At 41.3% G+C, this 110,293-nt stretch overlaps 3 protein-coding genes across 3 annotated transcripts; 2 read left to right on the top strand and 1 right to left on the bottom strand.

Annotated features, from left to right (window-relative positions):
* Positions 1–7,224: 7,224 nt before the first annotated feature.
* On the top strand, positions 7,225–54,652 carry LOC110520431 (F-box-like/WD repeat-containing protein TBL1X). The gene is made up of 15 exons (XM_036974988.1): positions 7,225–8,475; positions 36,901–37,010; positions 37,975–38,120; positions 38,825–39,044; positions 49,012–49,144; positions 49,329–49,470; positions 49,601–49,664; positions 49,773–49,870; positions 49,986–50,046; positions 50,158–50,279; positions 50,483–50,557; positions 50,664–50,791; positions 51,772–51,937; positions 52,215–52,316; positions 52,560–54,652. Exons 2-15 carry the CDS (start codon positions 36,953–36,955, stop codon positions 52,584–52,586), a joined length of 1,542 nt encoding a protein of 513 aa, XP_036830883.1. The 5' UTR covers positions 7,225–8,475; positions 36,901–36,952; the 3' UTR covers positions 52,587–54,652.
* Positions 54,653–55,700: 1,048 nt separating this feature from the next.
* On the bottom strand, positions 55,701–68,083 carry LOC110520432 (G-protein coupled receptor 143-like). Its single transcript, XM_021597748.2, has 10 exons — positions 67,891–68,083; positions 67,287–67,567; positions 63,710–63,819; positions 62,749–62,843; positions 61,459–61,551; positions 60,798–60,907; positions 58,732–58,840; positions 57,820–57,937; positions 57,392–57,659; positions 55,701–55,868 (listed from the first exon to the last, which is right to left on the bottom strand). The coding sequence occupies exons 2-10, from the start codon at positions 67,543–67,545 to the stop codon at positions 55,765–55,767; spliced, it is 1,266 nt and encodes a 421-aa protein (XP_021453423.1). The 5' UTR covers positions 67,546–67,567; positions 67,891–68,083; the 3' UTR covers positions 55,701–55,764.
* A 1,977-nt stretch (positions 68,084–70,060) lies between these two features.
* LOC118944607 (ankyrin repeat and SOCS box protein 9-like) lies at positions 70,061–72,781 on the top strand. Its single transcript, XM_036964598.1, has 3 exons — positions 70,061–70,340; positions 72,095–72,174; positions 72,532–72,781. The coding sequence occupies exons 1-3, from the start codon at positions 70,247–70,249 to the stop codon at positions 72,679–72,681; spliced, it is 324 nt and encodes a 107-aa protein (XP_036820493.1). The 5' UTR covers positions 70,061–70,246; the 3' UTR covers positions 72,682–72,781.
* Positions 72,782–110,293: the final 37,512 nt, after the last annotated feature.

Raw genomic sequence — 110,293 nt, 5'->3', positions numbered from 1 at the left:
CACAGTGCTCCTTGGGATGTTTAAAACTTGGGAAATCTTTTTGTATCCAAATCCGGCTTTAAACTTCTTCACAACAGTATCTCGGACCTGCCTGGTGTGTTCCTTGTTCTTCATGATGCTCTCTGCGCTTTTAACGGACCTCTGAGACTATCACAGTGCAGGTGCATTTATACGGAGACTTGATTACACACAGGTGGATTGTATTTATCATCATTAGTCATTTAGGTCAACATTGGATCATTCAGAGATCCTCACTGAACTTCTGGAGAGAGTTTGCTGCACTGAAAGTAAAGGGGCTGAATAATTTTGCACGCCCAATTTTTCAGTTTTTGATTTGTTAAAAAAGTTTGAAATATCCAATAAATATCGTTCCACTTCATGATTGTGTCCCACTTGTTGTTGATTCTTCACAAAACAATACAGTTCTATATCTTTATTTTTGAAGCCTGAAATGTGGCAAAAGGTCGCAAAGTTCAAGGGGGTCCGAATACTTTCGCAAGGCACTGTACCTCATTTGCACTCACTGTATATAGACTTTTCTTTTATCTACTGTATTATTGGCTGTATGTTTGTTTATTCCATGTTTAACTCTGTGCTGTTGTATGTGTCGAACTGCTGTGCTTTATCTTGGCCAGGTCGCAGTTGTAAATGAGAACTTGTTCTCAACTAGCCTACCTGGTTAAATAAAGGGGAAATAAAATAAAAAATAAAAAGAGAAGGAAAAGCAGCCAACAAGTGCTCAGCTCATGTGGGAACTCATTTAAGACTGTCGGAAAAGCATTCCAGGTGAAGCTGGTTGAGAGAATGCCAAGAGTGTGCAAAGCTGTCATCAAGGCAAAGGGTGGCTACTTTGAAGAATCTAAAATATATTTTGATTTGTTTAACTGCTTTTTTGGTTGCTGCATATGTGTTTTTTCATAGTTGTGAAGTCTTCACTATTATTCTACAATGTAGAAAATAGTACAAATAAAGAAAAACCCTTGAATGAGCAGGTGTCGGAACGTTTGACTGGTACTGTATAGAGAAGGTGGATGTGGAATGTCCTGACTTAACACCTCCAATAAATCTGGCTCAACTTTCCTTTTTAGTTTCTTGTTTTCCCCACACTTTTTGTATGGTCTCAGACAGTACCTACAGCCATTGCATGATATTCTATAGCCTATTGCACATAAAACAGCCCATTGGAAATATACAGTTCCAATGCCTCCCATAAAGAGAAAGACAAGAATATACAAGCCATACTGCTTTTATCACTACAGGTGACCCCTTCTTTATCTAAGCACATCATGATTGCACATTGATAATGTCTCAGGGGTGATATTGAGATATTGCATAAAACTGCAGAAAAGCCAAGAATAACAACAAACATAATAATGTCTCACGGCATCATGAGTGCTAACACCTGTGATGACATCATTACAACAGATACACATCTATTTTCCAAGTGGAGGCATGTAGGGCTGAAATGGGGCTGTTGAAAACACTGACACTGCGGTATATTAAATTGTATAACTGGTTACATCTAGGGCCGAGTCCCAAAATGTCTCTCATTCTCGCCGTGGCAGTTTTATTTCCTACCACCAGGGGGAATCATTTGAGCGAATATGTCTGGACTGTTTCAATATGCATTGATGACTGTTATCGAGTCCTTGCCAATATTACATACTTTAATCTTGGTTTATTGTACACCTTTTGCCATTGATGAAATTAGTATTTTTCACATGGCCAGATATTTAACCATGATAGTTATGGTGTTCTAATGAACTACTGGAGTATGCCACAATTTCAGTCTTATGAAATGACTACACTCTTACAGTGGTCCCTCTCAATTTGGTACAGTAGTCTTTGTTTGTAATACTAGAGTCTAGACTATGGACTCCATCGACAGAATGTATTCACAAGACTTTCCCACATTCCCTGTGATAATATTTATCCTCTATATGAGGTCGGAAAAACTGTTAAGTGTGGGAGACTTCTAAACATAGATGCCCTTGGAATATTGTTCTGACATTCACCATGTAACGGTCGTCGTCAGTGGAAGAAGAAGAGGACCAAGGTGCAGCGTGGTATGTGTCCATATCTTTTAATAAAGAACTTGAACACTGAACAAAAACAATAACCTGACAACTGAAAACAGTTCTGACTGGTGCAGACACACAACAGAAAACAGTTCTGTCTGGTGCAGACACACAACAGAAAACAGTTCTGGCTGGTGCAGACACACAACAGAAAACAGAAAACAATCACCCACAAAACACAATAGAAACCAGGCTACCTAAATATGGTTCTCAATCAGGGACAACGATTGACAACTGCCTCTGATTGAGAACCATACCAGGCCAAACACAGAAATAGCAAATCATAGAAAAACGGACATAGACAACCCACCCAACTCACGCCCTGACCATACTAAAACAAAGACATAAAAAAAGAACTAAGGTCAGAACGTGACACACCACTACCTCCCTAAACAATACTGCATTGTGCAGCACTGTAGGCACTGATATCAGCAGGCTGCTATTCTCAACTCTTCAAAAGATAACTATCACGCTCTCCCAAAAGCTTGTTCAGACAAACAAAGAGGTGTAATGGGTTCCTACTCAAAAAGATGTTGCATAACGCTTACCAAGCATACGAACACATTACACCTCTGTCTGCTATTCTCAACTCTACAAGCTTCCCAAAGTGGATAGTGCCATTAAGATACTTTCCAATAACTGATCAGTGTTATAATGTTTTTTAATCTGCTCAATGTATTTTGATTGATGTGTGAGTGTCCCTCAGAGGCTGTTGGCCAGGTAATAAACTATCATTTTGCTGGGTGGGTTATCCTTGACTTTCCACTCTGTCTCTTAGCAATACCATTAACGTGAGGTTAATGAACCTTGTATTCATTGAATATAATATTGAGAGAAAAAAATGAACTTTGAAAAAATGCTTTTTTCCCCGTACACTATTAATGAACGTGATGGGTACTATCAGAGCTGATGGGAATGAGATACAGCACAGGGTAGAGTGAATACATTTAGTGGCCACTAGATGGCAATGTTGCCACATACAAACTTGTGTGTGCTGAGTACTCTGCTTTTTTAGTGGTTTGTTTTATTTGTAATAATTATTTCCAGGAGATGATCCAGCATTAATAACAAACAATGGATAATTAATTTAGGTTTTCTCGTCTGAGGAACATAATTATCAAAATTATATATGTAATGGAAAATAGAACACATCTTGGATTCTAAATTTGTTTTGTTCTTTCTCTCTGACACACATACAGACACACACACACACACACACACACACACACACACACACACACACACACACACACATACACACACACACACACACACACACACACACACACACCATTTGTATAACGGTTTTATGATCTATTTTGCAATATAATGTAATGACAATGCCAATCACTGTAATCTCACCTGGAAAAATATCTTTAGGAAGGGCTTAGTAACCTCATAAATGACCTTTATGATGTGAAAAATACTGCTTGTCCATTGCTCCAGTCCACCTTACACAACACCTTTCTTCTGCCACATACAAAACTCCCTGGCCCATAGCTCATATACACACAGTGTCATTGATATATGTCTTTATAGGGACTAAGGCAGCTCAGTAATTAAGTAGACCCAATACATACAAACAATCCCATTAGTAAAGCAAGGTGATAGTGTCGGTTGACGACTCACTCGGCTGTATTACTATTGTCATTGGCTGGCTGGGCTGAGTGGATGGCCCCATTACACAGCAAAATGCTGATATGACAAAGCACCAGGCTGAATCCACTGATTTCACAGCGGTAACTAGGCTATAGCAGACATTCCCCGTGGCCTATCCTTCAAAACAAACAATGCATTATCACTATTAGACCACATCTCCAGTTAGATTTCTGTATAAATCATATTTTGTTTTAGATGTATCCAGGCTGTGAGGTGAAATTCATGAACCATCCAGAGCATTTAGTGTCCCATGGGGGAACGCTGTGAAAGTTATAAACTAGACATTTAATGTTAGTATTTAGCTTGCTTTTATTTTACCAAAATATGCAATCGATCTTACAAGGAGTCCTGTTTTATTGTCTGAACACTGTGATGATGTAGAAATATAGACCTTGGTGACACTGTTGGTGATATCTTAGTAAAATTATTTTGCATTAAATGAAAAGCTTTTGGTCTTCTCAAAGGTGTTGTTAGATTACATTGTGGTAATACACATTGGTTTTAATTACAAAGTGAAAGATTAACAACTGAGAAAAAATGAGGGCGAACAATGGTTTTGAATGAGATTTGTCACCTCAGTGGACAATGAAGCAGAACTGTAAATTGTCATTTCTAGCTACCGAGTGTGAAGGGGGTTCATAACATAATATTCATAATATCCATTAAAACCTGGAATCGCTGACATTTCAACTAGCTATACCATTAAAGTAATATGCATTGTACATGTTCTATTTTGGCTATTGTGACTAAAGACAATGTCTCCGAACATCATGTTTGCTGTGGAAAAGGATCTTTAATAAATACATTTGATTAATTTAGCAGAATCAAACCCACAACCCTGGCATTGCAAGTGCCATGCTCTACCAAGTGAGTCACACAGGACTATAATATTAATTTAGATTACAATCTAAAGGCTTTCATATGTTTACTTTCCTGCAAGGGTATGTATATGAAATACATTCTCACATTGACTTTAAGTGGGAGTTGTAACAGCCTATGGCATCAAAATCATTGTAATTATTAAGGTTAATTTGGCCATTCGGACCCCAAAAAATATTGAGCAGTATTACATAGGCCTAGATGATGTGTAAACATATTGCAGTTTGGATACAGATTGTTCTAGTAATAGAGCCAAATCAAGATGGATTTTCTATAAAAGAAATCATGAAGGGAATCAAGTTGCTTCTCACCACAGATAATCCCTGTATAATCTAATGCACATTCTCAGTACATTAGAATATAAAACCTACTAGAGACATCAACTGTCATGTCATTCTTTAACACTTATTGTTTGAGTACTTGGAGGAGGGAAGGAAGCAAGAGGTGGAAGGAGGAGAGGAGAAGCAGCAGGAGCCTCAGGTCATCAACCCTTGACTCCTGACCTCAGCTCTTGAATCGCTGGCATATGTCTGATTTCCCCACTTCTCCCCTCACTCCCTCCCTCCCTCAGAAATGTGACTATAGCTGAGAAAGAATGCACTGCAGTTACCCTTTAAGGAGCATTCCTCAATGTGTGAACTGCCCCTCTCCACCACCACTACACCCAACCTGAGTCACCTCTGGTCTCTTGGTCCTCCCTTTCATGAACACTCACACTTGACTTTTTTTCCTCTCTTACCACCTCTGACTTTGTTGATAGCTACTTTATTGAGTAAACATGTACTTACTATGACTGTGATATGTGGTTGTCTCACCTTAATACCTTAAGAGAGACGTACTAACTGTAAGTTGCTCTGGATAAGAGCTTCTGCTAAATGACTAAAATGTCATGTCAGATGTGAACATGGTAATATATTTCCTCCAGATAAACATCTCAGCGGAGAAGTATCGACCTAATAGATTTATGTGAGAAGATAAAATACAGTATACATTTGCAGCAAAAAGTGCAGTCATATAAAAAGTATATTCCCTCTGAGAAGTGGAATTTCACAAAGGTAAACACTCAAACCCTGTCGCTGAAAATAGCTTTCCTTTTCTTGTATGCTGTGTTGCTCTGTCTGGAAAATGGGTCTGTATGACATAACAGCACCATAGAAACCCTCATGCGTCTCTCGCCTGTGCGGTTGCTTGCAGTGGGGGATGGGAAGGATGGAAGTAGGGGGGGTACAGTGTTACTGAGTTCACAAAGCCTTTCCTCACTCACACGCATGTGCACACAGAGGCACACACATAGGCACTGACTTACACACACACGCACACACACACACCCTAGCACAAACACACACACAGATGCGAGCACACACAAACATGTGCATAAACACTAGCACACACACACATACACAGTAGGCTTCTTCTTTGGTGGGTGGATTGTCTTGGCCCTGCCAGACTGACTCACACCCTGCCTGTGCTCGTATTCTCTTTATGGTATGAATAAAGCAGGAGGGCTTGGGAGCTAAATCCAATATGTCAATGGGTACTGCAGCACAGTGAGAAACAGAGACACAGCTGGATAAAACCCTGCTAGAGGCTGCGCTTCCCAGTGCTAATAACAGCCCAACAAGAGCTGTGTGACTATCGGCACCCTTCCCCCACATCAACATATTACCATCCCCACTCTGTGCTGTCTAGAAAGGTCACGTGACCCTCATCAGTCTCCCGGGTTGGGGGAGGGGGAACAGATTGAACCTGTTCTTTGTTAGGAGGTCAGACCCAGCTCCATGGCAGGAAGAGTTCTTACCACATACACACTAATAGCCGTACACTTACAGGCTACAAATTAAGCCCAGTTCAAATAATTAACATAGGCCCTACTTCAGAGCAGAAAACACTAGCCACGCTGGCCACAAAATCCCCAGAGGCCTGGAAAGTGTAGTTACAAGTGCATATTGGAAAAGGCAATTTTTTCGCCCGTTGACCCCTAAATAAGGGGGTAATATTGTAATAAGACAATGTGATGAGGAATATGATCAAATCCTTTAATCTGTTTGTACAGCCAATATATATATTTAATCAGAATAAAGTAGAAAAGATGGTTTTACCATAAAATCATTTGCAGAAGAAAGGAGAAAGCTACATCCTGGGATGCAAGGATGCAGCAACTTTACTCGCAATAATGATTTATAAAGTTTGATGTAAAAGTGTAATGTATTTGGATGGTTTTACTGTCAGTTACATCTTAATTAATCTAAATTATATTTAAATTCAATTTTGACTATGAGTGATGCTTTTGATATACAGTCACACTTAGCAGTTCAGAATCCACATTTTACTTGGCTACAATAGTAGTACAGTCGGTATCACTATCATTGGTGAAATAAAATGTGGAAACGGTAACAGTGATTGCTAAAGTACTATGCAATACTATGTAATACGTGTTAATAACAATGTTATTACATAGGTATGAATCCATTGCTATCTTTTTCAAACGTGTGCATGGTACTCTGACCTACTGTATGATGATGAATTGCATAATTCTTTAGTCTTTTGTGCGCAAATATTCACGCTCATACGGTAACCAAAGGAATGTGTCACACGAATGTAGAGCAGTAACGATGTCAACTTGTTATTTACTTTCCAAATCTGAATGACTGAGCAATGCCAAAGGAGAATTAATCAACCACTATGTGACCCTACAGGCGAAAAATACAGATCGGTGGGGGAGGGGATTCAACTCAAAGGCCAGATACAATGTAGGGTTGCATCATGTGAAGATTACTACCGTAGCCCTTTTACCAGATCCAACCAACCCAAGGTCTTTGGCCTTTGTGCATTAGAAACATTAGTCATTTTCTAACAAAGCTGAGATTATAATGATTGCAATTCTTCAAACTTGGAATTCCCGATTCACTTCAAATATATATTTTGGGATTACAGTGTAGTTTATTCTTGATTGATGTAGATGTGTAATCAAACAATAATATTTTACCATATAAAGTAATACATAGGCCTACTTTAAAATAATATCACACAATATGTTTTGTAGGGGTTGCAATTACATTAATCAATAATCATTGTTATCATCACTCAATTTATATTTGTCTTTTAAAATGGCAAAATGCATTGTAAAAATTACAAGTAGGCTACCAAATACAATACATGACTATAGCTACAATGCTCTTTGGTTGAAGTTTGCAGTGGCCATGTTCTGAGACCACATATAGCCTACATGTACATGCAATTATGTACAATAAATTAACTTGAGGCAATAACAGCTAATAACCATCATTTTTAAATGGCACAATAGAGGAAATCATTGAAGAGAGGTCAAACAATGCCATTCACGTGCATTAGAATTGACTATAAATTCTCATTTTTTATCTATAAAGAACATGGCATGTAGGCAAAATAACATCATGGTATTTCGTTACCATTTAGGCTACTGGAAGGATTTTTATGTTTTGAATAAGCAGGATCAAGGTCAGGTGCTGATTTTTTCATTGTAGGTCACGACAGTCTCTTTCTCTCTCTCTCAGCCCTCTTTCTCTATGCCGATGAGCGCTTGCTGCTGTCTCTTGACGTTCTATTTTCAGAAACGGTGAAAACTCAATTGCATACATCCCCAGCTTTAGACCTCGCGCTTCTTTAAACTTTACATGCCACACAATCATTTGCCAGGAATATATATTTTAGACCATCTCTGTTACCTTCGGAACGCAGTTAGAGATAGCAGCGGTGGACAGAACTTGAAGTATGATAAGCAAAATGGGAGGAAAGTCTTCCCTTGCTTATTGAGTTGCAGGCTCTCCTTGTGGAAGTGGAAGAGGTGGCGGCAACACCACGAGCTCACTCTCTGAGAAAGGTAAGTTAGAACTTTTGTTCAAGTGTCATTAATAGTAACATTGTATTTCCATGAATTATACATTGTTGCATGTTAGTACTTGCTGAACTGAGTAACACTGTTTATTATGACACGTTTACTGGATCACACTACATGTGTAGAAATGTCTTCCAAAGGAACATTTCGATTTTTTAATTGTTAGTAGTCTAATATAAACGTTGCTTTTTATTTTAACATAGTACTTTAATTATTGTATATTTTGACATAAATGAAACATTTTGTTGAGCTGCAATACATCAAATGTAGTAACTTCTGGTGGCAGTTACTGTGTTTCCCTGCTGAGTTATAATCCTGATTTTTAGATTAAAGAGTAAATGAAAAAGAAAACGTGTGATGCAATTTAACATACTCAAACTTAATAATAAAATGTCATATTGGCCACATTTAAAAGGTATTGCTCATGCAGATAGTTCGGAAGCGCATGAGTGGGGGAGGGGAAGTAGAGTCAACTGCACCACCAGTCAGACAGACATTGGCTTCATAGTAGCTTAACCTGCTGCCAGGGTTGCTTCTTTTTACAGTATAAGTCAAAATGGTGACATTTAGCCCATGTGTAAAAGCAACACTCACCCTCCAGCCCATTCAATAAATTAGTTCAAATGCTAATTGAGCATTGGATTTTAGAGTTTGTGTATTTCCTTATATTTACACATGAAATTAGAGGAGTCTTTCGAGAATGGATATACTGAATGGTATTGGCGAAGCTTGTGGATAGGTCACTGGGAGGCTTGAGGTTTGGAAGAGGCATCATCACATGGAATGTAGCCTAGGCCTATCCCACTGGGCAAAAACGGGTTGACTCAACGTCATTTCCACACCATAAATGTTTTTCAGCTTGGAATTGTTCAAAATGTAACTTTATTTAACGAGGCAAGTCAGTTAAGAACAAATTCTTATTTACAATGATGGCCTACCGGGGTACAGTGGGTTAACTGCCTTGTTCAGAGGCAGAACGAGAGATTTTTTACCTTCTAAGTTCAGGATTTGATCCAGCAAACTTTCAGTTACTGGCCCAACGCTTTAACCACTAGGCTACCACCTGCTGCTCTCTGACTCTGATTGGATTCGCAAAAAGTACTTTTTTTCACCCAACTTTGAACCTAAATCCAATATCATGGTTGAATTCACGTTAGTTGACCACTCAACCAAATGTAAATACAAAATATACATTTAACTGATGTCTGTGCCCAGTGGGATGGCACCACCTCGATCACCTGTTGATCTGATGGTATCTAGGTCCTTACGTTAGACACAGAACACAGCGCTGTAAAGACTATTTAGGCTCTATGTTAACATAAAGTCATTTCCATCCTCCCACTTACATTTTATGGGATAATGTGCAGTCATATAAAACTTGACAACAAAAAACAACATTCTTCAATGTATGGCAAGAGTTTATCAGTACAGTGAGACTGGAATTATTGTATTCTAACTCTTATGATAATCCTCCATTACCAAGGAATCTGAACTAATAAAGGCCTAGAATACCAACAAAAACTGGAGCTTGTCTTGCCTGTGTCCACTGGTTTGGTTGTAGAGTGAAACCAAATGAGTCATAAGAACAACTGGTTTAGTGCCATCTATTAAAAGAACAATGGGGGTTTATTATAACTTAATTGCTGCTCCTGGATGACAAGGCTTTTCCATTTGTGGAAATCTACAAGCTATTAGAGAGTGGTAATGTAGAAAGTCATTAGTAAGCTATGACTGTGAACCTTGACCCCATTTTGGAGATGGAGCAGTATCGATGGTTAATAGCAACCCAAAGCCTTAATGCAGCGTTTCCCGAGCTTGGTCCTCGGGACGCTAAGGGGTGCACGTTTAGTCAGCGCTTAATGATTAGTTGATTATTTGAGTCAGCTGTGTAGTGCTAGGGCAAAAACCCAAACATGTATCCCTTAGTGTCCCAAGGACCGAGTTTGGGAAAACCTGCAATGATATTGTCAAGATTTTGAATTGGTTTATGTCTCAGTGAACATTATGTTCTGGGAGATTATATAGTTGTTTTTCTCCCGATGAGCAGTGTTTCAGAAGTCCCAGATTTTTTACACTTGAATGTCTCAGCTTTCTAGGGGGCCTAGATTAATAATATTGTTGGCCATGGTATGGCTATTGAAGGTTCAGTGATCTGATTTGGCCTTTGGCTTTAGTGGTGACGTTGTGTGTTCAGGTTAGAAATGCCTGGATGGTTGTTGCTAAAGTGCGCTAAAGTGACTAGAATTATATATACAACAGCCAACTTAACATAATTTGGTCACATACACTGGATATCTGTAGTGAAATGTGTTGTTTTACAGCAGGCAACCCTGGACATGGAGTGCCACAGGCACTTTATGTTTTTGATTTATCTGACCTGGAAGACCAGGTGTGTTGAATTTAGGCAATCACTGAACTGATCAATTAGCTCAGTTGGTCAGGGCTGCTTTCAGTACATTAAAACGTAATTGAATGGAAGTGGTACTGTACTAAACGACCAGTTGAAAAATGGGGAAGGACTGGGTTGTGGGTTCAGAATGCGCCACTGCCCTTTAAGTATGTCACTCATTGCGTCAAGCCACACACTGGCACGCCCAATGAATGGAGTAAACATAGCTCAATGTCCATTCAAGAATGTTTTGGGAAAACGTGTCATTCAGTAAAAAACGTTCAGCAATGTAGCAAACGTTCAAGCGAACTGAATTCACCCCTTGTTTAGGGCCAGCCTAGATGGAACTTAACTTAATCCTGCAGTACCTTAGGCACTCCAGGAACAGGGTTGCCTACCCATAGCCATAGTAGTACGGCACCCCTGGAGCAAATTAGGGTTAAGGGCACATTGGCCAATTTTTATTATTACCTTTTTATTCTTATATTTTTTTTACCTTGTCCACTGGTTTGGTTGTAGGACCAATGCTCTAACCGCTAGACTATCTACCGCTCTTTCAGATGGACTCTTTGCCCTGAGTTGTAGTTTTATTAAATATTAGTTTTCATTTTTCAAATAGACATGTTTTACATACAACAAAAACATGAATTGCCTGAAAAAAGAAAGTAGCGTAAAACAGAAAAGGTAACCTATTTCCTTCCATGAACCAATAACACAACCCTACCATTCTCCAATGTTCCACTGTAGGCTAATGGCCATTTAGACGTTCTCCTTCAGTCAGTACTTTGGTTATACATTTTGTTATTTAGATACATTTGTGAAAGTTACCCCTTTGTGCAAGAGATGAGATCGTTCAAATAGAGGGCATTTTGTGTGGAACTCCCATTTGTTCACAGCAGTGCTTCAATTCCCATTCACCAGCAGTACCTGAAGTTAGCCCCACATACAGAAACCCCATGTGACAACCACTCTCAAACTCTGCATATTTATGCAGCAATATTTATTTCTAATAGAACATGGGAGGAGGCATGGCAGGCAAGAGGGACTTACGGTTCACATGGGCCACCAGCCAGTTGGCATGCCAATATTTTACTCAGAAATAACACCCATTGATGGCATTACAGCCTTGTTCAAGACTACATCCATTTATTTGGGATCTGGGATGGTTGTGTTTGTTGTTGTGTCTGGCTCTACCCTCATGACTTTGTTTGTGTGTATGCCATACATGTAAAGACAAGTAGCAGGCCTGTCGAGAGTGTACCGGAGGCCACAACAAAAACCTCAATGTACATGTTGTTACGGCAACTGCTCGCTGCAGCTGCGAATCAATCTCTATTCTCAGACCTAAACTGTAATGATTGCTAGTGCCCTTGTTTGAATGCTATAGATTCCAGACAGACTCCATTCTGCTCCTGGTAAAGCACAAAAGTAATTGAGACATATCCAATAAGCTATCCTATGAATTGTGTAACCCAGGAGATAGTGGTGTCATATGTGTCAGGTTTGTGACGTGTCATAAGAAGGATAGCGAGAGATTCGAGGGAAGTACAGGGGAATACACATTAAGCTTTAAACCCATAGGCCTACTGTTTATTGAAAGTTGTAAAAAAAATAAAAATAGTATTTGTAAAAAATAATGTAGATTTATCTGATGACCTCCCAATTTCTTCCATGTATGATTTCACAATATCACAGTGTATTTGGGGAGCATTTACTGTGAACCCATTTTGTGTGACATTGTATTGTCCCCAATGTGTTGTGAGGTTTTTTCTAGTGTGACAAAGAAAACCTGCGTCCCTTCTCTGGAGTTCTGTTGCTGTATTTTTTCCTTGAGAATAATTAGTTTGTTGTGAATACTTAACATTAAATTATTAGCCTACTGTAAGTCAGCTGTTCGGCATGGTTACCACTAGTGGGGAAAACAATCGATACAGTTGCATATCGCAATGTTATTTTTGGACAATATTAATTTGACTCCAATTATCAATTTGTTAAAAGAATATATATATATATATATTAGAGGTCGACCGCTTAATCGGAATGGCCGATTAATTAGGGCCGATTTCAAGTTTTAGTAACAATCGGAAATCAGTATTTTTGGGCGACGATTTCCGATTATTTATTTATTTTAATTTTTTTATATATTTTTTTATACCTTTTATTTAACTAGGCAGTCAGTTAAGAACACATTCTTATTTTCAATCTGCCTAGGAACTGTGGGTTAACTGCCTTGTTCAGGGGCAGAGCGACAGATTTTCACCTTCTCAGCTCAGGGGTTTCAATCTTGCAACCGCACAGTTAACTAGTCCAACGCTCTAACCATTGCACTCCATGAGTAATCTGCCTGTTACGCGAATGCAGTAGAAGCCAAGGTAAATTGCTAGCTAGCATTAAACTTATCTTATAAAAAAACAATCAATCATAATCACTAGTTATAACTACTAATCCAGTTTAGCAGGCAATATTAACTAGGTGAAATTGTGTCATTTCTCTTGCATTCATTGTATGCAGAGTCAGGATATATGCAAGTTTGGGCTGCCTGGCTCATTGTGAACTAATTTGCCAGAATTTTACGTAATTATGACATACATTGAAGGTTGTGCAATGTAACAAGACTATTTAGACTTAGGGATGCCAGCCGTTAGATAAAATACCGAACGGTTCCGTTTTTCACTGAAATAATAAATGTTTTGTTTTCGAAATGATAGTTTCTGGATTCGATCATATTAATGACCAAAGGCTCGTATTTCTGTGTGTTATTATGTTATAATTAAGTCTGATTTGATAGAGCATTCTGACTGAGCAGCAGCAGGCCCGTATTCATTCATTCAAACAGCACTTACTTTCGTGCATTTTGCCAGCAGCTCTTCGCAATCACAGCGCTGTTTATGACTTCAAGCCTATCAGCCTAATGGCTGGTGTAACCAATGTGAAATGGCTAGCTAGTTAGCTGGGTGTGCGCTAATATTGTTTCAAACGTCTCTCGCTTTTAGATTTGGAGTAGTTATTCCCCTTGCACTGCAAGGGCCGCGGCTTTTGTGGAGAGATGGGTAACAATGCTTCGAGTGTAGCTGTTGTCGATGTGTTCCTGGTTCGAGCCCAGATAGGGGCGAGAAGGGGGACGGAAGCTATACTGTTACACTGGCAATACTATAGTGCCTATAAGAACATCCAATAGTTAAAGGTATATGAAATACAAATGGTATAGAGAGAAATAGTCCAATAAATACTATATTAACTACAACCTAAAACCTCTTACCTTGGAATATTGAAGTCTCATGTTAAAAGGAACCACCAACTTTCATATGTTCTCATGTTCTGAGCAAGGAACTTAAACGTTAGCTTTTTTACATGGCACATATTTTACATGGCACATATTCTTATATGGCACATAATACTTTCTTCTCCAACACTTTGTTTTTGCATTATTTAAACCAAATTGAACATGTTTCATTATTTATTTGAGGCTAAATTGATTTTATTTATGTTTTATATTAAGTTAAAATAAGTGTTAATTCAGTATTGTTGTAATTGTCATTATTACAAATGAAAAATATAAAAAGTAAGCCGATTAATCGGTATCAGCTTTTTTACATGGCACATATTTTACATGGCACATATTCTTATATGGCACATATTACTTTCTTCTCCAACACTTTGTTTTTGCATTATTTAAACCAAATTGAACATGTTTCATTATCTACTTGAGGCTAAATTGATTTTTATTGATGTATTATATTGAGTTGAAATAAGTGTTCATTCAGTATTGTTGTAATTGTCATTATTATAAAAAATAAAAAAAATTGTCCGATTAATCGGTAGCAGCTTTTTTGGTCCTCCAATAATCGGTATCGGTATCGGCGTTGAAAAATCATAATCGGTCGACCTCTAATATATATATACATATTTGTATTTTTTGCTAGCGCTAGTCAGCTTTACCTGTGCCAAAACGCCTGTATTTTTCATCTTATAGCTTGGCCTCAATATAATTTTTTAATAGTGAACCAACGTGTTTTCAGCACTTTTATTTCCATGACTGACTCATTTTCTCATGCACAGGTTAGATGGACATTCCTGAAACATTTTGTTGAAAATGTTTTTTCTCTGAGAAATTATGCTAATTGGTTTCACCCAAATTGGCCATGTAAATATATAGGATTCAGATAATATCCAATACATATAGTACCCAACATCTGATTTAGACCAAACCTTTTCCTACCAATGAGTAAGACATGAGGAATCCCCCACTTCCCCAAGACAATCGCACCCCAACAACTAGTATACAGTATCAGTTCTCTAAGTTTGACAAGTGGTATGAAGCCTTGGCTTGTAGTATTGTTTTTCCATGTTATGTAATGTATTCCCGGTGAATCTGGTGATTTGTTTTTTTACCATAAAGTAGTGTGAAAGTACCAGGTTTTGGTATGGGATGTGGCGGTGCTGTGGGTAGCTTTTGACCTTTTTGGGGGGATTCCTCATCTTGCTCATTGGAATGAAGAAGTTTGGTTCAAATCGGAAGTTGGGTACTATATTTATTGAAACGATTTCAGAACAACCTGAGATTAGAGGTCGACCGATTATGATTTTTCAACGCCGATACTGATTATTGGAGGAACAAAAAAGCCTTTACCGATTAATCGGACAATTTAAAAAATATATATATTTGTAATAATGAGAATTATAACAATACTGAATTAACACTTATTTTAACTTAATATAATACACCAATAAAATCTATTTAGCCTCAAATAAATAATGACACATGTTCAATTTGGTTTAAATAATGCAAAAACAAAGTGTCGGAGAAGAAAGTAAAAGTGCAATATGTGCTATGTAAGAAAGCTAACGTTTAAGTTCCTTGCTCAGAACATGAGAACATATGAAAGCTGGTTGTTCCTTTTAACACGAGTCTTCAATATTCCCAGGTAAGACGTTTTAGGTGGTAGTTATTATAGGAATTATAGGACTATTTCTCTCTATACGATTTGTATTTCATATACCTTTGACTGTTGGATGTTCTTATAGGCACTTTAGTATTGCCAGTGTAACAGTATAGCTTCCATCCCTCTCCTCGCCGCTACCTGGGCTCGAACCAGGAACACATCGACAACAGCCACACTCGAAGCAGCGTTACCCATGCAGAGCAAGGGGAATAACTACTCCAAGTCTCAGAGCGAGTGACGTTTGAAACGCTATTAGCGCGCACCCCGCTAACTAGCTAGCCATTTCACATCGGTTACACCAGCCTAATCTCGGGAGTTGATAGGCTTGAAGTCATAAAAAGCCTTACGGAACCGTTCCGTATTTTATCTAACGGGTGGCATCCATAAGTCTAAATATTCCTGTTACATTGCACAACCTTCAATGTTATGTCATAATTACGTAAAATTCCGGCAAATTAGGCGGCCCAAACTGTTGTATATACACTGACTGATTGTGTGCAATGAATGCAAGAGAAGTGACACAATTTCACCTGGTTAATGTTGCCTGCTAACCTGGATTTATTTTAGCTAAATTTGCAGGTTTAAAAATATATACTTCTGTGAATTGATTTTAAGAAAGGCATTGATGTTTATGGTTAGGTACACGTTGGAGCAAAGACAGTCCTTTTTCGCGAATGCGCACCGCATCGATTATATGCAACGCAGGACACGCTAGAAAAAGTAGTAATATTATCAACCCTGTGTAGTTAACTAATGATTATGATTGTTTGTTTTTTATAAGATAAGTTTAATGCTAGCTAGCAACTTACCTTGGCTTCTACTGCATTTGCGTAACAAGCAGGCTCCTCGTGGAGTGCAATGTAATCAGGTGGTTAAAGCGTTGGACTAGTTAACTGTACGGTTGCAAGATTGAATCCCCCGAGCTGACAAGGTAAAAATCTGTCGCTCTGCCCCTGAACGAGGCAGTTAACCCACCGTTCCTAGGCTGTCATTGAAAATAAGAATGTGTTCTTAACTGACTTGCCTAGTTAACCTCTTAGAGCTCTAGGGGCGCTATTTCATTTTTGGATAAAAAACGTTCCCGTTTTAAGCGCGATATTTTGTCACGAAAAGATGCTCGACTATGCATATTCTTGACAGTTTTGGAAAGAAAACACTCTGAAGTTTCAGAATCTGCAAATATTTTGTCTGTAAGTGCCCCAGAACTCATTCTACAGGCGAAACCAAGATGATGCATCACCCAGGAATTAGCAGAATTTCTGAAGCTCTGTTTTCCATTCTCTCCTTATATGGCTGTGATTGCGCAACGAATGAGCCTACACTTTCTGTCGTTCGCCCAAGGTCTTAGCAGCATTGTGACGTATTTGTAGGCATATCATTGGAAGATTGGCCATAAGAGACTACATTTTCCAGAGGTCCGCCCGGTGTCCTTTGTCTAAATTTGTGCGTAATCTTCAGGTGCGGGCATTTTCTCCTGGGATTCAGGAGAGAAAGCATTTTTCCAAGAACGATGTATCAATGAAGAGATATGTGAAAAACACCTTGAGGATTGATTCTAAACAACGTTTGCCATGTTTTCAGTCGATATTATGGAGTTAATTTGGAAAAAAGTTTGCGTTTTGAGGACTGAATTTATGGATTTTTTTTGGTAGCCAAATGTGATGTATAAAACGGAGCTATTTCTAATACACAAGGAATCTTTTTGGAAAAACTGAGCATCTGCTATCTAACTGAGAGTATCCTCATTGAAAACATCAGAAGTTCTTCAAAGGTAAATGATTTTATTTGAAGGCTTTTATGTTTTTGTTAATGTTGCGTGCTGGATGCTAACGCTAATGCTAACGCTAAATGCTAACGCGAAATGCTAACTCTAGCTAGCTACTTTTACACAAATGATTGTTTTCCTATGGTTGAGAAGCATATTTTGAAAATCTGAGATGACAGTGTTGTTTACAAAAGGCTAAGCTTGAGAGATGGCATATTTATTTCATTTCATTTGCGATTTTCATAAATAGTTAACGTTGTGTTATGCTAATGAGCTTGCTGATAGATTTACACAATCCTGGATACAGGGGTTTTTTCATAGCTAAACGTGACGCAGAAAACGGAGCGATTTGTCCTAAACAAATAATCTTTCAGGAAAAACTGAACATTTGCTATCTGAGAGTCTCCTCATTGAAAACATCTGAAGTTCTTCAAAGGTAAATGATTTTTTTGAATGCTTTTCTGTTTTTTTGTGTAAATGTTGCCAGCTGAATGCTAATGCTAAATGCTACGTTAGCCATCAATACTGTTACACAAATGCTTGTTTTGCAATGGTTGAGAAGCATATTTTGAAAATCTGAGATGACAGTGTTGTTAACAAAAGGCTAAGCTTGAGAGCTAGCATATTTATTTCATTTCATTTGCGATTTTCATGAATAGTTAACGTTGCGTTATGGTAATGAGCTTGAGTCTGTATTCACGAACCCGGATCCGGGATGGGGAGATCAGAAAGGTTAAATAAAGGTGTAAAAAAATACATATAAAAAAATCTTCCAAATCTGTGTCCATTCCAATTAATCGGTCGACCTCTACATGAGATGGTGTGTGTCGCAAGCAACTTAAAGGAGGACCATATGCATGTCAGGTAAAATAACAACCCAAATGTTCATCTCTTGGGACAAGCTAGCTAGCTAAATGTCCAAGAATGTTCATCTCTCGGGACAAGCTAGCTAGCTAAATGTCCAAGAATGTTTTATGTATGTTTTGACTTGCCCCAAAATTAAAATAAATTGATTCACAGTTGGTTTTGGAATTTTATCTGCGTGTCATGATCGCGTCTGGTGGGGATAGACAAAATCAACATGCGCACACACGCAGTCAGCATGTAAGTATTGTGATTTTATCTTATTGTTAACCAAAGTCGAAACAGTATATTGTTTTCTAGAAATTTGGACATACGGTCACGGCAGTTAAAGGAAAATAACACTGAAGGTAATAATTAGTAGTTGGTAGTTGTAAAGAATTCTGCTGCTCTCATTATGTTTGTATGGGCCATAGTCTTGTGTGCAGCCTTGACCATGGCCTCTCGCTGTTCTGGTTTCCAGGATAACCCTGTCCTTGAATATTGGCTCTTAGAACACAGCTCTGGAATGGATGCCATACCAATGTGTAGGAGCCATTGAAAGTTTCAGGTCTACCTTGGTTAGCCTTTATCTCTGCCATTTCCTACCGTTTGTAATTTGAAACACTCACCCATACACTTTCATAGTAATACCACAGTCTGGAGGTTCTAAGAGGTTGACTAACACTGTGACAAGTAATGCAGACTTTTGCTTGTATTAGGCTTGGTCGGTATATCACACACACACACACCACACACACACACACACACACACACACACACACACACACACACACACACACACACACACACTTGAAGTCGGAAGTTTACATACACTTAGGTTGGAGTCATTAAATCTCGTTTTTCAACTACTCCACAAATTTCTTGTTAACAAACTATAGTTTTGGCAAATCGGTTAGGACATCTACTTTGTACATGACAAAAGTAATTTTTCCAACAATTGTTTACAGACAATTGTTTATTTCACTTATAATTCACTGTATCACAATTCCAGTGGGTCAGAATTGTACATACACTAAGTTGACTGTGCCTTTAAACACAGAAAATTATGTCATGGCTTTTGAAGCTTCTGATAGGCTAATTGACATCATGTGAGTCAATTGGAGGTGTACCTGTGGATGTATTTCAAGGCCTACCTTCAAACTCAGTGCCTCTTTGCTTGACATCATGGGAAAATCAAAATAAATCAGCCAAGACCTCAGAAAGAAAATTGTAGACCTCCACAAATCTGGTTCATCCTTGGGAGCAATTTCCTGGCAGGAGGAATGGGCCAAGATTCACCCAATTTATTGTGGGAAGCTTGTATAAGGCTACCCAAAACGTTTGACCCAAGTTATTAAACAATTTAACGGCAATGCTACCAAATACTAATTGAGTGTATGTAAACTTCTGACCCCCTTAGGAATGTGATGAAATAAATAAAATCTGAAATAAATAATTTTCTCTACTATTATTTTTCTTAAAATTAAGTGGTGATCCTAAAACAGGGAATTTTTGCTAGGATTAAATGTCAGGAATTGTGAAACCGATCACTAGAATCATGGAAACGTGTACTGTAGAACAATAGGCCCTCACTGGTTCGGTCAGACCGCTCCTTCTCTTTTGAACATTTGGGGACATGAATCACTGCATGGCTATTTGCTAATTTCTTCTGTTGTCATATCTGCATGCATGGATTTACATGCTATGAAATAGTTGAAGCTTGTGATATACAGTAGCCTGGATGGTATGGTTGGCTGTCATTATATAGCCAAGCCATCATACATTGAATCTTTAACTTGAAGGGTCTAAGAAATATTGGGTTCTACTTTGTCTTCAGCAAAAAAAATTTTTTTTTTTACTAACTCTGAATAAAAGACGCATGGCTTGCTTTGTTCCCCAAGATAGTGAATTAACTAACTACATTTTGCTCAAACAGAAGGGGAACTAACAAAGAGTCACTGACCACAACCAAAATGTGTCGCGTGCGCCAACGAGCATCTGCCTTGCCAAGGGCTAAAATAGAAGTCAGTTCTATTTCTGATGCAGATCATACTGCAAGTCCTGCCTCTCCCATCTCCTCATTGGTTTATAGAAGCAGGTACCCACGTGCCATCTCCTCATTGGTTATACCCACGTGGGTGACTGAAAGACGAACGAGGTCAGTGGCGGTAATGCACCTAATTTATGAAAGTTGCAATATAAAGTCAAGAGAATAAAATGGCTAGAAGGAGGAGAGATGTGTTAAGGTTCTTCCGGTGAAGGAGAGAAGGACCAAAATGCAGAGAGGTTATTATTAAACATCTTTAATAAAGATGATAACGAACAATACAAAAACAATAAACGTAACGTGAAAAACCAAAACAGCCCTATCTGGTGCAAACAAACACAGAGACAGGAACAATCACCCACGAAACACTCAAAAAATATGGCTGCCTAAATATGCTTACCAATCAGAGACAACGATAAACACCTGCCTCTGATTGAGAACCACTCCAGGCAACCATAGACTTTTCTAGACAACTCCACTAACCACAATCCCATAACCTACAAAAAAACCCTAGACAAAACCAACACATAATTCACCCATGTCACACCCTGGCCTGACCAAAATAATAAAGACAACACAAAATACTAAGACCAGGGCATGACAAGATGACTAGAAACTATTCGGTGGACCGTTTTATGTGTGGATTAATTGTCGGAGTAGAGGACCTTGTGCATTTCAGGTAAAATAACAACTCAATGTTTATATCCCAGGACAAATTAGCTAGCCACAGCAAGCTAGCTAAATAGGACAAATTAGCTAGCAAGTGCAAGCTAACTAGCTAAATTGCCATAAATGTTTAATGCTTTTTGACCTGTCCCCAAATTAATATAATTGGTTCAGAGTTGATATTTTATCCTGTGTGTGGTGATCGCGTTTGGTGTGGGGGACAAAATAAATTTATGCACGATGGCGCAGCCGGTTTGGGTTCTGTGTCATTAGGGTGTCCACTAGCAACAACAACTGGGACCTAAAAGGCGCACACTAAATTGTCCCAAGAAGAGGCAAACAAAAGAAAACCCCCCAACAAACATAGACAGGAAGCAAACCAAAAAGGTGGAGCAAAACGTAATTAGATAAAGGATTTGTTTGTCTAGAAATCAAAAATAGGGAGTGCCAACTAATGGTGTTAACCCTCTGCATCAAGACAACTGGAGCACTGGGCCAGCTACTCTTAAATATCACCTATATCACAAGATGTCATCCAGCACAGGTGTAACACAAACTGTCTAACAAGGTGACACCAATCGGTGCACTCTACGTGCTAATGAGCTATATGTGCTAAACTCCAACCTGAAAACATGGAGCGGCAGCGTAGCCTAGCCTTGGACTAGCAACTGAAAGGTTGCAAGATCATATCCATGAGCTGACAAGGTACAAATCTGTCATTCTGCCGCTGAAAAAGGCAGTTAACCCACTGTTCCTAGGCCATCATTGAAAAAAATAATTTGTTCTTAACTGACTTGCCTGATTAAATAAATAAATGGAAAAACCAAACCTGTAACAATCAAATCCAAAACCTTTATTTCCGTCTAACAACCTAGTAATAATTTAGTTCAATTTCTGCCTATGGGTGAGTATGAAAGAGAGCCGCACACTCTAGGAGCTCAGATGCAAAAATGTAATTACCAACGTTTCGGCAGCCAAGCTGTCTTCATCAGGGTATAATGTGGGTGAGTATGAAACATAGCCATAATGCTGAGCTGGTATTGGCACGTAATACGCTCTTAAACTCTTGATGGGTGCTAGGCAGTACCAGTTAGCCATCCTCCTGACAGTTCTAAACTTTGGGAGGCATGTCTCTTCCCCCATCTCTTCACATAGCCCACCACTAAGCATGCCCTAGTTTCTTAACCACAACAGGGTGGGTCCATAAAGAATTACTGTGGGAATAAATATCACTGAATTATGAAAATAATGGAGTAAAGTAGGCTAATGCAATTGAAGGCTTGTATCAAATTGTCGCTTCCTGAAAGTCCCAAAGTCATCCAATCATCGTAATAAATTTGAAGAAATAGCCTACCCACGTGTGGTCAACTAGATAATTTGATTGAGACAGTGCCACCGCACAGCGTTGAGACAAGCATGGGGACTCGTCTTGATAAATCAATTGTCAGATTTTTGTTTTCACTGAATCTCTGTTTGGATATTGGTTAGGCTATTATTAGGCTGGGGAAATGTTAGCTAAGTTGAGGTGAGTGTTGTTCATGATCATCTTGTCGAGTTGGCTAATTTATTACAATATTTTGCTATCATGTTATGGAGTTTAACATGTGGATTATTTTGCTCTTCAGTCGCTTTGTAGCCTAGGCCTACTCCCGATCAATAGCCTGTGACTTTACGGGCTTGTTTCACTGAATCGCTGTCTGTAAGCCATTTTATTATATTTTGTTTCTGGCTGGGCAAATAAGTGGAGGTGGTATAACTAATTTGTTTGTTTTTCATCTATCACTGATCAGAGACATGTAGCATGCAATAATGTAGCCTAAATCAAGTGTAGGCCTCTTATTTTGATTGATCGTGTATAGCTAACTCCAAAAACCCATGGAGGTTGTGAAATACTAACACAATGCTTTGAAAACAGGATTTCTATTATTTTCTATCTGTGTCATGAAGATACTCTCAATGTAAGACTGCTCCCTAATGAAGTGGAGTGAGGGTAAGAAAGAGATGCAACGCGGATCAAAAAAACATGGGCTTGGGCTCTGTATCAAAATATCACCTTTTTTTATAGGACAGCTGTTCCACACAATCCTGTGACACAAGTTGGGCGGGAAAAATATTATTTGTATTTTATTCTGTTATATTACCTTATATTCTTACTTCAAAAAATGTGTGTGTGTGTGTCTTGTCTATTTAATGAACTATTGATTTCATTCATTTGACGTAACATAATTAAACTTAACCTATGCCATTGTTTATTAGTCTTATAATGTTTCTTAGTACCTGCCTAAACAAATAAATTAATAATGGATTTCTTTTAATGGTATATATTCAATTAAATTGATAAAAAAGAAGCCCACCCACATCTGCACACCACTACTACCACTCTTCACCAGCATGCACAGAGAATGTATAAAAGGCATATGCAGGCAAGAATGTTTTTTTGTTACAGACAAAATACTGTAAATCCTATGTGAAAGCAGTATCTGTCTCTATCCCATGTATTCTCCAGTGAACCCTAGAATAAAGGTTATAGATGACTCCAGGATATGGCAGTAGATGTGTCCATCCATCTGATTGGCTGGCAACAATGTACATAACACTTGAGACAACTGGCTCCCATGTTATTTGCCATTTTGTTAAGTATTTTTTTTATTATATAATGATAATAAAAATGTAGGCCAAACTCCATGTTTAGCATACATGCTGCATTGATGTCAATGGTCGATATTAGTGATGCACCTATATGCCATTTTTGGCCGATACCGATATCCAATATTTTCCTTTCCAATAAAACAATATCATTTTTTTGCGGCCTTTTAAGCATTCTAGTACAGTTAAATAGTTAACACACACCAACGCAGCGGTCTAAGGCACTGCATCTCAGTGCAAGAGGTGTCACTACAGTCCCTGGTTCGAATCCAGGCGGTATCACATCCGGCCGTGATTGGGAGTCCCATAGGGCGGCGCACAATTTTCCCAGCATCGTCCGGGCTGTCATTGTAAATAGTTAGTTAAATAAAGGTTTTACACACACACCACACTAACCAAAAAGTTATTTTTGACATTTACGTATGTCCCCATTACCAGTAAAACATAATCAAATCCTATTTCTTTCCCTCACTTGCTGTGCTGTTTCGTTGTTCATTTGGTCAGTCGTTTCATTCTCAACCAGGATTTCTATGGAACGTTGTTTGGATGTTGTGAAGCTAATAGCATTGACTCTATTACTATGTAACTTCGGTAGGGCAACATCTGAAAAATAGCGCAATTGGTAGTGTACCGGTGCTCTACCAATCGGGAAAAGCCAACATCACCCACGACAAAGAACGGTTGATTGTCAAGGGCAATGAATTCCATTATTTTGGCTGTAATGGATTTCGCCTTTGAGTTGTCCCTCTGAAAATGTCTTACCCTTTCAAATGACTGCTGGACTTGTTGACTGCTCGATCCACACAGCAGACGTTGTGTGGGCTAGTTTAGGAATGCTGTGTTGCACGTGCAGCGCAATATTTTACGTGCCGTTATTACGTTATATACTCTACCGTTCAAAAGTTTGGAGTCATTTAGGAATGTCCTTGTTTTTGAAAGAAAAGCAAAAAAAATGTGTACATTAAAATAACGTCAAATTGATCAGAAATACAGTGTAGACATTGTTAATGTTGTAAATTACTATTGTAGCTTGATTACAGAAGCAATAAAACTGGCCTTCTTTAGACTAGTTGAGTATCTTGAGCATCAGCATTTGTGGGTTCGATTACAGGCTCAAAATGGCCAGAAACAAAGATCTTTCTTCTGAAACTCGTCAGTCTATTCTTGTTCTGAGAAATGAATGCTATTCCATATCTCAGATTGGCTAATAAAAAGAAAAGATTAAGATGGGCAAAAGAACACAGACACTGGACAGAGGAACTCTGCCTAGAAGGCCAGCATCCCGGAGTCGCCTCTACACTGTTGACGTTGAGACTGGTGTTTTGCGGGTACTATTTCATGAAGCTGCCAGTTGAGGACTTCGGAGGTGTCTGTTTCTCAAACTAGACACTCTAATGTACTTGTCCTCTTGCTCAGTTGTGCACTGGGGCCTCCCACTCTTTCTATTCTGGTTAGAACCAGTTTGCACTGTTCTGTGAAGGGAGTAGTACACAGCATTGTACGAGATCTTCAGTTTCATTTCTCACAACAAGAATAGACTGACGAGTTTCAGAAGAAAGATCTTTGTTTCTGGCCATTTTGAGCCTGTAATCGAACCCACAAATGCTGATGCTTCAGATACTCAACTAGTCTAAAGAAGGCTAGTTTTATTGCTTCTTTAATTAGAACCACAATTTTCACCTGTGCTAACATAATTGCAAAAGGTTTTTCTAATGATCAATTAGCCATTTAAATTGATCAACTTGGATTAGCTAACGGACCTCTGTACGCCTATGTAGATAATCCATTCAAAATCAGCCATTTCCTGCTGCAATAGTCATATACAACAGTCATGTACCACATTAACAATGTCTACACTATTTCTGATCAATTTGATATTTTAATGGACAAAAACTTTGCTTTTCTTTCAAAAACAAGGACATTTCTAAGTGACCCCAAACTTTTGAACGGTAGTGTAGGTATGCTCGGCAGCTTTGACATAGTTTTTTTTAACATCAGCGTTAAACTAGACATCGGGTCGATACCGATGCTGGCACTTTTAGCTAATATCGTCTGATTCCGATATATTCACTGATATATCGTGCATCCCTAATCAATATGCATGAACGTTCAAGTGAGGCGTGTACATGGATTCTATCTGGTCCTGTGTGATGTGTTGTAGGACGGAGAAGAACTGGGGGCAAAGTTAGTCACCGGATCAGTGGCTGAAAAGCTGCTAGCTGCAATAATACTTTGATATTGCTATTCACTGTAGTAGTCAAGAAATGACTCCCTTATGTAGACCTACTAGATCCGGTTGGATTTGACAACCAATGTAACCCTTCAATATTAAAACTACAGAAACACAGTGTAATCTTCAAACTGTTGTCAGTCAATCACCTCTATCCAGGCAGGTAAGGCAGGCGTGGAAGAAGTGGTTTCCCCTAGATACGGTAGTGCTACCATCCCACAGTTTCCCTCCCACCACACACCACCTGTCGTTTGAGCGAGTCCTTGAGAAAGGCAGACAATAATACACAAATAGTTGTTGTGGCTACCTGATTGTGGCATCATTAGTTATCCTCCCCATTTCCCTCCCTCCTTCCCCCTCTCTCTCCCTTCCCCAATGGTCAGTCTAACCAATGGCAGGTTTTACTCAGAAGAGTAGTTCAAGAGAAAATGGCTGCTGTTTCCAGGTCATATTTGCACATCTGTCATGAGGTGACTGCACAGGAGAAAATGGGGTCCTCCTCAGCATGTTAGGGTAGAATGTGCCTCCCTGTGGTTTTGTAAACCTCTTTTTTTGTGTGTCCTGTTTTTCTACATCAATCCCCTTCAAAACCTATACACAGAAATGCCTGGCGGTAGAGTTTCTCTTCGCTTTACTGTCTCAGGGTATTTTGATAGCATGTTGTCTTCTTGAAGCCGATGTTATTTTACGCTTCATTTATCTTCATATTGAATACTATTTGTTGTGGTTGATGATTAGAAACTTATGTATAGAAGAAAATATACATTTGTACTGTAATTTGCTAGGGTTTTGTGCATTTTCCCTGCAGTGTATGGACATGGTTGTTTTTTCTTTCCTCTCTATATCCAATAAGTAGATGTTAATAGACTTCTCTAGTCTGGGAGAGCACACTGTTTTGTCCTTGAGTTCCAAACACAAACCATCCACATCTATTTTTAGGCCAGATTATCCAGCAAAAATCAGCATTTGCAACTTATTTTTTTTCTCTCTGTAATTACATCCCCCCCGTCGTGACCTTATCCGTGGAGACCTTATCATGAAGACTTCTGTACTGTCTGTAGATCTAGGAGAATAGTTAAGCAGTTTATATTTTTACGGTAAGAATTTACAATAAGCAGCAGCCATTTCTGTTTTGTAGTGCTACAGAGTGCTTATGTACCATCAGTTGACCCTTCCCCAAATGTTTAACCTCACAGTTAGAGAGGGGGGAAAAAGATCAGACCATAGATCAACGTTTAAAGACAACTTCATCCTAGAGCAACTAATCCATGCCTGTGCTGGAAAGACTGGATGTGTTTTGCGGAAAAATTGTGAATGTAGCAAAAAATGACATTTTAAATGGAACGCTCATGAAATGCTTACATGACAGCAAGACTGTTTTGGCTTGAGTCCTGAGATCGTTTTGGTTGAGCCATTTTACCTTCTGCAATAAGTGTTTGTACTTATGTGGACATTCAACCTGATGTGTTGCTCTTTCCAATTAATTTCTAATGGCTCAGGCAACTACTATAGTTGTCATTTGGTTCATAACAACTAAAAGAAAATTGGACATTCAGTTCAATTGTGTTGTACTTTCTCAGGCATAACACTCAGTTGAAACCTACACATCGTAGCCTGGGTGAATGGCTGGAATCAACTTTACTGTGCATTAAACATGCTAATGATTTCCCTAATGAGTCACAGGGCTGACAACTAATGGGAAGCTCATAACTGTCCAGTGTTATTTACATTTTTCTGCTGCTGCAATCAGTCAACTCCTGGGATATGCTATATGGAGGCTAAATGCAATTGCTTGGGACCGTTGTGAATGCATGCCCCAAACAAGGAAAACAATTTGGAGCAAGACAAATAATGTATTTGAAATGGGTTTGATGAATGGCACTACACTATGATGTAGATTATAATGTGTACCGAAAGATTACATTAGGGAGATATGTTCTTCCAATGATATCATAACTGATATCCGAACCGAATTATGATATTTAACTGATAGCATTTGTGGCATAGAGTAGGGGTTTGTCGGTATCCAGATTTTCATACCGTCATACCTTTTCTGTACCTTAACGGCATATACAGTAATTCTGGAAGTGCACACAAGGGGCGCTATTTAGAAAACAAAAACAATTTAGGCAACAGGGATCTTGATCCAGGAGGGGATTGAATGTTTCTAGTCTTGTAGTATTTAGTTTGAGGATTTTGACATGAGCTAGCAACATTTGATAGACTGGTTTCGTTTGGACAAAAAAAAAAGGTTAGCAACCGGATACCAACGTGTTCTGTGGAGAGAAAAAAGGTTAGCAACCGGATACCAACGTGTTCTGTGGAGAGAAAAAAAGGTTAGCAACCGGATACCAACGTGTTCTGTGGAGAGAAAAAAGGTTAGCAACCGGATACCAACGTGTTCTGTGGAGAGAAAAAGGTTAGCAACCGGATACCAACGTGTTCTGTGGAGAGAAAAAAAGGTTAGCAACCGGATACCAACGTGTTCTGTGGAGAGAAAAAGGTTAGCAACCGGATACCAACGTGTTCTGTGGAGAGAAAAAAAGGTGATAGTTCCAGTATTTGGAGGATAGTTGTGAGCTTTACCAAAATCAGGATGAACTCCTCTGTTCTCCTCAAGCTCATTAATGATAGAATATTTATATTTGAAGATGTCATAAAGGCCAGTCTCTTCGGCAATGACCAGGTAGGGCAAACAGTGGAATGTTAGCTATAGAGACTGGTACTCAGGCTCGAATCTCAACATAGAATATTAACATTTAGCCCCTTACCTAACAAGTTAACAAACCAAATGCAAAGCTGGAACGCTCAGTTGGATATAATTAATTTGACACATCACATAGCTTATAGCTATACTGATCTTCTACATTTTTTTTACGGTATTGAAAATCATACCATCAGTATTTCATCAGTATGGTATAAACGCTATTTCGCCTAGCATAGACTATGTGTTTGATGTGGAAGCGAACTGTAAAGGGCAATTCCACGAGTGATGCAGAGACTAAGATTTTCACTTTAAAATGTATGTTAAACAAAAATGAATGATTGTAAAGGTAAACAAACCATAGAACTCTATGCACAAGGACTACTTTTAGCAATTTCCACAGAAAATTTTACAAAAACACATACCTAATAAAGTGCAGATGCAAAATCTGGTAACAGAATGATGGTTTGTGCTGTCATTCTGTCACCAAACTTTGCATCTGCACTGTTTAACTTTGCAATCATTGGTTTTTGTTTGGCATACATTTTAAAGTAGTACATCTGAGTCTAAGCATCACTCTGTTACTGTGGAATTGCTCTACAGACAGTGTCAATATCACCAATGTTCTCAATCCACCAACTCAATTTGTCCTCACTGTACCTATATCACTCAACAGATCACGACGTTAAAGTGCTCTTGCTAGTTGCCACAGCACAAAGCAAATACCTAGGTTAGCATTTGTGTCAGAAGTGGGAGGAGTGTATAGGCTGTGGTGTTTTGAGGAAAGCCTAGATGCCCAGGAAGCTCTGTAATGGTTGATGCCGTCATGTGCCCATCTGATATATGGATTAGTGCCCCCCCCCCCCCCGACCCGCTGGGCTTCACCTGGTAATTATGTTTCCAGTTGTTTGTTGTGATGGCGGCAATGGCTCCCTGCTTTGATGCCGATAGCCCTTCCCTTCCAGCCCTGCCAAAGAGAAGTGGTGTGTAGGGATGTCTTGCAGCCCACCCAGACTGACACAAAGGCTTAGCTTGGGAAAATGGGACCTGCTTCCAGCTTTGGTGTTTTTCGTAATAAAAAAAATAAAAAAATATTGATCAGATTATTAATTGTGTTTTTGGTTTCATATCATACTGACTCAAGCGATGCCTCTCAATCAATAACGTGGTGGTGTGATTTATGTATACATGGAAGGTTAGTGTGAATCCACACAAGGAGAATGTGTCTCAGCGTGAGATTGATCTTCACACCAGCTCCAAATCATAGCACCATCTCTGATTGTTGGCGGAAAATTCATGTGAACATTCACACTCAGCCAATATCAGGGGATATTTCATTTGAGCGCTCCATGTCTGCTGTGCGGTGCAATAAAGCCAGAGAGTCCATGTGAAAGAATATCCCAGTGTAATCGGTGTGAAATGGCTGGCTAGTTAGCAGTGCACGCTAGTAATGTTTCAATCGGTGACGTCACTTGCTCTGAGACCTTGAAGTAGTTGTTTCCCATGCTCTGCAAGGACCACTGCTTTTGTGGAGCAATAGGTGTATCGTGGGAGGCAGTTGTTGGATTCCTGGTTCAAGCCCAGGTTGGCGAGGAGAGGGACGGAAGCAACACTGTTACTCCAAGGTGAAGACTTGCATTATTCATGTTTAGTAACATATTCGACATGGCTGGCACAGAGCCCAGTGGTAATTGGGACAACACTATTCTGTGTCTATTTTGTGTCTATGCTACCAAAAGGGAACTCTTTAGAGTCAGTTCAGCTCTGTGTGGTGTGGTATGGTGGTTAGAGGCCTGCATTTCTTACTGACTGGCTCTACTCTGATTCTGATCTGGGAAGAAGTTTGTCCCTCTTGTCCAGTTCTACACCTCAGACTAGGCTGAATGCAGAAAAAGTAACAATGGCCATGATCCAGCTTCCTAAAGGTCAGTTCTAGGATCAAGTTCAAATGTATTGTTAATCTGAGGAATTCTTAACCTCTTGTGGGGGACCGCAAGGTACTTTATGATGGATAACTGGCTGTTTTTGGAGAGGTAAATGATTGGATCTGCCAACATGAATAGGAAGCATTTAACGATGTATTGTTGTCTACGTGGTCTCGAATACAGAATGTGATATACCACATACAATGAGCTCCAGAAGTATTGGGACATTGACACATTTTCGTTGTTGTTTCTGTACTTCATCACTTTGGACTGTCAGCTTTAATTTGAGGGTATTTTCATCCAGATCGGGTGAACCGTTTAGAAATTACAGCACTTTCTGTACATAGACCCCCCCCCCCCCCCATTTTAGGGGACCAAAAGTATCGTGACAAATTCACTTATATGCATTGAAGTAGTCAAAAGTTTAGTATTTGGTCCCATATTCCTAGTATGCAATGATTACATCAAGCTTGTGACTCTACAACTTGTTGGATGCATTTGCTGTTTGTTTTGGTCGTGATTCAGATTATTTTGTGCCAAATAGAAATTAATGGTTAATAATGTATTCTGTCATTTTTGAGTCACTTTTATTTAAAATAAAAATATAATATTTTTCTAAACAGTTGTATATTATTTGTAATTATTGTAGATGCTACCATAATTACAGATAGTCTTGAATGAAATATGCTAACCTCCCCTGTAATTGTAATGGTGAGAGGTTAACATGTCTTGGGGGTATTTTTATCTTTGTTTAACTAGGCAAGTCAGTTAAGAACAAACTCTTTTTTACAATGACGGCCTTGGAACAGTGGATTAACTTCCTTGTTCAGGGACAGAACAACAGATGTTTACCTTGTCAGCTCGGGGATTCGATCTAGCAACCTTTCGGTTGTTGGCCCAACACTAACCACTAGGCTACCTGTCACCTGATATACACTCATTATTATTATTATTATTATTATTATTATTCACGATTCACGTAAGTGAATTTGTCCCAATAATTTTGGTCCCCTAAAATGGGGGGACTATGTACAGAAAGTAATGTAATATCTATACAGTTCACCCAATATGGATGAAAAATGGAAGCTGAACCGTCTGCACTTTAACCTTATATGCATTGTATCATTTCAAATCTAAAGTGCTGGAGTACAAAGCCAAAACAACAACAAATGAGTCACTGTCCCAGTACTTTGGTGGCTCACTGTATTTGTCTGCTTTGCCTTCAGTTTGAAGGGAAAGTTTGCAACTTCAGTTCACTTTACTCGTCAACAGATACATTGGGCTTTGATACAAAATAATTGATTAATAGTTGATTATTGCAGTGCTTAAGGGCATTTCACACAAACGGGTTGCACCTACAGTTTCAGGATTATTATTTTTTTTAATCAAATATCCGAAACATTCTACTTGCAGTGAAGCCGCTCAACGACTACATCATACCAGTTGCATGAGAGTGTGTGTGTATTTGCATGTGTACAAACACCTGCACAGCATCAGCATCAAGCAAACCGGCATTAGTTGTAAAAACACTGCCCCTCAGTGTTATTCAAACATACTTTTTGATATGTTGTATTTTTACTTAAAAAAAAAAAACTTGTATCTTTGACCATCATTCTATCTCCCATACAGCAACTCCACTCCCACAGCTTCCCTCAACCCATCCCAACTATCTCTGCTGGCCACCCACTTCGGGTTTCTACGCAACACATATCTTTCAACTATGCTGTGATGTTTAACTTACAATTTCAATTATCTAATCGAATAGAATCCACAGATTGCGAGTTGAAGATAAATACTTTTAGGCTACCTGAGGGCAATACCAAAATAAATGGTCTATTTATTCTGTATCCTCACAACAAATCTGCAGAGCTTCGATGATTTTATGCCCCAAATATTCAACATTTTGTTGGTGGCAAGAATTCTATATAATAATTTTACCTGAAAAGCACAAAGTCTTGAATCTTGCCTTGTTTTATATATCAACTCATACCCTCAAATACATCAAAAATCTCTTCCCAACTATTTTGCAATCGATATGGCACAGTTGTCAACATCCTGGTCCTCAAATGAAACTGGTATACTTTCCTATTTATGCTTTTTTTATTCCTCCACCAGTTTTGATCCTTTATATGGGGCAGACAGACCAGTTCCCTACCTCCTCCCTCTGCCACCCACCTCCTCCATTTTTGGGGTAATGCTGTAATCAATTGGTTGTACTCTTTGATTGAGCAGACCTTCCCGTTCAATTCTGATAACTCCATGAAGGACATAACTCTACCATTCCAATTTACAATATAATTTAACAACAAAATAGCCTTTTGAAAGATCTTTCCCATAAATACAGGTATTTTATCAACCAGCACATTTGAGTTCAGCCATAATATTTGTTGTAATATTTGTTCTATCTTTTCAGGGGGATGACATTTAAATTGTAGCCAGCTCTTCAATGCTTGTTTTGAAAAAGAGATACTTTGAAAAAGGTATCATTTTCAATTAATCGAAAATGAGACATGGCAATCTGCACAAAGGCAAAAGGCCATTTTTAAACTATGGATGAGTTTTTCTTAGTAATCTACTTGAGAACCATTTAGGGTTCAAGCACAACTTTTGAATGAGTGAAGCTTTTAGAGAGAGGTTTAGTGATTTTATATTTAATAATCTCAACCCACCCAATTAATATTCATTATATAGATAGGCACGTTTTACTTTGTCTGGTTTTGCATCCCAGATAAAGCAGAATATTTTTTGCTCACATGATTTGAAAAACGAATCATCAGGACTAGGCAGCGCCATAAGTAAGTGAGTAAACTGAGAAATGACTAAGGAGTTAATCAGGGCAATTTTTCCATAAATAGACAGGTATTTACCTCTCCATGGTTGCAGGATCTTGTCTATTTTTACAAATGTTCTATTGAAATTAATTGTGGAGAGCTTATTTATATATTTTGTGATATTAATACTAAGTATGTCTACTTCACCATCAGCCCATTTTATAGGTACATTGCAGGGTTTATAGCTCAACTGTAAAAGTCGTATATTTTAAAGATCCAATACGTAATATTGTACAATCGTGGCCAAAAGTTGTGAGAATGACACAAATATTAATTTTCACAAAGTCTGCTGCCTCAGTTTGTATGATGGCAATTTGTATATACTCCAGAATGTTATGAAGAGTGATCAGATGAATTGCAATTAATTGCAAAGTCCCTCTTTGCCATGCAAATGAACTGAATCCCAAGAAACATTTCCACTTTATTTCAGCCCTGCCACAAAAGGACAAGCTGCCATCATGTCAGTGATTCTCTCGTTAACACAGGTGTGAGTGTTGATGAGGACAAGGCTGGAGATCACTCTGTCATGCTGATTGAGTTTGAATAACAGACTGCAAGCTTCAAAAGGAGGGTGGTGCTTGGAATCATTGTTCTTCCTCTGTCAAACATGGTTACCTGCAAGGAAACACGTGCCGTCATCATTGCTTTGCACAAAAAAGGGCTTCACAGGCAAGGATATTGTAAGATTGCACCTAAATCAACCATTTATCGGATCATCAAGAACTTCAAGGAGAGCGGTTCAATTGTTGTGAAGAAGGCTTCAGGGCGCCCAAGAAAGTCCAGCAAGCGCCAGGACCGTCTCCTAAAGTTGATTCAGCTGCGGGATCAGGGCACCACCAGTATAGAGCTTGCTCAGGAATGGCAGCAGGCAGGTGTGAGTGCATCTGCACGCACAGTGAGGCGAAGACTTTTGGAGGATGGCCTGGTGTCAAGAAGGGCAGCAAAGAAGCCACTTCTCACCAGAAAAACCATCAGGGACAGACTGATATTCTGCAAAAGATACAGGGATTGGACTGCTGAGGACTGGGGTAAAGTCATTTTCTCTGATTTTCTCCGATTGTTTGGGGCATCCGGAAAAAAAGCTTGTCCGGAGAAGACAAGGTGAGCGCTACCATCAGTCCCGTGTCATGCCAACAGTAAAACATCCTGAGACCATTCATGTGTGGGATTGCCTCTCACCCAAGGGAGTGGGCCCACGCACAATTTTGCCTAAGAACACAGCCATGAATAAAGAATGGTACCAACACATCCTCCGAGAGCAACTTCTCCCAACCATCCAGGAACAGTTTGATGACGAACAATGCCTTTTCCAGCATAATGGAGCACCTTGCGATAAGGCAAAAGTGATACCTAAGTGGAGCTTTTAGTATATCAAAAAAGGCTTGATATACCTCTACCGGTATGCCATCAAGCCTTGGGGTTTTTCCAGACTGAAAGGATTTAATAGCCTCAAAATATTAATCCTCTGTAATTTGGTCTCCCGGCTGATCTTTCAATGCATTTGTTCATTTTACATTTTTTATATTATTTGGAAAGTATTCCATACCGTAATCTTCGTTCAGTGGCAGAGGATGAGACGGAAAAGAGAACATCTGCCTAAGCGTTCCTATATATGCGATTCAGGAAGACTTATGTGCATTTTTCTCCATATTCCATCCATTTTGCTTTATTTTTGTAGTAGATTACATTAGATCGTTCTTGAATAAGTTCCTAAAGTTCTTTTTGTTTTTCCTCTAACTTCTTTTCTATCTCTGTAGTATCGTTTTTATTGCTATCTACCTGTACTGTTAGTTCATGGATTCTCCTTGTTAGTCTTGTCTCTTTAGCCAGAAACTGCTTTTTTAGTATTGATGAATATTGATTTGAATGACCTTTTGAAGGTACATTTAAAGGTATCCCAAACAATAAGGGGATTTGCTGAACCTATATTATACTGGAAAAATTCAGTTATAAATGATTTTGTGTTAGTTAAAAATAAGTTGTCCTCCAGTAAACTTTTATTAAATTCCCAATGTCCACGTGGAAAATCTATAGGAGTTATGTGAATGCCAATTAGATGATGATCCGCGTATTAAAACGTTTTTAACCTTTGATGAAAGAGACAAGAAAGTTGTCAACCCCATTCCTTTTTCCACATAACTTCAGGATGTAGAGTGAGTTTCCTGTAAACGGTATATGTTATATTCCTTTTCTTTTAGGCATGTAAAGACTGATCTTCTTTTTTTATATCGGCTAAACTGCTACAATTATAACTGGCTATACTTATTTCTCCCCTTACCATAATTAGATACTATTCTCAGTCTAAATTGACCATAATTTAGTGCTTGTAAAGTTACTGCCATCAGAGGTATTAGAGCTTTCAAACGTCTGATATTTAGAATTCAATTCCCCTTGCTTGTTGTAAACATATATAAGCGTGTAGACAATTACATAAAAAATATAGACAAACAATAAACACATTCAATTATAAAAGTTGAGAGAAGTGAGAGAAGAGAGCGAGATCAGGTGTGTGTGTGTGTGTGTGTGTGTGTGTAAGTCCATATGTGTAAGTGAGCATGTAATTGAGTACGTGTGTGTTCATATCCACTTCATAGTGTTCAGATATTTTTACAGTTCCCATACTTTCTTTTTTTCGTAACCTGAAGTCCCTGTAGAATTTAGTACAGCCATGAATCATTCTTTGTAGCAAAGCACTCCCTAGCCTGAAGGCCCTTATCAGTGGGAACAATAAATCAATTGCTGTGATTCTAAAGGGTTCTGTTTTTATGTTTTTCTTCAGATCCCTGTAGTTTTGAAAGAATACCAAATTGAAATGTTGACGCAGTCACCAGTAAATTGTGTTTTCTGTGAAAGCGAGAATGATGTGAATGTTGACCAACTTTACCAGTAATTAGCCCTAGCCGGTGTGTTGAGTTCTCCTCTGCAGTTTACTAGATAGCGACAGTAGGCCTTTAATGCCATGTCCTGCTTTATTAGGCTTCTTTACCCATCTAGTTCAGTGGCCAGGTCAATAATGGTAGACTGTTGCCACTTTCCCCTGCAAGCTAAATGGAAATGGACGCCTCTGTCTGGTCACAGTAAAGAGATGGGGGGGATACTTAGCCTGTGAAGTAGAGATGGATTCACTAGCTTAGTGATCCGGTCATTGACATTCTCAATGTGTGTGTGTGTGTGTGTATGTGTGTGTGTGTGTGTGTGTGTGTGTGCGTGTGTAGGAAGTACATGCCTGAACTATGGTCTTGCTTTATCTTTGTATGTGAGGACATGGTAGCTGTCAAGTCATTTGATAATAATGATTGGTGACCTACCTAGATATAACCTACATTTTCCCACTCATTGGGAATCTTGTCATCTTGTGAAACGATGTAGCGAGCTGTGTAATGAATCTAAAACTCATTGTCTTCCTCTCTTTCTTTCTTAGAGTGGGCCGATCTTTACTAGATACAGTACCTCCTCCATCGAGGTGGGCTAAGATGAGTATAACCAGTGATGAAGTGAACTTCTTGGTATACAGATATCTTCAGGAGTCAGGTATGTATGACTGCCAACCTCCCTGTAACACACTTGTCCTGTCTCGCTCTGTCTCTTGTCTGTCTGCTGAAATTATTATTATACTTCTGCTTTACATATTTCTTCTGTATTTGTTTCTGTGGTAATGTTGGAATTGAGAATGGCTTTGTAGTTGACCTTGTTGATTATGTTGTCATGGATTAGACTGCATTGACTCTTTCTAAACCACATGTGTCAAACTTATTCCACTGGCTGAGTGTCTGTGGGTTTTTACTCCTCCATTGTACTTGATTGAGGAACTAAGGTCACTGATTTGTAAGGAACCCCCCTCACCTGGTTGTCTAGGTCTTAATTGAATGGAAAAACCAAGACACTAGGCCCTCCATGGAATGAGTTTGACACCCCTGATCTAAACGGCCTCTAAAGGTTTGGGAATTTTGGCACACATTTTACCGAAGGCTACTTCAATAAATTCACCAAAAACATGATGAAAAGCTTGAGAGAGTGCAGGAATAGGAAGGTAGAGGTGTCAGTAACTCCAGAAACTACCATTAGTTGAAACCAAGCCTATTCTACCTGTCTGTTGGCTGTTCAGAATATCACTTTCCCTTCATATGTACCTGTGTCAACATGCCATTCACGCTACCCTATTTTTCACAGGGTGAATGAATTATTGAGATCCTAGCCGCTGTATTTGATTACTGTTGGGGCTTTCTTTGAAGCCAGTCATTGGATAAATGCTTGATAGCTCTGGCATTTTAACATTTCTTCCCCTGAAAAAGTCTACTTGGAATGAATGATTGATTCGCTGTCTACGCTACCTTTTATTTTATGGTTTACATAACATTGATATAAAAAGTTAGAAATAACACCTCAGACATTGCAGATGTCTGTAGATATGTCTGTGTAGGAGTGAGACGTTTGTGTTGCAGGGTCTCTGGTGTTCTCGTTGTACTGACTGTGTTCTCTGTGTGTCCCTTTCCAGGTTTCTCCCACTCAGCGTTCACCTTTGGCATTGAGAGCCACATCAGCCAGTCCAACATCAATGGAACACTAGTGCCCCCTGCTGCCCTCATCTCTATCCTGCAGAAAGGCCTCCAGTATGTGGAGGCAGAGATCAGCATCAACGAGGTGAGCCTAGGGGCTCCAGTCCAGGCTGCCTTCTGGTAGTGCCTTGGGTCGCAATCATTAGTGCATACCGTAGCAAAACATTTAGCAAAAGAACACAACTATATATATATATAATATATATGGTACTAGTCAAATGTTTGGACACACCTACTCATTCCATATTTTGATTTGTTTAACACTTTTTGGGGCATTATTACATGATTCCATATGTGTTATTTCATAGTTTTGATGTCTTCACTATTATTCTACAATGTAGAAAATAGTCAAAATAAAGAAAAACCCCTGAATGAGTAGTTGTGTCCAAACTTTTGACTGAGTGTGTATGCGTGTGTGTATATATATTATTTTTATTCATTAAGGTTATTTTTGAATCTGTTTTCTTCCTTTTGGTGCCTGGAGAATACAACCCTGGCCTGGACTACCACACCCAGAACAAACACCAAACATTCTCCATGTAAATCAATGGGGTTATTTATATAAGACTGCCCTCACTAATACAGTGCCTAAGATCAATACTTAGCTCAGCAGTCATTTGTGTGCAAAATAACTTTATCGAAGTCATGAATCTCAAACAATACCAAAATCAATACACTATTGTACTTGGCAAATTAAAAATGTAAATCCTACAGTTTGAATTTATTGTCCATCAGTGCACTCTTACATCCAACGGGGTAACCATGGCATATTTGGTGTTGTGTTGGCAGGATGGCACGGTGTTTGATGGGCGGCCCATTGAGTCTCTGTCACTCATCGACGCGGTGATGCCAGATGTGGTGCAGACGCGGCAGCAGGCCTTCCGCGACAAGCTAGCCCAGCAACAGGCGGCCTGCGCCATGGCAATCACCGCCGCAAGCAACCAACCCAATGCACCAAAGAACGGAGAGGCCATTGTAAACGGAGAGGAGAATGGCACACACACCATGTGTAAGAACAGCCTCCTGTCTAACAGAGCCATTTAGCTATCACTAGCTAGCGTTGTCGTAACTTAACAAATGACAGCTAAACATTTTCCCACATTATCTTGATACTTACTATGTGAGACTTACTACATCAAGCAGCGTGTGTGTGTGATACTCTAGAGCCATGTGATTTTCACTGAATGTGAGGTAATTAGTGACATGGCATTGAGTGTTGGTGAATTTGACCCTGCATGCATTCACCTTCATTGTGCCTCCCTAACAGATGCTTCTAGAATTTAGCCAGTGAAACCAGAGAGGTATGGATCAGGTGAAGCCTTAGATTAGGGAGAAACTGATAGAGGATGTTGTGGATGTTTGTGTCAGCCGATCCCACTGGAGTTAGTCTGTCTGTGTGGGTGGGTGGCAGAACACCAGCAAAGACTGTTAGTTTAAGTAATGGTTGTCTGAACAGAAAGGGATGCTGCAGCCCCGTAGGATTGTTCTTCAGCAAAAACAAGTCTGGAAGAAAAACACATTTTATCAATACTGCAGGCAGGATGTGAAGATGATTACTGGATTAGCTCTTAGCTCATCTCCCAGAATGGTTGGCTTTGATCCTCTACAGATTGCTCCTTCCGCTTCAATTGGGTCAACAAGTACGTTTGATGCGGTAGTTGCAAATCTTAGATAACACTGTTATTTAAGACTTAGTAACTGTCTCGGGCTCTCGGCTTTTTGCCGTTAATGTTTTGTAACTAGCCTCATTTAAATTCGCTGATCTTAAATGGTTATGATTTGAAAGGGGAGAGGTTAAACACCTCAAATTTTTGTCAGAAACCAATTTAGGAGGGAAACAGTCCAGATAGTTAAAGTTTTTGCAACTGAATATGGCTACGGATGAGAAGGATATTGAACTATATTTTCAATATATGTGATCTCCTGTTAAGTAGGTATTGGGAGTCATGTATGTGTCTGTTTTTATTTCCTTATTTTATTTAACCTTTATTTAACTAGGCAAGTCAGTTAAGAACAACTTCTTATTTACAATGACGGCGTACCCCGGCCAAACCCTAACCCGGACAACGCTGGGCCATTTGTGCGTGCCCTATGGGACTCCCAATCACGGCCAGTTGTGATACAGCCTGGAAACAAACCATGATATGTAGTGATGCCTCTAGCACTGCTTTTTTTTTTATCTGTCGGCCCCAGCCTCGAACTCAGGCCCTGTGTGTAGTTAACCGACCTTCTCTGCCCATTCATCGCCATTTTACCTGTTGTTGTTGTCTCAGCTGATTAGCTGTTGTTGTCTTAGCTAGCTCTCCCAATCAACACCTGTGATTGCTTTGTTTCTCTCAAATGTCAATATGTCTTGTATACTGTTGTTGGTTAGAGCGTTGGACTAGTAACTGAAAGGTTGCAAGATCAAATCCCTGAGCTGACAAGTTAAAAATCTGTCGTTCTGCCCCTGAACAAGGCAGTTAACCCACTGTTCCTAGGCCGTCATTGAAAATAAGAATTGGTTCTTAACTGACTTGCCTAGTTAAATAAAGGCAAGATATATAAAACAAATGTTTTAGTTTACTGTGGAGCCCATAGTCCCACTCAACATGCCTCAGATATCTCCTTTGTCCGACCTCCCACACATGCGGTGACCTCATCCAGCATAACTAGCCCATCCAGAGATGCAACCTCTCTTATCATCACTCAATGCCTGACTTTACCTCCACTGTACCCACACCCCACCATACCCCTGTCTGTATATTATGCCCTGAATCTATTCTACCACGCTCAGAAATCTGCTCCTTTTATTCTCTGTCCCCAATGCACTAGATGACCAGTTTTCATAGCCTTTAGCCGTACGCTCATCCTACACCTCCTCTGTTCCTCGGGTGATGTGGAGGTTATTCCAGGCCCTGCGTGTCCCCCGGCACTCTCATTTGTTGACTTGTTGTAACCTGAAAAAGCCTTGGTTTCATGCATGTTAACATCCCTAACATCCCTAAGTTTGTTTTACTCACTGCTTTAGCACACTCCGCCAACCCTGATGTCCTTCCCGTGTCTGAATCCTGGCTTAGGAAGACCACTAAAAATTCAGAGATTTCCATCCTCAACTACAACATTTTCAGACAAGATAGAACGACCAAAGGGGGAGGAGTTGCAATCTACTGCAGAGATAGACTGCAAAGTTCTGTCATACTTTCCAGGTCTATGCCCAAACAGTTCGAGCTTCTAATTTTAAAAATTAATCTCTCCAGAAATAAGTCTCTCACTGTTGCCGCCTGTTATAGACCCCCCTCAGCTCCCAACTGTGCCCTGGACACCATATGTGAATTGATTGCCCCCCATCTATCTTCAGAATCGATTCTGTTAGGTGACCTAAACTGGGATATGCTTAACACCCCGGCAGTCCAACAATCTAAGGTAGATGCCCCCAATCTCACACAAATTATCAACGAACTCACCAGGTACAACCCTAAATCCTTAAACATGGGCACCCTCATAGATATTATCCTGACCAACTTGCCCTCCTAATACACCTCTGCTGTTTTCAGTCAGGATCTCAGCGATCACTGCCTCATTGCCTGCATCCGCTATGGGTCTGCGGTCAAACAACCACCCCTCATCACTGTCAAACGCTCCCTAAAACACTTCTTAAAGCAGGTCTTTCTAATCGACCTGGCCTGGGTATCTTGGAAGGATATTGACCTCATCACATCAGTCGAGGATGCCTGGTAGTTCTTTAAAAGTAATTTCCTCACCATCTTAAATAAGCATGCCCCTTTCAAAAAATGTAGAACTAAGAACAGATATAGCCCCTGGTTCACTCCAGACCTAACTGCCCTCGACCAGCACAAAAATATTCTGTGGCGTACTGCACTAGCAACAAATAGTCCGCGCGATATGAAATTTGTCAGGGAAGTCAGGAACCAATACACGCAGGCAGTCAGGAAAGCAAATGCTAGCTTTTTCAAACAGAAATTTGCATCCTGTAGCTCTAACTCCAAAAGGTTTTGGGACACTAAGGTCCATGGAGAATAAGAGCACCTCCTCCTAGCTGCCCACTGCACTGAGGCTAGATAACACTGTCACCACCGATAAATCCACGATAATCAAGAATTTCAATAAGCATTTCTCTACGGCTGGCCATGCTTTCCTCCTGGCTACCCCAACCCCGGCCAACAGCTGCACACCCCCCGCAGCTACTTGCCCAAGCCTCCGCAGCTTCTCGTTCACCCAAATCCAGATAGCAGATGTTCTGAAAGAGCTGCAAAACCTGGACCCGTACAAATCAGCCGGGCTAGACAACCTGGCCACTCTCTTTCTAAAGTTATCCGCTGCTACTGTTAAACCTCTCTTTCTAAAGTTATCCGCTGCTACTGTTAAACCTCTCTTTCTAAAGTTATCCGCTGCTACTGTTAAACCTCTCTTTCTAAAGTTATCCGCTGCTACTGTTAAACCTCTCTTTCTAAAGTTATCCGCTGCTACTGTTAAACCTCTCTTTCTAAAGTTATCCGCTGCTACTGTTAAACCTCTCTTTCTAAAGTTATCCGCTGCTACTGTTAAACCTCTCTTTCTAAAGTTATTCGCTGCTACTGTTAAACCTCTCTTTCTAAAGTTATCCGCTGCTACTGTTAAACCTCTCTTTCTAAAGTTATCCGCTGCTACTGTTCAACCTCTCTTTCTAAAGTTATCCGCTGCTACTGTTAAACCTCTCTTTCTAAAGTTATCCGCTGCTACTGTTAAACCTCTCTTTCTAAAGTTATCCGCTGCTACTGTTAGACCTCTCTTTCTAAAGTTATCCGCTGCTACTGTTAAACCTCTCTTTCTAAAGTTATCCGCTGCTACTGTTAAACCTCTCTTTCTAAAGTTATTCGCTGCTACTGTTAAACCTCTCTTTCTAAAGTTATCCGCTGCTACTGTTAAACCTCTCTTTCTAAAGTTATCCGCTGCTACTGTTAGACCTCTCTTTCTAAAGTTATCCGCTGCTACTGTTAAACCTCTCTTTCTAAAGTTATCCGCTGCTACTGTTAAACCTCTCTTTCTAAAGTTATTCGCTGCTACTGTTAAACCTCTCTTTCTAAAGTTATCCGCTGCTACTGTTAAACCTCTCTTTCTAAAGTTATCCGCTGCTACTGTTAAACCTCTCTTTCTAAAGTTATCCGCTGCTACTGTTAGACCTCTCTTTCTAAAGTTATCCGCTGCTACTGTTAAACCTCTCTTTCGTATTGTCTGAGATCCCTAAAGATTGGAAAGCTGCCGCGGTCATGCACCCCTTCAAAGGTGGTGACACTCTAGACCCAAACTGTTACAGACCTATATCCATCCTGCCCTGCCTTTCTAAAGTCTTCGAAAGCCAAGTTAATAAACAGATCATTGACCATTTCGAATCCCACCACACCTTCTCCGCTGTGCAATCTGGTTTCCGAGCCGGTCACGGGTGCACCTCAGCCACGCTCAAGGTACGAAATTATATCATAACCGCCACCGATAAAAGACAATACTGTGCAGCCGTCTTCATCGACCTGGCCTAGGCTTTTGACTCTGTCAAACATGGTATTTTTATCGGCAGATTCAACAGCCTTGGTTACTCAAATGACTGCCTCGCCTGGTTCACTAACTACTTCTCAGACAGAGTTCAGCATGTCAAATCGGAGGGCATGTTGTCCGGACCTCTGGCAGTCTCAACGATGTCACTCTTGTTGCGGGTGATTCCCAAACACCTCTACACAGACGGCACCATTCTGTATACATCTGGCCCTTCTTTGGACAATGTGTTAACAAACCTCCAGATGAGCTTCAATGCCATACAACACTCCTTCTGTGGCCTCCAACTGCTCTTAAATGCTAGTAAAACTAAAGGCATGCTTTTCAACCGTTTTCTGCCCGCATGCGCCCGCCCGACTAGCATCACTACTCTGGACGGTTCTGACTTAGAATATGTGGACAACGACAAATACCTAGGTGTCTGGCTAGACTGTAAACTCTCCTTCCAGACTCATATTAAACATCTCCAATCCAAATAAAATCTAGAATCGGTTTCCTATTTCGCAACAAAGCCTCCTTTACTCACGCCGTCAAACTTACCCTCGTAAAACTGACTATCCTACCGATCCTCGACTTCGGTGATGTCATCTACAAAATAGCCTCCAACACTCTACTCAGCAAACTGGATGCAGTCTATCACAGTGCCATCCGTTTTGTCCCCAAAGCCCCATATTATTATTATTATTATTATTATTTACCTTTATTTAACCAGGTAGGCAAGTTGAGAACAAGTTCTCATTTACAATTGCGACCTGGCCAAGATAAAGCAAAGCAGTTCGACAGATACAACAACACAGAGTTACACATGGAGTAAAACAAACATACAGTCAATAATAAAGTATAAACAAGTATATATACAATGTGAGCAAATGAGGTGAGAAGGGAGGTAAAGGCAAAAAAGGCCTTGGTGGCAAGGTAAATACAATATAGCAAGTAAAACACTGGAATGGTAGTTTTGCAATGGAATAATGTGCAAAGTAGAAATAAAAATAATGGGGTGCAAAGGAGCAAAATAAATAAATAAATTAAATACAGTTGGGAAAGAGGTAGTTGATAGGGCTAAATTATATGTGGGCTATGTACAGGTGCAGTAATCTGTGAGCTGCTCTGACAGTTGGTGCTTAAAGCTAGTGAGGGAGATAAGTGTTTCCAGTTTCAGAGATTTTTGTAGTTCGTTCCAGTCATTGGCAGCAGAGAACTGGAAAGAGAGACGGCCAAAGAAAGAATTGGTTTTGGGGGTGACTAGAGAGATATACCTGCTGGAGCGTGTGCTACAGGTGGGAGATGCTATGGTGACCAGCGAGCTGAGATAAGGGGGGACTTTACCTAGCAGGGTCTTGTAGATGACATGGAGCCAGTGGGTTTGGCGACGAGTATGAAGCGAGGGCCAGCCAACGAGAGCGTACAGGTCGCAATGGTGGGTAGTATATGGGGCTTTGGTGACAAAACGGATTGCACTGTGATAGACTGCATCCAGTTTGTTGAGTAGGGTATTGGAGGCTATTTTGTAAATTACATCGCCAAAGTCGAGGATTGGTAGGATGGTCAGTTTTACAAGGGTATGTTTGGCAGCATGAGTGAAGGATGCTTTGTTGCGAAATAGGAAGCCAATTCTAGATTTAACTTTGGATTGGAGATGTTTGATATGGGTCTGGAAGGAGAGTTTACAGTCTAACCAGACACCTAAGTATTTGTAGTTGTCCACGTATTCTAAGTCAGAGCCGTCCAGAGTAGTGATGTTGGACAGGCGGGTAGGTGCAGGTAGTGATCGGTTGAAGAGCATGCATTTAGTTTTACTTGTATTTAAGAGCAGTTGGAGGCCACGGAAGGAGAGTTGTATGGCATTGAAGCTTGCCTGGAGGGTTGTTAACACAGTGTCCAAAGAAGGGCCGGAAGTATACAGAATGGTGTCGTCTGCGTAGAGGTGGATCAGAGACTCACCAGCAGCAAGAGCGACCTCATTGATGTATACAGAGAAGAGAGTCGGTCCAAGAATTGAACCCTGTGGCACCCCCATAGAGACTGCCAGAGGTCCGGACAACAGACCCTCAGATTTGACACACTGAACTCTATCAGAGAAGTAGTTGGTGAACCAGGCGAGGCAATCATTTGAGAAACCAAGGCTGTTGAGTCTGCCGATGAGGATGTGGTGATTGACAGAGTCGAAAGCCTTGGCCAGATCAATGAATACGGCTGCACAGTAATGTTTCTTATCGATGGCGGTTAAGATATCGTTTAGGACCTTGAGCGTGGCTGAAGTGCACCCATGACCAGCTCTGAAACCAGATTGCATAGCAGAGAAGGTATGGTGAGATTCAAAATGGTCGGTAATCTGTTTGTTGACTTGGCTTTCGAAGACCTTAGAAAGGCATGGTAGGATAGATATAGGTCTGTAGCAGTTTGGGTCAAGAGTGTCCCCCCCTTTGAAGAGGGGGATGACCGCAGCTGCTTTCCAATCTTTGGGAATCTCAGACGACACGAAAGAGAGGTTGAACAGGCTAGTAATAGGGGTGGCAACAATTTCGGCAGATAATTTTAGAAAGAAAGGGTCCAGATTGTCTAGCCCGGCTGATTTGTAGGGGTCCAGATTTTGCAGCTCTTTCAGAACATCAGCTGAATGGATTTGGGAGAAGGAGAAATGGGGAAGGCTTGGGCGAGTTGCTGTTGGGGGTGCAGTGCTGTTGACAGGGGTAGGAGTAGCCAGGTGGAAAGCATGGCCAGCAGTAGAAAAATGCTTATTGAAATTTTCAATTATGGTGGATTTATCAGTGGTGACAGTGTTTCCTATCTTCAGTGCAGTGGGCAGCTGGGAGGAGGTGTTCTTATTCTCCATGGACTTTACAGTGTCCCAGAACTTTTTTGAGTTAGTGTTGCAAGAAGCAAATTTCTGCTTGAAAAAGCTAGCCTTGGCTTTTCTAACTGCCTGTGTATAATGGTTTCTAGCTTCCCTGAACAGCTGCATATCACGGGGGCTGTTCGATGCTAATGCAGAACGCCATAGGACGTTTTTGTGTTGATTAAGGGCAGTCAGGTCTGGGGAGAACCAAGGGCTATATCTGTTCCTGGTTCTAAATTTCTTGAATGGGGCATGTTTATTTAAGATGGTTAGGAAGGCATTTTTAAAAAATATCCAGGCATCCTCTACTGACGGGATGAGGTCAATATCCTTCCAGGATACCCCGGCCAGGTCGATTAGAAAGGCCTGCTCGCTGAAGTGTTTCAGGGAGCGTTTTTACAGTGATGAGAGGAGGTCGCTTGACCGCTGACCCATTACGGATGCAGGCAATGAGTCAGTGATCGCTGAGATCTTGGTTGAAGACAGCAGAGGTGTATTTAGAGGGGAAGTTGGTTAGGATGATATCTATGAGGGTGCCCGTGTTTAAGGCTTTGGGGAGGTACCTGGTAGGTTCATTGATAATTTGTGTGAGATTGAGGGCATCAAGTTTAGATTGTAGGATGGCTGGGGTGTTAAGCATGTTCCAGTTTAGGTCGCCTAGCAGCACGAGCTCTGAAGATAGATGGGGGGCAATCAGTTCACATATGGTGTCCAGAGCACAGCTGGGGGCAGAGGGTGGTCTATAGCAGGCGGCAACGGTGAGAGACTTGTTTTTAGAAAGGTGGATTTTTAAAAGTAGAAGTTCAAATTGTTTGGGTACAGACCTGGATAGTAGGACAGAACTCTGCAGGCTATCTTTGCAGTAGATTGCAACACCGCCCCCTTTGGCAGTTCTATCTTGTCTGAAAATGTTGTAGTTTGGAATTAAAATGTCTGAATTTTTGGTGGTCTTCCTAAGCCAGGATTCAGACACAGCTAGAACATCCGGGTTGGCAGAGTGTGCTAAAGCAGTGAATAGAACAAACTTAGGGAGGAGGCTTCTAATGTTAACATGCATGAAACCAAGGCTATTACGGTTACAGAAGTCGTCAAAAGAGAGCGCCTGGGGAATAGGAGTGGAGCTAGGCACTGCAGGGCCTGGATTCACCTCTACATCGCCAGAGGAACATAGGAGGAGTAGAATAAGGGTGCGACTAAAAGCAATAAGAATTGGTCGTCTAGAACGTCTGGAACAGAGAGTAAAAGGAGGTTTCTGGGGGCGATAAAATAGCATCAAGGTATAATGTACAGACAAAGGTAAGGTAGGATGTGAATACAGTGGAGGTAAACCTAGGTATTGAGTGATGAAGAGAGAGATATTGTCTCTAGAAACATCATTGAAACCAGGAGATGTCATTGCATGTGTGGGTGGTGGAACTAATAGGTTGGATAAGGTATAGTGAGCAGGACTAGAGGCTCTACAGTGAAATAAGCCAATAAACACTAACCAGAACAGCAATGGACAAGACATATTGACATTAAGGAGAGGCATGCTTAGTCGAGTGATCAAAAGGGTCCAGTGAGTGGAGAGGTTGGTTTAGGGTCACGGCGATTTAGACAGCTAGCCAAGCCAACCGGTAGCAAGCTAGCATAGGATGGAGTCTGTTGTTAGCCACCTCTTGCGTTCGGTCAGTAGATTAGTGGGGTTCCGTGTGGTAGAGGGGATTAATCCAAATCACACAACAACAACAAAAATAAGAACAATAGATATAGTTATAGAGGCCCGAGAAGAAAACATAATAATTCAAATAAATAAATTGTCCGATATACTACCCACCACTGCGACCTGTATGCTCTCTTTGGCTGGCCCTCGCTACCTATTCGTCGCCAGACCCACTGGCTCCAGGACATCTATACGTCTATGCTAGGTAAAGCTCCGCCTTATCTTAGCTCACTGGTCACGATAACAACACCACGCGCTCCAGCAGGTGTATCTCACTGATCATCCCTAAAGCCAACACCTCATTTGGCCGCCTTTCCTTACAGTTCTCTGTTGCCAATGACTGGAACTAATTGCAAAAATCGCTGAAGCTGGAGACTTATATTTCCCTCACTAACTTTAAACATCAGCTATCTGAGCAGCTAACTGATTGCTGCAGCTGTACATAGCCAATCTGTAAATAGCCTATCCAATCTACCTACCTCATCCCCATATTGTTTTTATTTACTTTTCTGCTCTTTTGCGCAACAGTATTTCTACTTGCACATCATCATCTGCACATCTATCACTCAAGTGTTAATATGCTAAATTGTAATTACTTCACTACTATGGCCTATTTATTGCCTATCTCCTCACGCCATTTGCACACGCTGTATATAGACTTTATTTTTTCTATTGTGTTATTGACTGTATGCTTGTTTATTCCATGTGTATCTCTGTGTTGTTGTTTGTGTCGCACTGCTTTGCTTTATCTTGGCCAGGTTGCAGTTGTAAATGAGAACTTGTTCTCAACTAGCCTACCTAGTTAAATAAAGGTGAAAAATATATATATAAAAAAATGCCATGCCTTAGACCGCTGCGCCACTCAGGAGCCCCAGTCTGTAACAGAGTGTGGATGTGATCTGATTACAGATAACCACATTGAGCCCATGGAGATGGATGTGGACGTGGAGATCCCAGCCAGCAAGGCCACGGTCCTCCGAGGCCACGAGTCAGAGGTGTTCATCTGTGCCTGGAACCCTGTCAGCGACCTGCTGGCCTCAGGGTGAGTCTAATTTGGGAGGGGGAAGTGTGGGGGGCACAGGGATGAGTCAGTACTGGGTTCAGCTTTTCTGGGACTTGTGAGGCTAGAGCAGCTCACACACACACACACACACACACACACACACACTGTCTCTGTCTGTCTGTATTGACTTTCTCTTCTGTATTCTGCCTGTGTGTGTGTCTAGGTCGGGAGACTCGACAGCCCGGATCTGGAACCTGAATGAGAACAGTAACAGTAGTTCCACCCAGCTGGTGCTCAGACACTGCATCAGGGAGGGAGACCAGGACGTCCCCAGCAACAAAGATGTCACCTCACTAGACTGGAATGTGAGTTCTCAATTGTCCATTCCATCCATCTACTGTGTCAATTATCACTTGACTGAAATGGTCTGGAACGGAACATTAGAAGTCCTCTATACTGAGTAGAGTTAACTAACTGCTCTATTTGACCCCATAGAGCGACGGGACACTCTTAGCAACAGGATCTTATGATGGATTTGCAAGGATATGGACAAAAGATGGTTTGTTGAGTTTTGTTACATTTTAATTAATTTATATTACAGTGCCCAATGCCCAATCTGAATCATATTGTCATCTGTGCAGATACATTAAACTCTTGTCTTTCACAGGTAATCTGGCTAGCACCTTGGGGCAACATAAAGGTCCCATATTTGCACTGAAGTGGAACAAGAAAGGAAACTCTATCCTCAGTGCTGGTGTAGATAAGGTATTTAAAAATATATATATTATTGTATATATTATTTAATCGAATTAATCAAGTAACTCCAGTAGCAATCAACTATCCCTGCAGTATTTGCTATGTATCTGTTGTCATTTTCCAGACAACAATCATTTGGGACGCACACACAGGAGAGGCCAAGCAGCAGTTCCCCTTCCACTCAGGTAAGCCCCCTGTGTCCCGAACAGAAAGATGTAGGACTTCAGCTGCTCGGGTGATGTGAGTTAACCCTTTGAATACTGTCCTTGTCCTTTTGTGTTGCCTCCTGCCTGCAGCTCCAGCCCTGGACGTGGACTGGCAGAACAACACAACGTTTGCCTCCTGCAGCACAGACATGTGCATCCACGTGTGTCGAATGGGCAGCGACCGGCCGCTCAAAACCTTCCAAGGCCACACGGTAAACAAACTACATCTCTGTTCTACCCTCTACAACTCACACCACTGAGGACCAAGTCACACTTGGGATTTCTCTACATCCTGTATTTTCCCAAACTTCTGAAGGTCTGTAAACAGGATAATGTGTAACTATTAAACGGATAAGCATGATGTCTTATTGGTCCTCTACAAGTCTACATGTCTGTCTTCCCATGTGTTTTTCAGAATGAAGTCAATGCTATCAAGTGGGACCCGTCAGGGATGTTACTAGCCTCCTGCTCTGATGACATGACTTTAAAGGTAAGGCCAGCACTTCTACTTCAGCCAAGATTTTGGACACATGACCATGATCTCCATATGTCAATATAATAATGTAATGATTACACAGTGCTGTTCTCTTTCCCAGATCTGGAGTATGAAGCAGGACTCGTGGGTCCATGACCTCCAGGCCCACAGTAAGGAGATCTACACTATCAAGTGGAGCCCTACCGGCCCCGGCACTAGCAACCCCAACTTCAACATCATGCTGGCTAGGTGGGACACACTCACAGCACCTAGACTTGTTCTGGGACAGCGTTGTGATGAGTTGAGAATGGACAGTGAAGTGGTCTCTTGTCAGGAAGTGTCCCAGACATTCTCTCAGGGCTAGTAACTGTCAGTGGATCAGGGACATCAAGCCAATGCTTCCATATGTAAATGTTACAGTTCAAATACCACAGGCATTTACAACCTCTTCTGAAATCCCCTGGGAGGGGCGTATATTTCACTCTGGATGTAAAACTGCCATTACTGCTATGACTTGTTAGGAACTTGATAGTAATCTGAGGTAAATGTGGTATTGTACACCAAGATACAGCTCATGTCTGATCATGTGATTTAATTGGTTCTTTCCCAACTTCTGTTTATTAATTTAGTTTTAATCTCACAATATTTTCCTGTGTCCTTGTAAAGTGAGATTTGCAATCTAGCCAGGGGCAGCCCCAGAAGACTTGGCTTACACTATCTAATAATACCATTTTGATGAGAAAGTGTTAATGAATGTCAGCTCCTCTTTTCATTAACACATGCTCTCATTCATCACATGCTCTCATCCATCACATGCTCTCATCCATCACATGCTCTCATCCATCACATGCTCTCCTTTTGTGGTGACAGATGTTCTCACCGATTCTACAACATCACACATCTCGTTTTGGCTTTGTGGATCAGCATTTTGAATTAGAGTTTGCATCGAGCACCAAAGCCAACTTATTGACATATTTCTTACATTTCATATCCTTCTTTCTATGTAGTGTTGTTGACAACCTGAACCTGGAGAAACGACTTGGTTGCTACTTTGTTATAAAGGTGTTAACTCTCCTGTCAAACCCTGTAAATTACCATTAGTACTGAAAGATCAGTAATGGCTTGTTGGTATGAACAAAGTTTGAGTTTTCATGTATTTCAGTTACAGTACGTATTTTCATTTAGCAGATAGATGGAGAACTGACCATGTGCTCTGTCCTACCCCTCAGTGCCTCGTTTGACTCGACGGTGCGTCTGTGGGACGTGGAGCGAGGTGTGTGTATCCACACCCTCACCAAACACCAGGAGCCTGTTTACAGTGTGGCCTTCAGCCCCGACGGGAAGCACCTGGCCAGCGGCTCCTTCGACAAGTGTGTACACATCTGGAACACCATGGTGAGTCACGCTGGAGGTTATAACTCAGTTAACAGTTTATAATATGTAACAGCTTTTAGCAGTTTATAACAGATTGTAACAGTTTATAACAGATTGTAACAGGTTATAGCATCTTAGCATCTTATAACAGTTAGTTAGTAGGTCCTATGGTCAGATAAAACACCTGGCCCTATGTTTAATACAGGCTGTGACGTTGTTGTTAGGTCAAACAGGCAACTATGGTCCTCAAGCAGTCCTCACCAGAGTTGGTGGTAATGTGGTTGTGTTGTGGTTGCAGTCTGGAGCCTTGGTGCATAGCTACAGGGGGACTGGAGGGATTTTTGAGGTGTGCTGGAACAGCACAGGAGACAAAGTTGGTGCTAGCGCTTCAGATGGATCGGTATGTTTGATACGATTATGATTTGTGTTTTAAAATGTATATAATTTGTATTGATGTGTTTTTATTTTTTTCATTTATGCATGTACTACTACCACTCATTTTTGTATGTTAAACCAAAGTGATAAAAATAAAAGACCTTAATGCTTTAGTCTCAGGACCAATGCTTTCAGAAGTGCATGGGGAGAAACCAAAATATTCTGAAGCATAATATGTATTATTAATCATGCTATCTTTGCCCTCCAGGTATGTGTTCTCGAGCTCCGAAAATAGCATCCTGCCAGTGATTTTGAAGATGGACCCTGGAATGTGCAGAAAAAAATGCCTTCTGCCATCAGCAAACACACTCTAATGGTTCAGAGCAGGCCTGGCAACGTGGAGGACAACCTCAGAGTGGACACAGGAGACCAACAAAATACTTGTTCTAACTATTACAACCTACTCAATGGATTTGTGTCTCTTGTTTGAGACCACAAAGACAATCTGCTGGGTTAATTCATCCACAGGACTGGACTAAATCTAATAATAGTTGTTCAGCCATGCTTTAAAAGGTGCCTAAAGAGGAAGTGAAATGACCACCTACCCCTGCTGTTATTTAACTAGGGCCTGAATCATGAGGAAGGTTTGCTGAGGTTTGGGTGTGTTTGGGGTCATATTGTGAGAGAAAGGTTGTGTTTTAGAATGTATCTAAGCACATGTTAACCCTATGGTGTCCTGAGTTGAGAAACAATGTGGGAGACATGAGGAGAGTGACATTGTTAGTGCTGCACTGGCCTCCTCAAATGTGATGTTTAAGTTGTCCTGAGTGGGAAATGGTTTCTGTTTCAAGAGCTCTTCTTGCAAATTTTTCTCAAATGGACTTTTGAAAGTCAGAGTAACACAAGGCGTTGCTATGAGGTAGTTCTGTTCTCACATTTAATAACACCATTTCAATGAAGAAAAAACTAACTTGTAATGATGTTTTAATTCACATGAGGAAGAAAAAAAATATTTTTGTGGACATCTTTACAAGATGCATAAAGTGGTTTATAAGTATTCTCCCTTCTGGATGTAAATTTTATGAATGTAAAGATATGTGAATTAGATGAATACACAGACTTATATACTGCGTATATATGTTTATTTACATTACACCTTGGCGTCATCCTCTAGACGCTCAATACTGGCTAGAGATATTGCCCCTTTTCTTTGCTGATACTCAGTTACAAGACCCTGATTACATTTAAAGCATGTCAGAATAATTTTTTCACCATGTATGTTCAGTCTACCAGTTATGTGTGCGTCAGGTTGGTTTGTCAAGTCAGGTGGCGCTGAGGTGGACTGTAGTCATTTCACAAGACGTGTCAGTGAATTTAGTCTGTATTCAGTCCTAATGACAACCAATGAAATGGAGATCAGAACAGACAGAGAACATGATGACTGACCAGGAGAGACCAGGAGGAGAGGAGGCTGTGAATGTTTTAATTGTGTTGTCTCAATGTTGCTTTAGTAGCAAACTGTCATCACTAGTCATCTATTGATATTTTCTAACAGTACTCCTCTGTTTGGCACCGCAAGCTATCTGACGTAAACCCAGGTTACACTGACCGATCAATCTGATTGGTCAAGCGAAAGTCCTGCTGTAGCTTCTAAGCTGTGATTGGTTGAATTCAGTGGAGGTCCTGATGTCTCCACTGCCTGATCTAATAGGTCAGATTTGACTTCTGATTTGAGATACCTGTATAATGGGTTTAGCTTTAAATGGGGAAGTTCGTTTTTCATGGCCCGTTGAACATTTTAGACCTCTCCATTGGTACTTAAGTGAAATCACCCAGGGCACCGGGCCATGCCAAACGAACTGGCCCGTTGTGTGCTGTATGTATACTTGTACTTACTATGGTCTAACGTGATATCTGTCTCTTCGAACTAACAAACTGACAATGCCTGTTTGTCCCTTTTCTCTCTTTCAGTCAAGATCATTTTAAGAGCAATGTGTGAAGTGCACTTTTTCAGAAGGTAGGATCAGCTTTTGTTTGGGTTTGTGATGAAAGGGGAAGGCCAGCATTTTTATTTCTTGTTATTTTTACGGCATAATCGGGCGTTGATTGATGGAAGGTTCATTGTCTGACTTATTTTTTGTTGCTGCTGAGAGCCATTATTGTCTGTGTCAGACTGAGAATCGGACTGTGGTTGGTGGCCATCTTGGCATGCTGAGAAGCCCAGTGTGGAATAATATGCTGTGACTGACAGCGATCACTCTCCCCCACCCAGTCTAGGGTATGGTCATCTGTTTCCAAGACTAAACAATGAAATCACATTATGTCTCAAATAAAGCACTCTATTTTGATATTAGAAAAGCCTTTCCTTGTATTGTTGGGTTCTTGTCGTTTCCCTTTAAACGTGGCTCACGCGGCAGAATGCATAGCATTATGATAATGTGTATATGGAGAGGTAGATATTTAGTGTCAGTGTAGCACTTTATCAGATACTTAATGTGATCATTTAACTCATGACACATCAAACTTGAAAGAAATTACAAAATTCTTACCCTCCTTCAACTTGGGTTAAAGATAACACTATCACAAAACTTCATTGCGCAATGTTTAATACTGTATAAAATAGAACCAAAGTACAAGGTTAACAATGTAACTTTCAACACCCTATCTACAAATCATTTACCTATAAACAACATCTCAGGTAGAGATATATTCCCATTCGTTTATGCTTTTGGGGGCTTCTTATGTACACAAGTCATACATGCATACGTACAGTACACTGGGTCTGCTGATGTGCTGAATTGAATACATGCTTCTGGAGTAATTAAGGCACATTTTTAAAAGGCAGCCTCTAGGTTCACCAATAGTCAATAGTACAAACCTGACATTTCTTTAACTGAATTGAAAATGAGACACCGTGAGGTAGCCTTGAGGACTATTCCATTACTGTACAGTTGATGGTTCAGTAACGTAACGCCAATGTTGATTAGGAGGGCTGTGTGTTCCGTGCTGAGGCAAATTAACTGGCAAACCCTTTGGGGCCTGTCATATGTGGACACCAGAGATATGAGAAGCAGACGAACGGCCAAGTGTGTCATGTTGTTCTGTGATAACAAACCTTTAACTATGCTACAGTAGCAATGAAATGGCAATCCTAAAGAGAAAAATAACTGAAATGGTACAGGTAGACAGACCATTTTTAACACTCCTGGTTTATCTAAAGGGGCGTCTATGGGTTCATGGTTTTCCAACAGAGATCAGGGACAGGGTCTAACATTTCGTCCCAAATGGCACCCTATTCCCTATATAGTGCACTACTTTTGACCAGAACCCTATGGCCCATGGTCAAATTACTGCACTATATAGGGAATAGGGTGCCATTTGGGATGCGAACTAAACCATGGGGGGGGGGGGGGGGGGGGGGGGGGGGGGTGCAGAGAGTGAAGGCTGGCAGCAGGTTTTGCAGGTGGCTCCAGCTAGTGCCTTGCAGAGCTCCCCAACGATTCTCCATCTGCGTCTATCTCCTCATAGTCTCGGTGCTCAGTGGAAATGTGGATTTCAATTGTACTAGACTCTGAACCTAGCAAGACAAAATAGGGGATAGGGGAGATGACTGAGTTAAGGCGGGTATATATATATCCCTTCTCTTACACTTCAAATCAAAACTCCCAAGAGTCTACAATTAACAAGTCCTCTGCTGCAGTTCTCTTCATTCAAGGCATGTACCACACCTTCATACAAGTAGCATATCTCTTACCATTGGGATTTTTTTTAACAGTTTAGACAAGACTGTATTTACATGTGTTATGGGTTAAAATATATGTTTGGATCCTCTTGATAAACCCCCCCCCCCCCCCAAAAAAAAAACAAACAAGCCAAACAAATTTCCAACACAACTCTATATCGAAACTTAAATATAAGATCCTTGAGAGTCATAATACAGGGCCAAATTCATAAACAAGAAACACTAAAGCCTTGAAAGTTGTTCTTTATTTCATGAGGAGTTTTCATTAAAAAGTCAGGTTCACTGTCTCAGATCCTGAACATTAATCAAAAACATTAAATATCTGTGTACATTATCTTGAAATTGTGCACCGAAACATCTCACTAAGGGCTAGATTCTATCTGATCCGAACTTGCTGACACCCGCACAGCGGTTGTTTTGGCTGTGTCGGCGGAGGAACTGCGTTAGTTGTCAAATCCAAAAGTGTATCCTTGCGTTAGTTTAACCAGATTACTTTATAATCTAACAAATTCCACGCTACAAGTTCAAACACTCGAATGCGTGATTTTCTATTGTCTACACCTCGATTAGTCTGATAGGCTATAAATGAACATGAAACCATGTATTTGCCGACACTTCCTATCAACATTTTGAACTTCTAACGCGGTAGGGATAATAAGGAAGAGAGTGGTTTGTGACACACTAGGCAGCCGCTGAAATGTGTCTGCTCATACCACAGTTACACCTCTAACATCGGCAAAACATTGCTATGCGGATGTCTGCCAATGCGGGTTAACACTAAATCTGATTGAATCATGGCCTAAGTCTGCTTAAATAGTAGAACATAAAAATAAACAAAAACATACATTTCTCCCAAAATACGTGATATATTTTTGTCCTCACTTAATTGTAATTTAACCATGTGAGAGCAGAAATATTGACATTATGGAGTTAAAAGATGCAGCAGCACATCGCAGGTAAATTCTACTACACATTCTACTACTGCAGAAACAGTTCTGTCCCTGGTCATTTCTCCTGGCTCAGACCATCATCCTCTATAATACGTCATATAAGCTGGTCCTGGGGGACAATCTCTGACAGTAATATATTTTTCAAAACTGGATTTATTAAGGAAAAATTTGCCCGGTGAGTGAGACCATTCCCTATGAGTCTGAAGTCATCTATAACTTTATAATCTAAAACCAAATCCATACTTGCTGGTATGATATGAGTGCGGCTTTATTGGCAGCACCATGCACAGCAGAATGTAACGTTAGATGATGATGCCCAGCATGTGTACAACAGGTTTCACCAGCCTTGATACACTGGGGAGTTACCATTGCCATTCTCCCCGCTCTGCAGCCACACATGCCCTTTACCTTCTGATAGGACGCTGATGGCGTCGGAGGCCGGCTGCCCGTTGCCTGTCATGTTCTTGCCTGTCATGTTCTTGGCCTCCTGGACATGGCTCTGGTAGAGCAGGGTGGAGCCCACGATGGGGTTGTAGCCCCCCACGTTAGCCGCCGAGGTGGAGGCTGAGTCCCAGGCCAGCTCCCTCCTCCTCTGCAGGCTGCAGTCCACTTTGAAGCCCGTCCAGCCATGGAAGGCCAACGTGTTGAGGAAGCCTGACATGGGGTTCAAGATGCCCTGGAAACAGTAGAACATAACACAGAGACCTTCAGATATGAACAAACCTGAGCCTTCAAAATAACACACTAACATTGGTGCTGGACTGGTTTGCTGTACAAATGAAAACTTCTGTCCAATATCGTTTACTATAAAGTAAATGCATTGACAGTGAACCCACCATGATAAACCATGTGATGAGGGCTGCGTTTCGTATATTCTTCAAGTCACCAGCTTTTATATCTGTCTGCATCTCCAGGTAAAACAGCAGGCTTTCATTGATGATGTTGGGAAGCCAGCTGAAAAGTGGGAATCATGATAAAGGTATCGTACATTAATGTCAGGAAAGCATACTGAATGTCAATACTTTTTTATAATTAATCTTTTTTTTCATTATGAAAATGAGTTAAGTTCCTTTACTGACTAGACAGATTCACCAAGGGCTAGCTACAATATGCCAAATTAGGTCTCTGGCTGCATTTACACAGGTAGACCGATTCTGATATTTTTTCCACTAATTGGTCTTTTGACCAATCACATCAGATCTTTTCACATCAGATCTTTCTCAGAGCTGATCTGATTGGTCAAAAGACCAATTAGTGAGAAAATAAATATCAGAATTGGGCTGCTTGTGTAAACACAGCCTTAAAGTAATTGATAAAAAGTATAGTAAAAAAAAGTGCCAGTTCTTCAATTTTGAAACGTGGATCTTAGAATTCAAGGGCCTCTGCAGCTCTCCATAATGTTCGGAAAACGCTTTGTAGAAATAAATTGATTTACACTACAGCATTATAAGTATGGCCTCTCTGAGGAAGGTCATGGACTTTATGAAAAAAAGGTCACACATAAGCCATTCTCCAGCATTGCCAGGAAACACAGTTGCCTTAACTTAATCAAATGTATGTTTACTTTACTGTCAGGACCTGTAATATAGGTTCCTCCATAACCCATTTACTTGCCATCAAGTTTCGTATGCTGTTTGGCTAACACAATACAATAGAAGACAGGAGAAATGTTATAGACTACATACTATGTATCCCACAATGATATGCATTATTCTGGTCTTTCTGTTAGATAAAGACAAGTTTCTTGCCAAATAAAGAAGACCAGCATGATTTTGAAGAAGCGTATTTTTATCTCTGTTCCCAGGCGTCTCTCGTTTTCTGTGTAGATCCCTTGTCGTCCCTTCAATAATGATGTCACTGAATGGAGAAAAAAACGCCGGTTCACTTTCTTTCTGCTTTTACAATAATCGCAGAATGTTTCTCCTGAAAAAGAATAGCTATAAAAGATTGAACCCATTTAAACACATCTCTGTAGGACTCTACATTTAGATACAATAGAGCTGTTAGTATTTACAGTTGAAGTCAGAATTTTACATAGACCTTAGCCAAATACATTTAAATTCAGTTTTTCACAATTCCTGACATTTAATCCTTTTAAAAATTCCATGTCTTTGGTCAGTTAGGATCACCACTTTATTTTAAGAATGTGAAATGTCATAATAATAATAGCGAGAATGATTTATTTCAGCTTTTATTTCTTTCATCACATTCCCAGTGGGTCAGAAGTTTACACACACTCAATTAGTATTTGGTAACATTGCCTTTAAATTGTTTAACTTGGGTCAAACTTTTCGGGTAGCCTTCCACAAGCTTCCCACAATAAGTTTGGTGAATTTTGGCCCATTCCTCCTGACAGAGCAGGTGTAACTGAGCCAGGTTTGTAGGCCTCCTTGCTCACACACACTTTTTCAGTTCTGCCCACAAATGTTCTACAGGATTGAGGTCTGGGCTTTGTGATGGCCACTACAATACCTTGACTTTGTTGTCATTTTGCCACAACTTTGGAAGTATGCTTGGGGTCATTGTCCATTTCGAAGACCCATTTGCGACCAAGCTTTAACTTCCTGACTGATGTCTTGAGATGTTGCTTCAATATATCAACATGATTTTCCCCCCTCATGATGCCATCTATTTTGTGAAGTGCTCTAGTCCCTCCTGCAGCAGAGCACCCCCACAACATGATGCTGCCACCCCCGTGCTTCCCGGTTGGGATGGTGTTCTTCGGCTTGCAAGCCTCCCGCTTTTTCCTCCAAACATAACGATGGTCATTATGGCCAAACAGTTCTATTTTTGTTTCATCAGACCAGAGGACCTTTCTCCAAAAAGTACGATATTTGTCCTCATGTGCAGTTGCAAACCGTAGTCTGTCTTTTTTATGGCAGTTTTGGAGCAGTGGCTTCTTCCTTTCTGAGTGGCCTTTCAGGTTATGTCGATATAGGACTTGTTTTACTGTGGCTATAGATACTTTTGTACCTGTTTCCTCCAGCATCTTCACAAGGTCCTTTGCTGTTGTTCTGGGATTGATTTGCACTTTTCGCACCAAAGTACGTTCATCTCTAGGAGTCAGAATGTGTCTCCTTCCTGAGCGGTATGACAGCTGCGTGGTCCCATGGTGTTTATACTTGTGTTCTATTGTTGGTACAGATGAACAAGGTACCTTCAGGCATTTGGAAATTGCTCCCAAGGATGAACCAGACTTGTGGAGGTCTACAATGTTTTTTCTGAGTCTTGGCTGATTTATTTGGATTTTCCCATGATGTCAAGCAAAGAGGCACTGAGTTTGAAGGTAGGCCTTGAAATACATCCACAGGTACACCTCCAATTGACTCAAATGGTGTCAATTAGCCTATCAGAAGCTTCTAGAGCCATGACATCATTTTGGGGAATTTTCCAAGCTGTTTAAAGGCACAGTCCACTTAGTGTATGTAAACTTCTGACCCACTGGAATTGTGATACAGCGAATTATAAGTGAAATAATCTGTCTGTAAACAATTGTTGGAAAAATTACTTGTGTCATGCACAAAGTAGATGTCCTAGCCAACTTGCCAAAACTATAGCTTGTTAACAAGAAATATGTGGAGTGGTTCAAAAACAAGTTTTAATGACTCCAATCTAAGTGTATGTATACTTCCAACTTCAACTGTATCTATGTATGAAATATCTGATATGAGTGTGCCTGTGGATGCGGCCTGTGGGCCCTGGTCAAAAGTAGTACACTAAATAGGGAATAGGGTGCCATTTGGGACGTATTTGCCTGTCCAAGGCTCTGAATCATAAAGAGCTAGCCAGCACCAGAGGGGCAGTTTGAACTGACCTGCAGACACAGTCCTGGCGAACAGCGTAGGGTTGACTATAAGCACCAGCAGTAGAGGAGCGTAGGTAGTGATGTAGTGAGGAATGGCATGCTGCAGGCCATTCTCACAGCTGCAACACGAGAAAGGCACTGCACATCACACAACCTTACATGTATCCTCCAGGCATGGGGGAAGGATCACAGGAGGTAGCAGTACAGAGGCATGTTGGGTTAGCACACCACAATCCTCAGTCATTTAAAGGTGTAGTTCAGGATTTTGGCAATGAAGCTCTTTGTCTACTTTTCAGAATCAGATGAACTCGTGGATACAATGTTCATGTAATTGCATCTAACTTCCTTCATACTGGACGCAGATACAGTACATAAAAATCCTAAGTTAATTTGACTCTGGGGAAGTAGATAAAGGGCCTCATTGCCAAAGTCCCGAACTATCCCTTTAACTACAATAGGGCTATTGACTGTCAGTGTACAGCACAAGTCTTGGAATGCACATAAAACTGGTCCAACATCAAGGATCCTGAGACAATGTTCCTTTAAGTATCTTGACAGTCAGCAGTACAGTAAATGTTGTCACAACTTCACAAGCCTACATTTTCAATGTGATTCATGACAACACAAACTTGATGTCACAGACACATCCAATGGAGAGCTGTTGACATACCTGGAGATGGATGGGTAGTAGAGCATGGCCACACCCTCCACACACAGCAACACGGCCAGACCCCATGTGATCATGTGATACAGGATGATGGTACTGACGGAACAACAAGACATCACGTCATGAGGCCCTGTGTTTTGGTTAATTATGTCACATGACCTGGATTTTAATCTTTATTTAAAGCTTTTTCATTTCAATTTTTATTTTATTTTTTATGTCAGATGGTCCAGTACCATCCTCAGACAAAAAATGGTTTTCCTTTTTGGTGTAATTCTCATTTCTGGAAAAGGCTTAAAATAGAGGTTAAAATCCAGGTCATGTGACATGATTTACTAAAACACAGGGCCCTAGTCATGATTCATGAGCCAGGCAATGCTTTCAACACATAAACATACACTAAATTTACAAAACATTAAGGACACCGTCCTAATATTGAGTTGCACCCCCAGTTGGCTGGATGTCCTTTGGGTGATGGACCATTTCTTGATACATACGGGAAACTGTTGAGCGTGAAAAACCCAGCAGCGTTGCAGTTATTGTTTTGTCTTGCCCATTCACCCTCTGAATGGCACACATACACAATCCATGTCTCAGTTATCTTAAGGCTTAAAAATCCTTTAACCTCCTCCCCTTCATCTATACCGATTGAAGTGGATTTAACAAGTGACATCAATAAGGGATTGTACATTTCACCAGGATACACCTGGTTAGTCTATGTCATGAAAAGAGCAGGTGTCCTTTATGTTTTTTACACTCTGTGTAGTATATTTCACACAATATCCCACGGATTACATATGAGATACACAGTAACGCCCAGAGAGAAGTGGTATCAGAACTGAAGAGCAGATTTTCACATTCTCTGTCTAATGGAAGTGGCATATCATTAGAACAGTATGAATAATTAAACACAATATTTGTTTTTGCGCTACACAAGTCGCTGTGGTACTTTCCCCATCTGGAAAGACAGAAGAGTATTATATTGAGGAGTTGCAGCTATATTATATTGTGAGATTACTGATATTATATTGATGAGAGCACACATCAGAGAGTAGGCTCATGAGGGGAGGATGTCTCATAATGAATGGAATAATATCAAACACATGGAAACCAGGTGTTTGATGTGTTTGAGACCATTCTTTTGATTCCGTTCTATTGATTCCGTTCCAGCCATTACTATGAGCCCATCCTCCCCATTTAAAGTGCCACTAGCCACCACTGATTGAGAGAAAACATATTTGATAGAGAAGTGATTTAGTAAAATGTGATTGATAGCAGGAGGAGAGTATAGACTACCTGATTCCTGCAGATCTTTTGACCACAAGGAAGACATCCACAGCGTAACAGAAGGTCCACCAGAAGGATGCACTGAAGAACAGCTGGATCCACATCTGGGGAACACAAACCAGACTAAACATCAGAACAACACACTGTATATAAACCATACTGCAAGGGCCTCCCGGGTGGCTCAGTGGTTAAGGGCGCTGTACTGCAGCGCCAGCTGTGCCACCAGAGACTCTGGGTTCGCGCCCAGGCTCTGTCGTAACCGGCCGGGTTAGGGAGGGCTTGGGATATCATTGTCTCATCGCGCACCAGCGAGTCCTGTGTCGGGCTGGGCGCAGTGTGCGCTAGCCAAGGTTGCCAGGTGCACGGTGTTTCCTCTGACACATTGGTGCTAATCTCATATTTGAAAAAGGCTCATGTTTAAGAGTACATCTAGGCAGAGTGTCAGAGTGTCAGAGTGTCCAACACCCAAACACTGGATCAACGTTGTTAAATGCTACATGCAGAATAATTGACTTACTCAGGGAATTTCAAATTCTCTAAATAATGGTGATGGTTCAACACTCTGTGTCCAGTGAGATGTTTTATTTTATGGTTCTTCACAACAATAACTCCTTTAAGCACCATTTTGTCATGCAAGTGACTGTTTCAAATGTAAAATACAATCTGCTAGCCCATTCCTGTCAGTACTGTATATTTGCTGAGCTCCTTTTTGTCTCAGTTTAGTAATTTAGTAGATGCTCTTATCGAGAGCAACTTAAAGGAACAATTAGGGTTAAGTTCCTTTCTCAAGGGCACATTGACTGATTTTTAATCTAATCTATTCAGCTCAGGGATTCAAACCAGCAACCTTTCAGTTACTGGCCCAATGCTCTAGGCTACCTGCTATAACTCTTCTTCTGCCAGGTCAGGAGTTTTTCCTGGTCAGGTTACATGGTCAGGAAAAAGTCCTAGACATGGTTATCATACGTACTGCACTGCCGACGCAGAACACCTCTGGCCACACGTCGCTGTTGTTGGCCACGTTGATCCCTCTGACAAGGTTGGGCAGGCCTAGCCAGATGGATGACCTCACTATGATACCTGGAGGAGACAAACACAACATCTCAAAACATCTGACCGTCTCATAAAGATCTGTTTAACAAGGCTCCTGACCCCCTCTTCAAAGGGGGAGACACCCTGGACCCAAACTGTTACAGACCTATATCCATCCTGCCCTGCCTTTCTAAGGTCTTCGAAAGCCAAGTCAACAAACAGGTCACTGACCATCTCGAATCCCACCGTACCTTCTCCGCTGTGCAATCTGCCAAGGCTTTCGACTCTGTTAATCACCATATTCTTATCGGCAGACTCAGTAGCCTCGGTTTTTCTGATGACTGCCTTGCCTGGTTCACCAACTACTTTGCAGACAGAATTCAGTGTGTCAAATCGGAGGGCATGCTGTCCGGTCCTCTGGCAGTCTCTATGGGGGTGCCACAGGGTTCAATTCTCGGGACGACTCTTTTCTCTGTATATATCAATGATGTTGCTCTCGCTGCGGGCGATTCCCTGATCCACCTCTACGCAGACGACACCATTCTGTATTCTTCCGGCCCGTCCTTGGACACTGTGCCATCTAACCTCCAAACGAGCTTCAATGCCATACAACACTCCTTCTGTGGCCTCCAACTGCTCTTAAATGCTAGTAAAACCAAATGCATGCTTTTCAACCGTTCGCTGCCTGCACCTGCACGCCCGACCAGCATCACCACCCTGGATGGTTCCGACCTAGAATATGTGGACATCTATAAGTACCTAGGTGTCTGGCTAGACTGTAAACTCTCCTGCCAGACTCATATCAAACATCTCCAATCTAAAATCAAATCTAGAGTCGGCTTTCTATTCCGCAACAAAGCCTCCTTTCATTCACGCCGCCAAACTAACCCTAGTAAAACTGACTATCCTACCGATCCTCGACTTCGGCGATGTCATCTACAAAATAGCTTCCAACACTCTACTCTGCAAACTGGATGCAGTTTATCACAGTGCCATCCGTTTTGTTACTAAAGCACCTTATACCACCCACCACTGCGACCTGTATGCTCTAGTCGGCTGGCCCTCGCTACATATTTGTCGCCAGACCCACTTGCTCCAGGTCATCTACAAGTCCATGCTAGGTAAAGCTCCACCTTATCTCAGTTCACTGGTCACGATGGCAACACCCACCCGTAGCACGCGCTCCAGCAGGTGTATCTCACTGATCATCCCTAAAGCCAACACCTCATTTGGCCGCCTTTCGTTCCAGTTCTCTGCTGCCTGTGACTGGAACGAATTGCAAAAATCGCTGAAGTTGGAGACTTTTATCTCCCTCACCAACTTCAAACATCTGCTATCTGAGCAGCTAACCGATCGCTGCAGCTGTACATAGTCTATCGGTAAATAGCCCACCCAATTTTACCTACCTCATCCCCATACTGTTTTTATTTATTTACTTTTCTGCTCTTTTGCACACCAATATCTCTACCTGTACATGACCATCTGATCATTTATCACTCCAGTGTTCATCTGCAAAATTGTAACTATTCGCCTACCTCCTCATGCCTTTTGCACACAATGTATATAGACTCCCCTTTTTTCTACTGTGTTATTGACTTGTTAATTGTTTACTCCATGTGTAACTCTGTGTTGTCTATTCACACTGCTATGCTTTATCTTGGCCAGGTCGCAGTTGCAAATGAGAACTTGTTCTCAACTAGCCTACCTGGTTAAATAAAGGTGAAATCAAATAAAATAAATAAAAAAGGAGTCTCCATTGATAACACACTCAGTAGAACGGTCAAACAAATGCAACAAGGCTCAGATCACAGAAACTGAATAGAAATAGAGGGTGATTTTTAAACATCTGTCCTTTAAACTGTCATCTTTGTAAGGTGGACGGAAATCACCATAGCATCATACACACCTTACAGGGTATTATACTGGAGTTAAATCCTCACTGGCTTTAATTAACACTGGAAACAGATAATGAAGCTGGTGGTTATTTGGCTCGTATTATTACAAACCTTGTTAATGTGATTCTGTCATGGAATCCTTTTTATTGTGGTTACAAGTGTAATGGAAATACTAGAGACCTCAGGTGATGGTTCATAAGGGCCTTAGCGCTGCCCTGCTGCACTGTGCCATGAGCCTTGGAAACATGTGAGTGTACTACAGGAACTTAACGTGATGTACTTGATGCTCTAGTGTGCTTTGGCTGAAATGTGGCATGTTGAACGTATTAAAGTTGGTTTTATTTGCAGTAGGAAAACCACCCTGCTGGGAGAAACTGGAACCACATACTATTCAGGTTAATTACATTATTCTTTGACACCTTCTGTAGAAGCAAAATAACAAAGAAAGACATACCTTTGTGGGTAGAGAATGTCAAATGTATAATGTCTCACTACCAATTGATGTAACGTGTTGATTCATTGTGTTCTAATGTCATTTTCCCTGTAGACAATGAAATAGGTTTTCATTGCAACAAATATATCAGCATATGTATCAGCATATCAGCAATGAAGAATAGAATTGATCAAACACCCTCAGTTCCATTCTCACAAAAGGACAGCAGTCCTCAGCTTCTTCTCCATTAGTGTCTTACCTCTACTAGACCTTCTAGTAAAGGCCATGACTCAACTTAAAGTGCTTTGATTTAGTATGCTATCATTTTGTGTGACAAATGTCCATTTTGTGACTATTTCAGAGGGCTTTGAGGATATAAAATGTCAGCAGTGACAATTCAAGCAATGATGGCTGACTAGACTACACCTCTCACATGAGTCTAGTTCTAATCTTACTATATCAAGGAATTATCCAACACATATTCTAATTTCAAACAGTAGCCTAGGTGATGTTAAGAAACTGAAACTACTATAGTAGCTAGGCCTATAAATGGCCTCATTTAGACACTCCCAGGAGACAAATCAGTCCAATGGTTGGCTTGTGGGACATACTGTATTTTCTTCATTGTGTATAATTGATTACCGTTATGAAAACAAACTGGTAAGAGTCCATTCTTTCACAATGCATAAATGGTTTATAACAACTTGAAAATGTTGGCTCGTGCGTCATCATAATTAGGCTTAGCTACATGACGTGCCATGAGTGGATTTCCACGTGAGACTGTGAGCTATTACAAAATGAGCAAATTGAGCAATATGCCCAATTGCATGAGATATTTGTTATTGTTATTGTGTTACTTTTAATTTTAGTCTACTTGGTAAATATTTTCTTCTTGAACTGCACTGTTGGTTAAGGGCTTGTAAGTAAGCATTTCACGGTAAAGTTGTTGTACTTGTTGCATTCGGCGCATGTGACAAATAAAGTTTTATTTGATACGAACTGGTGTTTCACTAGCAACAATAGTAGATTCCATTGTCATAGGCTATGATGAACAATTAAAAAGTTCAGAGTAAAGTAGGCTGACACAATTCTAAACTTGGTGTACGCCTACAGCTTTGATTAAACTCTCCATCGTATCGGCAGTGACGTGGAAAGTGTTGATGAAAAGTAACGGGACATTTCCTTACCTGTACATCCCAGAATATCACATATGCTGATGATAAACAATATTCTCGACGAAGACGCTGGCTTGGGAAGAGGGTACTGTCCAAGGCGTCTGTAACCCCTACGTTTGGGCAAAAGTTGTAATATAGAAAATACCAAACTTAAACCTGCGCTACCAATGCAAATGGCGCTAAAGAAGAGGGGCTGAAAAGTAATGACAAATTCAGTCGATGCGTCTCTGTTTGGGCAGCAGAACGTCTCCAGCCTTGGGGATGCCATCATGGACTAGATGCAGAAAAGCAGGCTACGGTGTCAGGGGAGAAAATAAAGGGAAATTCATTCATTTAGTCGTGGTATGAGCTGCTCCTAGTGAAAATCACGGGTTGAATCATCATGTGCTTCTATTTAATCTTTCCAGTCAGGGTTTAACTGCCACACATTGGTAAGAGCCTACAAAAGGAATGTTGCTCTGACATTTGGAGTAAAAAGGCTTACTCTTTGTTCAGTTACATTCCAACAAGTTGTCCATGCCTCTATAATATTAAGTATAAATTGCATCATGTATGTGTATGAAAACGTGAAAATAGGAGTGAATCAATGTGTGTTCAGGAAGAGACTGTGACTCACCTTTAATAAATAGCAGAGGCTGTAGTCCTGGTGGAAAATATGAAATGCACAGTATGCAAACTTTTTCATTTTCTACAACAATTTACCCAATTATACAAGAACATGTGATCATAAGCAGTCATTTAGAGTGGTTTGAATGTAGGTAGGCTACATCTGAAAGTTGAAATACAGTAGCAAAGGCCCTACCCTGTCCAGGCAGATAGATTATGAACACCCCACTGCACAGCCACTTAGCCTGAGTAGGTAGGGAGCTGCTGCATTCCAACTCTTAAGAACCAGAAAAGCAGGTGCGGAAAGGATTTGTGGAACAAAACAAAGGAGCTATGAATATGCATTGATTACAGAGAGGGCATTGAGTAGGTTTATGCAATGATAAACTATTATAATCCATGCCCTTTCTCTGACAAGGCACAAAGTAATTTATTTGTTAGGTTTACAGCGGCAGGGATTAAATCAACATAATTTACTCCTGAGGTACTGACCTGTTGCACCCTCTACAACCATGCTGGTCATCTATGAACAATTGAACATCTTGAAGAACAATTTTGCCTTAATGGCCATGTACTCTTATAATCTCCATCCGGCACAGCCAGAAGAGGACTGGCCACCCCTCAGAGCCTGGTTCCTCTCTAGGTTTCTCCCTATGACTTTCTAGGGAGTTTTTCCTAGCCACCGTGTTTCTACATGTGCATTGCTTGCTGTTTGGGGTTTTAGGCTGGGTTTCTGTATAGCACGTTGGGACATCTGCTGATGTAAAAAGAGCTTTATAAATACATTTGATTGATAGATTGATAGTAGGTTATTTTATTTTGCAGCATCCCCCTGGAGAGCTCTCTCTATCTCTTCTCTGTCTCGTTCTCCCTCTGAACAAACCTCTCAGTGCTACTGTCATCGGATGGTGGATAAAATAACTTTAAAGAATGTTTTCATCTGGACTGTCCTTGGGATAGAGAATCCCCTCGTTGCATCCATGAAGAGTGCATGTCACAGAATGCGCATAAGGAGTGCCTTGTCATGTTTTCTCACTGTCACGTGTTTGCCTCTCGATAATGTCAATGAGGGGTAGCAAATTTGGGGTATTTAAAAATCAACACATTTATGTGGATGATTAGTTTATTATTGTGGCGGATCTGCTTTGGGCAGTGTCAGTTGTTGATAATGCCAGTGTACCTATCACAGGTGGCTGGTGGCACTTTAATTGGGGAGGACATGATTTCCATGTGTTTGATACCATTACATTTCCTCCATTTCGGCCATTATTGTGAGCCATCCTCCTATCACCAGCTTCCTGTGGTTCTTATGTATAATCTTGGTTATCCCAGAACTAAAGTCTCACGTAATTGGTGGGTTGCTTGATTTATGTTTACATGGTCTGTCCACGAAAGATGAACCTATGCCAGACAATGCAGTAAGTAAGTATTTCGGGTCTATTTCCTCTAAGACAACATTGTATCCTCCAAATGGAAAAAGTAGGGAGCACAAATTGGTTTCTAGCAAATTTCTCTCTCTCTTGCAAATCTCTGTAAGCCTTGAATTCCTTCTTGTAAAATGTTGCCATTTAGAAGCCTATCCAGCCAGCTATTTGAACTGCATTTCTTTCCAATAACACACATGTTTTTTGGAAACTTGCAAGTAGGCCTAAATTCTGCATCTACAGCTGATGAACGTCCACTCACGGAAAAGTACTCCTCCATTTAAACCATGGCTTTACAGTTTGTATCCAACTCCTCCTCAGAGGGCAAAGTGTGTGTCACACAGGGTGTTGACACAATAACCCAAACTATGAAAACAAACATATCACTGCAAATGCGATTTCTATGTATCTTTCCAGCCCCAACTCTCTCTTTCTCTCCTTCCCCCTCTCCCCCCTCTATATTTCTTCATCAAGCCCCCTCCTTCCCTCTCTCCCTCCCTCTTATTCTGGACCCGTCTTATAAGAGTTGAATGTTCATCTTGTCATTATTGTACTGCCGTATATTATTTATATGGTCTGTCTTTGAGTGGACTGTTTGTGATGACAGTGTCAAGTTACGAACCTGCTCGACAGGCTTCGACTCACTCTCTCTGCCCCAACATTGGATCTTAATAAGCACCATGTGCACTGTAAAAACCAGCCCAGCAGGGCATTCAAACTCACTTCCTGCATCGCAGACTCTGAGTCTGGTGGGAAATGACATCACAGGCTCTGAGTTGGGGCCTGATGCCAAAAACACCCCAAAAACAGTTCAGGAACAGACGGGTACAGATACATTTTGACACCAGCGACAGGTGACAGTCCAGTTGCTGATGTTACAAAACCGAGGGTGCAGCCAGACTACTAGACTGCTGTCTGAATTGAGGAACTCTATAGGTAACAATGAGACAGGCCACAGGACACAGCAGTGACAACCAGAGGAAGAATGCAACTCAGGCTGGATCTGTTGTGTTTCTCTCCAACCCTTTGATGAGTGGTGAGTAGTAGTAGACTGCTTGGTGAGATAGACAAAGTATCCACTTGTCTATATCCATGCTTTGGCTAATGAATTTATGTACAGTGCATTGCGAAAGTATTCGGCCCCCTTGAACTTTGCAACCTTTGCCACATTTCAGGCTTCAAACATAAAGATATAAAACTGTATTTTTTGGTGAAGAATCAACAACAAGTGAGACACAATCATGAAGTGGAACGACATTTATTGGATATTTCAAACTTTTTTAACAAATCAAAAACTGAAAAATTGGGCGTGCAAAATGATTCAGCCCCCTTAAGTTAATACTTTGTAGCGCCACCTTTTGCTGCGATTACAGCTGTAAGTCGCTTGGGGTATGTCTCTATCAGTTTTGCACATCGAGAGACTGAATTTTTTTTCCCATTCCTCCTTGCAAAACAGCTCGAGCTCAGTGAGGTTGGATGGAGAGCATTTGTGAACAGCAGTTTTCAGTTCTTTCCACAGATTCTCGATTGGATTCAGGTCTGGACTTTGACTTGGCCATTCTAACACCTGGATATGTTTATTTTTGAACCATTCCATTGTAGATTTTGCTTTATGTTTTTGTATGTCTTGTTGGAAGACAAATCTCCGTCCCAGTCTCAGGTCTTTTGCAGACTCCATCAGGTTTTCTTCCAGAATGGTCCTGTATTTGGCTCCATCCATCTTCCCATCAATTTTAACCATCTTCCCTGTCCCTGCTGAAGAAAACCAGGCCCAAACCATGATGCTGCCACCTCCATGTTTGACAGTGGGGATGGTGTGTTCATGGTGATGAGCTGTGTTGCTTTTACGCCGAACATAACGTCATTCATTGTTGCCAAAAAGTTAAATTTTGGTTTAATCTGACCAGAGCACCTTCTTCCACATGTTTGGTGTGTCTCCCAGGTGGCTTGTGGCAAACTTTAAACAACACTTTTTATGGATATCTTTAAGAAATGGCTTTCTTCTTGCCACTCTTCCATAAAGGCCAGATTTGTGCTAAATACAACTGATTGTTGTCCTATGGACAGAGTCTCCCACCTCAGCTGTAGATCTCTGCAGTTCATCCAGAGTGATCATGGGCCTCTTGGCTGCATCTCTGATCAGTCTTCTCCTTGTATGAGCTGAAAGTTTAGAGGGACGGCCAGGTCTTGGTAGATTTGCAGTGGTCTGATACTCCTTCCATTTCAATATTATCGCTTGCACAGTGCTCCTTGGGATGTTTAAAGCTTGGGAAATCTTGTTGTATCCAAATCCAGCTTTAAACTTCTTCACAACAGTATCTCGGACCTGCCTGGTGTGTTCCTTGTTCTTCATGATGCTCTCTGCGCTTTTAACGGACCTCTGAGACTATCACAGTGCAGGTGCATTTATACGGAGACTTGATTACACACAGGTGGATTGTATTTTTCATCATTAGTAATTTAGGTCAACATTGGATCATTCAGAGATCCTCACTGAACTTCTGGAGAGAGTTTGCTGCACTGAAAGTAAAGGGGCTGAATAATTTTGCACGCCCAATTTTTCAGTTTTTGATTTGTTAAAAAAGTTTGGAATATCCAATAAATGTCGTTCCACTTCATGATTGTGTCCCACTTGTTGTTGATTCTTCACAAAAAAATACAGTTTTATATCTTTATGTTTGAAGCCTGAAATGTGGCAAAAGGTCGCAAAGTTCAAGGGGGTTGAATACTTTCGCAATGCACTGTATATATCTGTGAATGATCCTATGCGTGTTGTTTTTATTTTGTAAGATATTGAGTCAGATTGGTCCCCCATTCATGATGCAGCCTACAATGGACGTGTTCTCACACTGAGAAACCTAATAGCTCAGGTAAGGAAGGCACAGCCAGGCCTGTTATAATATGGACTGGCAAGGAGCCAACCGTTATTATGCAAGCTCATGCCTGCAGGCGTCAGTTAAACTGATATTTGTTATTTCTGTTTATAAAGTAACAGCAGCCTTACCATCATCTGCAGAATGGGACTGTAGATGGAATGTATCACTTAAGCACAGTATTATACAACAGACAGCTTAGAAATGCTGCACATTTCAAAGCCATTTTAATATGGGGAGTGGAATTTCTGAATAAGCATAAAAATGTCTGTCTATTGCTGATTGAGGTAATTGCAGAGGAAATAGGATTGGTTTTGATGTTTTATTGTTGTCATGTTTCTTTCTTCGTCACAGGGAACGTGTGTCAACCTGGTCACTCTAGAAAGAGTCTCTCCCCTTCATGGAGCCTGTCTGCAGGGACACACTGCCTGTGCCAAGTTACAGATAGAAAATGGGGCAAATGTGAGTAAGGAATTCCACTCTATCTGCACCCTCTCTGGCTGATTTTAAGACTCACACAACACAGGGTTGTATACATGTTTATTGACATGAGTTTGATTGAATTTAATCACACAAGCGCCATGCTCTACCAACTGAGCTACAAATGACCACTCTCAATGTATAACAAACAAAGTCCAAGAACAGGCAGATCACCCTGAATATGGGTTAGATTATGAAGATATTAGGCGATTAATCATACACAATCCTTGCCACTTTGACATTATTAGCACAAATCTGTAGACAACAATAGCCCTACTGTTGAATTCAACTGTACGCTGAGTGACAAGTCACATTTCAATAACCTAACTGTTAAATAGTCTAATACATTTTAGTTATTAGAAAGCACTGAGCGAAAACGAAAAACCACTCATGCACTCTCCATGTAGGTGTATACACTACCAATCCTAGACACTGACGCAGTAGTATGCTTACAATGTGACAGACAGTGCAGTGTTAACCTTCTCAGCAGGCTATCACCAGTACTGTTGTTGGTTTTGATAGGATGGGAGAGGGATGCGGCAAGATGCATTGGATGTAAGATAAGAGCTGTTCAGTAGAGCTGATGTGTGCATGTTGTTGTCTGCGGTACCAGGTGAACGTCCCCACGTTGGAGCAGACCACCCCCCTGTCAGAGGCCTGTGCCCAGGGCCACGTGGCCTGTGTGACCCTGCTCCTCCAGCACGGAGCCTTACCCGAAGGATACAGCCTCTCAGCCTCCCCCATCCACCAGGCCGCAGCCAAAGATCAGGGGTCATATTCTGAAGGACAGACTCCTAATAGATAGATAGATCCTCTGTGGTTAGGGTTGCAAAATCTGGGAACTTTCACTAAATTCCCAGGTTTTCTAGAAATACATGTTGGAGGTTACAGATTTCCGTCTTAATCTCTTCTGACTCCGGCAAACCCCCAACTGGGATTTGGGGAAAACCAGGGAATTTACTTGAAAGTTCCTGGAATTTTGCAACCCTATCAGTGGTGCGTCAGCCAAGGCGGTAGCCACGTGATTAACTGAAGACTGCACTGCAGTTTGTGCCAAAGTAATAAAGGGAAAACTCCGTAGAGATGACAAAATGTTGCCGAAAATAACATAATGAAGGGATCACGATGCGTGTTTTTCTTCTCTCAAAGGTTCATATACAGTAGCAATAGCACGTTGACAAAGATGAAAGTCAAAACGTGTCAGCTTTTATAAAATAAAAAAGAGCACCATTACCTAAAAATGTACTGTTGTTGCAGTAATTTATGGGAGATGCTGTCATCTTTCCTTTTTTGTAATACTTAGGAGCAAGAGCAATTTATTAAGCCATGGTCACGTTGATTTAATTTGGTATGTGTAATGAGATGTATCATTCCCTAGATTTAGATACAGTCAGCACTTTTTCAAAGCAGATCCCACGCACTGTTCTTTATTCCTTGAAGATATCTCTGTCCAGGTCACCCAGAATACATTGAGTCTCAGGTTCATCACGGGGCAGATGTTGATCAACACACTGACCAATCAGGCTCCCCACTCTACACTGCCTGCACCAATCAGCATCTGAGCACTGTGAAGAAATTGCTTCAGCTGGGTATGAAAGTGGATTCTCTTCCATTTATCTAGTCTAGATACTGTAGAATGTCTAGCATGTGCTTCTATCACAAGGTTCTGCTGTATATAATACATTTGACCAAGATAGCCACGGCACATCAAGTACACTACATGACCAGTAGTGTCGAACGCCTTATTCTCAAATCATGGGCATTATAATGGCGTTAGTCCCCCCTTTGCTGCTATAATAGCCTCGACTCTTCTGGGAAGGATTTCCACTAGATGTTGGAACATTGCTGTGGGAACTTGCTTCCATTGAGACACAATAGCATTTGTGAGATCGGGCACTGATGTTGAACGATTAGGCCTGACTCGCAGTCGGAATTCCAATTCAACACGAAGGTGTTCGATGGGGTTGAGGTCAGGGTTTTGTGCAGGCCAGTCAAGTTCTTCCACACCGATCTCAACAAATCATTTCTGTATGGACCTCACTTTGTGCGTGGGGGCATTATCATGCTGAAACAGAAAAGGGCCTTCCCAAAACTGTTACCACAGTTTGGGAGTTGTGCAAAGCTGTCATCAAGGCAAAGGGTGGCTACTTTGAAGAATCTCAATATAACATATATTTTCATTTGTTTAACACTTTGTTTCCTTACTACATGATTCCATATGTGTTATTTAATAGTCTTGATGTCTTCACTATTATACTACAATGTAGAAAATAGTAAAAATAAAGAAAAACTCTGGAATGAGGGTTGACTAGTACTGTATAGTGTAGGTTGAGGCTTATTCACCTAAGGCACTCATGTGACTTTTACTGTGCATACAAAATCCATACATGTTCCACAGGATATCCATAAATATACGCTCTTGGTCAGGTGCTAGTGTGAACAGCAGTAAGGATGGGGACTCTCCTCTGAACACGGCAGCCCGTCTGTCCAACCCTGAGCTGATGTCTGTTCTGCTGGAGCATGGGACTGCAGCAGCAGAGACACACAGGGCAAACAACCCCTGGACCTGGCCTCTTGCAACAGCCCCGTGGAGAAAATAGTGCTGGGCCACAGAGGAGGTAGCTAGTCCCCCAATGGATCTATCTGATACACAACATTTTTCATGTCCTGACCTTAGAGATCCTTTTTATGTCTCTATTTTGGTTTGGTCAGGGCGTGAGTTGGGGTGGGCATTCTGTGTTTTGTGTTTCTATGATTTTCTATGTTTTGGCCAGGTATGGTTCTCAATCAGGGACAGCTGTCTATCGATTGTCTCTGATTGGAAACCATACTTAGGTACCCTTTTTCCCACCTGTGTTTGTGGGAAGTTTACTTTGTTTAGGGCACATAAAGTTTGAGCTTCACGGTTTGGTTTTGTAGTGTTTATTGTTTTGCTTGGCGTCATTTTGAGTTAAAGAAAATGTACGCTTACCACGCTGCACCTTGGTCCAGTTCCTTCAACAGCCGTGACAATTTTGGTGGAGATTTGAACTGCTTGTATACTTCAAATTAAACCCGTCATACACATGTTTGAGTTTAGTTAGAGTTTATTTTATTTTTACAGGGACAGTGCACATTAATCAACGTTTCAGTAAAAGTGCCGGTTTTAACCAGCCAGCTAATTTTCAACCGCAGTCCCCGGGCAGGTTATTAAGAACAATTACAATATAGACAATCATTGAGCAGTGAGCACACACAGAGGGCCATAGCATACAGACAGAGCAATATAGGAAAAGCAAGACGTAGCATACAGACAGAGCAACATAGAACAAAAAGCAGCAAGACAAAATTCATAAAAGCAACAGTGTTTCCACACCTCACAAGCTACAGACAACAGACAACATGGAAAGCGGCAATACACAGCTAGGGATTATGTTCACAAATCTGATTGACCTTTAGCCATGTCTTCATGCATTTTGTGAAAGTGTGATATGTCACCTCTCATGGCAGACCTTGTGGATCTGCTGCCATATGTTTGGGTTTTCTGTTTAACAAAAATACTGAGTGGAAGGGGAGACAGGCCATTTAGGATATTGAATACAAGACATGCCTCGGTGTATTGCACAAGATTTTCCCAACTCAGGAACTCGTGCTTTCTGAGGATGTAACAGTGATGATGGTATTGGGCTTCCTATCAAGCACTTTGAGAGCCTGTTTGTAGACAAACTGAATAGGTTTTAATGTTGTACAGCAAGCTTGGGCCCAACTAGTCAAGCAGTATGTTAAGTGGGGCAGTATCGTAGATTTGAAGTACAGTTTTGTACAGTTTTACAGTTTTGGAACTAAGGTCAGAACGTGACAACGGTACTTAAAATAAGATACCACCTGGAGCTTCTCCCCTGACACATAGACATCTGGCTCAGTAGCATATGTCTTTGTGAAAAACATGCAAACAGTTTTTTTTCACATTGAGATGCAAACACGAGTCACTGAGCCACTTTGTAACCTGGACCATTACAGTAGTGAGTTCTTGTGCAGCTTGTTGTTTGCTCTTTGCATGCACATATATCACTGTATCATCTGCATACATTTGAACTTTAGACCCAGTACAGACAGAAGGCAGATCATTAATGTACAGGCTGAACAGGAGGGGCCCCAGTATTGACCCTTGGGGCACGCCCACATCATAGCAAAGAGTGGGCGACAGCTCATTGCTCACTCTGACACTGAGTTCTGCCTTCAAGGTATGATTTCATCCATCTCAAGGCATCGGGGGAAAAGTTGAACTTGGACAATTTTGTGATGAGAATCTCATGGTTAACAGTATCAAAAGCCTTCCTTAGGTCCAGAAACACAGCTCCAACAACGCCCCCTTTGTCCATCTTGGACTTCACATTTTCCAGAAGAAAGCAGTTGGCCATTTCTGTGGATTGTTTCGCTCTGAAGCCAAACTGCATGGAGTGTAATGTGAAGGGGCTGTTGTTGAGGTGGGCAATCAGTTGTTCTCCTACACACTTTTCAACAACCTTTGACACCACAGGTAGTATACTAATGGGCTTGTAGTTACTCACGGCAGCAGGGTCGCCCGATTTAAAGATGGCCGTTATTACCCTTGGAAACACCCCCAGACCAATAGATCTGTTGGTGACCTTAGTAATGGGTCCAATGAGTGACTCTGTAGTTTTTTTAAGAAAGGTAGAGTCCAGCCCAAACACATCTTTGGCTTTAGAGTTCTTTAGTGAGCTAATCACCTTGTTCACCTTTGACTCAGAAACCTCCCTTATGATGAAGACAGGATGAGCATCATTCACTAACACTGAGCCCAGGAAACCAGTGGAGGGGTTCTGTGTCAGCACCCTGACAGAGTCAATAAAGTAGGAATTGAAGGCTATTGCTATTTCGACTGCTTCCTGTGTTAGATTGTTATTCACCATGATTTCTAGTCTTTTTGCAGTGTTACTACGGTCTTTCCCTGTTAACTTTTTTAGATTCTCCCAGATCAATTTAGAATTTCCCTTTGCTTCATCAATTATGTTAATAAAAACTTGGCCTGTCTGATTTCTTTCATCACCTTATTTCTCAACATGGTGAACCTATGTCTGTCATGCTCTAATTTGGATCTTAGGGCTATTTTTAGAGCATAATCTCGTTCTTTCATCAATTTCCAGATTTCTCCATTAAGCCAAGGAAGAGTGCTCTTTTGGCCAGGCTTGGATTTGATTTTCTTTAGGAAACCATTTATTGTAGTCTGGATTGTGGATAGAAAAACTTGACTATCAGCTTCCACGTCTGTATAGGACAAGAGATCATATCAGTTAATTCCCTTAATTGCATTTTCAAAATAGTTTAATACACTCTTAGGTATTCTTAGTTGATCCGGCTTTCTAACAGTAGAGATGTTAAACCTGCTCTTAGACAGCTTTCTGGCTATAAGTGTCAGATTATGATCAGACAGCCCAGTAACCATATTGAATGATTTAGTCACTCTCTCTGGTTTATTATTGAACACCAAATCAATCTGTGTTTTAGAGCAACAAGTCACCCTGGTTGGTCCTTTAACTAGCTGTGTAAGGTCAAAGGTATTAGTGATCCATTTGAGGGTTTTCCTACAAGACTTGTCTTCATAATTCATATTAAAATCTCCCATTAAGATGATCTCTTTCCCAAAATCACATTCCCTAAGCATGTTATTAAACGGATCAAAAAACACACTTTTGGTGTAAGGTGGCCTATACATTCCAATAAGGGTAAAATACATAATAAGGGGAGACAGTGTAACGTTCAGGCCAATACATTCTAGTTCATTATCACCTGACCCCTCAATTTGTTTACATCGGATATGTTCTTTAATGTAAATCATCACACCACCCCCCTCTTCTTTCTATCCTGTCTCTCCTGAAAACATTGTAGCCAGGCACATGGGTCCCAGATGACTCGAGAGTGATTGACACATTGAAAAAGGTTACATTTTCTGTGTTTTCTGACGGCTGGGTATAGGCCGTTTTGATTAGGGGCAGTTTGGTAGTGCAATTAACTATCCCTCTCGCCTGCACTGGATGCGGGGAACTAATAAAAACAGCTTGCGTACCAGAAGCAGAGTCAAGGATCGCATATAGCGACTTGGGTATGTTTGAAGAGTCAAAATCTATCCTGCAGCAACGATCAGTGGGCGAGGCCATCCACTGCTTTCCACTCCGGTGAGTATAGCTGGCTCGGTGATGTTAGGCCCAGGATTGAGTTGCACATCCCCGGAGAGCAGGAGGGTAGTGAACAGGTAGTTTAACAGTTTCCGATAAATGTTGGACTTGTGTTTGTTACGCCTTAGCGGTTCAGTGGAATAGGGAGCGAGGTAGGATTGGCCATTATTCAGAACATTATGGTATGCTGTGTACTGTCCGCTCCGGTGGAACGGTGAACCAATGTGTTTGGTGTTGGTATTCTCCGGCAGTAGATTGATTGTGTCATCCCAGCAAGGAGGCACTGAGATTAACATAACTGACAATCATGGCAAAGTACTGGAGATAAAACACATAATTGCGCTTTAACTCTTTGCATGAGTTACTTAGCTGGGGTCGGCGTACACCTGATGTTTTAGATAAAATAACAGCATTCGTATGAGAAGCGGCACGTGCCGCACCACCCTGTCTTCCGTCCGCCATTATTTAAACCATAGGCACACAGCGATCAGCTGTAAATCAACTTGTTGGGGTTTGTGAAATGATTATTGGTTCTTGCATGTTGATACCATGATATAGTAATAGATTTTGGTACTATTTACATTGTTCTTGTATCATTTACAACATCTAACGCTGAAAACGTCTTCTAAATGATATCTGTTTCTTCTTGGATGCCTGGCCACGAGTGTCTGATGCAGCTATGCCGACTGTCCATCAGGAAGATTTTTGGGAAAGGCCAAACTTAGTTCAATCCATGGTCACCAGATCCTCATAGAACTGAAACAATACCTGCTGTACCAACCAATCAGATCTTTTGGGTACATCCATAAAATGAAAAAAAAAAGTTATATCTCAATGCATTTCTACTTTCGGTCCATAGGTGGCACCCTAACACAAGCATCTTTGGACAGAGGACAAACACTCAAATGTGAACGTTGATTGATGGGTTTGGTTGTGCCATATCTTGAAAAACGAAAGATACAAGAAAGAAGAGAGAACTTGAGATTTTATGCATTCATTTGTACATAAATAAATGAATATGTCTACTGTCACTTGAAGAAAGAACAGGAACTGTGGACACATGGACTTTGTTATGTAAAAAGGAGATCGGGGTCCATTGTATATCTACATATAAATGAAGTGGTGTGAATATATCTCAGCATTTTATGTAAAAAAGGAGAGCAAGGTTCATTGTCTATCTAGATATCGATGAAGTGGTGTGACTATATCTCAGCAAGAGTTCATTTAGTTTTACTAAATGAATGCCAAATTAACAGAATTATTTTTGTTCAAACAATGTTCATGGATATTGTAACATGCCTCGAATGTCAATATGCATCCATGATACGTACACCCATTTATGCGTTCATCTATCCATACAATTATGTAAATATATGTCAATACATAGGTACACACACTATGTAGTTCTGTCCTTGTGATGTACTTGTTTAGTATTATGTATTATAAACTGGGTGATTCGAGCACTGAATGATTGGCTGACATCCGTGGTATATAAGGTCTGTATCTAGGGACTTCGCATTGCAACGTGCAGGGAACAGCCCTTAGCCGTGGTATACTGGCCAAATACCACACCCCTTATTGCTCAATTATGTTGTGTTTTATGTTTTGTTTCGACCCCAGGAATAGTAGCTGCTGCTTTAGCACTAGATAATGGGGATCCTAATCAAATATTTAATACACACACACAGCACAGTACCATACTTAGACACAATACAGGATTTTCTCCTGAATAAACATGTTATAACACGATTACACTCGGGCTATTCCATTCTCCCTCAAATCAGCGTTCAATCAAGCCTTTGGGAGATGCCGTCCCAGGGCATTGCCATGAATCAAGATAGTCAAGGAAAACTAAAGCCAATCGCTGGGAGAGAAATGGATGCTTGGAGACACAGAAGTGTGGGTCTTTGAGAGGTTATACACTTAGCCAGACTGCAATATTGATTGCCTTCTCTCTCGCTTTTGTGTGGTCCACTGTATTCCTCATAATAACCCAAGAGAGAACAGTGAGGAGATGTTGAAACAAAAGGTAAAGGTGGATCAATCTCTGATACCTAATCTTTTATTTTAGAATGGGGAAAGTTGACTAGAATCCCAGACTCACTGGTTTCTGAGAGTACAGATCACCTTTCCATTACCTCTCTGAAAAGTTATAATTTACAATACAGTAGGGTTATCATCCTTCCTTTATTTCATAACCAATCTGTAAAGGGAGAAAACTTTGCTTTGGTTAGTTATACTTTATTGTCCTCAGAGAGGAACATTACATTCTATAATAATTTATAATATGGTGACCACATTCATTCCAAATACTGCTTATGAACGACTGACTATAAAATAAGCCTCAGAGAAGGTGCCATTCATATTGTGCCTATGGCTCTCCATGTCTATAACTAACCCCCTTACAGGGATCACAGTCACCTGACCTCACTGTATCTATAAACTACCATCAGAGGCCTGCCACACCACAGGGGGAATCAGAGCAGGCACTGGTTTTAGGATATAGGTTCTAGGGCAGAGGGAGAGGGAGAGCAGTCAAGGAGGATGTATGTTGAGAGAGGAGGCAGAGAATGACTCTTGATGCCCACTTGTCATCCACCTGCCACGGGAATGGAGCAGGAGGGGATAGCTGCAGTTTTACTGGCTCCTAAACAACTGTGTTATTTTTTCCCCCGCATTGTTTGTAACTCATTTTGTACATAATGTTGCTGCTACGGTCTCGGTTGACCAAAAAGAGCTTCTGGACATAAGAACAGCAATTACTCGTCTCGAAATGGACAAAGATATTTTCTTTAAACAGTCCGACACAAACGATATACTGCTTTGTCGAGACAATGCCCAAATGTCATCAGAGTGAAGAAAAAACTGAGGAAAAGGGGGAGGAGGGCGGGGTGCCTTGTAAAGATTTGCAGACGAGTAGGTAAACTACCACTGCCCTCCGTATTATTGGCCAACGTGCAATCATTGGAAAACAAACTGGACGATCTATGATTAACCTTTCTGATCTCCCCATCCCGGATCCGGGTTCGTGAATACAGACTCAAGCTCATTACCATAACGCAACGTTAACTATTCATGAAAATCGCAAATGAAATGAAATAAATATGCTAGCTCTCAAGCTTAGCCTTTTGTTAACAACACTGTCATCTCAGATTTTCAAAATATGCTTCTCAACCATTGCAAAACAAGCATTTGTGTAACAGTATTGATGGCTAACGTAGCATTTAGCATTAGCATTCAGCTGGCAACATTTACACAAAAAAACAGAAAAGCATTCAAAAAAATCATTTACCTTTGAAGAACTTCAGATGTTTTCAATGAGGAGACTCTCAGATAGCAAATGTTCAGTTTTTCCTGAAAGATTATTTGTTTAGGACAAATCGCTCCGTTTTCTGCGTCACGTTTAGCTATGAAAAAACCCCTGTATCCAGGATTGTGTAAATCTATCAGCAAGCTCATTAGCATAACACAACGTTAACTATTTATGAAAATCGCAAATGAAATGAAATAAATATGCCATCTCTCAAGCTTAGCCTTTTGTAAACAACACTGTCATCTCAGATTTTCAAAATATGCTTCTCAACCATAGGAAAACAATCATTTGTGTAAAAGTAGCTAGCTAGAGTTAGCATTTCGCGTTAGCATTTAGCGTTAGCATTAGCGTTAGCATCCAGCACGCAACATTAACAAAAACATAAAAGCCTTCAAATAAAATCATTTACCTTTGAAGAACTTCTGATGTTTTCAATGAGGATACTCTCAGTTAGATAGCAGATGCTCAGTTTTTCCAAAAAGATTCCTTGTGTATTAGAAATAGCTCCGTTTTATACATCACATTTGGCTACCAAAAAAAATCCATAAATTCAGTCCTCAAAACGCAAACTTTTTTCCAAATTAACTCCATAATATCGACTGAAAACATGGCAAACGTTGTTTAGAATCAATCCTCAAGGTGTTTTTCACATATCTCTTCATTGATACATCGTTCTTGGACACATGCTTTCTCTCCTGAATCCCAGGAGAAAATGCCCGCACCTGAAGATTACGCACAAATTTAGACAAAGGACACCGGGCGGACCTCTGGAAAATGTAGTCTCTTATGGCCAATCTTCCAATGATATGCCTACAAATACGTCACAATGCTGCTAAGACCTTGGGCGAACGACAGAAAGTGTAGGCTCATTCCTTGCGCAATCACAGCCATATAAGGAGAGAATGGAAAACAGAGCTTCAGAAATTCTGCTAATTCCTGGGTGATGCATCATCTTGGTTTCGCCTGTAGAATGAGTTCTGGGGCACTTACAGACAAAATCTTTGCAGATTCTGAAACTTCAGAGTGTTTTCTTTCCAAAAGAATATGCATAGTCGAGCATCTTTTCATGACAAAATATCGCGCTTAAAACGGGAACGTTTTTTATCCAAAAATGAAATAGCGCCCCTAGAGCTCTAAGAGGTTAACACTATCGTACCAATGAGACATTAAAAACGGTCATATTTTATGTTTCACCAAGACGTGGCTGAACGACGACACGGATAATATAGAGATGGCTGGCTTCTTCATGCATCGGCAGGACAGAGCAGCTACGTCTGGTAAGATGAGGGGCGGGGGTATGTGTCGATTTGTCAATAACAGCTGGTGCACGATGTCTAATATTAAAGAAGACTCAAGTTAGAAAATCTCATGATAAGCTGTAGACCACACTATCTACCAAGAGAATTCTCATCTATATTATTCGTAGCCATCTATTTATCATCACAATATCGCACGCAAGGAGCTGACTAAGGCCATAATCAAACAAGAAAATGCTTATCTAGAAGCGGCACTCCTAGTGGACAGGGACTGCAGAAAAACTTAAATCGGTTTTACTTAATTACTACCAGCACCTCACATGTGCAACCAGAGGAAAAAAAACTCTAGATCACCTTTACTCCATACACAGAGACGCATACAAAGCTCTACTTTGACATCGCAAATCTGACCATAATTCTATCCTCCTGATTCCTGCTTGCAAGCAAAAACTAAAGCAGGGAGTACCAGTGACTCGCTCAATAAGAAATGGTCAGATGCGGATGATACACTACAGGACTGCTTTGCTAGCAGACTGGAATATGTTCCGGGATTCATCCAATGGCATTGAGGAGTATACCACCTCAGTCACCGACTTCATCAATAAGTGAATCGACGATGTCGTCCCAACAGTGACCGTACGTACATTTCCCAACCAGAAGCCATGGATTACAGGCAACATCCGCACCAAGCTAAAGGCTAAAGCTGACACTTTCAAGGACTGTGTGATCACGCTTTCCGTAGTCAATGTGTGCAATACCTTTAAACAGGTCAACATTCAAAAATCCGCAGGGCCAGACGGATTACCAGGATGTGTACTCAAAGCATGCGCTTACCAACTGGCAAGTGTCTTCACTGACATTTTCAAATGAAATCAAATGTATTTATATAGCCCTTCTTACATCAGCTGATATATCAAAGTGCTGTACAGAAACCCAGCCTAAAACCCCAAACTGCAAGCAATGCAGGTGTAGATGCACAATGGCTAGGAAAAACTCCCTAGAAAGTCCAAAACCTGGGAAGAAACCTAGATAGGACCCAGGCTATGAGGGGTGGCCAGTCCTCTTCTGGCTGTGCTGGGTGGAGATTATAACAGAACATGGCCAAGATGTTCAAATGTTCATAAATGACCAACATGGTCAAATAATAGTAATCACAGTGAACAGGTCAGGGTTCCATAGCCGCAGGTAGAACAGTTGAAACTGGAGCAGCAGCACGGCCAGGTGGACTGGGGACAACAAGGAGTCGTCAGGCCAGGTTGTCCTGAGGCATGGTCCTAGGGCTCAGGTCTCCGAGAGAGAGAAAGAAAGAAAGAGAGAATTAGAGAGAGCATACTTAAATTCACACAGGACACCCGTTAAGACAGGATAAATACTCCAGATATAACAGACTGACCCTAGCCCCCCGACACAAACTACTGCAGCATAAATACTGGAGGCTGAGACAGGAGGGGTCAGGAGACACTGTGGCCCCATCCGATGATACCCCCGGACAAGGCCAAACAGGCAGGATATAACCCCACCTACTTTGACAAAGCACAGCCCCCACACCACTAGAGGGATATCTTCAACCACCAACTTACCATCCTGAGACAAGGCCAAGTATAGCCCACAAAGATCTCCGCCACGGCACAACCCAAGGGGGGCGCCAACCCAGACAGAAAGACCACGTCAGTGACTCAACCGACTCAAGTGACGCACCCTTCCTAGGGACGGCATGGAAGAGCACCAGTAAGCCAGTGACTCTCACATGGGTAGGCAGACCAGTCTATAAAAATTGAGCTCTATAGGAGAAAGCCCTGCCCCCAGCTGTTTGCTTAGAAATTCTAGGGACAATTTGGAGGCCTGTGTCTTGTGACCATAGCATACGTGTAGGTATGTATGGCAGGACCAAATCGGAAAGATAGGTAGGAGCAAGCCCATGTAATGCATTGTAAGTTAGCAGTAAAACCTTGAAATCAGCCCTTGCCTTAACAGGAAGCCAGTGTAGGGAGGCTAGCACTTGAGTAATATGATCAAATGTTTTGGTTCTAGTCAAGATTCTAGCAGCCGTATTTAGCACTAACTGAAGTTTATTTAGTGCTTATCCCAGTAGTGTCAAGTTCTGACCTTAGTTATTTTGTTATGTCTTTGTTTTAGTATGGTCAGGGCGTGAGTTGGGTGGGTAGTCTGTTAGTTTTTCTATGTTGTGGTTTTGTGTTTGGCCTGGTATGGTTCTCAATCTGAGGCAGGTGTCGTTCGTTGTCTCTGATTGAAAATCATACTTAGGTAGCCTTTTCCCACCTGTGTGGTGTGGGTGATTGTTTTCTGTTTTGTGTCTTCACCAGACAGGACTGTTTCGTTTCGTGTCATTCTCTTTGTTATTTTTGTTTTAGTGTTCTGAGTTCAATAAATATCATCATGAACACGTACCACGCTGCGCATTGGTCCTCCGATCCTTCATACTCCTCAGACGAGAACGACGAACATTACAGGTAGCCAGAAAGTAGAGCATTGCAGTAGTCTAACCTAGAAGTGACAAAAGCATGGACTATTTTTTTCTGCCAAATTTTTGGACATAAAATATCAGATTTTTGTAATGTTACGTAGATGGGAAAAAACTGTCCTTGAAACAGTCTTGATATGTTCGTCAAAAGAGAGATCAGGGTCCAGAGTAATGCCGAGGTCCTTCACAGTTTTATTTGAGACAACTGTACAACCATCAAGATTAATAGTCAGATTCAACAGAAGATCTCTTTGTTTCTTGGGACCTAGAACAAGCATCTCTGTTTTGTCCGAGTTTAAAAGTAGAAAGTTTGCAGCCATCTACTTCCTTATGTCTGAAACACAGGCTTCCAGCGAGGGCAATTTTGGGGCTTCACCATGTTTCATTGAAATGTACAGCTGTGTGTCATCCGCATAGCAGTGAAAGTTAACATTATGTTTCCGAATGACATCCCTAAGAGGTAAAATATATAGTGAAAACAACAGTGGTCCTAAAACGGAACCTTGAGGAACACTGAAATTTACAGTTGCTTTGTCAGAGGATAAACCATTCACAGAGACAAACTGATATCTTTCAGACAGATAACAGGCCAGAACTTGTCCGTGTAGACCAATGTGGGTTTCCAATCTCTCCAAAAGAATGTGGTGATCGATGGTATCAAAAGCAGCACTAAGGTCTAGGAGCACGAGGACAGATGCAGAGCCTCAGTCTGACGCCATTAAAAGGTAATTTACCACCTTCACAAGTGCAGTCTCAGTGCTATGATGGGGTCTAAAACCAGAGTGAAGGATTTCGTATACATTTTTTGTCTTCAGGAAGGCAGTGAGTTGCCGTGCAACAGATTTTTCAAAAAAAAAATTGAGAGGAATGGGAGAATCGATATAGGCCAACATTTTCTGGGTCAAGGTTTGGCTTTTTCAAGAGAGGCTTTGTTACTGCCACTTTTAGTGAGTTTGGTACACATCCGGTGGATAGAGAGCAGTTTATTATGTTCAACATAGGAGGGCCAAGTACAGGAAGCAGCTCTTTCAGTAGTTTAGTTTAAAAAAGGGTCCAGTATGCAGCTTGAAGGTCTAGAGGCCATGATTATTTTCATCATTGTGTCAAGCGATATAGTACTAAAACACTTGAGTGTCTCCCTTGAGCTTAGGTCTTGGCAGAGTTGTGCAGACTCAGGACAATTGAGCTTTGGAGGAATAAGCATATTTAAAGAGTCTGTAATTTTCCTTCTAATGATCATGATCTTTTCCTCAAAGAAGTTCATGAATTTAATACTGCTGAAGTGAAAGCTTTGCGACAGTATCAAAATAAATGTTGGATTGTTCTTACTTTCCTCAATTAAGTTGGAAAAATAGGATGATCGAGCAGCAGTGAGGGCTCTTCGATACTGGACGGTACTGTCTTTCCAAGCTAGTCGGAAGACTTCCAGTCTGGTGTGGCGCCATTTCCATTCCAATTTTCTGGAAGCTTGCTTCAGAGCTCGGGTCTTTTCTGTATACCAGGGAGCTAGTTTCATATGACATATTTTTAGTTTTTAGGGGTGCAACTGCATCTAGGGTATTGCACAAGGTTAAATTGAGTTCCTCAGTTAGGTGGGAACTACTTTGGGGTAGGGGGCAGTATTTTCACGTCCGGATGAAAAGCGTGCCCAGAGTAAACTGTCTGCTACTCAGGCCTAGATACTAGGATATGCATATAATTAGTAGATAGCAAAACACTCTGAAGTTTCTAAAACTGTTTGAATGATGTCTGTGAGTATAACAGAACTCATATGGCAGGCTAAAACCTGAGATAAAATGTAACCAGGAAGTGGGAAATCTGAGGTTCGTAGGTTTTCAAGTCTTAGACTATCCAATACACAGTGTCTTTGGGGTCATATTACACTTCCTACGGCTTCCACTAGACGTCAACAGTTTTCAGAACCTTGTTTCAGGCTTCTACTGTGAAGTGGGAGAGAATGAGAGCTGATTGAGTCATGGGTCTGCCAGAAGAACATGTGCTCAGCCAGGCGCGTTGCCGTGAGAGTTAGCTCCGTTCCCTTTCATTTCTAAAGACAAAGGAATTATCCAGTTGAAACATTATTGATTATTGATTTATGATAAAAACATCCTAAAGATTGATTATATACAGTGGGGCAAAAAAGTATTTTAGTCAAAGATGAATAGAAAGAATAAATACTTATTTTCCACCATAATTTTCATATAAATTCATTAAAAATACTACAATGTGATTTTCTGGATTTTTTTTTCTCATTTTGTCTGTCATAGTTGAAGTGTACCTATGATGAAAATGACAGGCCTCTCTCATCTTTTTAAGTGGGAGAACTTGCACAATTGGTGGCTGACTAAATACTTTTTTGCCCCACTGTACATCGTTTGACATGTTTCTACGAACTGTAATATAACTTTTTTGACTTTGTTTGGACCTAGTGCATACGCATTTGGATTACTGTACTAAATGCGTGAACAAAAAGGAGGTATTTGGACATACATGATGGACTTTTTCGAACAAAACTAACATTTATTGTTGAACTGGGATTCCTGGGAATCAAATGTAAGTGAATATTTATAATGCTATTTCTGACTTTTGTTGTCTCCATAATATGGCGGGTATCTGTATGGCTTGTTTTGGTCTCTGAGCGCTGTACTCAGATTATTCCATGGTGTGCTTTTTCCGTAAAGCTTTTTTTAAAATCTGACACAGCGGTTGCATTAAGGAGAAGTATATCTTTAATTCCATGCATAACATTTATGATGAGTATTTCTGTAAATTAACGTGGCTCTCTGCACTTTCACCGGATGTTTTGGAGGCAAAACATAACGTGCCAATGTAAACAGAGATGTTTGGATATAAGTATGAACTTTATCGAACAAAACATACATGTATTGTGTAACATGAAGTCCTATGAGTGCCATCTGATGAAGATCATCAAAGGTTAGTGATTAATTTTATCTCTATTTCTGCTTTTGTGACTCCTCTCTTTGGCTGGAAAAACGGCTGTGTTTTTCTGTGACTAGGTAATGACCTAACATAATCGCATGGTATGCTTTTGTCGTAAAGCTTTTTTGAAATCGGACACTGTGGTGGGATTAACAACAAGTTTATCTTTAACATTTTGTATAATACTTGTATGTTTGAGGAATTTTAATTATGAGATTTCTGTTGTTTGAATTTGGTGCCCTGTACTTTCACTGGATGTTGGTCAGGTGGGACGTTAGCGTCCCATGTACCCTAGAGAGGTTAACGGAGTCTGGAAGGGCATCAAGGAATCTTTGGGTTGTCTGAGAATTTATAGCATGACTTTTGATGCTCCTTGGTTGGGGTCTGATCAGATTATTTGTTTGCGATTGCAAACGTAATAAAATGGTGGTACGATAGTCCAGGATTATGAGGAAAAACATTAAGATCCACAACATTTATTCCATGGCACAAAACTAAGTCCAGAGTATGACTGTGGCAGTTAGTAAGTCCGGACACATGTTGGACAAAACCCACTGAGTCGATGATGGGTCCAAAAGCCTTTTGGAGTGGGTCTGTGGACTTTTCCATGTGAATATTAAATTCACCAAAAATTTGAATATTATCTGCTATGACTACAAGGTCCGATAGGAATTCAGGGAACTCAATGAGGAACGCTGTATATGGCCCAGGAGGCCTGTGAACAGTAGCTATAAAAAGTGATTGAGTAGGCTGCATAGATTTCATGACTAGAAGCTCAAAAGACGAAAACACCATTTATTTTTGTAAATTGAAATTTGCTATCGTAAATGTTAGTAACAGCTCAGGGTATATGGTCACTAGTGTAACCAGGAGGTGAGGCCTCATTTAACACAGTAAATTCATCAGGCTTAAGCCAAGTTTCAGTCAGGCCAATCACATCAAGATTATGATCAGTGATTAGTTAATTGACTTTAACTGCCTTTGAAGTGAGGTATCTAACATTAAGTAGCCCTATTTTGAGATGTGAGGTATCAAGATCTCTTTCAATAATGGCAGGAATGGAGGAGGTCTTTATTCTACTGAGATTGCTAAGGCGAACACAGCCATGTTTAGCTTTGCCCAACCTAGGTCGAGCCACAGACACTATCTCAATGGGGATAGCTGAGCTGACTACACTGACTGTGCTAGTGGCAGACTCCACTAAGCTGGCAGGCTGGCTAACAGCCAACCTCTCCCTGACAGAGTCTGTAATACCTAAATGTTTCAAGCAGACCATCATAGTCCCTGTGCCCAAGATAACGAAGGTAATCTACCTAAATTATTACCACCCCGTAACACTCACGTCTGTAGCCATAAAGTGCTTTGAAAGGCTGGTCATGGCTCACATCAACACCATCATGCCGGAAACCTTAGACCAACTCCAATTTGCATTCCGCAACAACAGATCCATAGATGACTCAATCTCAATCGCACTCCACACTGCCCTTTCCCACCTGGAAAAAATAAACACCTACAGTGGGGCAAAAAAGTTCTCCCACTTAAAAAGATGAGAGAGGCCTGTAATTTTCATCATAGGTAATCTTCAACTATGACAGACAAAATGAGAAAAAAAATCCAGAAAATCACACTGTAGGATTTTTAATGAATTTATATGCAAATTATGGTGGAAAATAAGTATTTGGTCACCTACAAACAAGCAAGATTTCTGGCTCTCACAGACCTGTAACTTCTTCTTTAGGAGGCTCCCCTGTCCTCCACTCGTTACGGCACCTGTTTGAACTTGTTATCAGTATAAAAGACACCTATCCACAACCTCAAACAGTCACACTCCAAACTCCACTATGGCCAAGACCAAAGAGCTGTCAAAGGACACCAGAAACAAAATTGTAGACCTGCACCAGTCTGGGAAGACAGAATCTGCAATAGGTAAGCAGTTTGGTTTGAAGAAATCAATTGTGGGAGCAATTATTAGGAAATGGAAGACATACAAGACCACTGATAATCTCCCTCGATCTGGGGCTCCACGCAAGATCTCACCCCGTGGGGTCAAAATGATCACAAGAACGGTGAGCAAAAATCCCAGAACCACACGAGGGGACCTAGAGAATGACCTGCAGAGAGCTGGGACCAAAGTAACAAAGCCTACTATCAGTAACACACTACGCCGCCAGGGACTCAAATCCTGCAGTGCCAGACGTGTCCCCCTGCTTAAGCCAGTACATGTCCAGGCCCATCTGAAGTTTGCTAGAGAGCTTTTGGATGATCCAGAAGAAGATTGTGACAATGTCATATGGTCAGATGAAACCAAAATATAACTTTTTGGTAAAAACTCAACTCGTCGTGTTTGGAGGACAAAGAATGCTGAGTTGCATCCAAAGAACACCATACCTACTGTGAAGCATGGGGGTGGAAACATCATGCTTTGGGGCTGTTTTTCTGCAAAGGGACCAGGACGACTGATCCGTGTAAAGGAGAGAATGAATGGGGCCATGTATCGTGAGATTTTGAGTGAAAACCTCCTTCAATCAGCAAGGGCATTGAAGATGAAACGTGGCTGGGTCTTTCAGCATGACAATGATCCCAAACACACCGCCCGGGCAACGAAGGAGTGGCTTCGTAAGAAGCATTCCAAGGTCCTGGAACGGCCTAGCCAGTCTCCAGATCTCAACACCATAGAAAATCTTTGGAGGGAGTTGAAAGTCCGTGTTGCCCAGCAACAGCCCCAAAACATCACTGCTCTAGAGGAGATCTGCATGGAGGAATGAGCCAAAATACCAGCAACAGTGTGTGAAAACTTGTGAAGACTTACAGAAGACGTTTGACCTCAATACGGGGGCCCTTCAGGGGTGCGTGCTTAGTCCCCACCTGTACTCGCTGTTCAAGCACGACTGCGTTGCAAAGTACGACTCCAACACCATCAATAAGTTTGCTGACGACAGGCCTGGTCACCGACAACAATGAGACAGCCTATAGGGAGGTCAGACACCTGGCAGTTTGGTGCCAGGACAATAACCTGTCCCTCAACGTAAGCAAGACAAAGGTGCTGATTGTGAACTACAGGAAAAGGTGGGCTGAACACGCTACCAATCACATCGATGGGGCTGTAGTGGAGCAGGTCAAGAGTTTCAAGTTCATTGGTGTCCACATCACCAACAAACTATCATGGCCCAAACACACCAAGACAGTTGTGAAGAGGGCACGACAACACATTTTCTCTCTCAGAAGACTGAAAGGATTTGGCATGGGTTCCCACATCCTCAAAAAGTTCTACAGCTGCACCATCGAGAGCATTGTGACCGGTTGCATCACCACCTGGTATGGCAACTACTCGGCATTTGACAGTAAGGCGCTACAGAGGGTAGTGTGTATGGCCGAATACATCACTGGTGCCAAGCTTCCTGACATCCACGACATGTATACTAGGCGTAGCCAGAGGAAGGCCCAAAAAATGGTTAAAGACTCCAGTCACCCAAGTCATAGACTGTTCTCTCTGATACCAGAGCGCCAAGTCAAGGACCAAAAGGCTCCTTAACAGATTCTACCCCAAAGCCATCAGACTGCTGAACAATTAATCACTGCTGCTACTCACTGTTTATTATCTACGCATAGTCACTTTACAAATGACCTGAACCCCAGCACATTGACTTGGTACCAGTACCCCCTGTATATAGCCATGTTATTGTTGTCATTTTCTTGTGTTACTTTTTAATTTAATTGGATTTTTGTTACTTTAGTTTATTTAGTAAATATTTTATTGACTCCATTTCTTGAACTGCATTGTTGGCTAAGGGCTTGCAAGTAAGCATTTCACGGTAAGGTCTAAACCGTTTGTATTCGGCAATTGTGACAAATAAAATTTGATTTGAATGACCTACAGTAGATCCAGTATGTGGAAATAACTACAGTATGTGGCTTTCATTGAGTGGCTGGGGAAGGGAAACCCCCCTCTTGATGTACAGTACTATATGTGCTGTAGGTCTGAATATAGTATGGTGGAAATGACAAGATTATGTTATAATACTTTTATTGCATCAAATGATTGTTTTATGCAACAGAATAGAGGATTCTATCTATTGTGTCTGTGTGAACTGAAAGTGGGCCTCTGAGAGAACACTGACAGGAGATTTATGATGTCTTTTGGGGATTCCACATTCCAGAGCATGAGTTAGTGTTTCTCTACTGGTGTTCCAGGGGGAGATGTCTCCAGTATGGAGTTGGGGGGCCAGACACTGGTCTCTAGACAATAAAAACTGTTTTTACAGCAGATACTGTCTGACGTGAATTATAAGTATCTTTCATACAAATCTTAACCTTGTGACCCATTTCATGCATCTGTTTGGTGTCATGTGGACTAAAGGAGGATGGACTTTGATATAAAATGCTGTGGCTCAAACCAGCTTGTTGAGTTCTCAGTGATCACCTCCAGGGGTGATTACAGACCAGCTTTTAAATAATAAAGATCAGTAATTAAAGAATAAAGTTAGATTGTTTTGAAGAAATCTAAAAGTCTGTATTTTTGATTACAATAATTTCACCACAATAGCCCCATCAGTTAGCTGTCTATGCTTAGCCTTGACTGATGAGGTTTAGCATCATTGACATCATATCACATAGGTACAGATTAAAAGCATAAAAACCGAGCTTGAGGGACCCACATTGAAACCACTGTACACTAACATCTTTCTCTGTATTATAAACTGACAGATAATCAGAAAGGCTGAAAGAGTAAACATGAGGTTATGTGCTGCCGTGAACGTGGAGATTTCCCTTTTCTGTGATAATACAGCAACAGCCGCTCAGACACATACAGATCCAGGAGCTCTCGTTACTCTCACTACCTCTCCATCGATCCTCTCACAATTTGCTGCTTGCAGTAAATCATTGTCCCCTCAAGCATACAATGAGCATCTTGGGCCAGCTGCGCACATTGAGCCGGACTTCAATTTACTGGTGTTTAATGTTAAATCAATATTGTGGAGGACTTCCTGACTTCTGGGACTCTGTGCAGACCTATTAGACCTGTGTAATTAGTGGCATCTGGGAAATCAGGGAGGAGGATGAGTCTGGGAGAATCTCAATTGCATACTCCTCGTGACCTCTCTCCTTGCCTCCTTCTCAAAACCTATTGGAGGAGAAGGTCAGAGGGGAGGGACGTCTGACTTTCTCATCCAATGGGTTTTAAGGAGGAGAGAGGACACAAGGAATATGTCATTGAGATCTTTCCTCTCTCTGTTAGGGGGGAGAGAAGACAGTCATGTGTCTGCACACCTTCAAACATCTAATTAACTTTCTGAACAGTAATGACTGAAAGTAATGCATTAGTGGTGGGAGTGTGTGGGGACATGGAAGGATGCTCATACTGGATTTTGGACCACTTTATGTAACCAACTGGATCAATCTGGCTTTGACTGGATTTTGACGAAGACTTGGTCAGGTACTGAAGGAGGTATAGCTGCATTTAAGAGATTACCCTCCTGCACCTGATGTTAGAATTTTTACCTAAAGCCCCCTAGAGAGCCTAGCACTCTATTTACCCTTGTCCTGCTAAATGCACAGGCACTTACTGCCCCAAACAGCTGTGAAAGCATTTCTCAGTGAGAGTGAAAATACAACAAATAATGCATGTTTTACACCCAGTACACACATTCTCCTCAAATGATCCAACAACTAATATAAACAGTCCATTAATACAAGGACAGAGGTTTCTCAATCGCGAGGTAGACTCATACAGAAGAAACCTTTAAGAGTAAAAAGAAAGTTCAGAACATCAGAACATGTGAACAAGGGGAAACACGGAAAAAGCACTGTTACGAAACACGAGGTAGCAGAACGTGATGTGCTAAAATAAGAAGGAGAAAAGAAAAGGCTCCAACCAAAGCAAAAGCCAATGCATATGAAACACTCAAAGCAGGAAGTACCAGTGACTTGCTCAATATGGAAGTGGTCAGATGACTCAGATGCTAAGCTACAGGACTATTTTGCTAGCACAAACTGGAATATGTTCCGGGATTCATCCAATGCCATTGAGGAGTATACCTCCTTAGTTACCGGCTTCATCAATAAGTGCATCGATGACGTCATCCCCACAGTGACCGTACGTACATGCCCCAACCAGAAGCCATGAATTACAGGCAACATCCGCACTGAGCTGCCGATTTCAAGGAGCGGGACACTAACCTGGACGCTTATAAGAAATCCCGCTATGCCCTCCGACGAACCATCAAACAGGTAGACTAAGAAGATTCTAACTTTCAAAGTTCTCAGGATTGACTGACCTTCAAGTCTTAAGTAATGATGGACTGTCATTTCTCTTTGCTTATTTGAGCTGTTCTTGCCAATAATATAGACTAGGTCTTTACCAAATAGAGCTATCTTCTGTATACCAGCCCTACCTTGTCACAACACAACTGATTGGCTGAAAGTAATTCCACAAATTAACAAGGCACATCTGCATTCCAGGTGACTACCTCATGAAGCTGGTTGAGAGAAGACCAAGAATGTGCAAAGCTGTCATCAAGGCAAAGGGTGGCTACTTTGAAGAATCTCATAGTTTATGTTTTCACTATTAGTCTACAATGTAGAATATAGGAAAAATAAAGAAAAGCCCTGGAATGAGTAGGTAAGTCCAAACTTTTGACTGATACTGTATATAACAAATATTTTTGAATTATAAGAAAGGAAGACGTTCCTTATTAAACACTGTTGTTTTGTGTGTTTGTGTTCGAGTGTGTGTGTATTATGGAGTTTCACAAGGAGGCAAGAGCAGCAAGGGAGAACCTTGCCTTCCCGATCAGCTGATTGGACCAGTACAAATAATGGCGGATAAATGGGGCAGGGACATTCTGGAACAGGTACCGCTTTGGCACAAAATAGCAGATTTACCCTTTTTTATTTAACTAGACAAGTCAGTTAAGAACAAATTCTTATTTACAATGACGGCCTACCAAAAGGCAAAAGGGCTCCTGCGGGGACGCGGGCAGGGAATAAAATAAAAAATTAATAAAATATAAATATAGGACAAAACACACATCACGAAAAGAGAGACAACACATGACAACACAGCATGGTAGCAACACAACATAACAACAACATGGTAGCAACAAAACATGGTATCAGCACAAAACATGGTACAAACATTATTGGGCACAGACAACAGCACAAAGGGCAATACATCACACAAAGCAGCCACAACTGTCAGTAAGAGTGTCCATGATTGAGTCTTTGAATGAAGAGATTGAGATAAAACTGTCCAGTTTGAGTGTTTGTTGCAGCTCGTTCCAGTCACTAGCTGCAGCGAACTGAAAAGAGGAGCGACCCAGGGGTGTGTGCGCTTTGGGGACCTTTAACATAATGTGACTGGCAGATTGGGTGTTGTATGTGGAGGGTGAGGGCTGCAGTAGATATCTCAGAGGGGGGAGTGAGGCCTAAGAGGATTTTATAAAATAAGCATCAACCAGTGGGTCTTGCGCTGGGTATACAGAGATGACCAGTTCACAGAGGAGTATAGAGTGCAGTGATGTGTCCTACAAGGAGCATTGGTGGCAAATCTGATGACCGAATGGTAAAGAACATTTAGCTGCTCGAAAGCACCCTTACCTGCCGATCTATAAATTATGTATCCGTAATCTAGCATGGGTAGGATGGTCATCTTAATCAGGATTAGTTTGGCAGCTGGGGTGAAAGAGGAGCGATTACGATAGAGGAAACCAAGTTTAGATTTAACTTTAGCCTGCAGCTTTGATATGTGCTGAGAGAAGGACAGTGTACTGTTCAGCCATACTCCCAAGTACTTTTATGAGGTGACAAACCTCAAGATCCAAACCTTCAGAGGTAGTAATCACACCTTGTGGGGAGATGGGCATTATTTTTTACCAAACCAACATTACCTTTGATTTGGAGGTGTTCGGAATAAGTTTAAGGGTAGAGAAAGCTTGTTGGACACTAAAAAAGCTTTGTTGTAGAGCATTTAACACAAAATCCGGGAAGGGTCCAGCTGAGTATAAGCCTGTATTCATACACATGGATGAGAGAGCTTCCTACTGCCTGAGCTATGTTGTTGTCACTCCTTTGGTGACAGGCAGTGGCTAAGACAGCAGATTTTTTTACTTTATACACTGCACTCTTGGAGAGAGGTTGTTAGCAAACCAAGCCAAAGACCCCTCAGAGACACCAATACTCCTTAGCCGGCCCACAAGAATAGGTTGCAGTGCCACATCCATAACCTGAGCGGAAACCAGATTGCATAGCCGAGAGAACACTATAGACATCAATAAAGCCAGTCAGTTGATTATTGACAAGTTTTTCCAACACTTGATCAACAGGGCAAAATAGATACAGGACTATAACAGTTAGGATCAGTTTAATCTCCCCTTTAAATAAAGGACGAGCCGTGGCCCCCTTACAAGCAATGGGGACCTCCCCAGAAAGGAGAGACAGGTTAAAATGTTTGGAGATAGGCTTGGCGATGATAGGGGCAGCAACCTTAAAGAAGAAAGTGCAGGGCCTGGGGAGGTGAGACAGTGGAAGAAGAAGTGTTCCTTTTGACACATTGAGTGAAGTTTTATTAGTAGAATTTATAAAGAACTTGGAGAAGTTTGAGGGAACCAAGAAAGGCAAGAAAAGCTAAATAGATTGGGGTAAGTTTAGAAAGTGGGAGAGGGAAGCCAAAAGACAATCAGACAGGAAAGTTAAAAGAATAAAGGTGAAAGAAAGTAAGAAGAAGAAACAGACAGAGGAAGATAAGAAAATAAGGAAAAACAGGGATGATGATAATGACTTTCCACCCCCCTAGTATACTCCTGTATCCACTGCACCAGCACCAGCTCTGGTTGTCCGACAGCAACTTGCTCAGCCGTCTCCCCCACCGCAGCTCTACCAGCAGACCATTCGGAGGTGGCCCGTGAGCAGTGGAAATCCATTCCGTCCACTGCCCACATTGAGTCCTGTCTCTGGTGTTGGTGGACTCTGGGAACGTAGTCCACCATAGACCTCAACCCCTACCACGCAGCTAAATCCCTCACCCCCAACAGTCACGACCAGAACAGGAAAAAAAGGGGACCCAAACACAACCTTTCTCCAGGCACCTCTGGTAACGTTCCACAACCACAACCTTTCTCCAGGCACCTCTGGTAACGTTCCACAACCACAACCTTTCTCCAGGCACCTCTGGTAACGTTCCACAACCACAACCTTTCTCCAGGCACCTCTGGTAATGTTCCACAACCACAACCTTTCTCCAGGCACCTCTGGTAACGTTCCACAACCACAACCTTTCTCCAGGCACCTCTGGTAACGTTCCACAGCCACAACCTTTCTCCAGGCACCTCTGGTAACATTCCACAACCACAACCTTTCTCCAGGCACCTCTGGTAACATTCCACAACCACAACCTTTCTCCAGGCACCTCTGGTAACGTTCCATAATCCACAACCACAACCTTTCTCCAGGCACCTCTGGTAACGTTCCATAATCCACAACCACAACCTTTCTCCAGGCACCTCTGGTAACGTTCCATAATCCACAATCACAATCTTTCTCCAGGCACCTCTTGTATCGTTCCACAACCACAACCTTTCTCCAGGCACCTCTGGTAATGTTCCACAACCACAACCTTTCTCCAGGCACCTCTGGTAACGTTCCACAACCACAACCTTTCTCCAGGCACCTCTGGTAACGTTCCACAACCACAACCTTTCTCCAGGCACCTCTGGTAACGTTCCACAACCACAACCTGCGGATGGTGAAAAGGGCCATGACGATATTACCCGCTTGTCGACATCCAGAAGACTTGGAGACAGGACGAAATGGACATTGCTAAAGAACTTCCTTTTGCCAACTGTTACAATTTATACTGATAGACAGATACGCGTTTGGGGCGGTACACAATTTTGGAACATTGTGGCAGCATCGTGGGTTCCTTACTTCATCTGGTAAGACAATTTCACATTCTAAACTGATTGTGAATCTGGTGGAAGCCATTCTCTGGCCTACATCCATTTCTGTCTGCAAGTGTTAAGTTCACACTAACTCATCTGACCCTGTTTCTAAAAGGAATGCTATGGCTGATATGGCTGCAAAAGCAGCTGCCATGTCGATTGTGTCCCCAACTCTCCAAATTATTTCACTTCCTGTTTCTGCTGCAAATATGTTTTCATTACAGTTTCTGATCTGCAATCAGGTGCAGGGCCTGGGGAGGTGAGACAGTGGAGGAAGAAGTGTTCCTTTGACACACAGAGGAACCTCTGGCTGGGGCCAAATGGCCTTCCCATTTTACCCAGATCTTGCTTCCCCCAAGTTGGCACATGGCCAAGACCATGTGTCAAAGGGGGGAGTTGTAGAAATTGCACATGATTTTTGGTTTGCTCCTGGATTTTCTGTTTTTGCAGAGCAATTTTGTGCGAAGTGTTTGATTTATGACTAACAATGCAGGCAGATGCATTACGATGCCTATGTCAGCCCACCCAAGGCCTGAAGGACCTTTTGAGCACATAATGGACTTCATTGAGCTTACTCCATGCCAGGGTTATAAGTACTGCATGGTTGTGGTTGATGCCTTCTCCAGATGTGTAGAAGCATTTCCTTGTAAGCATGCCACATCCATGGCTGTAGCAAAGAACCTACGAAGGAAAATCATCCCTAGGTGGGGTCTGCCGTCCAAATGAACATCAGACAATGGCTCTCATTTTGTAAATAATATTATTCAGAACATCTCTGAAAGTTTGCAGATTGACCTGCGAACACACTGTAGCTATCATCGATCCAGTGGTGGTCTCCTAGAGAGAGCCAACCAAACGCTGAAAAATAAATTGACTGAACTGATGGCTGAGACCAGATTGCCATGGGTAACAGTAATGCCTCTGATGTACATGCGTGGATGCGCGCATCGTACCACTGGTTTAGCATCTCATGAAATATTCACAGGAAAACCCAGGAGAATGCTTAACACTCCATTCCCGAAGAACAGGTTGACATTGATGGGTTGCGAGGATCAAATGTTAAGTTACTGTGCTGCACTTAACAATGATGTAAAGTATTTTTCCCAGGTTTTCGGCTTTACCTGAATCAAAGGGAGGACCACTCCACAAACCTTAACCAGGTGATTGGGTGGTCATCAAGGACCTCTGCAGAAGGACTTGGCACCAACAGAGCTGGACTGGTCCATTCCAGGTGCTCCTGATGACTCAAACCCCAGTGAAAGTTGCAGAGAGGTCTACGTGGGTTCATGCCAGCCACTGCAGGAAGGTGCCCCACAAACCAGACGAGGATGTACCAGCTGATGTCCCGTCATAGGCAACGCTATATGACATGGGAGAACCAGGACCGGTCTCTACGCATCATGTTGGTTGATTTTGTGGTCAGTCTTCTCATTGCAGCTGTTGTATGGGCCCTGGGAGGAGATGAACAGCCCAGAGCAAGAAGTGGCCACAATGCAACTGAAGTATACAACACCAGCATAGTCCCACGGCGGGACTGAAATAACAGCCGCTCCAGCTCGAGCCAACAGCAGGCTCAGGATGGGAGTCCAGCAAACAATAGCCGCCCCGATAACAGAAGAAGCAGGTCAATGCATCCACTTGACGAGCATCCCAGCCGGAATCACGAGGGAAACACGTGGTCACTGCTTAATCATACAGTAAAACCTGAACTGATGGTAGGAAACACCTCATGCTATGTTTGTAGTATTTTTCCACACTCAAGAGATCTCACCATTCTTACAGTATTCAGTAGAGGCCAGCATTAACGACACTTTGCAAATTAAACGTCATGGGGTAAACCTTCAAAGGCTAAAACTTTGAGGGGAAAATGCATTAATGGTGATTTGTCAGCAACCTGAACCTATTCTAATCCAATCCCAGCCAAATACATTTAAACTCAGTTTTTCAAAATTCCTGACATTTAATCCCTGTCTTAGGTCAGTTAGAATAACCACTTTATTTTAAGAATGTGAAATGTCAGAATAATAGTAGAGAGAATGATTTATTTCAGCTTTTATTTCATCGCATTCACAGTGGGTCAGAAGTTTACATACACTCAAATAGTTTTTTGTAGCATTGCCTTTAAATTGTTTAACTTGGATCAAACGTTTCGGGTAGCCTTCCACAAGCTTCCAACAATAAGCTGGGTGAATTTTGGCCCATTCCTCCTGACAGAGCTGGAGTAACTGAGTCAGGTTTGTTGGCTTCCTTACTCGCACACACTTTTTCAGTTCTGCCCACACATTTTCTATAGCATTGATGTCAGGGCTTTGTGATGGCCACTCCAATACCTTGACTTTGTTGTCCTTAAGCCATTTTGCCACAACTTTGGAAGTATGCTTGGGGTCATTGTCCAGTTGTAAGACTCATTTGCGACCAAGCTTTAACTTCCTGACTGATGTCTTGAAATGTTGCATCAATATATCCACATAATTTTCCTCCCTCATGATGCCATCTATTTTGTGAAGTGCACCTGTCCCTCCTGCAGCAAAGCACCCCCACAGCATGATGCTGCCATCCCCATGCTTCTCGGTTGGGATTGTGTTCTTTGCCTGCAAGCCTCCCCCTTTTTCCTCCAAACATAACATCATTATAGCCAAGCAATTATATTTTTGTTTCATCAGACCAGAGGACATTTCACCAAAAAGTATGATATTTGTCCCCATGTGCAGTTGCAAACAGTAGTCTGGCTTTTTTATGGCGGTTTTGGAGCATTGGCTTCCTCCTTGCTGAGTGGCCTTTCAGGTTATGTCGATATAGGACTTGTTTCACTGTGGATATAGATACGTTGGTACCTGTTTCCTCCAGCATCTTCACAAGGTCCTTCGCTGTTGTTCTGGGATTGATTTGCACTTTTCACACCAAAGTACGTTCATTTCTAGGAGACAGAACGCGTCTCCATCCTGAGTGGTATGACGGCTGCGTGGTCCCATGGTGTTTATACTTGTGTACTATTGTTTGTACAGATGAGCGTGGTACCTTCAGGCATTTGGAAATTGCTCCCAAGGATGAACCAGACTTGTGGAGGTCAACAATTTATTTTCTGAGGTCTTGGCTGATTTCTTTTGATTTTTCCATGATGTCAAGCAAAGAGGCACTGCGTTTGAAAGTAGGCCTTGAAATACATACACAGGTACCTCCAAATGACTCAAATGATGTCAATTAGCCTAACAGGAAGCTTCTAAAGCCAAGACATTCTTTTCTAAAATTTTCCAAGCTGTTTAAAGGCACAGTCAATTTAGTGTATGTAAACTTCTGACCCACAGGAATTGTGATACAGTGAATTATAAGTGAAATAATCTGTCTGTAAACAATTGTTGAAAAATTACTTATGTCATGCACAAAGTTGATGTCCTAACCGACTTGTCAAAACTATAGTTTGTTAACAAGAAATTTGTGGAGTGGTTGAAGAACAAGTTTTAATGACTCCAACCTAAGTGTATGTAAACTTCCGACTTCAACTGTAGCTAAATCTGTTAAGTGCGACAGAAGCCTGTGAGACATCCCGTGAGTTTACAATCAGCAGGAAGTCAGCTGTGTGGGACCTTGCAGAAATGAGCACATTATAGTGTGAACTGTGACACAACAAAGTTATACAGTTGAGCCCTCGTGTTATCAACCTTAGGCTACCTTAATCTGCACAAACAAACCAATTGCATTTTACACTATGTTCCGCCCCTGTTTCCACACATCTGCTAAACTGCCACGTAGACAAAAGAGGTTGTACTTTGTCTATAAAAGAAGAGACGCGACTATGTTAAGCTTTCAACTCTGTACCATTCTTTGTAATGGTTGTTTGCTTCATTTTTGCAAATCTTATAATAAAGTTGTTGTTAGAGGAATCTACAGTCTCTCTCTTCCTATAGAATTGCTACCACATCACGCTCTCTGTAGCTGATGTATGACCTTTAAACAGGTAAACGTTCAGACGGATTACCAGGATATGTGCTCAGTGCATGCGCTGACCAACAGGCAAGTGTCTTCACTGATATTTTCAACCCGTCTCTGACCGAGTCCGTAATACCAACATGTTTCAAGCAGATCACCATAGTCCCTGTGCTCAAGAACGCCATGGCAACCTGCCTAAATGACTACCGACCCATAGCACTCACGTTAGTAGCCATGAAGTGCTTTGAAAGGCTGGTCATGGTTCATACAGTATCAAAACCATTATCCCAGAAACCCTAGACCCATTTCAATTTGCATAACACCCCATCAGATCCACAGATAATGCAATCTCTATTGCACTCCACACTGCCCTTTTCCTGGACAAAAGGAACTCCTATGTAAAAATGCTATTAATTGACTACAGCTCAGCGTTTAACACAATAGTGCCGTCAAAGCTCATCACTAAGCTAAGGACCCTGGGACTAAACACCTCCCTCTGTAACTGGATCCTGGACTTCGTGACGGGCCGCCCCCAGGTTGGGTAGGTACAGTGCCTTGCGAAAGTATTCGGCCCCCTTGAACTTTGCGACCTTTTGCCACATTTCAGGCTTCAAACATAAAGATATAAAACTGTATTTTTTTGTGAAGAATCAACAACAAGTGGGACACAATCATGAAGTGGAACGACATTTATTGGATATTTCAAACTTTTTTAACAAATCAAAAACTGAAAAATTGGGCGTGCAAAATTATTCAGCCCCCTTAAGTTAATACTTTGTAGCGCCACCTTTTGCTGCGATTACAGCTGTAAGTCGCTTGGGGTATGTCTCTATCAGTTTTGCACATCGAGAGACTGAAATATTTTCCCATTCCTCCTTGCAAAACAGCTCGAGCTCAGTGAGGTTGGATGGAGAGCATTTGTGAACAGCAGTTTTCAGTTCTTTCCACAGATTCTCGATTGGATTCAGGTCTGGACTTTGACTTGGCCATTCTAACACCTGGATATGTTTATTTTTGAACCATTCCATTGTAGATTTTGCTTTATGTTTTGGATCATTGTCTTGTTGGAAGACAAATCTCCGTCCCAGTCTCAGGTCTTTTGCAGACTCCATCAGGTTTTCTTCCAGAATGGTCCTGTATTTGGCTCCATCCATCTTCCCATCAATTTTAACCATCTTCCCTGTCCCTGCTGAAGAAAAGCAGGCCCAAACCATGATGCTGCCACCACCATGTTTGACAGTGGGGATGGTGTGTTCAGCTGTGTTGCTTTTACGCCAAACATAACGTTTTGCATTGTTGCCAAAAAGTTAAATTTTGGTTTCATCTGACCAGAGCACCTTCTTCCACGTTTGGTGTGTCTCCCAGGTGGCTTGTGGCAAACTTTAAACGACACTTTTTATGGATATCTTTAAGAAATGGCTTTCTTCTTGCCACTCTTCCATAAAGGCCAGATTTGTGCAATATACGACTGATTGTTGTCCTATGGACAGAGTCTCCCACCTCAGCTGTAGATCTCTGCACTTCATCCAGAGTGATCATGGGCCTCTTGGCTGCATCTCTGATCAGTCTTCTCGTTGTATGAGCTGAAAGTTTAGAGGGACGGCCAGGTCTTGGTAGATTTGCAGTGGTCTGATACTCCTTCCATTTCAATATTATCGCTTGCACAGTGCTCCTTGGGATGTTTAAAGCTTGGGAAATCTTTTTGTATCCAAATCCGGCTTTAAACTTCTTCACAACAGTATCTCGGACCTGCCTGGTGTGTTCCTTGTTCTTCATGATGCTCTCTGCGCTTTTAACGGACCTCTGAGACTATCACAGTGCAGGTGCATTTATACGGAGACTTGATTACACACAGGTGGATTGTATTTATCATCATTAGTCATTTAGGTCAACATTGGATCATTCAGAGATCCTCACTGAACTTCTGGAGAGAGTTTTCTGCACTGAAAGTAAAGGGGCTGAATAATTTTGCACGCCCAATTTTTCCGTTTTTGATTTGTTAAAAAAGTTTGAAATATCCAATAAATGTCGTTCCACTTCATGATTGTGTCCCACTTGTTGTTGATTCTTCACAAAAAAATACAGTTTTATATCTTTATGTTTGAAGCCTGAAATATGGCAAAAGGTCGCAAAGTTCAAGGGGGCCGAATACTTTCGCAAGGCACTGTATTGATGTTTTAACACTTTTTTGGTTGCTACATGATTCTATATGTGTTATTTCATAGTGTTGATGTCTTCACTATTATTCTATAATGCAGAAAATAGTAAAAATAAAGAAAAACCCGTAAATGAGTAGCTGTGTCCAAACTTTTTGACTGGTACTGTACTTGAAAATAGATGGAAACACCTGACAATTGTTGTCTAGCAATGATCAACAACCAATTTAACAGAGCTTGAAGAATTTTGAAAAGAATAATGGACAAATGTTGCACAATCCACGTGTGGCTCTTAGAGACTTAAGAGACCCAGAAAGACTCATAGCTGTAATTGCTGCCAAAGGTGCATTTACAAAATATTGACTTGGTATCCATTTCCATTTCCGCATTTTGAATTCAGGCTGTAAAAACAAAATGTGTAATAAGTCAAGGGGTATGAATACTTTCGGAAAGCACTGTGCATGTACATATTTGCTCAATTACCTTGACTAACCTGTACCCCCACACATTGACTTGGTATCGGTACCCACTTGGCATTCGGGCTCCCGAGTGGCGCAGGGGTGTAAGGCACTGCATCTCAGTGCTAGAGGCGTCACTACAGACCCTGGTTAGATTCTAGGCTGTATCACAACCGGTCGTGATTGGGAGTCCCATAAGGTGGCGCACAATTGACCTAGCGTCGTCCGGCTTAGGGTTTGGCCAGGGTAGGCCGTCATTGTAAATAAGAATTTGATCTTAACTGACTTGCCTAGTTGAATAAAGATACAAAAAAAGTTAAATAATATAGCCTCGTTTTTATTTTCTTGTAATTTTTTTTTTTTACACAAATGTATTTAGTAAATATTTACTTCACTCTTTTTTTTCTTAAAACTGCATTGTTGGTGAAGGGGTTGTAAGTAAGCATTTCACGGTAAGGTCTACTACACCTGTTGTATTCGGCGCATGTGACAAATAAAATTGGATTTGATTTGAGTTCAATGAAGATCAAACATATAACCACCAGACAGCACATCGTTTTGAGGGGACAAAAGGCAAATCAGACACCAACAGCAGAACAAACTAGCCTTGGTGTAAGTCAGCGTGTTATTATAAGTGGTGCATTGGCTCTGTGGTTGATTGCTCTGCACTGGATCTTGTTATAGATACCCAGCCTTCCCACTGAGCCCCGTGAGTGAGTTCTGCCATCTCCTCATCCTCAACAGTAATTGCTTGGTATTTTTAGGTTGCCAGCATAGGGTAATTAAAACAAATAGAGGGAGATAGCACAGACAGAGATCTTCCTGGGCTCTCCAGGGGTAAGTGAGGAGAGGTCATGCACGCTGTTGTTTTCAATTAGGCACCACTGCACCGATGAGGCTTTTATTGAAGAGGGGGGGTGGGGCTGCTTCATGGACACAGTGAGACTGTTAATGTAAAATAAGGGTTAAGAGACAAAAGAGGTTTCAGGCCTGCTTCAGGAGTGAAATGGTTATCTACTGTATCAGGATAGAGCTGTGCTCATGCTCATGTTGGTGGTGCCTTGTTCATGCCAGCACACACTGGCTTTCAAAGATTTGGTATAACTCTACATGACCCCCTCATAATATTCTACCATTGCACTGAACACATTAAGAAACACTATTTTTATAAGCCATTTTCAGATACAACCCATCAATACAACAGTCATGTTCAACAAAAGGAAAATGCTATTTGTTTAAACAAACAAAAACAAATTTGTTAAAGTTTATTCTTAAACATGATATGTTCATATATTTCAAATGAAATATCAGAAAAATTAACAACTAAATCTTCTACGTCATGTTACATATTGACATAAATAGACCTCATATACAATACCTGCAGAAAGTATTCACACCCCTTGACTTTATCCAAATGTTGTATTACTACATTAATTTAAAAAAATACATTTCATTAATTTTATCACTGGCCTACACACAATACCCCATTATGACAAAGTGGAATTATGTTTTTACAAATTAATTAAAAATGTAAAGATGAAAAGTCTTGAATCAATAAGTATTCAACCACTTTGTATGGCAAACCTAGCTCCACTCCCACTCCCCAGTTGCTCTCATTTGTTGACTTCTGTAACTGTAAAAGCCTTTGTTTCATGCATGTTAACATTAGAAGCCTAAGTTTGTTTTACTCACTGCTTTAGCACACTCTGCCAACCCGGATGTCTTAGCCGTGTCTGAATCCTGGCTTAGGAAAACCACCAAAAACATTGAAATCTCCATCGCTAACTATAACATTTTCCACCAAGATAGAACTGCTAAAGGGGGCGGTGTTGCAATCTACTGCAAAGATAGCCTGCAGAGTTCTGTATTACTATCCAAGTCTGTACCCAAACAATTAGCGCTTCTACTTCTAAAAATTCACCTTTCCAGAAACAAGTCTCTCACTGTTGCCGCTTGCTATAGACCTCCTTCTACTATCCAAGCTTGATGCCCTCAATCTCACACAAATGATCAATGAACCTACCAGTTACAACTCTAAATCTGTAAACACTGGCACCCTCATAGATGTCATCCTAACTAGCTCGCCCTCCAAATAAACCTCTGCTGTTTTCAATCAAGATCTCAGCGATCACTGCCTCATTGCCTACATCCGTAATGGGTCTGCGACCAAACGACCACCCCTCATCATTGTCAAACGCTCCCTAAAACACTTCAGCGAGCAGGCCTTTCTAATTGACCTGGCCGGGGTATCCTGGAATGACATTGACCTCATCCCGTCAGTAGATGATGCCTGGTTATTCTTTAAAAGTGCCTTCATCACCATCTTAAATAAGCATGCCCCATTCAAAAAATGTAGAACTAGGAATATATATAGTCCTTGGTTCACTCCAGACCTGTCTGCCCCTTGACCAGCACAAAAACATCCTGTGGCGTTCTGCATTAGCATCGAATAGCCCCCGTGATATACAACTTTTCAGGGAAGTTAGGAACAAATATATACAGGCAGTTAGGAAAGCTAAGGCTAGCTTTTTCAAACATGAATTTGCATCCTCTATTACTAACTCCAAAAAGTTCTGGGACACTGTAAAGTCCATGGAGAATAAGAGCACCTCCTGCCAGCTGCACACTGCTCTGAGGCTAGGAAACACTGTCACCACCGATAAATCCACTATAATCGAGAATTTCAATAAACATTTCTCTATGGCTGGCCATGCTTTCCACCTGGCTACCCCTACCCCGGTCAACTGCCAGGCACCCTCCACAGCAACCCGCCAAAGCCCCCACCATTTCTCCTTTACCCAAATAGCTGATGTTCTGAAAGAGCTGCAAAATCTGGACCCCTACAAATCAGCCAGGCTAGACAATCTTGACCCTCTTTTTCTAAAATTATCTGCAGAAATTGTTGCAACCCCTATTACTAGCCTGTTCAACCTCTCTTTCGTATCGTCTGAGATTCCCAAAGATTGGAAAGCTGCCGCGGTCATCCCCCTCTTCAAAGGGGGTGACACTCTAGACCCAAACTGCTACAGACCTATATCTATCCTACCCTGTCTTTCTAAGGTCTTCGAAATCCAAGTTAACAAACAGATTACCGACCATTTCGAATCCCACCCTACCTTCTCCGCTATGCAATCTGCTTTCAGAGCTGATCATGGGTGCCTCAGCCACGCTCAAGGTCCTAAAAGACATCATAACCGCCATCGATAAGAGACATTACTGTGCAGCTGTATTCATTGACCTGGCCAAGGCTTTCGACTCTGTCAATCACCACATTGTTATTGGAATAGTCGACATCCTTGGTTTCTCAAATGATTGCCTCGCCTGGTTTACCAACTACTTCTCTGATAGAGTTCAGTGTGTCAAATCGGAGGGCCTGTTGTCCGGACCTCTGGCAGCCTCTATGGAGATGCCACAGGGTTCAATCCTCAGGCCGACTCTCTTCTCTGTATACATCAATGATGTTGCTCTTGCTGCTGGTGATTCTCTGGTACACCACTATGCAGATGACACCATTCTGTATACTTCTGGCCCCTCTTTGGACACTGTGTTAACTAACCTCCAGACGAGCTTCAATGCCAAACAACTCTTGTTCCGTGGCCTCCAACTGCTCTTAAACGCAGGGAGAACTAAATGCATGCTATTCAACCGATCACTGCCCGCACCTGCTCGCCCGTCCAACATCACTACTCTGGACGGCTCTGACTTAGAACTACAAACAGCTACAAATACCTAGGTTAGACTGTAAACTCCTTCCAGACTCACATTAAGCATCTCCAATCCAAAATTAAATCTAGAATTGGCTTCCTATTTCGCAACAAAGCATCCTTCACTCATGCTGCCAAACATACCCTCGTAAAACTGACCATCCTACCGATCCTCGACTTCAGTGATGTCATCCATAAAATAGCCTCCAACACTCTACTCAACAAACTGGATGCAGTCTATCACAGTGCCATCCGTTTTGTCACCAAAGTCCCATACACTACCCACCATTGCGACCTGTACGCTTTTGTTGGTTGGCCCTCGCTTCATACTCGTCGCCAAACCCACTGGCTACAGGTTATCTACAAGTCTCTGCTAGGTAAAGCCCCACCTTATCTCAGCTCACTGGTCACCATAGCAGCACCCACTCGAGGCACGCGCTCCAGCAGGTATAGCTCACTGGTCACCCCCAAAGCCAATTCCTCCTTTGGTCATCTTTCCTTCCAGTTCTCTGCTGCCAATGACTGGAACGAACTGCAAAAATCTCTGAAGCTGGAGACTCATATCTCCCTCACTAGCACCAGCTGTCAGAGCAGCTCACAGATCACTGCACCTGTACATAGCCCATCTGTAAACAGCCCATCTATCTACCGACCTCATCCCCATACAGTATTTATTTATTTATCTTGCTCCTTTGCACCCCAGTATCTCTACTTGCACATTCATTTTCTGTACATCTACCATTCCCGTGTTTAATTGCTATATTGTAATTACTTCACCATGGCCTATTTATTGCCTTAACTCCATTATCTTACCTCATTTGCACTCACTGTATATAGACTTTTTGTTTTCTTTTGTTCTACTGTATTATTGACTATGTTTTGTTTATTCCATGTGTAACTCTGTGTTGTTGTCGAATTGCTATGCTTTATCTTGGCCAGGTCGCAGTTGCAAATGAGAACTTGTTCTCAACTAGCCTACCTGGTTAAATAAAGGTGAAAAACTCTGTGTGCAATAATAGTGTTTAACATTATGTTTGTATGATGACCTCTTCTCTGTACCCCACACATACAAAAAATTGTAAGGTCCATCAGTCAAGCAGTGAATTTCCAACACAGATTCCACCACAAATACCAAGAAGGTTTACCAATGCCTCGCAAAGAAAGGCAACGAAAACATAAAAAGCAGATATTTTTTAATATCCCTTTGAGCATGGTGTTATAGTTATTAATTGCACTTTGATACAGGCGTTCTTAACTCAGTTGCCGGAGAGGAAGGAAACCGCTCAGGA

Source organism: Oncorhynchus mykiss, chromosome 3 (genome assembly GCF_013265735.2).
Source record: "Oncorhynchus mykiss isolate Arlee chromosome 3, USDA_OmykA_1.1, whole genome shotgun sequence".
Taxonomy (NCBI): domain Eukaryota; kingdom Metazoa; phylum Chordata; class Actinopteri; order Salmoniformes; family Salmonidae; genus Oncorhynchus; species Oncorhynchus mykiss.
Note: the sequence above shows the minus strand (reverse complement) of the source record. Positions and strands in the feature narration are given on the sequence as shown.

Bases quoted from the DNA above. Each gene is read 5' to 3' on its own strand.
- LOC110520431 (XM_036974988.1), top strand. From the start codon at position 36,953: ATGAGTATAACCAGTGATGAAGTGAACTTCTTGGTATACAGATATCTT. The intron at 37,011-37,974 runs GTATGTATGACT...GTCCCTTTCCAG, and splicing joins CAGATATCTTCAGGAGTCAG to GTTTCTCCCACTCAGCGTTC. The intron at 50,558-50,663 runs GTAAGGCCAGCA...TCTCTTTCCCAG, and splicing joins CTGATGACATGACTTTAAAG to ATCTGGAGTATGAAGCAGGA.
- LOC118944607 (XM_036964598.1), top strand. From the start codon at position 70,247: ATGAGACAGGCCACAGGACACAGCAGTGACAACCAGAGGAAGAATGCA. The intron at 70,341-72,094 runs GTGAGTAGTAGT...TTATTTTGTAAG, and splicing joins CTCCAACCCTTTGATGAGTG to ATATTGAGTCAGATTGGTCC. The intron at 72,175-72,531 runs GTAAGGAAGGCA...TCTTCGTCACAG, and splicing joins TGAGAAACCTAATAGCTCAG to GGAACGTGTGTCAACCTGGT.
- LOC110520432 (XM_021597748.2), bottom strand. From the start codon at position 67,545: ATGATGGCATCCCCAAGGCTGGAGACGTTCTGCTGCCCAAACAGAGAC. The intron at 63,820-67,286 runs GTAAGGAAATGT...TGTCTCCTCCAG, and splicing joins TGATATTCTGGGATGTACAG to GTATCATAGTGAGGTCATCC. The intron at 57,938-58,731 runs GCAAGAAACTTG...CCCACTTTTCAG, and splicing joins ATGCTGGTCTTCTTTATTTG to CTGGCTTCCCAACATCATCA.